Here is a 144,179-nt window from a genome sequence, read left to right on the forward strand (position 1 = left end):
TGAATCCAATTGATGTCTCCTCTTAAAAATGTAAAGCTACCGCCAATTCATCTGGCAATAACACTTCGTCCAAATCTAAAAATGGGATAGTTTGAAAAATCATTTGAAATATGAATTATTTTAAAAAATAATTTTTAAAAATTGGTTATTTAGATAAAAATTGACATCTTATACAATATGAAAATATGTCTTGTGTACTTCGGTGGTTTACCACCTTTTTATAATATATATTATTTTACTATTAAAAAAATATTTTAAATAATTAATTAAATATGTCAATAATTATAAATAATTTATTTATATTAATAAGTTATTTTAAACAATATAATAAAATATTCTTATCGTATTAAATTTTAAACAATATAAAAAAAATATTCTTATCGTATTAAATTTTAAACAATATAAAAAAAATATTATTATCGTATTAAATTTTAAACAAACCCTTTAACTAGCTCAACTCGCATATACAAATTGAATTACAAAATACACTTTTAATAATTTAATTTATCGTCAATTTATGTTAAACTAATACAACTCCATCACTAATTTATTTAGTAATAAGAAACAAGTAAGAAGAAACCAAAAGGTATCACCGCCATTCCAACATTGGATTTAAATCATTTCATGTCTTCTTTCTCCTTATTCAATAATTCACTATTATTAAATTAATTATTGATTCATCTTCTTTTTTTTCTTTCGCTTGTAATATTTTTTTTCCGTGACAATCAATCACTAAACTAGAAAAATAAGACAGACTTAGTCAAAAGAATATGAAAGGATACACTACTACTGAAAACACATATCACAACTGTTAGAAAATGGATATCACCATCCTGAACCAATTGTTGTGAGGTAAATATGTGATTTTATGTATGATACTCTCTACCATGATCATGCGATCGTGATTATAAGTCATGTAGCACGCTACCTACCACAACAGTTACTTCAAGCAACCGTTGTTATATGTCTCAACCTATCATAATGGTTACTTTGAACAACCGTTGTTGTATGTCTTTTAATAAAAAAAATACAACAGTAGAACAACAACAACAACAACAACAACAAGAACTACAACAAGAACAACAAGAACAAGAACAAGAACAACAACAAAAACAACAACAATAACAACAAGAAGAAAAAAAACAATAATAACAACAACAACAACAACAAGAACAAGAACAAGAACAAGAACAAGAACAAGAACAAGAACAAGAACAAGAACAACAATAAGAACACAAATAAGAACAACAAGAATAACAACAAGAACAATAATAATAACAACAATAACAACAACAATAACAAAATGAACAACAAGAATAACAATAACTAATATTGCTAACTTGAATCCATATTTTTCTTATCTCATCCGAGTTGGAGAAGAGGTGATGGAGTTCTAAAATTTGTTAATGACATAAATGATATTTTCTAATTTTGTTTATGGAAGAAATGATATTTTCGAGCTTGATTTAGTGGAGAAATAGAGTGTCATAAATGGAAGAAGATGTTTGGAGGTAGAATATGAAGTTCATCTAAGTTAGAAGTTTATCTAAGTTGTAGGTGTCACACAGATCACTAATGGTAGTGTCTTGAGCGTTGATACTCAATAAAGGTATGATGATGTGACATCTTCAGTCTATTCTACCTTTTGATTGATACCTAGTACCTCAAAAGATGCTGTGAGCAAAGCCAATATTCAGTGGACAAAGCTTCTTACCATATGAACTCTCCAACGTCTCTCTTGACATGCTTCTTTACTAAGTTTTCTCTTGTGTTCAAACTCTCCAACGACTCTTTCTCTACCTCTATAAAAGGAAGCTACAGATTTGAAGGAGAAACAGAACAACACATTACATTATATTGAACATAACTCTAAGCTTTCATTTGTAACTATTATTTCCTAAGATCTTAAGATTTCTTATCTTTGTATATCTTAAAAATCTTAAGAAGTTAAGAACCTTTGTGATTGTTTCACAACTGCTATACTTCTGATTGTGTATCTAAATGTATGGTTACAATTTCTACTAAACTAATTGTTTATGTTAGAGGAAGTCTCTTACCTACGTGCTTGAGCAAGAAAGTCTCTTGTCTATGTACTTGAGCAAGAAAGTTTGTTTCTAGGTTGATTGAGCAGAAGTCTCTTGCAAGGTTTCTTGAGTAGAAGTCTCTTTCTAGGTTGATTGAGCATTGAAGTCTCTTGTAAGTGTGCATGCGTAATTTGTATTTTGTTTGGTTATAGTGAAAATGACATACAATACACACTACTGATCGCTCACAGACGTGTCTGTCGGATAATAACTGCAAGTATATTATTTATCGCGTAGTTTTAAAAGATTGTCGAACTCATATGGACTAATAATCAAACTAATGTTATCTATCGTTGCAATGCAAAGCTAATGCTAAAGTTTAAAAGGATGTGAACAAAAATATAAACGCTAATTGCTAGAGGGTTAAAAATGATGATAAAACGAGCCCGAAATATGATTCTATATTCCTAAGGGATTAGGTAGAATTCGAGTACTAATTACGATTTTATTACGTTTTGTAGAAAATATTGATTTAAAGGCCCCATCTCACACTCTCACGCTATTGACTAAAACCAGAACTCCTAACCACAGGATTTTACTCTCGCTCGCACGTATTAATTAGAAAGCATATTTTGAAAACTAATGAGATCCTAAACGATACCTAAAGCGCTCTCGATGTTTTTAGGATCGATGCCTAGTTTCAACTATCCGGCTTCATCCTCACACTCTTATGCTATCAGCTAGAACCTTAGTTTGTTCTTCACTTTCGTGTCAAAATAATGAAATATACAATTGGAAACAAAAACCAAAACATGATTTAATCATAATTTTGCGCCTATTGTTTCTATCGAGTCCCGTTGGTAACAACGGTCCTCATACGTCAGACTCAAGGATATTTAGCAAGTATAAACAATAAAGTAGTAAAAACCTGAAATTAAAGAAAACAGAAACTTGAATTGAAATGAAAATTTCGACACACTTGTTCTTGATCCAAGAGTACAATGAAAACGGAAATTAAACTAGTGTGATAATCCGTCGATGTGAGTTATTGTCACCTTTACAGGTAAATATATGCCTAAGACTATGAAGCAAATTCGATAGAGCTTCCACACAACTTGGATATCTTTGAAACAACCAGAGGAGTCCTATTTATAGAGCTTTGCACCCATATAAATTCCCTTGGTCGTGCAAACATAGTGGAGGGAAAAGAAGTTGGTGAAAACTGCTAAAAACTGCCCACTATCGTAGAATTGCTGTCTGCATGAGAATGGCGAACGCCATTAGGGAAATGTCGAACCCATTTCCTTGATCATTAAATTATGTGGAAGGCTAGGATAATGGTGAATGCCATAAGCACACGATGAACGCCATATCAGCAGAATGGGAAAAATCTTGCTCTTTTGCTGCTCTTTCGCTCCTTTTCCGATTTGCTTTCGAATCCGCACTGAATCTAGTTAACATCTGCAAAACAAATAAAAACAGACTAAAAGGTGATAAAATATATTAAAATAAAGAGGAATAACATGCGCAATAAGCCTAAAAAACACGATACAATTTATCGTTATCAAACTCCCCCACACATAGATTGTTGCTTGTCCTCAAGCAATCACGTAACGCAAAGAAAAACAATTAAGTATAGCGCCTAAAACATAGGCACGATGAAAATTTAAATGGTACGACCCTGCTAGGCTAGTGCTAAATAGATAGGTACTAGATATCAATAACAATGATACCGTAATGACACATATTCGCATTACACGGACAAAAACTCCCCCTATGCAAAACCAATCTGAATCATGGCACTATAACTCGACCTACACTCTTTGTTCTTTTTTACCTCGTTTTCATTCTAGTGCAATCACATTAAGCCTGTTATCCGTACACATTCATGGCAGGCGAACTTGTTAGTGACTATGGTCTCGTTTTCAAAATTTTTGCACTTACTAAGAAAATTTGCTTAAGCATCAAATGAATTTTTAAGAGTTTGTATCGTTGGGCTAAATGATCGGGTGAGGATCACCTAACTTAGAAGGGACTTATCTTATCACAATTTTTTTCTTCGTTTTAAGCCTGAGATCATACACTTATTTGCATCGGCTTCCTTACTCAATGTGTGGTTAAGATGATGCATAATGCTTAAATAAACTACTTAAGAGGCTACTTCAAAAACTTAGAATTTAAGGTCTTAGCATAATGGTTATTCAAATCGATGTCGCATACTTAGGGAGTTTAGGGTGTTAGGACGGTACCAATATTATTGAAACTTTCCCAAGTCTATTTAACAAAGCCTAAGAATGAGAAACAACCTATACTCTTGAGGTTTCATGCCATTGAATCAGAAAAAACAATTTTTTTATTGGGGGTCAAATATAAGGGAATTTTCCAACAAGAGAAAAGAATATCATGCAATATGACTCAACAACACATGTATGACCCAATCAAACACACAAACAGCAAAGAAAAACAACTTAAACTAAAAGAAACTAACTAGAAAAACAGTAAAAAATAAAGCGGGAAAAATAAAAAGTAAAGTGGGAAAGCTCCTCCCATACACTTGAACCAAATATTGTCCCCAATGTTTTAGTGCAAGGTGGAAAAAGGAGTAGATAAAACCTGGTAGGTGGCTCAGTGATGTCGCCCGCGGCCTCTGTGACGTCCAATACCGCCTCTACCGTACACAGGGTGTCGTACGTGTTGCATATACTCCCTCATATCTAATACTTCCATGTGCACTCCGTTCATATGCTCGATGAGGTCACCCATGTTGTGCTCAGTCCTTTCAACAAAGTCAAGTTGTTTCTCTGTGATCTGATCGATGGTCGCCATCATCTTTTCCTGCTTCCTCTGCATACTCCTAAGTAACAGGTCACGCTTCGCATCAATATCATTTTGATGCCTAAGCTCGGCCCAGATGTCATCAAGAGAGCTCCTGATAACGGTGTAGTCGTGCTCCTCGCGAGACTGATATCCGGCTGAGGTACCTGCAATTCAGTTAGCGCTCACTCGCACGTTAGTGCATGCAACGCAAGGTAAATATCAACCCTAACCTCTCTGTTACTAATCATCAGATAATACTTACTATCAGGTTTATTCTTAATCAGGCGCATGCTACATAAGTAATATAGATTTGCAAATGGTGTCTCTAGAGGCACAACTGTAGCCAACTATGTGCGCAAGTCTAATGCAAGGACTATATATGTAATCAGCCCTCCAAAACATATAGGTCCTCCTATCCTACCGCTGGCAGACTGAAGGTGTGCTAATAAGAATGGTGTTAGGTTAACTTTAGCCTCAGATAGTGCATAGTAAATGAAGAAAAGGTCTATAGAGTTCACATTCCCAGTGTTTTCCTAGCTGAAAATTGTGTTGGCTAAAATACGGTGCAAGTACCTAATGGATGGGTTCTGGATACCAGTGGATTTAAGACCTTCCCAATGAGTGGTGGTTTTGCCAGTTATTTGTTTCCAAAAGCTAAGAGTACTAGATTCCCATTCGCTCTCTAGAGGGGCTTTGCAATTATATTCATCTCCATGAGGGAATAAAAATATATTGGCCATTTGGTCTTGGCTATTGGTGTAATATCGGTTGAACATTCTAAAATTATCAGTACCGGTGGTGCGTGGACCTCCAGTGGGGGAGGAATATCTAAAATAACTTAAGAACTCATAGGTAAGCCTAATGTATGTAGGGCTGGTTAAATAACAGAAGTAAGACATACCTAGGTTATTAAGCATCCAATTATCATTGTCGAATAGGCCTAAGGCACAAAGAGCAACGTTATCGGGATACCTTGTTGCCAAGACATTCCTTGTGAAAAGCTTGTGATAACTGCTCCTTTGATTTTCTACTTTGATACCATTCGCCGATGTGATTGCCATGTAGTCAATATCTCTTATTGGCCTTGCTACTCTAGGAGGCATGGTGAGTGATGAGAATGAGAAAGTTGAAAAGAATGGGTAATGAGATTGTGAAGAGAGAATAATGAGAAATATGGGTTGTGATGGTGGTATATGAGTAAGTTATGGTGATTTATAGTAAATGAGAAGAAGTTGGATGGTTGGAGGTTGAAAGAGGAGTAAATGTGGATTAAAGTAGGTGGTTAAGAGGGAAGTTAAGAGATTTGAAGGGATAATCATTGAAAAACGTGCAAGAGAGGTCTTAAACGTTCGCAACTGCATGTTTTATTAATATGGCGAACGCCATTAGGCTAATGGCGAATGCCATTTGCCTTAAACGTTGTGATTCAAAAATGAAGTTAATGGCCAATACCATTAGGCTAATGATGAATGCCATTTTCCTTAAACATTGTAATTCAAAAGTGAAGCTAATGGGGAACGCCATTAGCATAATGGAGAATGCTAAGTGCGTAAAATGTGCAATTTTTAACTTTAAGCCTAAAAATAGTGAAGTCCTATGTTCTTAAGGCCATGATACTGCTAGTTGAAATAATTATTGCATATGGCCTTAATCGAAAACATAAAAATGCACGAGACTAAAGGAATTTAGGATATAAAATAAAAATAAAAATAAACAACTGAAAGGGAAATTATATTAATTGAAATAGCAATAGCATATGTTCTTGTCGATAGCTCGACGATATTGTAAACATAAATTGATGAAAATAAAACAACAACAAAGGAAAATTTGATGAAATAAAACATTCCTAACTAGAAAGCAGGGAAATAACAGTACAACCAACAACACTAGCTAGTACGTCATCTAATAATAGGCTCGAAGGAACGTCGCATGGAGTAAACTTACTAGAATAGATGGTTAAATTGCTCATTAGCAACATCCATAAAGTCGAGGAGATCCACTCGAAGAGAAGTGAATTCTCCTATAAGAAAATCAACTTCAAACTGTAGAGTAGAGATAACATTAGCGACATCAATGGGAGGATTATGTCGCATCCGCGAAAAAACAACCGGCGGGACTCAAATAAAAACACAACACAGAGCCGCCACTGCGCGTTATTTATCCCAAGATAGGGAAAGGAAACGCTCAGAGAAACCTGGAAAGGAAATGGTCTCGCGACCAAAGAGAAAGGGTAAGGGAGTCGGTTACGCAAGGGGAAGGTATTAGCACCCCTCACGTCCGTCGTACTCGACGGGATCCACGTTCTAAGAAAAGAAAAGGTTGCTAAAACATCACACACACACACACAGGGAACGCAGGTGGGGTTAAGAGAAGGGAGCTCGATAGGACATCGCATCCTATGCCTACATATCTCGTCTGGAACGAGAATCAGAGCCACTGTAGTTCGGCTTACGCACGCCAAACAACACAAAACGCACAAACAGATGGCAAACATGGAGCCCGACAACCACTCGATGGAATTACGTCAGCATCCGAACCAAAACACGCACAAAACGGCAAACGTGGAGCCCGACCGCCAATCACTGGACTTACGTCGGCATCCGAACCAAACACACAATAAAGGGCAAACGTGGAGCCCGACAGCCAATCACTGGACTTACGTCGGCATCCGAACCAAACACACAATCAGATAACAAGTAAACACACACAAAAAGAAAAAAAAGTGCCCGGAGAGACCTCGCACGGTCTCCTGCCTACATACCTCGTCTGGAACGAGGATCAGGACGATGTAGTTCCCCCTCAAGGGAAAGAAAGAACATGCAAACTAGTAGGGAGTCGGGAACTCGAGCCTACAAGTCATCAAGCAAGCCAGAAGAGACGCTGAGACGTCAGAAGAAACGGCACACGCAGACTAACAGGGAGTCGGGAACTCGAGCCTGATAGCTGCCAAACAAAACACACGCAAAAAAGAAAAGGGTGCCCGGAGAGACCTCGCGCGGTCTCCTGCCTACATACCTCGTCTGGAACGAGGATCAGGGCGATGTAGTTCCCCCTAAAGGGAAAGAAAACCTAGCCAGAAACCGAGGGAAGACACACTACCAGGGAGCTGGACTCGAGCCTAGTGTTGTCATGCATCGTTACCCTACGTTCAGGTTTCTACCTACTTGCACAACTGCAAGCTAATCCTATCCAGGAAGAAAGCAAGCATACAAGCATACAAACATACATCAAATGAGAACAAGCATCTCAAACAAATATCCACATAGCACACACTATAACCAATCAAGTGGGCTCAATCAATAGGTTTGACTGCCGAAGCAAGTCATCTGTACAGGCTGTGTTTGCTCTTAACCTTGCCATTACGAGGCTAAGGTGAAGCAGATGAAAAGGTGAAGTGAGGATGAGACCTCACAGCTCTTATCCCTGACCAGGGAGAGCTTCTGACAAAGGAGCGTGGGTCCAGAATGGAGAGACCCTTCTACGCTCAAAGACTCTGACTCGATTGTGCAACAGCACGAGATCTTGGGTTTGTGTCCCAATGCATCAACACACAGTAGTGTGAGCAAAGGGACGACACACAGAATAGTGGGGGATAGATTGCATATCCCTAACTTCCACCAATTGCCTCATAGAGGACTTCACCTGCTTAGGCACAATATTAAACAATCACAAGCATCGCCTCTTAAGGAGGACTTCAGACAGTTTGCCCGGCCAAATAACAGACCGGGTCTCCAGACTACATGAAGAATAGAAGTCCTACCTCAAGTGGTTTAAAAACCAAGCAGCAGCAAGCAAGTTCTTAAAGAACTGTAAGCAACTAAAGGTACCTGAAAACAATCAAGTATCATCAGTACTCAGACAGACAACAATAAACAGCAAATGTTAATCAGTCAGACTATACAGATAACACACAACAAGGCAAGCTATGAGCTCAAGCTCAAGCTTCACAACCTACAAAACAAATTCATGTTAGTTCTCAACATCAAACACATCCAATTTAATCAACTTGGCTCAATCCCTTTAGGCATTATGCATTTCATCCTGAAAAATCAAGCAAATGTGAGAAACTGGACCTCTAGGCCAAGCCTAGGGTCCAAAAGGGAGAAAAAAGTCTAAACAGCAAAGGATTCTCAACCAAACTCAAATTAACACAAATAGAAAACCAAAGCAATTGATCCCATGATTATATCATTTACCATATTCATTTCATGACTAAAACAAACCAAACTAGGTCAAATGCAACATCAAAAGTCCCAACAGAATGAATTCAATCAAATCCATATCAAAACAAATCCAAAAATCCTCAAATAATTTACACCTAAACAGGACATATTCAAGGTACAGCATGTCAATTTTCAGCTCAATTGGACAAAAGGAACTATGTCAATGAAAATCAAGAAAAACAGACACAAATATATGAGCCAAATCACAACATCAACACATGCATTCACTTCAAAAATTCATAAGTCAATGAAAACAATAAAGAAATGAATGGGACCAAAACAGGGATGTCCTACAATGTGTCTACAACCATCATACCAAATTTCATCATCATCCAATACCATATGAGCATTTCACAAAGATATTCCAAACATATGTCACATGAACTTGCACATTTGACCAACAGAGATGAAAAATACCAATCAAATTGAAAATGCCACATAAAAATCCAGAAAAATTCACATAGCATCTCATCATGTTAATGATCACACATATAAAATTTCAAGTCATTTCAACAAGCCTAGGTCATGAAAATAAATCCAGAAAGTTGACCTAGCTAGGTGTGACACAAATTGTCACACCTAGATTCAAAAATTCATAACTCAATCACCAGGTATCCAAAATTCACAAAATTTATATGTAAATCACCATCAGCATGTCTACAATCACCACAAAAAATTTCAAACATTTCTTTTAAGGCATGAGTATTTCACATCAAAAATGGCAAAATGTGCACAAATATACCACAAGTCAAACAACCCTAGGTCAAACCAATTTTTTACCAAGCACAGTTTCTAAAATTATGCTCATAAAATTCTAGAGAGAAAATGGAAGCTATAGAAAAAATCCTCCTATTTTTTGGACTTTCCATTAATTTTTTATGATTTTTCTAATGTTTATGTGATTTATTAAATATTTATTCAATGTTTTATTAAATTAAATGGAAGCAGTGGCAGTTTGGTAATTTTCCAGGTCCGGTCCCTAAACTCTGTCGTTTCACTAATTTGGTGTAGGCACGTGATTGGTCAAAATCTGGCGCGGCAAACATGATTCAAATGTGGAATTGCAAAAATTTGGATCAAACAGTAAAACAATTCAGAAAACCATCTTCTTCTTCGCACAACTCAACCTCCATGTCCAAAATTGGTTTTGCTCAAATCTCGATAAAAATGGACAAACTCATATCCGTTGGAAAGGTCTCAATGCCAGGATTACAAATATGTCCATGAATCATCCTAATTCTTCCTAAATTCTCTGGATCGAGCGTTTTAGGTTTTGCTCTCAAGACTTCAAATCGAAATATCTCAACCTATGTTTCATCATAATCAAAACTAAACCTAGCATTGGATTCTACATTAAACGAACTACAAAACGCATACAAGCATCGGAGCAATAGTGAGATTCGAAATTTGAGCACCTGGATATGGCAGTAGTGATATTGATGTTCTTCGCGCGTGTAACGTCAAAACAGATGTAGTAGAAGCTCCAAGAAGTTGAATGCGATGCTCAAGTTCGATTGATTTTGCTCCTAGTGCACGAAATTCTCAAAAACCATGGATGGAGCAAACTTGGACAGTTGCATTTGGTGATGAATTCGACCTTGCCTTGCCAAAACAGATGGAGTAGACGATGATTGGAGATCAACTCAAAAAGAATCTTGCAAAATGATGGAGAATCGAGAGAGTTTCGATGGATTTTTGTGTTTTGTGTTCTTGAAGAATTTTCAGAAATTGGAGGGAATTTTGGATTGTGATTTGTGAAATTGTGATTCTGTTATGAATTAGTTAGGATTAGGATTATATATTCATGATTAATCCATGCTTAATTACCTCAATTAATCAAAATGGACATGATTAGCAAAATGGTTATTTTCAAGCTAAGGGCAAAAATGAACTTTCACATGCCAGCTAATGCCAGCTCATTGACAGCTCACACAAACCCTAAACACCTGTCATGAACTGTTGCCACTTGTTTCATGTTGATTGGACAAGTATTTTGCATTTTCCACATGTGATGGCTATGTGTTCATTTGTTCAAGTTCATTTTAAAAGCCAATTTTCAAACCATGAAGCCTTGGCATGTTATGAGCATTCCAACAAGTTTCAAATGCCATTTGTGAAGTGTTGCAAAAATCCCCATTCCAAAATTCTCATTATTTCTCAAGTTGGACAATTTTGCCCCTGGTCCTTTTAACTGTACAGTTGAAATTTGACTTTTTGCATTGACCATTTTTGATAAAATCCAATTATGCACCATGAAAGTACATGCCAAATGGAGTTTGTGCATAAAAAGAACATCCAATTTGGACACTCCATGTGGAAGTTATGCCCTCCTAATTATGGGTCATTTTTGAAATTCACTGGACCATATCTTGCCAACCATACATGGGATTTTCAAGTTCTTGGACTTTTTGGAAAGGTGATAACAAGATCTACAACTTTCATGTTGAACAAATTTTCATTTGAAGCTTCCTTGGACATGAAATTTTGAGGTCAAAAACTTTCCATTTTTGGAAACTTCCATTACAAGTCACTTTCTATTTTTGGCAATTTTTGTCCTGACTTGATTTGCTTCATTCTTGAGCTTTGACATGTCAAATAACACTTGTTTCAACATGCATGAAGTGTATCCAACTCATTTCCACCTCCAAATCCATAAAATCATGCACAGTTGACCACAGTTGACTTTTCAACTGATAGATGAATCTGGCAATGCATAGATCAATCTGAGCCCCAATCTTCTGATGAAATGGCCCAAGGGTGAAACCCTAGCCTCAATTAGCTCCATATAATCATAAAATGATCCTCATATCCATCATAAACCCCATCTCCTGATCATGCCCTGACTGGCCCAATGCAACTGATTAGGGTTGACCAGTGGTCAAAACCCTAATCTCAAGGAATCCTGATCCAACACTTGATTCTGCTGATGATAACAAAACATGATGATGATGATGAAGCATTGCAATCAAGATGAAGACCAATATCCTTTGAGAATCATGAAACCCTAATTCATAGCCCAATCCTCAGATGGCCAATGATCAATCAATAAAACCCTAGCTTGCACTTTGACTTCCTCATCTTCTGAACCAGACTTGGGAGGATGGCTTGCACAATGTAACCACATGATATGCAATATGCAATGCCTAATGACCTAAAATGATATGCCAATATGTTATGCTAGTCCCAAGAGAGGAGGGCAAATTTTGAGGTGTTACAGCTGCCCCTATTCAATCCACTGTGAACCTGTCGATATGAATAGCCTCGGCTTTCAGATGATCAGGATGAAGAGTGATTGAATACCAAGAAACAGACGAACAATTTGCACTCTGATTGGGAAAATAATCAACAACGCCTGTCAGAATCGGCGAAGAAACAGCCTTGAAGAAAAATCCGTCTGGAACGGAGAAAGCTCGGCTTGAACCCCAAAATGAAACTGTCGACCTGGATACCAAAATAAATGGTAACACAGGGATAACCATGGCCAGAACACCACTCATCCGCTCGGGATTATTATTCTTCTTCTTTTTTTTCTTTTCCTGGACCCCGAAATTTTCTTTTGCGCAAATGATCCTCGGATCACCGCATTCTTGAACCCCAAAAATTCTTCTCTGCGCAAACGATCCTCGGATCTCTGCATTTAAACCCCGAAATTTTCTTCTGTTTGCCAAATAATGAACCCCATTCTCCAGTTTGAACCCCAGTCGCCTGACGATAACTCGCGATCGCCAATGTGAACCCCGTTCTCCAGAAGATGCCGCAACATCTCCCTTTCTCCGTTTGAACCCCATCTCCAGAAAATGCCTCAGCATTTCCTTTTCTCCATTTGAACCCCGATCTCCAATCTCTTGTGATAATTCCGCTGGCAACGTCGGAAATAACACCAAACACCACTCTGAGGGCGACATGTCAGAGGGTGTACCTTCACAAAAGGAAGGTAGCATGTGTATCTCTTCCTCAGAAGACACCTATAACGACCTCCATTGGCCTCGGCCAGAGTCTAAGGTGACACATGAACAGAAGATAATCCTGAGGACCTCATCCCGGATACAATCTTCAACTCCAATCTCCATTTGAACCCCAGAAAATACCTCAGTATCTCCTTTTCTCCATTTGAACCCCAGAACATGCCTCAGCATTTCTTTTCTCTGATTGAACCCCGATCTCCAGAAAATGTCGCAACATCTCCTTTCTTCATTTGAACCCCAGAATCGCGCTGATCGCGTAACATCCTCTGATATCATTTCCATCTCTGTCCGACGGAAACATTTCCTCCAATATCGCACTACTGGGGAACACTGCTGATCTGACGTCATGATACCACACTCCTCAGAGTAACACTTTCAACCAGACACTGACTGATGACTGGGAAGAAACTCGACGTTTACTGGACATCGAACGATGATGTTTACTTGACACCAAACAATGATGTTTACAAGACATCGAATCAATGATGTTGACAGGACATCAAACAAGGATGTTTACAGGACATCAAACAAGGATGTTGACAGGACATCAAACAAGGATGTTTACAGGACATCAAACAAGGATGTTTACAGGACATCAAACAATGATGTTGACAGGACATCAAACAATGATGTTGACAGGACATCGAAGAATGATGTGTACAAGACATCAAACAAGGATGTTGACAGGACATCGAAGAATGATGTTGACAAGACATCAAACAAGGATGTTGACAGGACATCGAATAATGATGTTGACAGGACATCAAACAATGATGTTTACAAGACATCAAACAATGATGTTGACAAGACATCAAGCAATGATGTTGACAGGACATCGAACAATGATGTTGACAGGACATCGAACAATGATGTTGACAGGACATCGAACAATGACCGACCAGACATTAAACAATGACTGGGAAATAACTCGACGTTTACTGGACATCGAACGATGATGTTTACTGACACCAAAGAAAGCTCGACCAGACACTTACTGATGACTGGGAAATACTGCTGCTCCAAAATCCCGATGTTGAACTCCTCAGAGAAACATCTTCCAACTTCCATCTCGCACGACAGAAATCTCCTCCAGTATCGCACTACTAGGGAATACCGTTGACCCAACGTCACAATGCTAAACTCCTCAGAGTAACATCTTCACCGACTGGCAAAACCCATTTTCAGATGGTAACCACGGCCCAAGTCGCGCTGATCGCGTAACACTCTCCGATCCTCATTTCCATCTCTGCCCGACGGAAAAGCTTCCCCCAGTATCGCACTACTGGGGAAATACCTTTGATCAAATCATGAGGCCAAACTCCTCGGAGTAACCCCTCTACTTCTGGTAAAACCACCTCTCAAACGGTAACCACGGCTTGAGACTAGCTTGTGCTTGCAATATGATGCATGATTGATTCTTTCTGCGTAATGCTCCATAATTATGGAAATGCTACGCGCTTTATTATTTTTCTATGCAACATGCTATGCTATTTTTTCATGATGAATGTATAAAAAAGTATCCCCCTCAAGGGACTCTCCTGGGGAGCTCGAGACACTCTGCTGAGGAACTCGGCAATATTCCAATCTCCACCCTGCTGGGGAATAACACTGCTGCTAGGAAAAGGTAACCCTTGCTGGGGAAACACCTCCTTTGCACCCAATCCGCTCGAGGAAATGCTGGGGATAGGAACCACCAACACTCTGTGGGGGTACAGTCTTTGACTTGCTGAGGATATCAATCAATTCTGTTTGGAGAAACCCTCACAGATACCTGACAACTTCACTGGGGAAATGCTCACAGATAGCTCTGCCGGGAAACAGCGACCTCCAGGACTGTCGACTGGGGAAGCATCAATCTGAAACCTGCTGGGGATAAACATCCTGACCCTGCTAGGGGAAATGAGTGCTACTTCGCTGGGAACGACCCATCCGACCCATAGGTAGAATACACTGCTGGGGATGCAGATATCCGTCTACTACGGAAACTCGTTCAATCCACTGGTAGGATGAACACTGCTGGAGATATATTTCATTGAAACCCGCTCCACTCGGGGAGCAACAACCTTCTGGCCTGGCTTCTGAAGAAACATCGTTTTAAACCTGCCGGGAATAACCATCCTGACTCGACTAGGGAATCCACAGACCTCGGATCTGCTGGGGAGTTAGTCCTCTGATTCCTGCTTGGGGACCTAGCTGGGGAAATGAGAAAAGTTGGTATAGAACACCCGTCGACTCGTCGAACCATGGTATCCACCTCCCAAACTCGTATCAGCTTTCCACTTTCGAGAATTCCCAGACTCGTCTGGACCTTTTCTGCTCCATCATCTTGTACTCCAAACCGCCCCGCGCCCGACGAGAACGTACCCCTGGGATGTATACAGAAATTTCAATTTTCCGACTTTGAAGAGTCTGATTAATTTCAAAGGTCGTCGGACGTCTCGTCGTCTCTCCGTCCTTTCTTCATGCACTCGTCCCTGATCGGACTCTGCGGGGAATTACATACTTTCAAGTCTTCCGACTTTGAAGAGTCTTCTCGATTGCCATCAAGAATCATCGTACGTCTCAACGTCTTCGTCATTCTTTCATTCATTCGTTCCTGAGCGAACTCTCTGGGGATCTGTTACAAAGCTTCCACATCACAACCTGCAAGTGAGTGACGAATACCTAACAGTTCCTGCAAAACAGATCATCAGATAAAACCGTGCCCCAGGCGTGTCAAGATTTCAACACTTGGGTCACTCAACCTTCCGAATAAGATTTCAAGCTTTCAATCTTATAAACATGCATTGGAAGGGACCTGTATGTATTAAAAATGCAAAGATTCTTTATCAAAATAATCAGGATGTTTTTGCAATCAAAGCGGTAATGAAAAACAAAAACAAAATTATTTGACTGAATATGCATTTTATTGATTGGAAAATGGGTGGCTCAAGTTGAGCGATACAAAGGAAGCAATTCCTGAAAAGAGGTAATTGCGCACAAAAGGAAAAATCTATCCTAATGGCAACGTGAAACCCGTGATCTCATCGAGTTCCAACTCGGTTACACCCCATATGTCCTCAGACTCTCCGTGCTTTCTGCCTTCTGAACAAGACGATTCTGATTGATCCCTACCGGGTATTATCCATGATGCTTTAACCAAAGCGCAAACGATCATGCTGGACGCAGTTGTTCGTTTCAATCCCTCTTTTGCCTGGACCGCCCTTTCGGGTTTTCAGTCCACCGGGATACCCATTTTTGCCCAAGTCGCCTTTGTCGGGTTTTCGACTTGCCGGGTGTACAGTTTTTTCTTTTTATCCCTAATTTTTGCCCGAACCTTTCTTTCTGTTTTTTTTTGGTTCGCCGGGATGCCCATTTTTGCCTGGACTATTTTATTCTTTTCGTCCAGCGGGTCAATTATACGAAGTATTTTTTAACTGCTTCCGCATTCACAGGGGATGGGAAATCCTCGCCATCCATGGTCGTTAACAACAAGGCTCCGCTAGAGAAGACCTTCTTGACCACGAACGGACCTTCGTAATTCGGTGTCCATTTGCCCCTTCGATCGTTTTGAGGAGGAAGGATCCTTTTCAGCACCATATCACCTACGTGATACACCCGAGGTCGTACCTTTCTGTCAAAAGTACGCTTCATCCGTTGCTGGTATAACTGCCCATGGCAGATGGCTGCTAGCCTCTTTTCTTCAATCAGGCTCAACTCCTCGTACCGGGTCCTTACCCATTCAGCCTCTTGCAATTTCGCGTCCCTCAGGACTCTCAAAGAGGGAATCTGAACCTCAACAGGTAATACCGCTTCCATTCCATACACCAATGAGAAATACGTTGCCCCAGTAGATGTACGCACCGACGTTCGATACCCATGCAATGCAAACGGCAACATCTCATGCCAGTCTTTATAGGTTACCACCATTTTCTGCACAATCTTCTTTATATTCTTGTTGGCTGCCTCAACCGCCCCATTCATCTTCGGACGATAAGGAGAAGAATTGTGATGCTCAATCTTGAATTCCCGGCACAACTCTGCCATCATCTTATTATTCAAATTAGAACCATTATCAGTAATGATTCTCTCGGGAACCCCATATCTGCAAATGATGTCTCTCTTGAGAAATCTGGCTACGACCTGCTTCGTCACGTTCGTATAAGAGGCTGCTTCCACCCACTTGGTGAAGTAATCGATGGCCACTAATATGAACTTGTGCCCATTCGAAGCCGTAGGCTCAATCTTTCCGATCATATCAATGCCCCACATAGCAAACGGCCATGGAGACGACATTAAACTCAACGGATTTGGAGGCACGTGCACCTTGTCAGCATAAATCTGGCATTTATGACACTTCCGCACGAAATTAAAACATTGGGCCTCCATTGTCATCCAATAATAACCTGCTCTCAGCAGCTTCTTTACCATTGCATTCCCACTGGCATGGGTACCAAACGATCCCTCATGAACCTCTTTCATCAACTGGCTTGCTTCTGCATCATCCACACATCTGAGCAAGACCCAGTCAAAATTCCTCTTGTACAAAACCCCATCCTTATTTAAGTAGAACACCATGGCTAACCTCCGCAGAGTCTTTCGATCCTTTTTCGATGCTCCCTCAGGATACTCTTGCGTCTCCAGATAGCGCTTGATATCGAAATACCACGGCTTCTCATCATCAGGCGCTGTATCAACAGCAAACACATAAGCCGGTCTATCCAGACGACCTATCTCAACACTGGGGAACTGATTCCACCTCTGCACCTTAATCAAGGCAGCTAGGGTAGCCAAAGCATCTGCCAAAGGGTTCTCCTCTCTGGGCACATGATGCAACTTCACCTTGGTGAAAAACGTCAACAATCTCCTCGTATAATCTCGATATGGAACCAAATGAGATTGATGCGTATACCATTTTCCGTTAACCTGATTTATCACCAGAGCTGAATCTCCATATATGACAAGGTTCTTGATCCTCAAATCAATCGCCTCCTCAATCCCCAATATACAAGCTTCATATTCAGCCACGTTGTTGGTGCATTCAAACGTTAGCCGGGCAGCAAAAGGAATGTGAGATCCTTTCGGTGTAACCAAAACAGCACCAACACCGCTTCCATTCACGTTAACGGCCCCATCAAACATCAGAATCCATTCGGATTCATGGTCAAGCCCCTCCTCCGGGATTGGTTCCTCGCAATCTTTCGATTTGAGAAACATGATGTCCTCATCAGGGAATTCAAACTTCATCGGTTGATAATCATCAATGGGTTGCTGAGCGAGGTAATCAGACAATACACTCCCCTTGATCGCCTTCTGAGAGGTATACTGTATATCATATTCAGTCAAAATCATTTGCCACCTCGCAACCCGTCCGGTCAATGCTGGCTTCTCAAAAATGTACTTGATTGGATCCATCTTGGAAATCAATAAAGTGGTATGAACCAGCATGTACTGCCTTAGTCGGCGAGCAGCCCAGACCAAAGCACAGCAAGTTTTCTCGAGCAGTGAATATCTTGTTTCACAGTCGGTAAACTTTTTGCTAAGGTAGTATATGGCATGCTCTTTTCGACCAGACTCGTCATGCTGCCCCAATACGCACCCCATAGACCCCTCGAGGACTGTCAGGTACATAATTAACGGTCTTCCCTCCACAGGAGGCATCAGAATCGGAGGCTCCTGCAAATACTCTTTTATTCTTTCAAATGCCGCTTGGCAATCATCATTCCACCTGACCGTTTGATCTTTTCTCAACAATTTGAATATCGGTTCGCACGTGGCTGTTAGATGAGATATGAACCGTGAAATGTAGTTCAATCTACCTAAGAAACCACGAACCTCTTTTTCTGTTCTCGGTTCAGGCATTTCTCTTATTGCTTTTACCTTTGCAGGATCAACCTCGATTCCTTTCTCACTTACAATGAACCCCAGCAATTTACCGGACCGCACTCCGAACGTGCACTTGTTCGGGTTCAACCTCAGTCTGAACTGTCTCAACCGGTCAAACAACTTGGCCAGATCTACCAAATGCCCTTCTTCTGTTTGGGACTTTGCTATCATGTCATCAACATAGCATTCGATTTCATGATGAATCATATCATGAAACAAAGTCACCATGGCTCTCTGATAAGTAGCACCGGCGTTCTTGAGACCAAATGGCATCACCTTGTAACAAAAGGTGCCCCACGGTGTAATGAACGTTGTTTTCTCCATATCATCTGGCGACATTTTGATTTGATTATAGCCAGAAAAGCCATCCATGAAGGAAAACACCGAGAATTGAGCTGTATTATCTACCAACACGTCAATGTGAGGCAGCGGAAAATCATCTTTTGGGCTAGCTCTATTCAGATCTCGGTAGTCCACACACATTCTCACTTTACCATCTTTCTTCGGGACTGGCACGATGTTCGCAACCCATGGCGGATAATTAGTGACAGCAAGGAAACCAGCATCCCACTGCTTCTGCACTTCTTCCTTGATTTTCATTGCCACATCAGGTCGAGTTCTGCGCAACTTCTGTTTCACTGGAGGACAATCTGCTCTCAATGGTAGCTTGTGCACAACAATATCGGTATCCAACCCTGGCATATCTTGATAAGACCAGGCAAAAATATCGACGTACTCTTTCAGCAATGCCACCATTCTACTCTTGACACTTTCCTCCAAAGCAGCCCCGATTTTCACTTCCTTCTTAACCTCGTCGGTACCCAAGTTCACAACCTCAATCGGCTCTTCGTGCGGCTGAATCACCTTCTCCTCTTGTTTTAACAACCTGGCTAATTCCCCTGGCAGTTCACAATCTTCTTCGTCTTCTTCTTCAGCAAGATAGATCGGATTGTCAAAGTCATACAAGGGTGTAACAGGATTGTTATCAATGAGATCCGGAGCGGAATCGCATCTGCATGAATGTTGATTCATGCATTGCTTTAGAACCGGTGTGACAAATCAAAAAGAAAAATGAAAAACATTGCCATTTTTATTTTGTTTTTATTTTTAAACTGCAAAAATAAATGAAAAACAGGGAACACCGCTTTTGACTGAAAAACATCCTTTTATTAATGATGCAAAATCTTGCAAATTTAAACATGAGGTGGCCCTTACAATGGACCATTACGTGTCGGGCAACACGTATGGCTTTCATGCATATAAACTGAAAACAAGAAAAATATTACTCTTCCAGCAGAGTGACCCGGATGATCTCTTCGGCCTTCCAGTTCTGGATTCCCATCCCTGGTGTGCACGGCTTTATCCATTGGTCAATGTCGCAGTCGCTATCAGCATCTTCATCCATCATGCAGATGTGATCCGGATCCAGCATTCCGGCGCTTGTGAAGGTGACCGACGTACGACGTCCTCTGCCCTGCCCTGAGCCTCGGCCCGGCTGATATCCAACCCCAAATCGGTCTTTCTTTGCGGGGACCTCCATCATTCTGCCCCAACCAGGAGCCTCTCCACTCTTAACCACCTCGGCAGCCTGCTTGTATGAAGCGATGGATGGTTTCTCCTCTTCCTGCTTAGCAAACAGAGCATTCTCCACCTTAACGGTTTCGAAAGCCTGACTGGGTGTCTCCCAGATCTCGCCATCCATCTCCACGTATTTGAAAGAGGACAAGTGGCTGACAAATATGTCCTCTTCTCCACAAACAGTGACAACTTGACCTTCCCAGATGTATTTCAGTTTCTGGTGCAAAGTCGAAGTAACTGCTCCCGCAGCATGTATCCATGGCCTACCCAACAGGCAACTGTATGCCGGCTGAATATCCATGACATAGAATGTCGACTTGAACACCTCAGGTCCAATCTTTACTGGCAGCTCAACCTCTCCGAACACGGCCCGCTTCGACCCATCAAAAGCCCGTACAATCAAATCCGTCGGAGTGAGAATCAGCCCTTCACAATTCAACTTCGCCAAGGCCTTCTTTGGCAACACATTTAAGGAGGAGCCGGTATCAACCAGCACATGCGAAAGCACGGCTCCTTTACATTCCATAGCTATGTGTAAAGCCCTATTATGATTCCTTCCATCCACTGTCAGGTCCATATCCGTAAAGCCCAGCCCATGACTGGCATGCACATTGGATACGACCGTCTCCAGTTGATTGATAGTAATCTCCTGAGGAACATAAGCCTTCTTCAGAATTTTCAACAAGGCCTCCCTATGCCCCTCTGAGCTCAGCAACAATGAAAGAATTGAGATCTTGGAAGGAGTTTGCTGCAAGTGATCAACCAGTTTGTACTCTGACTTTTTGATGATCCTTAAGAACTCTTCGGCATCATCATCAAGTTTATTTTCCGACCCCGCAGGCGCCGGTGTCACCACAGGAGTACTTCCATTATCCACCACAGTTTTCCCTTTCGCCCTGGCTAAAGCCTCGGCCTTTTCTTTTTTCTCTCTTTCGTCTTCTCCCCTTCTCAGAGTATCAGGAGCAAACAATCTCCCGCTGCGAGTGAAACCGCTGGGACCGACATTATCCACCTTTAGCACAGTGGTTTCACTTGCAGACTGCTCCTCAACTTTCTCCCCGTTACAGTATACCTCCCCACCATAATGCCACGGCACGACATCATCTTTGTCGTAGGGAATTGGCCCAGGCACCGTGATGGTAACTGGAGCCTCTTCAACAAGGTTCGACAAATCCACCGGATCATAATAAATCGTTATGGTGGAGACTTCATCTTTTCCTTTATCAACCCTCTCAATCATGATAATCCCTTCGTCCATCAGACCCTGGACACACTTCCTCAGAAGCTCACACCCATTCACAGAGATAGCGCACTCAGCACACTCGTGGCCGCAGCCCGGATAAACCCCATTTTTCAACAACAGCCCCTTGACCTCAGCCAACGGAGTCCTCAACTGGTCCACCTCAGACAACCCCACTTTATCCTCTACAGAAATGGCATTCACCCCCCTTTGACCATGCGCAGGCATGGGATTGGCATTAACATTAGGAGATGGTGCGAAGTTGATCGCCTTTGAATCCACCAGGTCTTGAACTGTGTGCTTAAAAGCTTTACAGTTCTCAATATTATGCCCAGGCGCACCTGAGTGGAATTCACATTTCGCATTTTCGTCATAGCTGGCTGGCCTTTGATCAGGTCTCAAAGGTGCCAGGGTTCTGGTTTGCACAAGCCCCAAATCCTGCAATTTCTTAAACAAGAAAGCATAGGTCACTGGAGGCCTATCAAATTGACGATCCGTAGCTCTGCCCCTGACCTGATATCCAGCCCTCTGCGGCCTCTGCTGGAAGGGTTGTCTCTGTTGTTGTTGCTGTTGTTGTTGCGGTTGTATAGGATGGGACTCAGCAGGAATAGTTACCGCAGCAGTGTGCTGGAAGTAACGGTCCCTACCGGGTCCACGTTGTGAATACACTGCACTGGTGTCTCCTTCCTTCTTCCTCTGCCCACCATTATTACCGAATGGCTTCTTAGACCCCGAAGAAGACGCAGATGCAGTACCCTGAATCTTGCCAAGCTTCAACCAACTTTCTATTCGTTCCCCAGCCACCACAATATCAGAGAAATTTGTGACAGGACATCCCACCATCCTTTCAGCAAACGGCCCCTGCAGGGTCCCCATAAACAGATCTGACATTTCACGATCAACAAGAGGGGGTTGAACTCTCGCAGCCAGTTCTCTCCACCGCTGAGCATACTCCTTAAATCCTTCATTATGCTTCTGAGACATACCCTGCAGCTGGGTACGACTCGGAGCCATGTCAGCGTTGAACTGGTACTGCTTGAAGAAAGCGTCCCCAAGATCCTGCCAGTTCTTAACGTCAGAAGATTTGAGCTTGGTATACCACTCCAGGGAACCTCCGGACAGGCTGTCCTGGAAAAAGTACATCCACAACTTCTGGTCCATGGTATATGCAGATATCTTACGGACGAAGGCTTGTAAATGGGTCTCAGGGCAAGAACTCCCATTATATCTGTCAAAAGTGGGCGCCTTGAACTTCTGCGGGATCACAATCCCCTCGACCAGCCCCATGTTAGACATATTCACCATCCCAGGAGTGGCATAGCTCTCAAGCACCTTGATCTTTTCAGCCAGCAGCTGAATCTCCTTGTTCTGAAGCGGAGCATTGTAGGGAACAAACGGTTCATTCTGCATTGAGAATTGGTCGGCCTCCCTGTCTTCCTCCTGGTCTTCATCAAACCCATAAAACGGAGGCACAAAATTATCTTTCTGATTCTGCCCCGGTTGGCCACCAGCACCACCGAACCCACCAGCATTATTCACAATACCAACAGTGGTCCTCTTTCCACCATCTCGAGACCCCTGCCCCTGGTTGGAGACTCCATCCAGGTTAACTCCGCTGTTTGCTGCAGAAGCCCGCTCGAGCTTTTCAACTTTATCTGCCAACGCCTTCTGACCAACTGCAAAGCCTTGCATGATGTTGATCAGCTCAGTCATTTTGTCTTTCAGCTCGAGAATATCTGCACTGGGAAGCTCCATGAGTCTGGGAGTATTGCGTCTGGTATAATATCTGTGAGGGCGTGTTGAGTGCAAAGGTACAGTTCTACGAGCACGAGCAATGATTCCTGTCACAATCAAACACGTTAGCAACAGATACCTGCAAAATAAACACAGGTTATTATGATCAATGCATGGATGCAGTGTCTATCCATATGAAGGACACTTTGTCTCTCGATCCTGGCATCATCGAGACAAGTAATAATCCGGCATCAATATTTTGACATTCAGCATTTAGCATGATACCCCCAACCATGTGTGTGCTTGTGTGAGTGCATACGGTAAAGCAAATAAAGCTTGAAGGTTGATCACTGAATGAAAAATCACCATCACATAACAAAAAGTGCACAAACAGTGCCATAGTCATACATCAAACCAGATAGAATTCAAATACAATCCTCCAGAATCAAGAAAGAACTACAAGCAAATAGATTCCGTCAACAAGCCTGACGGTAATCCACAACAAATGAAAGATCTAGCTGGATGAGGGTCCCACAGATGGCCCTATCTCATCTTCCATCTTCGCGAACTCTACGGCGAACCTGAGCTCGGTGTTCTCCTGCTGCAATCTCCCCACTTCTTTCTGATGAATCTTCATCTGCCTGAAGTAGTGATCTCTCTCTGCCATGTAATGATCTCTCTCGACGACGATCTTTGCTTTCTCCGCTTCCCACTCTGCAGCAAGGGCCCTGGCTCTGGCATCTCTCTGATCTCTCACGAGAGTCTGCCTCCGCTTCTCATCCTCAATGATCTGTGAAGCTCTAGCCAATCTCTCTTTGGTGATATCGTGCTCTCTGGTAGATGATGCTAATGCCTGATTAACCTTCCCATAATAGGCAGTATCCATCTCAAAGCGCTTTGCTTCCAGGGCATGTCGCTTGTCTTGATCTTCCATCTTCACTTTGATCTCCTGGTTAGCTGTCTGAAACCGAGCAACACTCCTCTCCAATTCAGCTTTCTCTGCAAGTAACTGATCTCTAGCTCTCTTCATCTCGAGGAATTCTTCCATACTGACAGAAGAACTTGGACCCTCAATCACGGGACACCAAGGATCACCTCCTGGAAATGGTAGAAGTGTGAGCTCTATCCTCTTCCGCAACCAATCCTCAAATAATGGAAAATACCGACAGTTAACTTTGCCAAATGGAACCTTTCCTTTCCTCTGAATATTGCGCCATGACCCAGACACCTGCATCAACTTGGCCTGATTGCCCTCAATCGGGAAGTAAAAGGACTCCTGAGTCTCACACTCAAGGGGAGGAACCTCCATAGCAAATCCCATCTGTCTCCTAAGAAGCGTTGGGTTGTAATTAATGCAACCTTGAACTCCTATGAGAGGCACATTGGGAAAATCCCCGCAGCTATATATAAAATTCCGTCCAGCCAAACCATTATGAGTCCATGCTATGTCCTCAGCCCGCAACCCCATCAACCTGAAGGACCACTTGACCGAAGGATCAAGATGAGCAAAAGCACCTCTGGAAGGCAAATACCCCATAAACCACCTGAAGAGTAACTGAGCACAGCACCGGATCAAACCACCATGCCGCTTCTCATTCCTGTTATGAACCGAGTAATAAACATCTCCGATCAGAGTAGGAATAAGGTTTCTCTGCATGAACAATCTGATGGCATTATGGTCCACAAAGCTCTTCTGATTAGGAAACAGGATAACCCCATAAATGCCCGCAGCAATCAAAGCACAAACCGTCTTCCAATCACCCATAATAGCATGTTCCTTGGCATTAGCCTCCAAGAAACTCAAATGAAATCCAGGTAACTTCCCCTTTTCCTTCAATCCTTCCTTGACTATTTCCGGACTCAAATAAAGAGCACGGGAAATCCCAAGGACGTCAGGCTCTCTCCTAATAGCACAAAAAGGAATCTGCTCGCGGATCTGAACACCCAGGATGCTAGCATAATCCTCCATCAGAGGTCCCAACAAATAGTCCGGAAATACAAAGCATCTCAGCCCCGGGTCATAGAACTGGAGAAGAGTATGAATGGCGCTTCTGTCACTGTCAGTGAGTCTGAAAACCATCTTCAGGATACTACCGTATGACTCCCTGAACATCCCCACATGGTCAGGTGTAATCAATGCAATCATATCTCTCAACTCATCAATCTCTGGGTTGAAGAAACTGTAGACAACATCATGCTTCAAACCGGTTCTCATCTCTAGCAGAAAGTCTCTCAACCAGGATCTCGATCAAAAATGTCCCTGCATATGGATAAACATGTGTTAGATGCAGGTAAATGCAAAATGTAATGATGCTGATGAATGAATGCAATGCATTGCCATCCTCCAAGTCATCTGATCATCTGTTGCCCTGAACCACAGCTCGGATCTCTGAACTGATCACAACCATCTGAAGGCGAAAATGTAACCACAAATCCAACTCAAGGGTTCCGAAATAAACGGAAGACAGATACATCATCATCATCATCATCTGACAATCTCTGAGCAGATACCCACTGAATCTCTTAATCGGCCCGGGGAATCCTGAAATAAACGGATCCCCACTGATAAATACCACGGACAGCATTCCGGCGTCACCGCAATAAATGACCATAGATCCGACTGATAAACATGACTCTGATCCACGGAACAATTAGTCACCATCAAAGTCACCATCTGAACATGCATCTGAAAGAATCACCCTCCCTTCACAGGTAAATTCTAAACAGGTTATCCTAAGGCGGATAATAGTCTCGACAATCGGGCGGAGATACTCAATGGGTTTGCCCTTTCGGGTGTGCCATTGTAGCTCCCTTAAGATCGTCTAAACCAAAGATCCGGGAAATGATCGGTCACCAGAGTCAATAGTTCAGATGAAGTAACTCAACCAAAGTGGAGTACCCCACAGAGGAAAGCACTATCAAATGAACCTCGTCTGGCTTGTGGTATGTCACATTGCAACAATATGCTGATAAAGCAAATGAGGAACGCGAGACCACACTAATCCTAGGTGTATACTCGGGCCTGGGTTTTAGCCCCACTCAGAACACCCACCCCAAATAGAGGAACCACCTGCACAGAGGACGGCAACAACATGATAGTATGATGCATGCAGATATTTATGCAAATATATACACAGGTTAGAATAATAAATGCGATAAATAACACAACACAAGCAACCTAAACTAATCCTAGCACGCTAGGAAGGACTCGCTTAGGGAAGATGGACCAGCACAGGTCAACATCTTATAATTCCTCAGCAGAGTCGCCAGCTGTCGCATCCGCGAAAAAACAACCGGCGGGACTCAAATAAAAACACAACACAGAGCCGCCACTGCGCATTATTTATCCCAAGATAGGGAAAGGAAACGCTCAGAGAAACCTGGAAAGGAAATGGTCTCGCGACCAAAGAGAAAGGGTAAGGGAGTCGGTTACGCAAGGGGAAGGTATTAGCACCCCTCACGTCCGTCGTACTCGACGGGATCCACGTTCTAAGAAAAGAAAAGGTTGCTAAAACATCACACACACACACAGGGAACGCAGGTGGGGTTAAGAGAAGGGAGCTCGATAGGACATCGCATCATATGCCTACATATCTCGTCTGGAACGAGAATCAGAGCCACTGTAGTTCGGCTTACGCACGCCAAACAACACAAAACGCACAAACAGATGGCAAACATGGAGCCCGACAACCACTCGATGGAATTACGTCAGCATCCGAACCAAAACACGCACAAAACGGCAAACGTGGAGCCCGACCGCCAATCACTGGACTTACGTCGGCATCCGAACCAAACACACAATAAAGGGCAAACGTGGAGCCCGACAGCCAATCACTGGACTTACGTCGGCATCCGAACCAAACACACAATCAGATAACAAGTAAACACACACAAAAAGAAAAAAAAGTGCCCGGAGAGACCTCGCACGGTCTCCTGCCTACATACCTCGTCTGGAACGAGGATCAGGACGATGTAGTTCCCCCTCAAGGGAAAGAAAGAACATGCAAACTAGTAGGGAGTCGGGAACTCGAGCCTACAAGTCATCAAGCAAGCCAGAAGAGACGCTGAGACGTCAGAAGAAACGGCACACGCAGACTAACAGGGAGTCGGGAACTCGAGCCTGATAGCTGCCAAACAAAACACACGCAAAAAAGAAAAGGGTGCCCGGAGAGACCTCGCGCGGTCTCCTGCCTACATACCTCGTCTGGAACGAGGATCAGGGCGATGTAGTTCCCCCTAAAGGGAAAGAAAACCTAGCCAGAAACTGAGGGAAGACACACTACCAGGGAGCTGGACTCGAGCCTAGTGTTGTCATGCATCGTTACCCTACGTTCAGGTTTCTACCTATTTGCACAACTGCAAGCTAATCCTATCCAGGAAGAAAGCAAGCATACAAGCATACAAACATACATCAAATGAGAACAAGCATCTCAAACAAATATCCACATAGCACACACTATAACCAATCAAGTGGGCTCAATCAATAGGTTTGACTGCCGAAGCAAGTCATCTGTACAGGCTGTGTTTGCTCTTAACCTTGCCATTACGAGGCTAAGGTGAAGCAGATGAAAAGGTGAAGTGAGGATGAGACCTCACAGCTCTTATCCCTGACCAGAGAGAGCTTCTGACAAAGGAGCGTGGGTCCAGAATGGAGAGACCCTTCTACGCTCAAAGACTCTGACTCGATTGTGCAACAACACGAGATCTTGGGTTTGTGTCCCAATGCATCAACACACAGCAGTGTGAGCAAAGGGACGACACACAGAATAGTGGGGGATAGATTGCATATCCCTAACTTCCACCAATTGCCTCATAGAGGACTTCACCTGCTTAGGCACAATATTAAACAATCACAAGCATCGCCTCTTAAGGAGGACTTCAGACAGTTTGCCCGGCCAAATAACAGACCGGGTCTCCAGACTACATGAAGAATAGAAGTCCTACCTCAAGTGGTTTAAAAACCAAGCAGCAGCAAGCAAGTTCTTAAAGAACTGTAAGCAACTAAAGGTACCTGAAAACAATCAAGTATCATCAGTACTCAGACAGACAACAATAAACAGCAAATGTTAATCAGTCAGACTATACAGATAACACACAACAAGGCAAGCTATGAGCTCAAGCTCAAGCTTCACAACCTACAAAACAAATTCATGTTAGTTCTCAACATCAAACACATCCAATTTAATCAACTTGGCTCAATCCCTTTAGGCATTATGCATTTCATCCTGAAAAATCAAGCAAATGTGAGAAACTGGACCTCTAGGCCAAGCCTAGGGTCCAAAAGGGAGAAAAAAGTCTAAACAGCAAAGGATTCTCAACCAAACTCAAATTAACACAAATAGAAAACCAAAGCAATTGATCCCATGATTATATCATTTACCATATTCATTTCATGACTAAAACAAACCAAACTAGGTCAAATGCAACATCAAAAGTCCCAACAGAATGAATTCAATCAAATCCATATCAAAACAAATCCAAAAATCCTCAAATAATTTACACCTAAACAGGACATATTCAAGGTACAGCATGTCAATTTTCAGCTCAATTGGACAAAAGGAACTATGTCAATGAAAATCAAGAAAAACAGACACAAATATATGAGCCAAATCACAACATCAACACATGCATTCACTTCAAAAATTCATAAGTCAATGAAAACAATAAAGAAATGAATGGGACCAAAACAGGGATGTCCTACAATGTGTCTACAACCATCATACCAAATTTCATCATCATCCAATACCATATGAGCATTTCACAAAGATATTCCAAACATATGTCACATGAACTTGCATATTTGACCAACAGAGATGAAAAATACCAATCAAATTGAAAATGCCACATAAAAATCCAGAAAAATTCACATAGCATCTCATCATGTTAATGATCACACATATAAAATTTCAAGTCATTTCAACAAGCCTAGGTCATGAAAATAAATCCAGAAAGTTGACCTAGCTAGGTGTGACACAAATTGTCACACCTAGATTCAAAAATTCATAACTCAATCACCAGGTATCCAAAATTCACAAAATTTATATGTAAATCACCATCAGCATGTCTACAATCATCACAAAAAATTTCAAACATTTATTTTAAGGCATGAGTATTTCACATCAAAAATGGCAAAATGTGCACAAATATACCACAAGTCAAACAACCCTAGGTCAAACCAATTTTTTACCAAGCACAGTTTCTAAAATTATGCTCATAAAATTCTAGAGAGAAAATGGAAGCTATAGAAAAAATCCTCCTATTTTTTGGACTTTCCATTAATTTTTTATGATTTTTCTAATGTTTATGTGATTTATTAAATATTTATTCAATGTTTTATTAAATTAAATGGAAGCAGTGGCAGTTTGGTAATTTTCCAGGTCCGGTCCCTAAACTCTGTCGTTTCACTAATTTGGTGTAGGCACGTGATTGGTCAAAATCTGGCGCGGCAAACATGATTCAAATGTGGAATTGCAAAAATTTGGATCAAACAGTAAAACAATTCAGAAAACCATCTTCTTCTTCGCACAACTCAACCTCCATGTCCAAAATTGGTTTTGCTCAAATCTCAATGAAAATGGACAAACTCATATCCGTTGGAAAGGTCTCAATGCCAGGATTACAAATATGTCCATGAATCATCCTAATTCTTCCTAAATTCTCTGGATCGAGCATTTTAGGTTTTGCTCTCAAGACTTCAAATCGAAATATCTCAACCTATGTTTCATCATAATCAAAACTAAACCTAGCATTGGATTCTACATTAAACGAACTACAAAACGCATACAAGCATCGGAGCAATAGTGAGATTCGAAATTTGAGCACCTGGATATGGCAGTAGTGATATTGATGTTCTTCGCGCGTGTAACGTCAAAACAGATGTAGTAGAAGCTCCAAGAAGTTGAATGCGATGCTCAGGTTCGATTGATTTTGCTCCTAGTGCACGAAATTCTCAAAAACCATGGATGGAGCAAACTTGGACAGTTGCATTTGGTGATGAATTCGACCTTGCCTTGCCAAAACAGATGGAGTAGACGATGATTGGAGATCAACTCAAAAAGAATCTTGCAAAATGATGGAGAATCGAGAGAGTTTCGATGGATTTTTGTGTTTTGTGTTCTTGAAGAATTTTCAGAAATTGGAGGGAATTTTGGATTGTGATTTGTGAAATTGTGATTCTGTTATGAATTAGTTAGGATTAGGATTATATATTCATGATTAATCCATGCTTAATTACCTCAATTAATCAAAATGGACATGATTAGCAAAATGGTTATTTTCAAGCTAAGGGCAAAAATGAACTTTCACATGCCAGCTAATGCCAGCTCATTGACAGCTCACACAAACCCTAAACACCTGTCATGAACTGTTGCCACTTGTTTCATGTTGATTGGACAAGTATTTTGCATTTTCCACATGTGATGGCTATGTGTTCATTTGTTCAAGTTCATTTTAAAAGCCAATTTTCAAACCATGAAGCCTTGGCATGTTATGAGCATTCCAACAAGTTTCAAATGCCATTTGTGAAGTGTTGCAAAAATCCCCATTCCAAAATTCTCATTATTTCTCAAGTTGGACAATTTTGCCCCTGGTCCTTTTAACTGTACAGTTGAAATTTGACTTTTTGCATTGACCATTTTTGATAAAATCCAATTATGCACCATGAAAGTACATGCCAAATGGAGTTTGTGCATAAAAAGAACATCCAATTTGGACACTCCATGTGGAAGTTATGCCCTCCTGATTATGGGTCATTTTTGAAATTCACTGGACCATATCTTGCCAACCATACATGGGATTTTCAAGTTCTTGGACTTTTTGGAAAGGTGAGAACAAGATCTACAACTTTCATGTTGAACAAATTTTCATTTGAAGCTTCCTTGGACATGTAATTTTGAGGTCAAAAACTTTCCATTTTTGGAAACTTCCATTACAAGTCACTTTCTATTTTTGGCAATTTTTGTCCTGACTTGATTTGCTTCATTCTTGAGCTTTGACATGTCAAATAACACTTGTTTCAACATGCATGAAGTGTATCCAACTCATTTCCACCTCCAAATCCATAAAATCATGCACAGTTGACCACAGTTGACTTTTCAACTGATAGATGAATCTGGCAATGCATAGATCAATCTGAGCCCCAATCTTCTGATGAAATGGCCCAAGGGTGAAACCCTAGCCTCAATTATCTCCATATAATCATAAAATGATCCTCATATCCATCATAAACCCCATCTCCTGATCATGCCCTGACTGGCCCAATGCAACTGATTAGGGTTGACCAGTGGTCAAAACCCTAATCTCAAGGAATCCTGATCCAACACTTGATTCTGCTGATGATAACAAACCATGATGATGATGATGAAGCATTGCAATCAAGATGAAGACCAATATCCTTTGAGAATCATGAAACCCTAATTCATAGCCCAATCCTCAGATGGCCAATGATCAATCAATAAAACCCTAGCTTGCACTTTGACTTCCTCATCTTCTGAACCAGACTTGGGAGGATGGCTTGCACAATGTAACCACATGATATGCAATATGCAATGCCTAATGACCTAAAATGATATGCCAATATGTTATGCTAGTCCCAAGAGAGGAGGGCAAATTTTGAGGTGTTACAGATTAATACGATGAGCACCAGAGACGTGTGAAGTAGCATCAGGGAGAATGACATTTCGGTTTTCATTAGGCTGAGGACTGTCGGGTGGTGTGGATGACTCACTTTTACCCTCCAAAACATAAAGCCAATTATCACGGTTGTGAATATTTGTCTTATCATGGTTAGGTAGTGTAAAGTTATGGACCACTTGGTTATCAATTAATAGCTTAAATTCTATCGGTCCTAAATTAGCAATGATGCCACGGTTAAAGCAAAAGTCGATATGTATGGGACAAATACCTCTAAAGGCATGTATGCGTTTAAGTTGGTATCTTAGGGCAATGGCATCAACAATCATGGTGAGTAACCCTCCATTGAGAATAGTAACTTAGGTCTCTCGGGAAATTATGTCTAGGTTCACTAACAAAAAAGTAGCAGCATTCACGGGTCTACCTTGGGAGGCACAGTACATGATGAACAACTCATCTCTAGAAACAGAGGTAATGTTTTCTTCATTACCAAACAGAGTATGGGCTAGGATTTTGTGAAAGTAGCGGATAACAGGGTTATGAATGTTTTCAGAAAGCATAGTGTGTGGTTCAGGGTGGTAGTTTCTGGTTATGGTTCCCCAGAAATAGTCAAGGTCAGGTAAAGGCATCACCTAGAGTTATGGTAAAAGCATATGGGCCATTATGAAATCCTAAAAGGTTAGCCATCTCATGGTAGGTGAAATGGTATTTGGTCCCAAAAAGTCTAAAGGTAGCCATGCCCTTTCTAAATCCAAATTCTCTGTTAGGATCATAGTAAAGGGAACTCAGGAACTCAAGGGTAAACCTATCATACGGGATAGACCTTCTTCTCACAGAAAAATTATCCCAACCTATTTGGTTAAGAAGATACATCACACTGTCTCGGATTTCTAAGGTGGTCATGGTAAGTCCGTCAGGATAAATAAATAATGCCATTTCTCTATGAGCTAAAACTTCAAAACGTCTCCTCTGAGCTTCGTTCCTAAAGACAACCTCCATCTCATCATCATGTTGCACACTCCTAAGTTAGTATCGAGTTATCCTAAGCTACGTTAGCCTGAAAGTAGACGGAGATTATGTTATTAGTTAATTGAACCGCATGTAGTGCTAAAAGAGATAATAATAATAATAATAATAATAATAATAAAAATAAGAATAAAAGTAAAAAATAAAAATAAAATATAGACGTAACAATTATAATAAGTAAAATACAATAAAATAAAAAGAATAAAAACTTAAGATTATGGGTTGCCTCCCACGTAGCGATTCGTTTAATGTCGGGAGCTCGACATTAATTCAGAATGGGGATATTATTTCGAAAGAGAGGGAAGCTCTTCTAATTTGTGACTCATGTAGAAATCCTTGTTTTGAACACTATGGTAATGCTTAAGTTGCTTCCCGTTTACAACGAATGTCTAATTGGATTTACCTCTTATTTCTACAGCTCCGCTTCAAAAAACTATTATGACCTTAAAAGGGCCAAACCATATAGAACGAAGTTTTCCTGGAAATAATTTAAGTAGAGAATTAAAGAGAAGGATTATGTCACCCTCATCAAATTCTCGCCTTGTTATTTGTTTATCATGCCACTGTTTGGTTCTTTCCTTGTAAATCCAGATATTTCATAGGCATCTAATCTAAGTTTTTCTAGTTCATGGATATCTAAGATTATTTTCTCTCCTGAGGCTGTGTAATTCATGTTTAGGGTCTTAATGGCCCAATAAGCCTTATGCTATAATTCTACAGGCAGGTAACATGATTTACCATAGGCTAATTTAAATGGAGTGGTTCCTATTAGAGTTTTATGAGCTGTTCTATAAGCCCACAGAGCTTCATGAAGTTTTGTAGACCAATCCTTCCTAGAAGTTGCAACAGTTTTTTCTAGTATTTGCTTAATTTTCCTATTGAAAATCTCCACTTTCCCACTTGTTTGAGGATGGTAAGGCATTGCTACTCAGTGTCGGACTCCATATTTGAGCAACAATCTTTTAAAGATGTTTGAAATGAAATGGGAGCCACTGTCGCTAATGACAATCCTTGGTACATTGAATCTAGGAAAAATTACATTCTTGAAAAGTTTGATGACTACTCGTGCATCATTAGTAGGAGAGGCTACTGCCTCGATCCATTTTGATACGTAATCGACTGCGGCGAGTATGTACTTATTACCAAAAGAAGATGGGAAAGGGCCCATGAAATTTATTTCTTGTAGCGGTAAATTCATGACCATTAATCTATGAATAAACTTAACGTCAATAAAACCAGAGTCGCCACCGTGCTTTTATTGTTTCCAAAGGAAAAGGGAAAAGTACGAACAAAACCCAAAGATAAGAAGTTTTCAAATCAAAACTAATAAAATGCTATAGATTACAGGTAAGGGGGTTGGTTACACAGAGGGAAGGTGTTAGCATCCAAAGTGTCCTAGGTACTCCTAGGGAGCCCTTTTACATGTGTGTATGTGTTTTTGGGTATAAAAGATATTTGCAATAAATAAAGTATGGGGATGAGAAAAGAATTCATTAATTATATTTTTTGTGTTTGACAAGACCTTCAGACTTGTGCCTGTGTACCAACATAAAAAATGAGGGATTAAAACCTTGTAGTTCATGGTAACAATTTTCAAGTGAGTTGATTGCTTTTAACAAAAGTTTAAGTTTAAAAGAGGCACAAAAGGCCTAAAAGAGTTTGAATGGGCGTTATTTCTTTTTGTCTTTTGAAAATTTAAGTCAAACATGGTTAAGTTCATTTACAAGTTTGATTAAGAAAAAGGAGTTCAAAAATGCAATGGCATAAGGCTAAAGTTTCTAATTTGCAATAAAGTCAAAGTTTAAAAATCATAAGCAAAGAAGGTTTTGAAAGATGGAGAGATTTGAAATTTAAGAAGTGGGAGGGGATGAAGAGACTAATCCTAAGCAAAAATTTAAAAGTTAAGAGTTGAAAAGATATGACCAATGAGTTGCAATCCAATAGACAAAAATGTCATATAGAAACCCAATTTTCCCTTGGACTTTAGGATCAAGCAATATCAATACACAAATAGCAAGATGAAGAGCAAGGCATTAAATAAAGATAGCCACATCCAAGCTAGCAATTTCATAGTCTTCTTCATAATCTTCCCCATGTATCAGATGACATACTCCTTGAATGGCTTAGAAATAGACATTAGACACAGGTTCAAAGTAACATTTGCATCAACACCATGTAGCAGATGAAATCCAAAGGGATTTCAATACTTGCATCAGATGAAAGTTCAATTCACAATGACTTGGCTTCAGAAAAGTTGGCATTGGCCAAGTCCTTTTGCATAGGGAATGTTGTCTAATTCTAAGTCCAAGTCTCAAATCAAATCCAACAGTCCACACAAACATTTTTAAGGGTTTTTGTTGTTATTATGTACATTAAGGTCCTAAGACCACAAATACAATCAAAATACACAACAAGTATATACAATCACAATGTAATCACAATATATGGCTCAAGTGAGCAAAGTAAAAATGACATTAAAATAAACAAGTTAAATGGTATGTATAATGGCAAATGATAAAAGACTTGTATTTAAAGTGCATAAAGTAAATGACTTGAAGTTAAAAGTTAGTCAAATAAACAGAGTATTATATTTACAAAACCATTTGCAATGTTATGCATGATCCAAAATTAAGCACAAACACACTCATAGCCCAATCGCAAATCACTGGAATTGAAATAACTAACAACATAAAATATATATTATTTCCAAAATATAACTGAATCCATAACCATATTCACACATGACCAAAGTCGAATGCTACCAAAATAATATACTAGTCTAAATATGCAAATTAAATACAAATATTTTGAATAGGAACTTTCTCTAACCAACCATATGTATAACCAAAATAGAATGCTACAAAATAATACATCAGTCTAATAATCATTGAATGCTGAATTGCCATATGATATTCCAGGAATTGAATGTCAAAGCCAAAAATTGAATTTGATATCCTCCATCAAAAATAAAAATATTTAACTCGGAACGCAAATCGCAAATTACTAAGATCTTTTAACGTGAGTGATGGCGGTGTTGCTCTTTTTGGATTTGCGGTGGAGGTTGGTGATAGTGCCGATTCGCGGCTGAAGTGGCTGAAGGAGAATGAAAGTGGCGGCGATGGTGGTGCATTAATGGTGGCGCGCAGTGGCTGGAGGGAGGTGCGGTGACGGTTGGAGTTTGGGATTTCGCGTGGTGGCTTTGTGGAAGCGGAGAGTGTTTCCGCTGAAGTCGTGATGGTTTTCGGCGGCGTGAGAAAAGTGAGGAAGTTGTTGTTGCCAGCGTTACCGCGACAATGAAGAAGGTTGTGTGTTTGGTGGTCGGCGGCTTGGAAGGCATAAAAAGGAAAGGGAACGAAGACTTTCACGGTGGTGGGGTTTGTGAGGACTAAGAAGACGGAGGCGTGTGGTCGGAGGCAGACGAAAATGGAGATTTATGGTGAAGGTGTGTTACGCACGGTGGTTGCGGAGAAGAAGAGGAAAAGTCTTCGTTTTATTTTTATTTTTCCTTTATTTTGTTTTCCGACCAGTGATAGATTACGGAGAGAGTCTCTTTTTCTTTTTTATCTTTGTTATACTGTGAGAGTCCTCTTTTTTGTGTGTGTGTTGGTCGAAAGAGAAGTTGTGGGAAATTGTTGAGGAAAAAGATGGAAGACCGTTTTCCTTTTTCTCTTTCGTTTTTCTTCTTCTGCTCTTTTCTTTTTTTATTTTTTAGAGAGTGGAGAGAGATTGAGGAGAGTTGGTATGTGAGTGGGAGCGTCCCTTGTGTAGCCTCCTCCCTTTTTTATTTTTCGCTGAGAAAGAGTTCTTAGTGCGGAGAGTCTCCCTCTCTTTCTTCCTCTTTTGTCTTTTTATGAACAGAAAAAGAGCCGTTGAGAGTGGGTAGTGGAAAATAAAGGACGTGTGTCCTTATCTATATCGAAGGAAAAAGATATAATTTTTGATATCCCTCGTGTGAGCTGGCAGTTTGCAAAAGGAATCCAATGCTATTAAATTCATTTATTTTGAAACTACTATTATTATTTTATTACCAAAGAAAATATGTTTATTTAAAAAACCTAATCAATATTCAAACTAAATAATAGGGAAATTCTAATTAATAAATTTGAATATTTTGGCGAAAGAATAAAATTAAAACGACTAAAAATGAATAAAAGTCAGGCAAAAATTTGCTCAAAAAATTAAATCGAACACTCTAAAATGATCAGCACGAAATATACTTATTGAAAAAATACAGCTTTTCTTTTAAATTTGAAATAAATTTTCATCGGTTAAAAGGCTCAAACGGATTAAAATGCCACTAAAAAAAGTCGTCGAAACATATAACGAGCACACCAGGCTGAACTACGTGAACCATAGAATAATAATATTGGTGTCTGTAAGTTTAATTTCAAAACTTTTTACCCGCTGATTTTGCACGTACTTGAGGAATGATTTAACCAATTTGACTGTATATTCAAGAATTTATTTCGACTGATATTTAATGTATTATTCATGATGAAATGCATATTATGTTGTACATATGATGCAAATTGAAAATGAAATCAAATTTATAGAAATTTAAAATGCCCGGACATAATTGGGGTATGACAGCTGCCCCTATTTAATTGTCTTGAACCAGAAGGTAAGAATGACAACAATCTTCATACATTCGTGGTGGAAGATAATTAAATACGAAAAGACCCAAATTTTATCCTTTGAGATACAAGGATGAAATGCATAAAGAAAATGCAATGAGAAATACAGTAAGGAAAGTAAATGAGGTAAATGAACCAATCAAGACTCTCTAGGAATTATCAGAACAGTATCTTGGATGCCATGATCGAGATATTACAACAATGGAATGATACCTCAATCATATCTAAGATTTTCTGAGGATTAGAAGAACAGTGTCTCTAAAAATGAATGAGACTCTTCATATTGATGAAGCATCATCCCAAACAGCCAAATGAGATTCTCTGTATCGAATCGAAGCAACATCTTATATGATAGAATTAAGATATTCCGAACAAGGGAATGATACTTTAATTGAATCTAAGACTCTTCAAGGATATTGGAGTCATATCTCTAAAAATGAATGAAACTCTTCATATTGATGAAGCAACGTCTCAAATAGCAACATGAGATTCTCTGTATCAAATCGAAGCAGCATCTTATTGTTGGTGTAAGCCCTAGAGGCCAATACTTTTGGTACTTATATCGAATTATTTATTATCAATAAAAGGCTTTTTCTTTATTATGTTTGTCTAATAAAGTCCCTAGAATAGATAGTCCGTTTAATGTATCAAGTGTGACTTAATCATAAGATCACATTAAACATAAGGACACTATTCTTAAAGTATCCATAGTCGAGCTTTATTGTGAAGTGGGATAACATTAAATCATTAAGACTATTATATATATAAACTGATGATCACATCTCATGGATCATGGATAAGGAGTTATCAAGTCTTAAACATATGTATGAATATTAAGAATAATATTTATACTGGATTGACCCGCTATGAGAATACTAAATAGAATCTTATGCAAAGTGTCAGAAGTTATTCTCATGGTGATAATGGTGTATACCACCCTTCGACCTGAAACCACTATGGACCCTAGATGTAGAGTCGAGTGCCTTATTGCTGATCAAACATTGTCTGTAACTGGATGACCATAAAGACAGTTGATGGGTACTCCACGAAGCATGCTAAGGAACATGAGTGACCTAGATGGAATTTTCCCATCCTGCGTAACATGATAAATGTCTGTGGTCCCAATATTGAACTGGACAAGGATGACACGGTTTATGCCTTGTGTTCAATATAGTCATAAGGGCAAAAGAGTAATTATACACATAAGTATTATCACAAAAGGATTTGTCAAATCACATGACATTTTCGTGTCTTGGGTAGCAGTGATGTGTTGCTAGATACCGCTCACTGTTTATTATGTTAAATACGTGATTTAATATAATTGCCAATGCCGCGAAAACCTACAGGGTCACACACAAAAGGACGGATTGATGAGAGATAGAGTAACTAAGGAATACCGTAATGTACGGTGCCCTTAAGTGAATTGTAGAACATCGTATGGTACAGTGTACTTAAGTAGAATACGAAATATGGTAAGGTACCACACACTTAAGTGATTTTGGCATATTATAAGATATGGGCCACATACACTTGAGTGGGCTTTTTAGCCTGCAACCCACACAAGTGGTTCTATAAATAGAACCCTTGTGTAGAAGCATTGGTGCAGTTGCAATTTCGTTTCTCTTTCTCTCTCTCTCTCTATCTCTCTCTCTCTCTCTCTCTCACTCAAAGCCTTCATTCGTAGCAGCTAGCACTTAGATTGAAGGAATCCATTTGTGTGGACTAAGTAGAGGCATTGTCATCGTTCAACGTTCGTGATCACTCCATAGATTTGCATCAAAGGTTACAATCACCACAAGAGGTAACCATTTTATCACTGATCATGCCGATTTGTAAGGATCACTAAAGGAGAAATTTTAAACTCCGCTGCGTTATGGATCGCTCTTCTCCTTAAGTAGTATCAGAGCCACTTACGAAACCATGCATTTGATAGTTGTTTATTTTATGTATTTTATGTATTAATACGATTAAAAGACATAATGAATCAAAGAATAAACGAGGATTTGAATTTGGTATCATGTGTGTATGATTTGGATGATTGATGTTGACTATGCTTCGGAATCCGACATTAGTATGGTGAAGCAGAAATACATCGATCGTCCGTAGGTTATGCAATTGAGATCGATCAAGTTATATATATGATCTAATGAATCCTGATGCAAAATACAGTATATATGATATATTGTTTCTGTTTCGTTCATTCAAACACTTAATGGTTGTTTTCCTTTAGGCGATCAATGGTCGTTTGCTTCTTGATCCGACATTAGTATGGTGAAGCAATGACGTGTTAATCAATCATACTGAATCAACAATCGAGATGTGTTTGATGGTCTGAAATTGGTGCATTAAGGTTAATGACGGCACAAGGGTTGTGTTGTCAAAGAGTTATGCGGTTAGGGTTGTGACTGCGCAAGAGTTGTGCTTTAAAGCGGAACCCCAATCCCGCTGACCGGGCAGCGGACCCTCGGCTAACTCTGCGTAGTGTGATCGGTTGCCGAAATTTAGTTTGTTTTTAATTAATTAAGAGAATTAAAATTAATAATAATAATGTGTTTATTATTATTGTCTTGTGGTGATCTGTTATGGCCTTAGTTTTCCTTTATTTTGTTTTGGGTTTTTAAAATACGACATGCGTGTCGTGCCTCTCTTTTAATCTCTTAATGTAACTTCTTTTCTCATCTCACTCCCTCGTATGTAAAACGAGTTTCCTTTATGTAATGTAATGTTATGAAGAAAGAGAAGAATTCAATATCAAAGGAGGACAACCTTGAAGATCTTGCTTGGAGAAGCTTAGATCGTTATTAGGTTAGCTTAGGTTCTCTCATTGGCTTGGGAGAACAATTGCGCTAGGGGCCATAACTGTTTCATTATGTATGTTGATGCATGTGAGAGACGATTTATATGATAAATAAGCCGGTGAGATCAGAATAATTGCAAATTCTCTCAAATTAAATATTAAGTTTAAGCTTTCCAAGTTTTAGCACTCATCAAGACTAGTATCGGACAATGTAGGTTTCGCCTACGCGAGTTGCATGTTCTATATTAGTAAGGTGTGATGGGATAATTGTAATATCCAATTGTTAAAACAATGGGTCAAACTTAACTAAATAAATTATAATAAGATTATATATGTTTAGAAGCAAGAGCTGGAAATGATCCATGTGATGGATTGGAATAAGGAGTTATTCACCCAACTAAAATATTCGAGAGTTGTATTAGATACAATTGGAAGGAGTTCCTACATAAATAACCTAGTTTTGTGTAATCCGCCTACGCGGACTTAAAACAAAGTGAAATGTGGATCTCGACCCACTAGAAAATATTCCAACGGGATTTTCCGAATCAAATGGTGAGGGTCATTTGTTTTGAGTAAAATAGTGGGAGCATATTTAATTAAAGGCCTAATTAAATATGTTATTGATACTTATATTTTCATTATTTTCATGTAGATTACCATGACAACAAACACCTCTAACAACATTTTGCGATCAATCCTTGACAAGGAAAAATTGTCTGGGACAAATTTTCTGGATTGGCACCGAAATCTGAGGATTGTCCTCAAACATGATAGAAAGTTGTATGTCTTGGAGAAACCTGTTCCTGAAGAGGAACCTCCTAGTTTTACACCTAAGGCAGAAAGAGATGCTTATAAGAAGCATGTTGGTGATTGTAGCGGTGTATTCGTCGCTATATGATTTATTGGTTAAACCATAAGCAAAGTATACAAAGAATCGAGTCGCCACCGCACTTTTATTTATCCTAAGGACCGGCTAAAAAGCGAACAAAAGCCTAAGAAGTTTTACACGTAGAAAACTAATAAAAAGATCAGAGAATCTGGGTAAGGGGTAAATTACGCAATGGGAAGGTGTTAGGCACCCATCACGTCCTAGGTACTCCTAGGGAGCCCTTTTCACACTTGTTGTATAAAAATGTTTATTTGTTTATGACATATTGTGCCAACATGAATGGGAAGATGAGAAAAGAATGTACAATTTTATTATTTTTGTGTTTGAACGGATGAACCCGTTGCCTACGTACCTTCCATCAAAGGTAAGGATCAAAACGCCGTAGTTCGGCTAAAAGATTTCCAAAAATTAGTGAGTTCATTTTTAAAACAAGAGCACTAAGGCTTTTCATTACCAATGGGAGAAAACTCAACCTGAATTCAACAATCCACCATGCGAGGATGGCTTCAACATACTAGTGAGGGGTTAACCCTATAATAAGTATGGAAGACTTACAATCAACTCACTAAGGATAAGGTAAGATTTACATCAACCACTATGGTAATTGAAACCTATGGCTAATGTATGAAAACATATTAACAATGGACAAAGCCACAAAACAATTGAATGGGTGAAGTTAATTGATTATGAGTATTCACAAAATATGGTCAAGGTATGATTAGGATTGATTCAAAGAAGTGTTATGAAATGGAGTTTGAAAAGTCAAGGACTTAGGGTCCAGGTTTCTAATTTGAAAAGACATGAAGATGTTTGCACAACAAGTCAAAGTTTTTAAAAGCAAAGTGTGAAAAGGTTTAGGACAAAGAGGATATGGATGGTGGAGTGTAAAACTTCTTAGAAAGGTTCACCTCTTGAGATCATATAGAAGATGATTCAAGTGTGTCCTTAGGAATAGGCAACAAAACAAGTAAGCAAATAAAAGCAAGGTGATGTCGGATGCCATCAATGGACTTATACCAATCTCACAAACAAAAGCGGATACCGGATACCAATAAATGGATTTACACCAATATCCTAAAACAAACAATGATATCGGATGCCAATAAATGGACTTACTCCAATCTCACAAAACAAAAACAAAACAAAAGGGTGGATACCGGATGCCAATCAACTGGACTTATACCAATCTCCAAAGATGATCATGGGAGTACAAATGCCAACAGCATGGTCTTACAATTGCATCCTCACATACAACAAACAAGATAAAAGCACTAAGCAAAGAGGACATGAGTGGCCAATGAAATGGTCTTATACTCCATCCCTCCCAAATCATAGGAACAATGGCCAATGAATGGACTTACAGTTGTCCTAAATGGGTAACCCAAAGATGGATCACAAAGATATGAAATGATGATCATGCAATAATGAACAATTAATGGTGATAAATGCACAATGGCAAACAAGCAAACATGTGCAGATGCAACAAGCAATCAATCAAACAAAGTCATTTAGCACACACTATAACCAAGCAATTAGGCTCAAGCAAGGGTTAGACTTTTAAGTCAACTGGAATGGGGTAAGTGGTGCTCTTAACCTTGACATTGAGAGCCAAGGTGAAGCAGATGAAAGGATATGAGGGGTGTGCCTCATTGCTCTTATCCTTGGTCAGGGAGAGCATTGAATATCAGAAGGTGTGGGAGTTCAGAAAGTGGGAACTCTCTCCACAAGTTAATGACTCGATAGATCTTGGGTTTTTACTCACTATGCATCAACACATGTGGTGTGAGCAAGGTGAGTGACACACAGAATAGTAGGAGATGGACTATACATCTCTTCTATCTACCAATTGCCTCATATGAGGTCTTTTCCTGCTTGGGGACAAAGATAAACAATCACAAACATTGCCTCTTAAGGAGGACTTCAGACAGGTGCCTGGCTAAGTAACAAGCCAGGTCTTCCAGACTACATGGAGACAAGAGATTCTACCTCAATGCTAATGCTATCAAGAAAAGCAATAGCAAGTTCACAATGAACTATAGCAACTAAATGTACCTGTGGAAACATCAAACAAATTAGTATGCTACACAGACAAACAACCAACAATTAGTGCAACAGACAACCAATATAGGCAAAGGCATAAGCCACAAGTCAATCCCAATTGAATCAACTTCAACCTACAAAACACACATTAGTAATCAAAAGCAAATATCAAATGCTCTCAAGATGAGGCATCATCAATTGTGTAACTTGTATGTGCAACCTGAAACAAAGCTTCAAACATGAGAGGTAAACCCTTAGGCTAAAGCCTAGGGTCCAAGATAGGGAAAAATTTAAAACAGAACCTGAAAAATGACCAAAATCAAGATTAGTCAATTAAGAACAAAGTCTAATTGGTGCCATGTCAAAACTATGCACCAACTCCATTTCACAAACAAATCATGTCAAACTAGGCAAGTTGGAATCACATTGGAGCAAACAGAATGAACACAAGAATATCAATACCAAAATGGCTCAATAAATTCCAAGAAAAATCATGCCTAAACAGAGCACATTGAATGAGCAACACACCAAAATTCATTGCATTTGGATAAATGGAAGCATGTCAATTAAAATCAACAAGTCAAAGCATGTTCAAACAAGCTCATACAAGGCACCAAATCATGCATCAACTTCAAGCAATCATAAAACAGAAATGACATGAGATAAATGAATGAAACCAAATCCATGGCAAACTTCAAGATGTCTATAACACACATGCGAAATTTTAGGTCCATCCAATAAACCACAAGAATTTCACAAAACATATGAGATCATGACTCACAAAAGGTCCACAATTGGTCAAACAGAGGGAAAATTCTTAAACAAATAGAAAATGCATTCAAAAATTCCAGGAAAAATCACAAGAAAACTTAACATCCATAAGTATCAACATGCAAAAATCCAGATCAATTCAAGTTCAAAAAGCATGGTAAATAAAATCAAGAACATGAATAAGACATGGTGTGACATACATTGTCACACCTCCAAAGATCACATCATATCTCACAATCCAGACAGGCAAAAATCACAAACCATATACCAAAATGACCAGGAATGAGTCTAGATTACACATGTAAAATTTCAAGAATTTTGGATCATCCATCATGATTTCACAAATGAAATAGCAAGCTAGTTACATGAATGCATAAGCAAGAACAAACCCTAGGCCATTATTTTTTCCAACCGTGCACAAATTCATTAAAAATCATCAAAAAATAAAGGACATCACAAGGATTATGGTGGAAAAAATCTCATGTGAAATGGATTATTATTGAGAGAGTTATGGATTTTTCATGTGGAAGAAAAAATAAAAAAATGTGAAATGGAAGCATGAACATGATAAGCATATATGAAAGAAAATACACAAGGCAATTGGAATTTGTGTGGAGCGGGGAATCGATCCCCTGGACATTTCAAATAGAGGCGCCACTTAAGTGAAACGCCGCGTTTCACTTAAGTGCGTGGCACGCAGCGATTGGCTCATGGCGCACAAACACGGAAAAAGCATGCAAATACGGATTATGAAGATCAAAGGAAATTCTGGAAACAAAAATTAAGCATTCAACGCGTGTTCTTGCTGTTCATCATCAACATGAACTTTTCATCACAGAAATCAACAAGCCATATATCATTCAACTCGTCTTTCATCATAGATGACTAATCTAACCTTGATTTCAATTAATTTCACTCATAGCAAAAGAATCGAGCAAAACAAGTTTCACAATCCAGATTTCAAATCCACATAACTTCCTTGATATCTAATGAAAATGCACGATTCAAGTTGCAAAATGATCTACATGCTGAGATCTACCAAAGCCACATGATAATGATGAGAATTGGAGCAATTGAGTTTTACCTCAATGAAGATGCAGATCTTGATTCTGTTGGATTCAAAGCTTGGAAATATGAAACAGGTGCTCAATGATGCTTGGATGAGTGTATGGAATCAAGACTTCAGCTCAACACAGCTTGAATTCGCAGAAATCTCAAAATGCCATGAACATGCTCAAGCTTCAATAGTTGCAATCTTCAAGAATTTTCCACGATTCTTCTTCAACAGATCTCCAACAACACCTGTAGATGATGATCAACACAAGCAAAAGCAAAAAGTATCAAGAATTTCGATGGAAAAGTTGAAAAAAAGTTTGAGAGAATTTGAGAGATTTTGAGTTTGGATCTGATATTGTGAAGTGTTCCTCATGAATTCTGTTAGAATTAGGACTTTATACCACCTGTTAATCACACTAGTTAAGCATGTTTAGCAAAATGTGAATGGATTAGTGAATTATGCATGTTAATGGAATTTGGCAAAAATGCCCTTATGCATATGTAACCAATGGAACAGTAATTTTTCACTTGCAGCAAGTCACAAATTCCATTTTGAAGCAATGGCAATTGGTTTGGAGTGAAAATTATGTGTACTTTTCAAAATCATTTTTTCCCACCAAAATTCAAATTGATTCACTTGAAAAATGGACTTTTTATGTGATGATTTTTGATGAAATGTGATGATGGATTATGATAGAGCATGTCAAAAGAGATTTGCTCAAAAAAGAATCACATGAATTGGCCTTTTGGTTCAAAAGTTATGCCTCCTTGAAGTTCAAGATTTCTTGAGAATGATTTGATCATAACTTGCCAACCACACATGAGAAATTGATGTTCTTGGACTTTTTGGAAAGGTGGGAGCAAGATCTTCAACTTTCATGTTGGACAAAAATTTATTTGAAGCTTGCTTGATGATGTAAAATTGAGGAGAAGACTTTTCCATTTTTGGCAGTTGGAAATTACAGGTCACTTGCTATTTTGGGAAACTTTTTGTCTGACCTCCAATTCCTCAATGATGATGTTTGACATGTTATATGAGGCTTGTATGGACATGAATGAGACCTCTCCAACCATCTCCCACCTTCAAATCCCTGATTAAATGCACAGTTGACCACAGTTGACTTTGCTAGGGTTTTGGTTGACTGAGCCATGCTTTGATGAATTTCAAGCCTCTACCACTTGAGATCTTGATTCCAAATGATATCACAACTCAAAAGAACTCTTGATTAATGATCATGGTGCCCAAATTCTTCAGAATGGCCACCATTTATGGCTAAATGGCTGATTTTGACTGTCTTGACCTAATGGTTGCTTCATCTGCAAGTAACAAGGTTAGATGACATATTTTTGTACTTTTGGTTAGTAAACAAATGAAAAGCAATGATATACAAATGCAAAACATGCTTGGTGATCAAGAAACCACACTCACAAGATAACCCACCCACTAAGAGGCAAGCAAGGTAAGGTGCACAAAGATCCTTGAGGCAATGAATGATATGATATGATGCCATGAGGGATCTTAGGGACAAAATTGGGGTCTTACAGATGCCCCTCTTTAAGGTCATTCTAGCCGGAGAAGTGAAGTTTAGAAATCTTCATCTCGACGCGGTAGAATGGGCTTAAATAACAGTAATGAGACAAATTTTGGTCCCTAAGAGACCTCATGATGCAAATGCATGCATGTAAAAGACACATAGACTCTGTGGGGATATGGTTCACACAGAGGAAAAAGACGATCCATCGGAGTAATACACTCACCAGGCACAGAGACTCTAACAAGACTCTTATTGGGGATAATAAAAAGAATGCGTGAGCAGGACACGACTCTGATTTAGGGGAAATAGAAAACAGACTGGAAACTTTACTGGGGAAGTAAAGGACTCACACGGGGGATCAGAAGATTTCCAAAGGAAACACATCCATTGGAAAGACACGAGCTGACTCAAACTATCCACAAGGGATACTTCGGATAAAAATCCGGACTCGGACCAGGAAAGATTCACAAAGAACCTTCCTGCCGGGAAAATTGCATATATTGGGGAAAACGCCAATGCAGCAAAGGGTAAAAATCACAACAGGAAACTCCACTGGAGAATGTCTAACAAAGAGACTCTCACGGGGAAAAGCAACAAGGAAATGAGGTGTTACCGGTATAAGGGTAACAAACTCAGGAAGAATGGATATCTAAGACCGGTATAAGGGTGAGAGATATCAATCAACCAACATCTGAGAAAGACCTAAAAAAAGGTACATCAACTCAGGAACATCTGACTCTACAGGGGACCAAGGTCATAAGAGGGAGCAGACAGGAAGGAACACCAGGGATACCGAGGTATATAATAGGTGACCGACCAAAGCGTGAATTGGTATATATGCCAAAACACTCATCATCCGAAAGGAGGGCTTGAAAAAGCAAATCGACTTACAGGATGGACATTCGAATCCACAACGGGAAAATGAATCTTACTCAACTGGGGACACAAACCCAAAGAGTGCATGAGATATAATATCCATTACCGTCAGAACGTGGATAGAATACTCGCATGAGATATATTATCTATTACCGTCAGAACGTAGATAATATTCTCGCATGGTAAGAAACACCAGAGATACCGAGGTATATAATAGGTGATCTACCGAAAACGTGAATTGGTATACATGCCAAAACACTCATCATCCAAAACACAAACTGGTTAAAGGATGGATATTCGATTCTACAAAGAATACGAATCTTACTCTATTGGGGAAGATCAACAAAGGATTCCAACCAAAGAGTGCATGAGACATATTATTCATTACCGGCAGACCGTGAATAATATACTCGAAAGGAAAAGCCACCAGAGATACCAAAGTATATAATAGGTGACTAACCAAAAAGAGAGACAATCGATACCAAGCATCCGGGTAAACGAAAGACAACTCAAAGGATAAATTGCAAGCATCCGGCAATTATCCGAAACAACAAACATTCGACTCCGCAAAAGGGAAATAACGAATCTTACTCGACTGGGGAAACACAAAAGGCTTCGACTGAAGAGTGCATGAGATATATTATCCATTACCGTCAGAACATGGATAACATACTCGCATGGAAGATTATCCACAACCGGTTACTGGGTTAACAAAGGATAAATCGACCGAAAAGAAAGGTATCAGGATACCAACTAGGTATATAATGATGACCAATCAAAAGGGAGAAACAATCATTACCAAGCAAACGGGTAAATGAAAGGCGATCTGCTGAGGATGCATTGGTACAAAAATCAATGATCCGGGGATGAATTGCATAAACAACAATTATCCATAAAGACTAGCTGGGGGTATATTGAGAATCAATCAATAATCCGGGGAACAAATCACTAGCAAACGGTGAAAGGACCCACTGGCGACTTCAAAGGATAAATTTGCAAGCATACGACAATTATCCAGAAGACAACTTGCTGGGGATACAATTGCTAGCAACCGACAATTATCCACAAGCAAAGAGAGGAATATCAACATCAAATATTGAATGAAGATAACCACAAAGAGTAACCATCATCTGTTAGGATGAACAACAAGGTTAACTCTGCAAAGAGGAGAAATTAGGGTTTACAACTACCGAATACGGGGTAGAATACCAAAAATCTGGCTGAGGAAACAAGAGGTTTACCACTACCAACTACTGGGTAGACAACCAAAGACTCAGCTGGGATAAAATTGCAAGCATCCGGCAATTATCCAATTGTACCACAAGGTACAAAACTCCGATGGGGGAGAACACCCAAAACATGGGATTTACAACTACCGAATACGGGGTAGAAGACCACAGACTCCACTGGGGAGGGGTGAACGAAGGCCAAATACTGAGCACTTATTCAACTTATACCACAGGGAGACACCAACTCTGTTGGGGATAAAACCACAACAGCACAAAATCCACCATCAACCAGAACGAACCATAAAGGTTACCTCTGCTAGGGGAAAAGAGATAGGACTTACAAACTACCGAATACGGGGTAGTAGCCATACTCTGGTGGGGATACACACGAATTAGGGTTTACATCTACCGAATACTGGGTAGAAAACCAACAACTCCACGTGAGGATGGGAAAAAATCACAAATCCGCACGGGAAACAAAAATAGGGTTTATAACAAACCACCAAACTCTGCTGGAGAGCAGGCAAACAGGATTTACGACTACCGACTACTGGGTAGAAAACCAACAACTCTTGCCGAGGAATAAAAGGTATATAACCACAAATTCCATCAAGAAGAAGGAACATAGGACTTACAACTACCGGTGACTGGGTAGAGGCCCACAAAACTCCGTTGGGGGATAAAAAGAATTATTGCCAGTTATTGGGCAGTTCATTCATTCATTCCACAGGGAAGTACAAGAACAGTTAACGAATAGCCCATTCGGGATTAATCTGAAAGGACAGATCAAAACACGTCCTATGAGGATATAACTCAATAGGAAAATCCATCCCAATATATTTGTTGGGAGGAAACGGAAGAAACCGTCATCCACGAGGATAATCTCAGTGGGGAACTACAGAAGGAAAAGACAGACACTTTCTGCTTATGGGCTGACTCTATATGGAGAGATTTAACACCCGACATCTGCTTAAGGAGATCTATAATGAGATATATATCACCCATAGCAGGAGAACAACAATCAAGAGATATATGGCAAACAATGCAACATGAATATCTGAATGTTTTATGAATATGCATGAATATGCGTAATTTATGTTTGATGAATGCTGACAAAACAAACATATCTAACACAACGGGCCCAGGAATCACACGCCCGGTACTATACTTCCAGGGGAAAACCAACTGGAAAGCCAATCTGCTGGAGATCCACATGCTAAAAAGAAAAGATCTGGGGGAGGCAAAACAAGAGATATCACAGAATCTCTGAGTGATGGATCCATAACCAACCCAACCAGGGTACAGAAAGTCACAACAGACAAACAGCCACCAAGACCAATCTGTAGGGGAACGAGAGAATCTCGAGATTCTGCAGGGGATCCCAGTATCAACTGAGAAACAAAAGTTCACGGCACAAACAAGAACTGCCGCAAAAGCAACTCCAAACAACTCCGGGGAACAACCCACTGCAGGAGAATCATCCAAGTAGAATCTAACTGCACAAGCAACTCTATTGGGGAAAGCTGTCAGCTATCCTTCTAAAGAACAAACTACTGAAGGAGAAAGCACCACACAAGTAGATTCTGCAACACTCCACTCTACTCGGGGAGAACATACATCCGACGGATCGCACAAGTAGATTCTGCAATAAGCCACTCTACTGGGATCACAAGCAAATCAAGAAACCACTCCAATCCTTGGGATGCTAGAGCCACCAACCGACCCTACTGGGGATTGAGAGAGTTTTCAACAGGCAGAAACTGCCACAACAACCATTCTGCAGACTAAGCTGGGAAAAATGGAAAGCAACCATGCTGAGGAGAGAAACAACAACTCCGCTAGCGACTGCACTGGGGAGAGACTACTGCTGGAGAAGAAAACGAAGTCTTCAACAACATCTCTGCTTGCGACTATACTAGGGAACAACCCCACCAACAACTCTGCCTGGGGAACACCCCAACAACGAACTCTGCTTGGGGAACAACCCCAACAACAAAGCAGGAGACAGAGGATACAACCAAGCCAGGGATATGAACAAATGTCTTACCTGTTGGAAATCATGCCACCCTCGGGAGAGCACTGAGACATTCTTGAGTATCCTTTCACCATTGTGAATATCCACTTTGTTTAAAACAAAAATTTTGAAAAATTCTTTGTTTAAAACAATGATATTTTATCAATTAAAACATGAAAAACATTTGTTGAATTGAAACAAATAAGAGTGCAAATAATTGGATAAAAAGCTCAAATTGATTTGATGGAATGGTAGCCTGCAAATGGCAAGACTCCATAGATCTGTACAAATTTGAAATCAGTGATATATATTGGAAGAGGGCTACATTGAACATAATGATCCTTTCTCTACCAATTTGAATCTCGATGTATGCGAAGCTTCAGTCGACGACGAATCGAGAACTCCTGAAGAAAAGACGGTTGCGGAACAGAAAGTCTTGTCAGGATGCAGTTACTTGCCAAATCCCTATTTTTTGCCTAGATTTCCCCAAGGTGAGGTACTCAATCTAGCGGGATGCAAATATATCCCTTTTTTTAAGTCTCTAATTTTTGCCTGGATTACCCTTGCGGGTTCTCCACCGAGACGCTCATTTTTGCCTAAGCCGCCCTTTCGGGTTTTCAACTTAGCGAGCTATTCTGTTTTTCATTTGCATATACTACTTTTTTTTAGGCAAAGTATTTCTTGACTGCATCTGAATTCACAGGACGAGTGAAATCCTCCCCATCCATTGTTGTAAGCATCAAAGCTCCGCCTGAAAAGACTCTCTTAACAACATACGGACCCTCGTAGTTTGGAGTCCACTTGCCCCTGGAATCGGGCACGAAAGACAAGACTTTCTTGAGCACGAGGTCACCTTCTCGAAACACACGAGGCTTGACCTTCTTATCGAATGCTTTCTTCATTCTTTGCTGATACAACTGACCATGGCACATGGCAGTCAATCGCTTCTCTTCAATCAAATTCAGTTGGTCATAACGACTCTGAATCCATTCAGCATCAGTCAACTTGGCTTCCATCAAGACTCTCATTGATGGGATCTCCACCTCTACTGGGAGAACAACTTCCATGCCGTAAACAAGAGAAAAAGGGGTTGCCCCTGTTGAAGTGCGGACAGATGTACGATACCCATGCAAAGCAAATGACAGCATCTCATGCCAATCTTTGTATGTAACTGTCATCTTCTGGATAATCTTCTTGATATTCTTATTAGCAGCTTCAACAGCCCCATTCATCTTAGGTCTGTAGGGAGAGGAATTATGGTGTGCAATCTTGAATTCAGCGCACAACTCATCCATCATCTTGTTATTCAGATTAGATCCATTATCAATAATGATCTTATCTGGCACACCATAACGGCAAATCAACTGGTTCTTGATAAACTTCACAACCACCTGCCTGGTCACATTCACATACGACGCGGCCTCAACCCATTTGGTGAAGTAATCAATTGCTACGAGAATAAACCTGTGCCCATTGGACGCCTTCGGTTCAATCATGCCGATCATGTCAATTCCCCACATAGAGAAAGGCCATGGTGATGAAATCACGTTCAGAAGTGTCGGAGGAATATGAATCTTATCCGCATAAATCTGACACTTGTGGCATTTCTTCACATATTTGCAGCAGTCAGACTCCATTGTCAGCCAATAGTAGCCTGCTCTCAACATCTTTCTTGCCATGGCATGTCCATTGGAATGAGTACCAAATGAACCCTCATGGACCTCAGTCATCAACAGGCTTGCTTCGTGTCTATCCACGCATCTGAGAAAAACCATGTCAAAATTTCTCTTATACAACACTTCACCACTGAGGTAGAAACTGCCTGACAACCTTCTCAAAGTTTTCCTATCTTTCACAGATGCCCCAGGCGGGTAGACCTGGTTCTGGAGGAAATTCTTGATATCAAAATACCAAGGCTTGTCATCATTGACTTCTTCAACTGCAAATACGTGAGCTGGTCTATCCAAGCGCATCACGACAATATTGGGAACTTCATTCCACCACTTCACAACAATCATTGAAGCAAGCGTAGCAAGAGCATCTGCCATCCGATTATCCTCTCGAGGAATATGATGAAAGTCAACCTCTGTAAAGAAAGTTGAAATCCTTCTTGCATAATCTCTGTATGGAATGAGACTTGGCTGATTCGTCTCCCATTCACCCTTGATCTGATTAACAACTAGGGCCGAATCACCATACACATCAAGATGCTTGATTCTCAAATCAATGCATTCTTCCAATCCCATAATATAGGCCTCATACTCAGCCATGTTATTCGTGCATTTGAAAGTTAGCCTTGCTGTAAGTGGAATATGCGTGCCATGAGGAGTAATGATTACTGCCCCAATACCATTTTCGTACTGATTTACAGCGCCGTCAAACACCATCGTCCATCTGGAACCAGGTTCCGGACCTTCATCAAGTGTAGGCTCATCACAATCTTTCATTTTCAAATACAGGATCTCCTCATCTGGGAAGTCGTACTAGACAGACTGATGATCTTCAATCGGCTGGTGCGCTAAATGGTCAGCCAAGATACTACCTTTGATAGCTTTCTGAGCTCGATACTCTATATCATACTCAGACAACAACATCTGCCAACGGGCAATCCTCCCAGTTAAAGCAGGCTTCTCAAAAATATACTTGATTGGATCCATCCTGGATATCAACCAAGTTGTATGATTTATCATGTACTGGCGCAAACGCTTAGCTACCCAAGCCAAAGCACAGCACGTCTTCTCAAGCATAGAGTACCGAGACTCACAATCAGTAAACTTCTTACTGAGGTAGTAGATAGCAGATTCTTTCTTCCCTGATTCATCTTGCTGACCGAGGACACAACCCATCGAGTCTTCAAGAACAGTCAGATACATAATCAGAGGTCTTCCTTCCACAGGCGGAGACAAGATCAGAGGTTCAGACAAATATTCTTTGATACTGTCGAAAGCTTTCTGGCAATCTTCGGTCCAATCATGAGACTGATCTTTCCGGAGGAGCTTGAATATCGGCGCACATGTGGCAGTCATGTGGGATATAAATCTGGAAATATAATTCAAGCGGCCAAGAAAACCTCGGACTTGCTTCTCAGTTTTGGGTGCAGGCATCTCTTGTATTGCTTTGACCTTGGTAGGATCAACTTCAATACCTCTTTCGCTGACAACAAAACCCAACAACTTGCCGGAACGGACTCCAAATGTACATTTGTTCGGATTCAGGCGAAGTCTGAACTTCCTCAAACGCTGAAAAAGCTTCAACAAATGCTCAACATGTTCAACTTCCGTTCGAGACTTAGCAATCATATCATCAACATAGACCTCTATCTCCTTGTGCATCATATCATGAAACAAGGTAGTCATAGCACGTTGATACGTGGCTCCGGCGTTCTTCAAACCGAAGGGCATCACTCGATAACAGAATGTTCCCCAAGGTGTGATGAATGTTGTCTTCTCCATATCTTCGGGTGCCATTTTGATTTGATTATATCCGGAAAATCCGTCCATAAAGGAAAAGACTTTGAATTTAGCTGTATTGTCTACCAACATGTCAATGTGTGGTAGAGGGAAATCATCTTTCGGACTAGCTTTATTCAAATCTCTGTAATCAACGCACATACGGACTTTTCCGTCCTTCTTAGGCACAGGCACAATATTGGCCACCCATTGAGGATATGTAGAAGTCACCAGAAACCCCGCATCAATTTGCTTCTGAACTTCCTCTTTGATCTTCACTGCCATATCTGGATGAGTTCTTCTGAGCTTCTGCTTCACAGGTACGGACTCAGGCTTCAAAGGCAGGAAATGTTGCACAATATCTGTATCTAGACCCGGCATGTCTTCATACGACCAAGCAAAGATATCGGAATATTCTCGTAGCAAACTGATCAACTCCTTCTTGACAGACTCTTCAAGAAGTGCCCCAATTTTCACCATGCGAACACAATCCTCAGACCCCAAGTTGACTGTTTCCAGATCTTCAAGGTGCGGCTGAATGTCTTCTTCTCGTGCTCAAGGAGACGGGTAATCTCATCAGGAATCCCTTCAACATCATCTTCCTCTGCCTCGAATACAGGGAATTCAAAATTGGGAGATGGCGTTGGATCATTATGTTCAATGGGTTTTAGGGTCAACCTGCATAATGATTTTGGTTAATGAAAAACTTTAGAATTTAAACAAGCAAACCATTATGCAGATGAAAAATGATTGCTTTTATTCTTGTTTTTTTATGGGTTTTTTGTGATCACTGATTTCATGCAAAAAGCAAAAAGTGAAAACAAATGGAAAAATAAATGTTTAACAATGCATTAATTGAATGAAAACATCATTGTATTAAATGCTGCCAACAATGTCATCACTTCTCCTTTTGGCATGGGAGAAGGGTTTTGAACAAAGTGAACAATTACTCTGATCTATGGATGACTGTAGGAACATCTACAGCGACCCAATTGTGGCAGACACCACCAGGAATGACGAAATTGTTCAGATCTTCTGCATCCTCTTCCAAGATAGCAGCAGATTCTTCCTCAGGTTGATCGTCATGGATGAATCCTCCACTCTTGAACAACCCAAGCTCGTTGAACGCCCCAGAGGAATAGCCAATGCCAGCCCGGGATCTATTGTCTTCAAGCTCGATCACCTTCCCCAAACCAGCAACTGCACCACATTCAATGGCCAGTTTTTCATCTTTGTAGGAAGAAAATGAAGGAGACTTCTTCTCAATTGGTTCATCAATAGATAAAGCTTGGAACGAAGTTCTAACTTCATCCTCAGCGTCAATATATGAGAACGAAGACATGTGGCTAACCAGGAGAGCCTTTTCTCCCCCTACCACAACCAGTTTCTTGTTCTTAACAAATTTCAGCTTCTGGTGTAGGGTGGATGTCACGGCGCCAGCCTCGTGAATCCATGGTCTACCAAGGAGACAGCTATATAATGGGTGGATATCCATTACCTGGAAGGTAACTTGGAAATCACTAGGTCCAATTTTGATTGGGAGGTCAACTTCCCCAATCACGGTCTTGCGCGACCCATCAAATGCTTTCACAACAACACCACTCTGCCTCATAGGAGGACCTTGATATGACAATCTGGAGAGTGTGGTTTTTGGCAATACATTCAGAGATGATCCAGTGTCCACCAGCACGTTGGACATGGCATCAGATTTGCAATTCATAGAAATGTGTAAAGCCATGTTGTGGTCTCTTCCCTCCTCAGGGAGATCAGCGTCACTAAAACTCAAAGTGTTGCAAGCAGTGATGTTTGCAACTATACTGTCAAACTGCTCAAAAGTGACATCATGATCAACATACGCCAGATCCAAGACTTTCTGCAGAGCCTCTCTATGGGGTTCTGAATTCAACAGCAGAGATAATACGGAAATCTTGGATGGCGTTTGTAGAAGCTGGTCTACAACATTGTACTCACTCTTTTTGATGAGCCTCAGCATCTCATCAGATTCTTCATTCACAATGCCACTCGGGCCAACAGAAGAAGCAGGAGTCTTTTGTACAGAGGAGGGTTTGGCAACAGGTGTCGGATTCTGAACATTAACAGCCGTCCCAACCGGACGCTCAGCAGTGTCAGAAGCAACAGGAGCCTTGGGAGGTGCAGAAAACACACGACCACCACGGGTCAACCCGCTCACATCAGCAATGTTGGTTACGGACGTTGAAGTCAAAGGCACTTCTACCCCATCTTCTACAGCAACGGGGTTATATCTGAATGGCACAGCTCTGTCTGAAGAATAAGGCACAGGGCCTGCAGGCTTAATCACTAGAGACGGAGAGACCTTCGGTTTGCTGCTATCATAACGAATAACAACAGGCTCGGGCAATTTGAACACAGGGGATATAACATTGACCTCTGGTTCATCCTCATCAACATTGCGATTCTGCAGAATCTCAATGGTACCCTCATCCAGCAGCTCTTGAAGTTCTCTGCGTACCTGGTTACAACCCAAAAGATTAACCGAACAGATGCGGCACTTGTCGTGGTCATGCTCCATGTGGCTGTATTGACACAACAACCGATGTAATTCGACCAACGACTGTCTAATATGGCTTACATATTTGACCTTGTACTTGCCAGGGCATCCCTGGACCATATTAACAGATTTCCCATGCGCGGGCAATGGGTTCTTGGTAACATTCGGGCCTGAATCTTCAAAGCTCAGAATTCCACATCTCATAAGGTCTTGAACCTTAGTCTTCAGTGGGTAGCAATTTTCGATGTTATGACCCGGAGCACCGGAATGATAAACACAGTGTTGGTCTGGTTTATACCACCATTGAGGGTTTGCAGGAATAACAGGAGGATCCCTGGGAGAAACCAACTTCCTTTCCAACAAGGAAGGATAAAGCTCTGCATATGACATAGGAATTGGATCGAAGCTGATCTTTTTCCTATCATAACTCAAGTTAGCTTGGTTGGTTGTACTGCCACGAGGCTGGTAAGCCTGTTGCTGTGGACGCTGCTGTTGCTGATACTGAGGCTGCTGATATTCCTGAGAATTGTCTTTGAAGACAGGTGCTATATGAGCCACCTGATGCTGATTGCTATTACGCCGTGCTGGCTTCCTCTGAACAGAGGGTCTTCTAGATTTAGCATGGGATTTCACAGCATGTGCCTCCCCATCCTTCTTCTTAAATGCCCCATACCGTTTAGAAGAAGAGCTCTCATCTTTGGCCAAACGTCCTTCACGGACACCTTCTTCAAGTCGCATCCCCATGTTCACCATCTCGGTGAAATCAGAGGGAGCACTTGCTACCATCCGCTCATAATAAAAAGAACTAAGAGTCTTCAAGAAGATCTTAGTCATCTCTTTCTCCTCCAGCGGTGGAGTAATCTGAGCAGCCAACTCTCGCCACCTCTGGGCGTACTCCTTGAATGTCTCCTTATCCTTCTGAGACATGGCCCTGAGCTGATCACGGTCAGGAGCCATATCAACATTGTATTTATACTGCTTGACGAAGGCTTCGCCAAGATCATTGAAGGATCGGATATTAGCACTGTCCAAACTCATGTACCATCTGAGTGCAGCACCGGACAGACTGTCCTGAAAATAATGGATCAAAAGCTGATCATTATCAGTTTGGGTAGACATTTTTCTGGCGTACATAACCAGATGAGCAAGAGGGCAGGTGTTCCCTTTATATTTCTCAAAGTCAGGAACTTTGAACTTGATCGGTATCTTAACACCTGGAACAAGGCACAACTCGGCAGCAAACTTGCCGAACAAATCTTTCCCTTTGAGAGTTTTCAATTCCTTCCTCAGCTCAAGGAATTGATCGTTCATCGCTTCCATCTTCTCATTAACATCCGGGCCCTCAGACGGCTCGGAATGATAGATGGTGTTGTCTACCCTCGGCATGGTATGCACGACAGGAGGAGCAGCAACAGGGACCGGGCTAGATGCCGGCATATGAGCAAAGGTCGGGGCGGGAATATCAGGCATGAAACCCGGAGGCATTCCCCAAGGAAACCCGGCTGGCATAGCATGAGACGCGAAATGAGCATTGGCGGCTGACACAGTCGAAGCTATAATCTCTGATATCACAGTCCTCTGGACAGGAGTTGCAGGCGGTTGAGCAGGTTGATTCTGGGCAACAAGAAGTCGCTCCATCAAAGCGCCAAGTCTGGCGACCTCTTCTTTCAATTCACGGTTCTCTTGTTCTAGCTGATCCATAACTCTTGCAGAATTGGCTCGAGTATAATACCGGTGAGTCAGCTTGTCTTCAAAATAAATGAAGAACACAGAGTTAGGCCACAGACAAGACAACCAGAAACAAGGTACCTGCTTATGCAAAATGATGCATGAAATGTTCGTGCATATGCTTTATTTATTTTCAAGGAACCCTTAGGGTATTATTTGCAATCTTAGAATTTTTAAGCATTTTAATCATATGGGAAATATCTCATTCAATATAATCGAGACAAAGAAGTACAGCGTTTTTGATCATATTACAAAGAGAAAAGGAAAATAGACATCCTATGGATCCCTGGAAGCTCGGGATACTGGAAGATGAGAAGCACACAGCTTCTTGATCTCTCTCTCATAAGCTGCTTCCATGTCCGCTTTCTCCTTTGCAAGTCGATCATACTTCCTCTTCCAGAATTTGGAAGACTGAGGAAGCAGAGAAGTCCAAGTATCATTCGGATCGTCGATCACCTGATGTTCGAGAAATTCAATCAGAGCGTCCTTCTCCTTAAGCTGCTGCAGCAATTCTTCTCTTTCACGGATCCAAGCACGTGAAAGTTCTTCTTCTCTCAACTCCTCTAAACGTTGGGTAGGGAGGGTTGAAGGCCCAGCCACTTCCAAAGGTGTAGGTCTCGGATGATCATATGGCATAAGGTATACAGAAGCTCTCTGTCTGACCCAAGAGGTATATGGCTCCAAAGCAATGCAGTTCTTCGGACCCAATTCATTCCTACTCTTCTTGCAGATCTTGCGCCAAGCGCGGACGAATCTGGCTTTCAGGCCTTGGGGATCTTTACCCTCCTGAAAGAACACACCTTCTAACAAAATGTTATGAGGTTTATCCTTTAGGGGGAACCCAAGCTGACGTCGTGCTAAGATAGGATTGTAGCTGATCCCACCACATGTACCAAGGAGAGGCACATTAGGGAATTCACCACAATAGTCAATAATCTGAACGGTATCATACACGCGATCATACCAAGAGATATCATCATTAGTGAGAGACATAAGTCTCTGAGACCACCGTAGACATCCCTTGTTCTCCTTGAAGGCAAGAGTCTGCGGCAAGTGCGAAATAAACCACTTGTACAGCAAAGGCAGACAACATACAATAACTCCTCCATCCTTTGCATTCCTCAGATGCAAAGAGACATAGGCATCACCCAACAAAGTCGGAACGGGATTAAGAACTGAGAAGATCCTAATGGCGTTCATGTCCACAAACTTGCCGAAGTTGGGAAATAATACCAATCCATAGATGAGCAACACAAATAAAGCCTCAAAGGCATCCTCACTCATGGCCTTCCCATAAACGGTAGCTTGAGCAATGAGGAACTCGGAAGGAAGACCCTGAATTCCACCTTTGGTAGTCAGATTAGCTTTAATCAAGTCTTCATCTATGTGCAACAAGTCCGCAATCTCTCGAGCAGTCTGAATACTCTCTAAGCCACTGAACGGTACCTGATCCAGAATAGGAATCCCAATAAGGTGAGAATATTCCTCCAAAGTAGGCAGCAGCTGGAAGTCCGGGAAAGAGAAGCAGTGATACAGAGGATCATAAAACTGAGCTAGAGTACTCATCAATCCCTCATCAACCTGAGTAGTCAACAGAGGCAGAAGCTTCCCATAGCGAGCTTTGAAACCCAAGGGATCTAATACATAAGATGTCAGATTCCTTAACTCTTTAACATCAGGTTGTCTAAAGCTGTACTTCTTTGTATGCCTTTTTGGTCTTTCCATGTCTGAAAATTTTGCAAATAAACCCTTTTAAGTTCCTTGAATTTTTTTTTTCTGATGACATGAATGCAGATGAATGCATGAATGCATGAATCCAACAATCACACTCAAGGATCAAGCAAGTCACACCAGACAAAGGTCATGGGAAAGCTCATTGTATCCCTAATATCAATCATCCATTTTGGTGGATTTAGGTTTTCACCTTATCAACACCCAAGTTCCATTGATATTAACGGTAAACGAACCGGCTCTAACATCCTTAATATCAATCATCCATTTTGGAGGATTATGGTTTTACACCTTATCAACGCCCAGGTTCCATTGATATTAAAGATATCCGAACGACTCAACCATGAATCACGGGTTTGCTGAGAGTCACGAGCATGGAGTCTCGGTTAAGAACCACCCAAAGGGAGTGTACTAGGGTTTAAACCTGCCAGACATGTTCTACCAGAGGTTCCCATAATCATCGTCCCATCTCTCGGATATTATCGGATATACGAATACTCGTATTCCAAAAATATTCTCAAGAGAGACTCTTATGAGTGTAGTATCGCGTAACAATCGCATCAGATCTGACATCTGAACGACCTCCACACTACGTCCTAAAAATAGGCCAAGATGGGCTTGGTAAACTAAGGTCCTTGGCTTCTAAGGCACATGATTGAAAGAATAATGCCTAACCACAAATGACTTGTGTGACATTATTAGTCCAACATGACCTCCACCAAGTGAATGGACTCGCAAGTCAACTGGCTAAGGAATACTCCACACCAGTCAACAAGACTATGCCATTCTCCTATCCTAGAGTGCACTCGAGTTCGAGTATAGAACTCATCTCACAGAGATCACCAAAGCAAACAACAATTGTATATCAGGCAATTCAAACATTACAATCAATATAGTTATCCCAAATTGTACAAAAATATGTCAAATAACAGATAAACAAGTATCATACAACAAGGGTGAAAAGTAGGCAATACCACCAGGGAAGGTCTAATGTTATCCCCAGCAGAGTCGCCACTTTTCTGTAGCGGTGTATTCGTCGCTATATGATTTATTGGTTAAACCATAAGAAAAGTATACAAAGAATCGAGTCGCCACCGCACTTTTATTTATCCTAAGGACTGGCTAAAAAGCGAACAAAAGCCTAAGAAGTTTTACACGTAGAAAACTAATAAAAAGATCAGAGAATCTGGGTAAGGGGTAAATTACGCAATGGGAAGGTGTTAGGCACCCATCACGTCCTAGGTACTCCTAGGGAGCCCTTTTCACACTTGTTGTATAAAAATGTTTATTTGTTTATGACATATTGTGCCAACATGAATGGGAAGATGAGAAAAGAATGTACAATTTTATTATTTTTGTGTTTGAACGGATGAACCCGTTGCCTACGTACCTTCCATCAAAGGTAAGGATCAAAACGCCGTAGTTCGGCTAAAAGATTTCCAAAAATTAGTGAGTTCATTTTTAAAACAAGAGCACTAAGGCTTTTCATTACCAATGGGAGAAAACTCAACCTGAATTCAACAATCCACCATGCGAGGATGGCTTCAACATACTAGTGAGGGGTTAACCCTATAATAAGTATGGAAGACTTACAATCAACTCACTAAGGATAAGGTAAGATTTACATCAACCACTATGGTAATTGAAACCTATGGCTAATGTATGAAAACATATTAACAATGGACAAAGCCACAAAACAATTGAATGGGTGAAGTTAATTGATTATGAGTATTCACAAAATATGGTCAAGGTATGATTAGGATTGATTCAAAGAAGTGTTATGAAATGGAGTTTGAAAAGTCAAGGACTTAGGGTCCAGGTTTCTAATTTGAAAAGACATGAAGATGTTTGCACAACAAGTTAAAGTTTTTAAAAGCAAAGTGTGAAAAGGTTTAGGACAAAGAGGATATGGATGGTGGAGTGTAAAACTTCTTAGAAAGGTTCACCTCTTGAGATCATATAGAAGATGATTCAAGTGTGTCCTTAGGAATAGGCAACAAAACAAGTAAGCAAATAAAAGCAAGGTGATGTCGGATGCCATCAATGGACTTATACCAATCTCACAAACAAAAGCGGATACCGGATACCAATAAATGGATTTACACCAATATCCTAAAACAAACAATGATACCGGATGCCAATAAATGGACTTACTCCAATCTCACAAAACAAAAACAAAACAAAAGGGTGGATACCGGATGCCAATCAACTGGACTTATACCAATCTCCAAAGATGATCATGGGAGTACAAATGCCAACAGCATGGTCTTACAATTGCATCCTCACATACAACAAACAAGATAAAAGCACTAAGCAAAGAGGACATGAGTGGCCAATGAAATGGTCTTATACTCCATCCCTCCCAAATCATAGGAACAATGGCCAATGAATGGACTTATAGTTGTCCTGAATGGGTAACCCAAAGATGGATCACAAAGATATGAAATGATGATCATGCAATAATGAACAATTAATGGTGATAAATGCACAATGGCAAACAAGCGAACATGTGCAGATGCAACAAGCAATCAATCAAACAAAGTCATTTAGCACACACTATAACCAAGCAATTAGGCTCAAGCAAGGGTTAGACTTTTCAGTCAACTGAAATGGGGTAAGTGGTGCTCTTAACCTTGACATTGAGAGCCAAGGTGAAGCAGATGAAAGGATATGAGGGGTGTGCCTCATTGCTCTTATCCCTGGTCAGGGAGAGCATTGAATATCAGAAGGTGTGGGAGTTCAAAAAGTGGGAACTCTCTCCACAAGTTAATGACTCGATAGATCTTGGGTTTTTACTCACTATGCATCAACACATGTGGTGTGAGCAAGGTGAGTGACACACAGAATAGTAGGAGATGGACTATACATCTCTTCTATCTACCAATTGCCTCATATGAGGTCTTTTCCTGCTTGGGGACAAAGATAAACAATCACAAACATTGCCTCTTAAGGAGGACTTCAGACAGGTGCCTGGCTAAGTAACAAGCCAGGTCTTCCAGACTACATGGAGACAAGAGATTCTACCTCAATGCTAATGCTATCAAGAAAAGCAATAGCAAGTTCACAATGAACTATAGCAACTAAATGTACCTGTGGAAACATCAAACAAATTAGTATGCTACACAGACAAACAACCAACAATTAGTGCAACAGACAACCAATATAGGCAAAGGCATAAGCCACAAGTCAATCCCAATTGAATCAACTTCAACCTACAAAACACACATTAGTAATCAAAAGCAAATATCAAATGCTCTCAAGATGAGGCATCATCAATTGTGTAACTTGTATGTGCAACCTGAAACAAAGCTTCAAACATGAGAGGTAAACCCTTAGGCTAAAGCCTAGGGTCCAAGATAGGGAAAAAAATTTAAAACAGAACCTGAAAAATGACCAAAATCAAGATTAGTCAATTAAGAACAAAGTCTAATTGGTGCCATGTCAAAACTATGCACCAACTCCATTTCACAAACAAATCATGTCAAACTAGGCAAGTTGGAATCACATTGGAGCAAACAGAATGAACACAAGAATATCAATACCAAAATGGCTCAATAAATTCCAAGAAAAATCATGCCTAAACAGAGCACATTGAATGAGTAACACACCAAAATTCATTGCATTTGGATAAATGGAAGCATGTCAATTAAAATCAACAAGTCAAAGCATGTTCAAACAAGCTCATACAAGGCACCAAATCATGCATCAACTTCAAGCAATCATAAAACAGAAATGACATGAGATAAATGAATGAAACCAAATCCATGGCAAACTTCAAGATTTCTATAACACACATGCCAAATTTTAGGTCCATCCAATAAACCACAAGAATTTCACAAAACATATGAGATCATGACTCACAAAAGGTCCACAATTGGTCAAACAGAGGGAAAATTCTTAAACAAATAGAAAATGCATTCAAAAATTCCAGGAAAAATCACAAGAAAACTTAACATCCATAAGTATCAACATGCAAAAATCCAGATCAATTCAAGTTCAAAAAGCATGGTAAATAAAATCAAGAACATGAATAAGACATGGTGTGACATACATTGTCACACCTCCAAAGATCACATCATATCTCACAATCCAGACAGGCAAAAATCACAAACCATATACCAAAATGACCAGGAATGAGTCTAGATTACACATGTAAAATTTCAAGAATTTTGGATCATCCATCATGATTTCACAAATGAAATAGCAAGCTAGGTACATGAATGCATAAGCAAGAACAAACCCTAGGCCATTATTTTTTCCAACCGTGCACAAATTCATTAAAAATCATCAAAAAATAAAGGACATCACAAGGATTATGGTGGAAAAAATCTCATGTGAAATGGATTATTATTGAGAGAGTTATGGATTTTTCATGTGGAAGAAAAAATAAAAAAATGTGAAATGGAAGCATGAACATGATAAGCATATATGAAAGAAAATACACAAGGCAATTGGAATTTGTGTGGAGCGGGGAATCGATCCCCTGGACATTTCAAATAGAGGCGCCACTTAAGTGAAACGCCGCGTTTCACTTAAGTGCGTGGCACGCAGCGATTGGCTCATGGCGCACAAACACGGAAAAAGCATGCAAATACGGATTATGAAGATCAAAGGAAATTCTGGAAACAAAAATTAAGCATTCAACGCGTGTTCTTGCTGTTCATCATCAACATGAACTTTTCATCACAAAAATCAACAAGCCATATATCATTCAACTCGTCTTTCATCATAGATCACTAATCTAACCTTGATTTCAATTAATTTTACTCATAGCAAAAGAATCGAGCAAAACAAGTTTCACAATCCAGATTTCAAATGCACATAACTTCCTTAATATCTAATGAAAATGCACGATTCAAGTTGCAAAATGATCTACATGCTGAGATCTACCAAAGCCACATGATAATTATGAGAATTGGAGCAATCGAGTTTTACCTCAATGAAGATGCAGATCTTGATTCTGTTGGATTCAAAGCTTGGAAATATAAAACAGGTGCTCAATGATGCTTGGATGAGTGTATGGAATCAAGACTTCAGCTCAACACAGCTTGAATTCGCAGAAATCTCAAAATGTCATGAACATGCTCAAGCTTCAACAGTTGCAATCTTCAAGAATTTTCCACGATTCTTCTTCAACAGATCTCCAACAACACCTGTAGATGATGATCAACACAACAAAAGCAAAAAGTATCAAGAATTTCGATGGAAAAGTTGAAAAAAAGTTTGAGAGAATTTGAGAGATTTTGAGTTTGGATCTGAGATTGTGAAGTGTTCCTCATGAATTCTGTTAGAATTAGGACTTTATACCACCTGTTAATCACACTAGTTAAACATGTTTAGCAAAATGTGAATGGATTAGTGAATTAAGCATGTTAATGGAATTTGGCAAAAATGCCCTTATGCATATGTAACCAATGGAACAGTAATTTTTCACTTGCAGCAAGTCACAAATTCCATTTTGAAGCAATGGCAATTGGTTTGGAGTGAAAATTATGTGTACTTTTCAAAATCACTTTTTCCCACCAAAATTCAAATTGATTCACTTGAAAAATGGACTTTTTATGTGATGATTTTTGATGAAATGTGATGATGGATTATGATAGAGCATGTCAAAAAAGATTTGCTCAAAAAAGAATCACATGAATTGGCCTTTTGGTTCAAAAGTTATGCCTCCTTGAAGTTCAAGATTTCTTGAGAATGATTTGATCATAACTTACCAACCACACATGAGAAATTGATTTTCTTGGACTTTTTGGAAAGGTGGGAGCAAGATCTTCAACTTTCATGTTGGACAAAATTTTATTTGAAGCTTGCTTGATGATGTAAAGTTGAGGAGAAGACTTTTCCATTTTTGGCAGTTGGAAATTACAGGTCACTTGCTATTTTGGGAAACTTTTTGTCTGACCTCCAATTCCTCAATGATGATGTTTGACATGTTATATGAGGCTTGTATGGACATGAATGAGACCTCTCCAACCATCTCCCACCTTCAAATCCCTGATTAAATGCACAGTTGACCACAGTTGACTTTGCTAGGGTTTTGGTTGACTGAGCCATGCTTTGATGAATTTCAAGCCTCTACCACTTGAGATCTTGATTCCAAATGATATCACAACTCAAAAGAACTCTTGATTAATGATCATGGTGCCCAAATTCTTCAGAATGGCCACCATTTATGGCTAAATGGCTGATTTTGACTGTCTTGACCTAATGGTTGCTTCATCTGCAAGTAACAAGGTTAGATGACATATTTTTGTACTTTTGGTTAGTAAACAAATGAAAAGCAATGATATACAAATGCAAAACATGCTTGGTGATCAAGAAACCACACTCACAAGATAACCCACCCACTAAGAGGCAAGCAAGGTAAGGTGCACAAAGATCCTTGAGGCAATGAATGATATGATATGATGCCATGAGGGATCTTAGGGACAAAATTGCAGTCTTACAGTGATGCCAATGAAACTGCTTGTCTCATGCTAGCTACCATGAACTCAGAGTTGCAAAAGCAACATGAGAACATGGCAACGTTCAATATGATCGAACACCTGAAGATGCTCTATCAAGAGCAAGCAAGGCATGAAAGGTTTGAAGTTTCAAAAGCCCTTTTTTAAGGAAAGATAGCTGAGGGAGCCCCTGTAGGTCCCCATGTGCTCATGATGATTGGGTATATGGAAAACCTTGAGAGGTTGGGTTTTCCCCTCGGAAAGGAACTTGCGACTGGTTTGATATTGCAATCGTTGCCAGATAGATTCAGTCAATTTGTCCTAAATTTTAATATGAATGATATGGACAAATCTCTTCTTGAATTGCTAGCCATGTTAAGAACTACTGAGCAGAACTTGAAGTCAAAAGAGAAGTCCATTCTGATGATCGGAAATGGAAAGAGACAGAACAAAAGACCCACCAAGCAGGGTGATAAAGGGAAAGGCAAGGAAGTTGCCAAACCCAAACCCATTGTTGCTGCTTTGAAGCCTAGTGGAGGCATAACAAAGGAAGGCACCTGCTTCCATTGCGGTTAGACCGGACACTGGAAGAGAAACTGCCCAAAGTACCTGGAAGATAAGAAGAATGGAGTAGAGACTTCAACTTCAGGTATTTTTGTTATTGAAATTAATTTATCTACTTCTGCATCATGGGTATTAGATACTGGATGCGGTTCTCACATTTGTACCAATGTGCATGGGCTAAAAAGGAGTAGAGATTCGGCAAAAGGTGAAGTTGATCTACGAGTTGGCAATGGAGCAAAGGTTGTTGCTTTGCCGTAGGAACTTATGTATTGATTTTACCTAGTGGTTTAATAATTCAGTTAGAGAACTGTTATTATGTACCTGCAATTAGCATGAATATTATTTCCATTTCTTGTTTGGACAAGTTTGGTTTTTCATTTATAATAAAGAACAATTGTTGCTCAATTTATTTGAATGATATATTCTATGCTACTGCACAAAATAACAATGGACTATATGTCCTTGATCTTGAAATGCCTATTTATAACATTAATACTAAAAGGAAGAAACCCAATGAGTTAAATCCAACTTACCTTTGGCATTGTCAATTAGGTCACATAAATGAGAAACGCATTTCCAAACTCCATAAAGATGGACTCTTGGACTCTTTTGATTATGAATCATATGAAACATGCATATCTTGTTTAATTGGAAAGCTGACAAAGTCTCCATTCACAGGAAAAGGTGAAAGAGCTAATGATCTTTTGGCCCTCATACATACTGATGTATGTGGACCACTGAACATACCAGCCAAAGGAGATTTTCAGTACTTCATCACATTTACTGATGATTTCAGTAGATATGATTATGTGTATTTAATAAAACACAAATCAGAGTCCTTTGAAGAGTTCAAGGAATTCAAGAATAAAGTACAAAACCAACTAGGTAAGAATATTAAAACTCTTCGATCAGATCGAGGTGGTGAGTATTTAAGCCTAGAGTTTGATGACCATTTGAAAGAGTGTGGGATCCTATCCCAACTTATTCCTCCTGGAATACCCCAATGGAATGGTGTATCTGAGAGAAGAAATCGAAACCTGTTAGACATGGTCCGATCCATGATGAGTCACGCCGATCTTCCAAACTCCTTTTGGGGACATGCACTATTGACAACAGCTTACACACTTAACTGTGTCCCATCCAAAAAGGTTGAGAAGACACCATATGAGATATGGAGTGGTAAAAAAACCACATATGTCTTACATGAAGATTTGGGGTTGTGAAGTTTATGTGAAACGACAAATTTCAACCAAGCTTGAGCCAAAATCTGACAAATGCTTATTTGTGGGGGTATCCTAAAAAAACAAGAGGGTATTACTTCTACAATCCTTCTGAGGGCAAAGTGTTTGTCGCTCGAACTGGAGTTTTCCTAGAAAAGGATTTAATTTCTAAAGGAATCAGTGGGAGGAAAGTAGAGCTTGAAGAAATTCAAGAATCACAAAACATTGATACACCTATGGAGGAATTAGAGCAGGAAACACAAGTAGTTGTGGAAGAGCAACCTGCTCAAGTAGAACAAGACCAACGTAGGTCAAGCAGGATATGTCACCTACCTGAGAGATATGGATATCTCATAACTGATCAAGGTGATGTATTACTCATGGATCAAGATGAGCCTGTGACCTACCAAGAGGCCATAACTGGTCCCGAGTCTGAGAAGTGGCTATAAGCCATGAAATCTAAAATGGATTCCATGTACACAAACCAAGTTTGGACCTTGGTAGAGCCACCTGTAAGAGTTAACCCTATAGGATGCAAGTGGGTCTTTAAAAGGAAGACTGACATGGATGGTAAGGTACATACCTATAAGGCAAGACTGGTTGCAAAAGGATATAAACAAATTCATGGGGTTGACTATGATGAAACCTTTTCACCAGTTGCAATGCTTAAATTTGTTCGGATTTTACTTTCTATTGTTGCATATCATGATTATGAAATATGGAAGATGGATGTCAAAACTGCTTTCCTTAATGGGAATCTTCTTGAGGATGTGTACATGACACAGCCTGAAGGATTTGACATACCAGAAGAAGCCCAAAAGATATGTAAGTTACAAAGATCAATATATGGATTGAAGCAAGCTTCCAGAAGCTGGAATCTTCGTTTTGATGAAACAGTAAAACAATGTGGATTCATCAAGAACGAAGATGAGCCTTGTATCTACAAGAAGGTTAGCGGGAGCATGATCATTTTCTATGAAGGACCTAGGTGAAGCATCCTATATATTAGGAATCAGAATCTATAGAGATAGATCATAAAAACTGCTTGGCCTAAGTAAGAGTACGTACATAGACAAAGTGTTGAGACGCTTTAATATGCATGATTCCAAGAAAGGATTCATACCTATGCAACATGGCTTGTGTCTATCAAAAATACAATCCCCTTCAACTAAGGAAGAAAGGGATCGCATGAGTAAGATTCCATATGCATTTGTAATAGGATCTATCATGTATGCCATGTTATGTACTCGACCAGATGTCTCGTATACTTTAAGTGCAACGAGTAGGTACCAATCTGATCCTGGTGATGCTCATTGGGTAGATGTCAAGAATATCCTTAAGTATTTGAGAAGGACTAAGGACTCATTCTTGATATATGGAGGTCAGGATGAGCTGGTTGTAATTGGATACACTGATGCTAGCTTCCAGACAGATAAGGATGACTTTAGATTGCAATCTGGTTATGTGTTATGCTTAAACGGTGGCGCTTTGAGTTGGAAAAGTTCAAAGCAAGATACAGTTGCTGATTCTACAACCGAGGCCGAGTATATTGCTGCCTCAAGTGCAGCAAAGGAAGTTGTTTGGATCAAAAAGTTCATTAGTGAACTTGGCATAGTTCCTAGCAATGTGGATCCCATTGGTCTCTATTGTGATAACAATGGTGCTATCGCACAAGCTAAGGAACCTAGATCTCACCAACGATCGAAACACATACTTATGCGTTATCACCTCATTCGAGAGATAATAGATAGAGGAGAATTGAAAATATGCAGAGTACCTACACTTGACAATATTGCTGACCCACTAACAAAGCCTCTTGCACAGCAGAAGCATGATGGCTATACTAGATCTATGGGCATTAGGGGTATGCCTGATTGGCTCTAGTGCTAGTGGGAGATTGTTGGTGTAAGCCCTAAAGGCCAATACTTTTGGTACTTGTATCGAATTCTTTACTATTAATAAAAGGCTTTTTCTATATTATGTTTGTCTAATAAAGTCCCTAGAATAGATACTCCATTTAATGTATCAAGTGTGACATAATCATGAGATCACATTAAACATAAGGATACTATTTTTAAAGTATCCATAGTCGAGCTTTATTGTGAAGTGGGATAACATTAAAGTATTAAGACTATTATGTATATAGACTGATGATCACATCTCATGGATCATGGATAAGGATTTATCAAGTCTTAAACATAGGTATAAATATTAAGAGTAATATTTATACTGGATTGACCCGCTATGAGAATACTATATAGAATATTATGCAAAGTGTCATAAGTTATTCTCATGGTGATAATGGTGTATACCACCCTTCGACCTGAAACCACTATGGACCCTAGATGTAGAGTCGAGTGCCTTATTGCTGATCAAACATTGCCTGTAACTAGATGACCATAAAGACAGTTGATGGGTACTCCACGAAGCATGCTAAGGGGCATGAGTGACCTAGATGGAATTTTCCCATCCCGCGTAACAGGATAAATGTCTAGGGGCCTAATATTGAGCTGGATAAGGATGACACGGTCTATGCCTTGTGTTCAATATAGACATAAGGGCAAAAGGGTAATTGTACACATAAGTATTATCACAAAAGGATTTGTCAGATCACCTGACATTTTCGTGTCTTGGGTAGAAATGATGTGTTGCTAGATACCGCTCACTGTTTATTATGTTAAATACGTGATTTAATATAATTGCCAATTCCGTGAAAACCTACAGGGTCACACACAAAAGGACGGATTGATGAGAGATAGAGTAACAAAGGAATACCGTAATGTACAGTGCCCTTAAGTGAATTCTAGAACATCGTAAGGTACGGTGTATTTAAGTAGAATACGAAATATGATAAGGTACCACGCGCTGAAGTGATTTTGGCATATTATAAGATATGGGCCACATACACTTGAGTGGGATTTTTAGCTTGCAGCCCACACAAGTGGTTCTATAAATAGAACCCTTGTGTAGAAGCATTTGTGCAGTTGCAATTTTTTTCTCTCTCTCACTCAAAGCCTTTATTCGTAGCAGCTAACACTGAGATTGAAGGAATTCGTTCGTGTGGACTGAGTAGAGGCGGTGTCATCGTTCAACGTTCGTGATCGCTCTGTAGATCTGCATCAAAGGTTACAATCGCCACAAGAGGTAACGATTCTCTCACTGGTCATGCCCATTCGTAAGGATCACTAAAGGAGAAATTTTAAACTTCGCTGCGTTATGGATCACTCTTCTCCTTCACTTATATGATATAATTAAGATATTCTGAACAAGGGAATGATACCTTAATTGAATCTAAGACTCTTCAAGGATACTAAGGCAATATCTCTAAAAATGAATGAGACTCTTCATATTGATGAAGCAGCATCCCAAATAGCAAAAATGAGATTCTCTGTATCGAATCGAATCCGCATCTTATATGATAGAATTAAGATATTCCGAACAAGGGGATGATACCTTAATTGAATCTAAGAATCTTCAAGGATACTAAAGCAGTATCTATAAAAATGAATGAGACTCTTCATATTGATGAAGCATCATCCCAAACAGCAAAAATGAGATTCTCTGTATCGAATCGAAGCAGCATCTTATATGATAGAATTAAGATATTCCGAACAAGGGAATGATAACTTAATTGAATCTAAGACTGTTCAAGGATACTAGAGCAGTACCTCAAAAAATGAATGAGACTCTTCATATAAATATAGCAGTGTCCCAAATAGCAAAAATGAGATTCTCTATATCGAATTGAAGTAGCATCTTATATGATAGAATTAAGATATTCCGAACAAGGGAATGATACCTCAATTGAATCTAAGACTATTCAAGGATACTAGAGCAATATCTCTAAAAATGAATGAGACTCTTCATATTGATGAAGCATCATCCCAAACAACAAAAATGAGATTCTCTGTATTGAATCGAAGCAGCATATTATATGATAGCAGTAAGATATTCCGAACAAGGGAATGATACCTTAATTGAATCTAAGAATCTTTAAGGATACTAGAGAAGTATCTCTAAAAATGAATGAGACTCTTCATATTGATGAAATAGCATCCCAAACAGCAAAAATGAAATTCTCTGTATCGAATCGAAGCAACATCTTATATGATAGAATTAAGATATTCCGAACAAGGGAATGATACCTTAATTGAATTTAAGACTCTTCAAGGATACTAGAGCAATACCTCTAAGAATGAATGAGACTCTTCATATAAATGAAGAAGTGTCTCAAACAGATAAATGAGATTTTCTATATCGAATCGAAGTAACATTTGATATGATAGAATTAAGTTATTCCGAACAAGGGAATGATACCTTAATTGAATCTAAGACTCTTGAAGGATACTAGATCAGTACCTCTAAGAATGAATGAGACTCTTCATATTAATGAAGCAGTATCCCAAACAGCAAAAATGAGATTCTCTGTATCGAATCGAAGCAGCATCTTATATGGTAGAATTAATATATTCTGAAGAAGGGAATGCTATCTTAATTGAATCTAAGACTCTTCAAGGATACTAGAGCAGTACCTTTAAGAATGAATGAGACTCTTCATATAAATGTAGTAGTGTCTCAAATAGATAAATGAGATTCTCTGTATCGAATCGAAGCAACATCTAATATGATAGAATTAAGATATAGAGAACAATGGAATGATATTTTAATTGAATCTAAGACTCTTCAAGGATACTAGAGCAGTACCTCTATGAACGAATGACACTCTTTATATAAATGAAGCAGTGTTTCAAACAGATAAATGAGATTCTCTGTATCGAATCGAAGCAGCATCTGATATGATAGAATTAAGATATTCCGAACAAGGGAATGATACCTTAATTGAATTTAAGACTCTTCGAGGATACTAGAGTAGTACCTCTAAGAAAAAATGAGATTCTTCAGATAAATGAAGCAGTATCTCAAATGTTCATCTGTTGGGGGAAATATTTTAGAAAGACTCCTTTTGGAGGAGATTTACTGGGCAAGCTTTGCAGGGGAAAAGCTCATAAGAGACTTTTTATGGTAGCCTCTGCTTGGGGAGCAATGATAGGAAACATGCTGGGGGATATCATTGTTAATCATAAAGTTGAAAAATGACTTGCCGAGAAATAATTCCACAAGTGCATGCAGGTTAATAACTCTATTTAGAAATAAAGGAATGTCCAAGATATACATGAATGGCCCCGGATTCTGATGTTTCAATACGATTTTTGTATAATGTTCCATTTTGGGTGGCAGTACCATGCATGGAATGATGCCTGAAACTTATGCAGGTATGCAATTGGTGGGGATATTTATGATGTGCATGGGAATGCAAATGATTTTTTTTATATTTTGTATAAGGCCATGCATAAGTATGTTAATGATTGGTATGATTGTGTTTGATGAAATTCCTGTTTGTCAGGGAGGCTATGCAAGAATTGATGAATTGATGCATGCGGGAATGAAACTGAGTACTTGGATTCTTTTGGGTAGGGTTTTATTTTTTTAATGAGATTATTGGGGAATATCGTCATCAAAGGGTTGATGGAAAAGATCATCATTAAAGGGTTGATGAAAAAGATCATCATCAAATAGTTGATGGAAAAGATCATCATCAGAGGGCTAATGGAAAATAACTTGTCATCGTCAAGGGTTGACGGAAAGGTAATTGTCATCGTCAAAGGGTTGATGGTAAGAAGTAAAGGATGGCGTCACCAAAGGGTCGGTGGAAAAAAATATGTCATCGTCAAAGGGTTGATGGAAAGGTAACTGTCATCATTAGAGGGCTGATGGAAAATAATTAAAGGATGGCATCACCAAAGGGTTGGTGGAAAGGGAATTATATATGTAGTATCATCGTCAAAGGGTTGACGGAAAGAAACTTCACTATGGAGTGGCATCACCAAAGGGTTGGTGGAAAAGAATCTATCATCGTCAAATGGTTGACGGAAAGAACTTCACTATGGAGTGGCATCACCAAAGAGTTGGTGGAAAGGATGATCATCATCAGAGGGCTAATGGAAAAGAGACTTCACTATGGAGTGGCATCACCAAAGGGTTGGTGGAAAAGGAATTTTGTAAAATATCATCATCAGAGGGCTGATGGAAGAGAGTTTGTCATCGTCAAAGGGTTGTCAGAAAGAAACTTTACTATGGAGTGGCATCACCAAAGGGTTGCTGGAAAGGATGATCATCATCAGAGGGCCGATGGAAAAGAGTTTGTCATCGTCAAAGGGTTGACGGAAAGAGAAATTCAGGTTATGTCCTCATCAAAGGGTTGATAGGAAGGATTTATTATGTTATGTATGCATATGATGCATTTTAATGAAAATTTCTCGTTTTTGTGAGAGAGCTTTTTGATATGCAACTTCCTGATTTAGCAGGAAAGTTATATGTGCTTATTGTATGCAGTGCATGTGGTAATGCAAGAGGATTATTGGTTGTTTTTGGATTGGCCTCCCTCTTTCAAAGGTGAGACTTTTTGGGTACCAATGTTGATTGGATTTGAGTTTATGAAGATGCCAGCAAAGTGGACTTTTATTTTTGGTAGTTGTCTATATGGATTGGACTTTTGGTTGGTGAAAGGTTTTGACTTCCCGAAACTCGGTATTTTGACTATGTGATGATTGGAGGATAAATATGGATGCTCTTGGTGCCCCAACTTTGATCCTTTTCTGATAGGATGCACATTTGTTCTTGAGAGAACCTCAATTTCTTTGATTGGTATGCCATGATGGCTCGTAAATAATTTTGTAAGCGTAGCGACGTAATCAACGTCTGATGATTATGGTTTTGCTCTGCCCCAAGGCTACAGGGTCTTTTATGGAATTCCGTTTTTGAAGGTAAAACCCTGGGAATAGTTATGCCATGTTTTGAACCAAATTTGCCCTAGTGTAAGATTCTTGTTGTGCTTTTCCGCTGATTGAGATTTCGAAAGGCGTGCCTTAGATGGACTGAATATTTTGAAAAACATTTTTCCTCCTTGATCAACTGATGCTTGGAGATTTGTGTCGGCCTGACCAATTCTTAGGTTATCATAGTTATCACATGCCATTCCCCTGATCCATAGGGTTGTGAGATGGTCTTGATTCGGGTCAGCATTGACGAATGATCAAGTTCCTCTGATTGTTCCTTATTGTTGGAATTTCCTTGATGTCTAGTACTTACTTGCAGTTAAAATTGTTCATTCAAAAATGGTAATTTTAATGCGACATTTATGCAAGGTTTGAAAAAATCATTTATTAGAATGATGTGATAGTGTGTGATGAATGAACCATTAGTTCAAACACAATGCTGATTTAGCTAGTGCGAAAGATACAACGAGAATATGATACCGATACAGGTGACTAGCAAATATCTAGGAGTCAGTTCACGTAACCCTGCTGTAATATACTTTTAGAATAAACCCTGCCTCAATTAGGTCTTTTAAGGGTTATAACATGGCTTGGTTCATGGTTATTGAAATTCTGGCGTAGTCAGTATTCAGATGTTCTACTCCAAGTCATGACATCTGATCTAACATTGTACTTATTACAGCAAGACAGTTATTACACTCTGTACTAATGAGCATCTTTTCACAGTGTCACGACCTCTCCTTCTATGTCATCCTAAAAAGGAGGAACACTTAGTTATGTGCACCATAACCTTCTCTTCTGTTGTTTTCCTACACAGATATCAGCACGATGTCTCAATCCTGTTTTGAACATCGTCTGTTACATTGTTCCAGTTTGTTGGTCATGTACTTGTATTTCCTAAATTAAAGGTTGTAACAAGTTAAACTAATTTTCACTTATTAAGGAGCTAGCAGATAGATTATTTGCCAGGTTCATTAATTGTAGCTTAGTTGTTAGTTTCCTAGATTTTAGATCAGCTGGTGGATTCCTGAAGAATAGCCTGAGAAAAATCCTGAAACAGAAAACTAACCATCCAACAATTTAGCATATGCAGTGAGGAGTGAATGTCACAACATTCCGTTTGACATCCAAGTCCAGAACCATATGCTAAGTCTGTTTGGTTCCTGAAAACAGACTGAGCTAAATTTGCTGTACTGTAAAAGACCAACCAGTCTCTACATCAGTATTAGCTTTCTGGAAGAACTGTCAAGACACCCAGTTTGACAGGTTCACAATGATCTTTTGGCCAGGTCTGTGATGATTTTGAAATCCAGACTTCACTACATACTGAACTGAGATCATCAGCTTATTATACAGTATGTGCTGTTGTTGATGAATGTCAAAACATTCTGCTTGACATTCCAACAGAAGGCTATGTATCAGGTCTGCTATTATCTTGCTGAACAGACTGAATTACATGCTCAGTTTGGCAGACATGATTATATCATACAGAAGGAAAACAAACACAGGAAATTGTTAACCCAGTTCAGTCCAACATGACCTACATCTGGGGGCTACCAAGCCAGGAAGAAGATCCACTATTAGTAGTATCAATTCAGAGTTAAACTCCCCCGTTTACAACTCATCACTTAATCCCTACCCAATGCAATCTATACCTAGGAACTCCTAGATAGAAACCTCCAGTTTCCATTCCTATCACTACAAATACAATGTAATGTGCAAACACCTTGAACTTGCTTCACAGCTTCATTCAAGAACATAATTACTCTTGCCTACAGGCTTTGAGTAACAAACACTCTCAGGTTTACCACTGAGAAACACATGGTACCCTTCCCACAGATTGGGAGGTTTACCTTACACACACCCCTAAAAATTCATTCTAAGAGGCTTACAAAAACTAGATTACAATCAGCTATTTATAACCTAATCACCCAACTGGATTTGGGCCTTCAGAAAATTGCAGCAGACTTGTTCTTGGCTGTTGCAACTTCAGCAGAAAAATTCTGCTACAAACAAGGTCTTCAAGTTCCTAAACTCTCTCCATATATATCTCCATATTTAGAGCCTATATATATTCTGATTTAGTCTTCAAGACCTCCACAAGGGAGTTAGGATATTCACCAGATATCCTTGCTGATCCCATGAAATATACTGAATTAATTAATTCAGTTTCCTACACATGTGCGATGTCACAGACCTGATGTCGTGACATCGTACATGACATGTTGGTCCAGATGTTGAATTTCTTCAACCCAACATATTAAAACAACAGAGATGATTACATTATTTGTTTTCTAAAATTACTGCCAATCCTAAGGAATCAACAATCTCCCCCTTTGGCAAATTTTAGCTAAAACAAATAAGCAATACACTGGACAAAGCATCCCAATTTGGGAATGCTCTTCATCTCCGTCATTGGCTCCACCACCACAAACACCAAAGTTGGTGTACATGGGGAAGAAGAGGGACAATACTCAGTTGTACCAGAACCCTTCCCCTCAACCGGAGAGCTTCCAGAAGAATATGTAATGCTGAGTACATAGACAATGTAACTCAAATCACAGGGCACAACTGTCTTCTTAACTCAGATCACAAGGCACAAGTGGAAACCCCAGTTGGTGGATTTTGTGCCTGATGCCAACTTCTGTTTGCTGCCACTTCCACAGTTGGCTTGCTTCTGGTACATTCTCAGCCCCAGGACTATCTTTCTCTCCCCCTTTTTAGCTAAACATTTGTAAAGGCACCCTTCACAAAACCAGATCCAGGCGCAGCTTACCCAAACCTTAACATACCCCATGATTCTGAGAATGGAGTGTTTTTCTTGTGAGAGGAAGAGGGCTATTGCATCCTTTAAATAGTCCAGCCCGTGCCTAGGAATTTCCGGTAGAAATAAATGCTTGGTCAAGATGCATTTATTTTTGCTGAGAAACAGTCAGAGAATCACCAACAAAATCTCAGACTATCTTTGAATACCTTTTATAGCTCTTGCTGTTTCTTTTCCAAAACAGCCGTTCCAGTGTATGGAGACCATTCCATATATGCAGTCAGACACGTTGCACGCGATGTCTTAACATTCCTGCATTCAGCCAGTATTCAACAAGACCTCTGTCATACCTCCAGTGGAGACTTGACACCTAGCACTGCTACAGCCAACTTTTCACACTTCAGTTGATGGTTACTCCCCCTGTACCACACAGCTGTAGCCATCCGGCTTATTCTGGTTTATCAGACTTAGCCACATCACCCTCATAATTCCTACTGACTTTAAAATTCAGGAGGAATTAACAGCAATGTCCAGGGCAATGTCATGACATCCGGTCAGACATTCTTCTGCTCACTCAGCCTTGACATACATCACAGCATCCTGATAACTACCTAGTCATCTGGGAACACATAGACCACAAGCTTGGTGATTGCTTGCAGCACAAATGCACAACTCCCCCTGTCATGGACAACCTACTCTCTTGGAGGTCACACATGATCATATCCAACATCCCAAGGTTGGACCTTCACCTACTTCCTGATTCAAAGAGATTCCAGACCACTTGATGAAAGGAAAACATAAGACGCATCTTCATGTCTTCAAGAGCGCAGCCTCTGTCCAACCCTCTTGGCTGAACACATCCACACTCTGTGTCAATTTCTCTTCTAACCAGAACAGAAGATCACTTCACAAGATGTTTTAACATCAGCTGGGACTTCCTTCACAACATCACAAGGAGCACTATCTGATAGACTTCAGCTATTACTGAGTCCTCAGCTTGGGCCAGAGGAACCCAGACATACATTGGGATATATACACTCTCATCCCACTACCAGAGACAGTCTTCCATAGATAGCTCAGAACTTCTACCACAAGCTCCAAGAGATGAATAGAGAACACCTCCTTTTGTCTTCAACTTAATACTTTTCAGTTCAAAAGTAATTTGTCTCAGACTTTCCTCAAGAATAATCAGCTGCCTTATGTTGATTACCTTGATTCTTCGAACTCACTTCTGAGATAGACCAACTGCCACTGGTTGATTACCTCCTTCATGAATTCTCATATGAAAAGGTCAAATGCTGCTTTTTGACCTCCCCAAGTTTATCAGACTTCTCCCAAAGATATTCTGACCTTCCAAGTGAGACTTGAACTTCAAGCTTTTTGAAGTATCCAATCTACAACCCTGTAGACCTTTCTATCTCAAGTTGATGTGCCACTTCACCAACTAAGAATCTGATGTTGAACCAAATGTCACAACATTGTGTTTTGACATCCAGCTGTTGAATTCAGCTCCTTCTTCTGCCACTTGAAAGAACTTCCTCCCTTCACAGAACAAGAGTTCAATGTTCTCATAGACTTGATTGTGGAACCAAGTTTGAGTAAACAACCTCCATCCTGCAGGTTTGCAGTTAAGTCATCCAAGCTTACACCTTGATGAATCCCTGCTTCTTCTCCAAAGACATCAGACACTCTGATGTATGAGTCTTCAGAAGGACCAGTTAGAACCTAACCCTTCAGCTCTACCAAGGATTCCACATCCTAAGGCAAGGCTGTTTCCATGATGTCAAGACTGCTGCCACTTGTTCTTGACTTCACAGTGTGCATAAGCTAATGCACTTCCTTACCTAGATCAGAAATAAACTGATCCAAGTAACCACCATCAAGACTATGATGTCTTCTTCTTCTTATACATACCAAGGCTGAACATGTTTCTTGCCAGGAAACCTTTTCAGAGATCATGTGCTTTTGCTACCACCAAAGAGATAGATCATAAGCCAATGTACTGTCCTTCCTGTGATTCTGCACAGGGTCTTGAAGAAGTGATGTTCCAACATCTTTGAGAACATCAGTTATCTTGAGCTCCAAGGATAATCAATTAAACACTTGCACTTGGCACAAGTAAACATTGATCTTAAATCCTTTCCCAATCATCCCTTCAGATACTTTCACCATAAGAATACTTTGAAAATACTCTTCTTGTGTCAACATCTTCTGCTTGCAAGCACCTAGACAATTTTGTAAGTCTTCCCAGATTAAATTCACCCTTAGGAATGAGAGAGATGAATTCTTACTTGCAAATGTGTCACACAACCACCAGAACCCATGTGACACAGGTCAACAGCCAACCAGACCCTAGGCTGACCAGACTTGAGGAGGTTAACCAAAACTCCCCCTCAACTTAACAATCATGGATACTCCACACCAATATCCATGCATTGTACACATATGTCTCAACACGACATCCACCATCCCTTACCAGTGGCAACTAACTCCTCCAATCACACCAATCAGACTTCAACTGACCATAAGTACTAGTGAGACAGACATCACCAGTCAATAGTAGATATGCATTGCCAGAGCATATTACCTCAACCAACCTCTGAATCTTCATATTCTCACTCCTAGTAAGAACTGCCACTTCTGAACGTGGTGTTTGAATACCAAGATTCATGGTTATAACCCCCTTAAATGATATCACAGTCAGGTTACCCCATTATTGACTGCCAACACCCAGGAGGCTTGTCTTCCAACACACCATAGCACTTCAGGGAACAACTATCCAACCCTGATCAAACTGCAGGGAGAAGCCTAACAGCAGGAGATTGCACAATGTCACATCTCAACCAGCTCAACTTCTAGGGATGACCTTCTTGAGCACACACCCAGTTGACCCTGCTCTTGTCAACTTAGCACACACAGATGTCTCCTCTTCCAGGTCAGGAGTAGGTTCCAAACAGAATTATCCCATTGTTTGGACCCTAAAAACATCTGCTCTTCAACCAGTAGCTGCATACTAGTTGAACAACATGTTCTAACATCACATAGAACATTGGTTCCACCTCCTTAGAACAAACCTTCCTTGAAGGTCTTCAAGGTCTTCATATACACTACTCAAGAGAGTAAGAGAATCAGTGATTAAGTGACTCTTACCATCCTGAAGTGAGAACGTCATGATGAGTGGACTTGAGGGGACTCAAGTATCTTTGACATCTTCAGTAGATTATAATGAGATCTTGAACACAGCAGCCTTTCATCCACATGAGGGGAAACTACATCAGAGTTTGAGTTTTGCCATGTATTATGCAGCGGAAATCATAATACAACTCAACCTATGAACACACACTTCACCAGATTGGCCTCCAAGACCATACCAGGTTTGAATGTGTTTTAGTACTGGCACAGCTGTCCCACACACAGGCCAATAGCCAACCTCCAGAGACAGGTACACACCATTCCTGTCATGAACAGTCCATCCACCTACTTCAAGGGACCATTCAGGGAATTACAGAACCTTACACAGGTTCCAACATCAGTACTAACATAACTCCTTGCCAGCTACCAGAAAGTATCACCCATGGATCTCATCCAGAGACAGAACAGGATGCCTGCTCTGATACCAATTGAAATTCTGGCGTAGTCAGTATTCAGATGTTCTACTCCAAGTCATGACATCTGATCTAACATTGTACTTATTACAGCAAGACAGTTATTACACTCTGTACTAATGAGCATCTTTTCACAGTGTCACGACCTCTCCTTCTATGTCATCCTAAAAAGGAGGAACACTTAGTTATGTGCACCATAACCTTCTCTTCTGTTGTTTTCCTACACAGATATCAGCACGATGTCTCAATCCTGTTTTGAACATCGTCTGTTACATTGTTCCAGTTTGTTGGTCATGTACTTGTATTTCCTAAATTAAAGGTTGTAACAAGTTAAACTAATTTTCACTTATTAAGGAGCTAGCAGATAGATTATTTGCCAGGTTCATTAATTGTAGCTTAGTTGTTAGTTTCCTAGATTTTAGATCAGCTGGTGGATTCCTGAAGAATAGCCTGAGAAAAATCCTGAAACAGAAAACTAACCATCCAACAATTTAGCATATGCAGTGAGGAGTGAATGTCATAACATTCCCTTTGACATCCAAGTCCAGAACCATATGCTAAGTCTGTTTGGTTCCTGAAAACAGACTGAGCTAAATTTGCTGTACTGTAAAAGACCAACCAGTCTCTACATCAGTATTAGCTTTCTGGAAGAACTGTCAAGACACCCAGTTTGACAGGTTCACAATGATCTTTTGGCCAGGTCTGTGATGATTTTGAAATCCAGACTTCACTACATACTGAACTGAGATCATCAGCTTATTATACAGTATGTGCTGTTGTTGATGAATGTCAAAACATTCTGCTTGACATTCCAACAGAAGGCTATGTATCAGGTCTGCTATTATCTTGCTGAACAGACTGAATTACATGCTCAGTTTGGCAGACATGATTATATCATACAGAAGGAAAACAAACACAGGAAATTGTTAACCCAGTTCAGTCCAACATGACCTACATTTGGGGGCTACCAAGCCAGGAAGAAGATCCACTATTAGTAGTATCAATTCAGAGTTAAACTCCCCCGTTTACAACTCATCACTTAATCCCTACCCAATGCAATCTATACCTAGGAACTCCTAGATAGAAACCTCCAGTTTCCATTCCTATCACTACAAATACAATGTAATGTGCAAACACCTTGAACTTGCTTCACAGCTTCATTCAAGAACATAATTACTCTTGCCTACAGGCTTTGAGTAACAAACACTCTCAGGTTTACCACTGAGAAACACATGGTACCCTTCCCACAGATTGGGAGGTTTACCTTACACACACCCCTAAAAATTCATTCTAAGAGGCTTACAAAAACTAGATTACAATCAGCTATTTATAACCTAATCACCCAACTGGATTTGGGCCTTCAGAAAATTGCAGCAGACTTGTTCTTGGCTGTTGCAACTTCAGCAGAAAAATTCTGCTACAAACAAGGTCTTCAAGTTCCTAAACTCTCTCCATATATATCTCCATATTTAGAGCCTATATATATTCTGATTTAGTCTTCAAGACCTCCACAAGGGAGTTAGGATATTCACCAGATATCCTTGCTGATCCCATGAAATATACTGAATTAATTAATTCAGTTTCCTACACATGTGCGATGTCACAGACCTGATGTCGTGACATCGTACATGACATGTTGGTCCAGATGTTGAATTTCTTCAACCCAACATATTAAAACAACAGAGATGATTACATTATTTGTTTTCTAAAATTACTGCCAATCCTAAGGAATCAACAGTTATTGAAACAAAAGATGTGAGGCTCAAATTTTGTTTTAACCCACCCCTTCTTCGTGATGATCTCCAGTTCAAAGCTCAGCTAATTCAACCTACACATCTATCTTTTAAGAGATTAGATGGTGTAAGAGTAAAGATGATGATCCAAGATTTTCTTGAAATGGCAGTCATCTTATTTCGCTCTTCAAGGATGTTGGTGACCCTTTGATTTTGGTATGGTGGTCATCGAATCTTGTTTTGTTTTGTTGAGGATTTTTATTGCCTCTTTTGATTTTTGTTTTGATCCCTAACTTTTGCATGGACCTCTTTTTGAAGCTTCAGTCCATCGGGATTGCCCCAGTTTTTGCCTAAGTCTCTTGTTTGGGTGTTCGACTTAGCGAGCTCTTTCTTTGATGATTTTTTTAGATGATGTGACTGCCAAGTAAATGGTCATTTAAGAACAACCGTCATAGATTTTGGATTTTGTTTGGTTCCTTCTACACTTCAGGATGTGTGTGAAGAATTGCATGTGGTTGATCCTCAGACGGGATGTTTCATCTTGTAATTCGAATGTGTAGTCAAATTAACTGAACACTACCCTGCCCTAGATTAAATGTAAGGGTTTGTAGATCCGAAGGAAACTTCTACTTCTAGGCTCGAATGGGTTGACTAGGGATGAACTCTTTATTTTTCCAGTGTTCGGGGATTTGAAACAATGGATGTATATCATCAGTAAGGTTTTATCCGAAAGCATACAATCAACAATTATGGGTATTTTGTTTTTGTCATCCTCCCTTCAATTTTTCTAAAACAACAATTTGATCAGTGAATGGGAGAAATAATTTTGTTGTTTTTTTTATATAAATATTATAAGTGAATACGAAAGGATTCGTTCAAAACATGCATGATCATTTCATTAATATTACCATTAAAGAAAAACATCAATACTTAAAAGCAAATAAATATTCAATATGCAAAGACAAATACAAATGAAATGCTAGAAATAGCCATATGGTTTCGAGTGCATAAGAAGCCCTCTCGTGCTTGGTTCGCTGCTAGGCTAGCCTTCTTCAAAGTGGTGGTAGTTCTTCTCGTCGAGACTAGTACGATAATCGTCTTCAGGCCTATTCTCATAAATTTCTTCCACCGTCTAGACCGATGGACCCGCATAGCTAGGCGAAAGAGTATTACTGGTTTGCAAGCTTCTAGTCACAAATGAGAACATCTTGAAATCAAACAGGGTGTGTACCTTATGCTTAAGCACTTTGCAGTCTTCAGTTGAATGTCCATGTGCCCCAGCATGGAAGTCACATTGAGCATTAGCGTCAAACTCTGGTGGATATGGAGGACTTACTAGTTTTAGCTCCTTTGGCACTATCAGTCCTGTCTCAATCAAATATGGAAGTACTTGACTGTATGGTAAGGGAAGTGGATCAATATGTCTCTCCGGTTTTCTTGGCCTTAGTCGGGTAGGTGGACATTGTCGATGTGGGACATCCTGCCTTTTGTATGGCTGCTGAGATGGAATCTGTCATTGATACTGAGGAGATCCTTAATTTGCAGGATACTGACCATAAGGAGAGGATGATCTTTGATATGGAGCTTGTGGGATTTCTCAAACTGCATTATCTTCAGCCTCTTCTTCCTTTTGGGAATTGGCAATAGATTCACTTTCAATGCTCTGGCTATTTGAGGCGTATTAGATTCTTCCATTTTTTAGGCCATACTCGATGCGTTCTCCAATTGATACCAAGTGAGCGAAGTCTGATGCTACACTACTAATCATCCTTTCGAAGTAAGGACTTTACAAGGTATCCCTGAATAATTCCATCAATTCTTTGTCTAAGAGTGGTGGTTCAACGCGAGCCGCTAACTCTCTCCATCTTCGGGCATACCCTCTGAAGGATTCATTGCTTTCCTTAGATAAGGCTATTAGCTGCATGCGATCGGGAGCTATGTCCAAATTGTATTTGTATTGCTTCAAGAAAACGTTAGCTAGGTCCAACCATGTCTGGATATGATTCCTTTCTAATTTCATGTACCAACTCAACGATGCCCCCAGTTAAACTGTCTTGAAAACAGTGAATCATTAGCTTATCATCGTGGGCGTTAGAGGTCATTTTTCGAAAAAACATCACCAAATGGTGCTTTGGATAGCCATCTCCTTTGTACTTCTCAAATTCTGGTACTTTAAGTTTTGGGGGGTATAACCAAGTCAGGTACCAAACACATGTCTAAGGCATTCAGTTCAACTGTATCTCGTCCTTCTATGGCCTTGAGTCTTTTCTCTAGCATGTGGCATCTTTTAGCAATCTCATCATCTTGTGGTTGTTTAGTATTAACCACAAGGCTTGTCCCATGTGAATTTGGCACGGAGAATACAAAGCTGTGATATTCAACACCGTCACGATATGAGGAAACCCCATCCCGAACAATGTGACGCTCTTGTACTACAAAGATATCTTTCAGGATTAGTACATACTGAGGCTGGGTAGGATCATTCACTGGAGCTAGCACAACATTCTCAACCACTGCAGTTTGCTGAATGTTGTCCTCCTCTTTGCTAAAGTTATCATAGCCTCCACAAGTTGGTCTATCTAGTTTTTCATTGAGTCAACATCTCCTCTTAATGCAATATGACTTTTCTCCAATGAATCCATGGTCTTTTAAGAGCTACTTGAAGTTTGATATGAGTGTCGGGAGATCAACTGCAGGTTATGGACGAAGGATGGATGAGTTTTTTTGTATATATTTTTTTGTGAAAAATGATATGCAATGCATGATGAATGCAAATGCAACGATATGTGTATGAATATAGTGACATGTTCAGGATCACAAGTTCAAAGTGTTCTTAGATGGATCAGAATAACGGGTAAATGACGGGTATCTCTGATTAATGGAACCCCATGGGTAGGCTCTACAGTTGATAAGTTCCTAGAGTCAGATATTTCTTGAGAACATCACTGCCGTGACGAAGAATCGTCGGACAATAATATCCTTAATATGATCTCGTCTAGGTGAGGTCTTCGTATTGTCCCAACAAGGAAGGCTCCATGGGGATTCTACTACATAACTCTCGTGTCCAGGATTCTAACAAGGTTCTCAGAGTCATGGATCGAGGTTGGAAATATTACTGTAAGGTAATAATACGTCCAAGGGATCTCATCTGATTGGGGCTTTCGTATTAACCCAACAAGTCTTAAACTTCATAGGACATAACTGCCAGATAGAGTGGGTTAAAAGGTCCCTAGAGTCATTGATCCAACTTGAAAATACTATCGTCGTGACGAAGACTCGTCGGGAAATAATATCTCAAGAGAATCTACTCTAGGTGGGGTCTTCGTATCGTCCCAACAGGGAATACTCCCTGTGGGCCTCCACTACACAACCACTAACTTAATCTTATGGTTTTTCTCAGACTCGGGTAGAGAGCCTATCTCACAAAGTACTAATAACTAGAGAGTCCCCAATAGTAATAATGAGAACAAACAGCAGATTATAAATAACAATTATACAATGAGATAAAGAAAATAGAATAAACAAAGTTTAGACAAAGCTAACATTCATCATAAATAAAAATAAATTAGGCTTAACTCTCTCTTACTTGGAGCATGTCCCCAGTAGGGTCGCTATCTGTCGCATCTCGAAAAATACGATTCCTCGCGATGGTCGCGGAAAAAATTAATTCAAACAGAGTCGCCATCGAACTTTATTTATCCCAATGAAGGAATAGAAAAATATCCATAAAACCTTTCAAAAATAGAATAATGGTCGTCGCAACCATATCCGGGTTCGGGAGTCGATTACGCAAGGGGAAGGTATTAGCACCCCTCACATCCGTTGTACTCAACGGGAACCTTTTAGTTTAATTTGCGATTTGAATGTTAGCTGAATGTTGTTTGTTTTATTCGAGTGAATAAAGGATATTGAAAAGAGATAGATGGGAACCTCAGAAGGGAGAAAAGGGAGGTTTTTTATTAGTGTGCTCGCGAAGATCTAGTAATCTCCTGCCTATGTATCCTTATGGTGCAATAAGGAAATCAGAGCATTCGTATTTCGGGGAAACTACAGTTGGTTGGTGTCTTTTACCGAACAATTGTTTAGATCGCGTTCTAAAGGCTAAACGTTGGCTTGTCTACTCTTGGCAGAGGCTTAAGCACTAGTTTGTTGTGCACATTAGAAAGGATTAAATAGTGTTCTTTCTTAAAAGAGTTTTGGTCACACGGGGATGACAAGTTGAGTTAATGTGTTTGATGTTTGGTTTGATTGGTTTCGATCGCGTGGGGGAGAGAACAAATAGATTTGATGTGTTGAGATATTTTTGTTAGATGACGATTACTCGGATAGTCGAGTGAGACAACTCGTATCCTACTAGTCGAGGAGAGGAATCAAAGGCTCTAGACCATCTCCCTTTTCATCCTTAATTGTAAAAGGAGTTGATAATAGTTGAGGTGTTTTAAATGGATGACCAATGCTCGGATAGTCGAGTAAGACGACTCGTATCCTAATAATCATGAAAGGGAATAAAAGACTCTAGACCACTTTCTTTTTCATCTGAGTAATTATGAAAATAGATTTATGTATGGTTGATGTATTTTAGAATAAACGACAAATGCTCGAATGGCAGAATAAGGCAACTCATATCCAAGCATTTGAGGATAGGAATCGAAGACTCAAGACTGTCTCCCTTTTCGTATAGTTCATTGTGAAAATGATTTGATTAAGTTATAAGTTTATGGAAAAATGACAATTGTTCGACTAACCGAGTAAGAGAACTCATATTCAAACAATTGAGGAGAGAAGTTGAAGGCTCAAAGTCATCTCCATTTTCATTTAGCTTATTATAAGAGTGTTTTGATTTAATCGGGTTTAGAAGTTTGTAGAGAAATGACAATTGTCTAACTGACCGAGTAAGAGAACTCGTATCCAAACAATTGAGGAGAGGAGTTGAAGGCTCAAAACCATCCCCCTTTTCATTTCGTTATTATGAAAATAATTTGTCTTAATTGTATTTAGGTGGATAGGAATGACAATTATTTGACTAACCGAGTAAGAGAACTCGTATTCAAATAATCGAGGAAAGAGTTGAAAACTCAAAACCATCCCCCTTTTCATTTCCAAATGAAGTGTTGTTTAACCGTGATTAGATGTTTTTAATTAATTTTGAATAAAATACTCGACATTGGATCGAGGTTTTAAATTTGTGTTTGTGAATAAATCGGATTTTATTTAGTGATTCAATCATCTACTCGATTAAAATCGAATAGGTCTCATTGTAAGAAAGCCCAAAAGTAAGCTATGTGAGGTTGATGGAGATGCTTTAAAAGCGATCGACTTACAAAGGTGTTTGAAAATGGGCTCGACTTTGAATCGAGAATTATGTGATTTTTATCATGGTTTTGGATTGATGATGAAATTGAAATGGTTTTGGAAATGATTGTGAAATGAGAGTGGAAAAAATAGATCATCATTTTATCCTCAAACTTAATTTATTAAAATTCGGTTAAGTCGATTAATTGAACTAATTAAAATTAATTATCAAAATTATTGAATTCAATCAAAGAACTAAGTTAATTATAATTAATTAATCCAAATTAACTAACTAATCAAAATTTAATTAATTAATTTTAATTGTAATTAAAAGAGATAGGTGGCAATGTCGATTTATTCAATTGGATTGAATCGGTGTGCTCAAAACCGGTTTGTGTGAAATGACAACATAATTAATGTCATACGCAAGGTCATAACTCGGTGAAAATATTCCATTGATGTATTTGAATTTTGGGAGGCATAACGGCATAAAATTTCCGAATCCACATATTTAATCTGATTTAACACAATAGAATCAAAGGGTAACACTAGTAGGATATCCATAATTTATTCACAATGGTTACAAATTATTTAAAAATGTGTAGGACATACAATGGATAATGGTCCTAAGATTTACTACAAAAATCTAACACTTAAATATAGTTTAATATCATAATAACATATAATAATACCATTGTGTCATTCTATTCCCGTAAAAACGTGAGAGATAAGAAATATATATTTACAAACAATAAAATATTATGGTTTACAAACTTCTCCTTTAGAAACTTCCAAACAAACAGAGTATTATATTTACAAAACCATTTGCAATGTTATGCATGATCCAAAATTAAGCACAAACACATTCATAGCCCGATCGCAAATCACTGGAATTGAAACAACTAACAACATAAAATATATATTATTTCAAAAATATAACTGAATCAATAACCATATTCACACATGACCAAAGCCGAATGCTACCAAAATAATATACTAGTCTAAATATGCAAACTGTACACAAATATTTTGAACAAGAACTTTCTCTAACAAGCCATATGTATAACCAAAACAGAATGCTACAAAACAATACATCAGTCTAATAATCATTGAATGCTAAATTTCCATATGATATTCCATGAATTGAATGTCAAAGCCGAAAATTGAATTTGATATCCTCCATCAAAAATAAAAATATTTAACTCAGAATGCAAATCGCAAATTACCGAGATCTTTTAACATGTGTGATGATGGTGTTTCTCTTTTTGGATACGCGGTGGAGGTTGGTGATGGCGCCGATTCACGGCGGAAGTGGCTGAAGGAGAATGAAAGCGGCGGCGATGGTGGTGCGTTAATGGTGGCGCACAGTGGCTAGAGGGAGGCGCAATGACAGTTGGAGTTTGGGATTTCACGTGGTGGCTTTGTGCCAGCGGAAGAGCGAAGTGGAGAGTGTTTCTGGTGAAATTGTGGCGGTTTCCGGCGGCATGAGGAAAGTGAGGAAGTTGTTGTTGTCGGCGTTACCGCGAAGATGAAGAAGGTTGTGTGTTTGATGGTCTGTGGCGTGGAGGGCGTAAAAAGGAAAAGGAACGACGACTTTCACGGTGGTGGGGTTTGTGAGGATGAAGAAAACGGAGGTGTGTGGTCGGAGACGGACGAAAATGGAGATTTATGGTGAGGGTGTGTTACGCGCAGTGGCTGCGGAGAAAAAGAGGAAAAGTCTTCATGTTATTTTTATTTTTGTTTTCTTTTGTTTTCCGACCAGTGAGAGATTAAGGAGAGGGTCTCTTTTTCTTTTTTTATCTTTGTTATACTATGAGAGTCCTCTTTTCTATGTGTGTTGTGGTCAGAAGAGAAGTTGTGGGAAATTGTTGAGGAAAAATATGGAAGACCGTTTTCCTTTTTCTCTTTCGTTTTTCTCCTCTCCTCTGCTCTTTTCTTTTTTCCATTTTTAGAGAGTGGAGAGAGATTGAAGAGAGTTGGTGTGTGAGTGGGAGCGTCCCCTGTGTGGCCTCCTCCTTTATTTTTTCGCTAAGAGAGAATTCTTAGTGTGGAGAGCATCCCTCTCTTTCTTCCTCTTTTGTCTTTTTGTGAACAGAAAAAGAGCCGTTGAGAGTGGGTAGTGGAAAATAAAAAACGCGTGTCCTTATCTGTATGGAAGGAAAAAGATATAATTTTTGATATCCCTCGTGTGAGCTGGCAGTTTGCAAAAGGAATCCAATCCTATTAAATTCATTTATTTTGAAATTACTATTATTATTTTATTACCAAAGAAAATATGTTTATTTAAAAAACCTAATCAATATTCAAACTAAATAATAGGGAAACTCTAATTAATAAATTTGAATATATTGGCGAAAGAATAAAATTAAAACAACTAAAAACGAATAAAAGTCAGGCGAAAATTTGCTCAAAAACTTAAATCGGACGCACTAAAATGATCAGCACGAAATATACTTATTGAAAAAATACAGCGTTTCTTTTAATTTTGAAATAAGTTTTCACCGGTTAAAAGGCTCAAACAGATTAAAATGCAGCTGAAGAAAAGTCGTCAAAAAATATAACGAGCACACCGGGCTAAACTATGTGAACCGTAGAATAATAATACTAGTGTCTGTAAGTTTAATTTCGAAACTTTTTACCCGCTGATTTTGCACGTACTTGAGGAATGATTTAACCAATTTGAATGTATATTCAAGAATTTGTTTCAACTGATATTTTAGGTATTATTCATGATGAAATGCATATTATGCTGTACATATGATGCAAATTGAAAATGAAATCAAATTTATAAAAATTTAAAATGCCCGGACAAAATTGGGGTATGACACTAGGGTAGTCTCTTCATCTCTTCCCACTTCTTTAATTACAAATCTCTCCCTCTTTTCAAAACCTTCTTTGCTTGTGTTTTCAAACTTAGACATATTTTAATAGTTAGAAACTTCGGCCTTATGCCAATGAATTTTCAAACCTTTTCTTAAATCAAACATGTAAATAAACTTAACCATATTGACTTTAATTTCAAAAGACAAAAAGAACTAACAACCCCATTCACGTCTTTAGCCTTTTTGTGTCTCTTCTTGTTAAACCTTTGATAAAACCAATTCACCAACATCTTTGAAATTTTTACCGCGAACTACGAGGTTTTGATCCCTCATTTTTATGTTGGTACGTAGGCATAACACCGAAGGTCTTGTCAAACACAAAAAATATATAATTAATGAATTCTTTCCTCATCCCCTCACTCTATTTTTTATCAAACATATTTTTGACCAAAACACGTGCATACAAAAAAGGGCTCTCGATGAGTACCTATGACACTTTAGGTGCTAATACCTTCCCCTGTGTAACCAACCCCCTTACTTGTTGTAATCTCGGACATTTTATTAGTTTTGATTTGAAAACTTCTTATCTTTGGGTTTTGTTTGTACTTTTGCCCTTTTCCTTTGGAAATAATAAAAGCGTGGTGATGACTCTGGTTTTATTGGCGTCGAGTTAACCAATAGCTCGATGGTCATGAATTTACCGCTATAGAAAAACCTCAATAACTCTTGGTTTCTTCTCTCTTCCCTTATCTTTTATTTTCTACATTTTACATTCAATTTTTTATTCTTCATAACTTTAAAACTTTTCTAAAATGTTTTTAAAATATGATTTTAATTCTAAAATATTTTCAATCCAAGATTTCCTGAAACACACAATTCACTCCCCCCTATTGACAGCAAAATTCCCAAAACCTTCAAAGTTCAAAGCTTTGATGGAACTGGAGACCTGGACAAGCACATAAAGAACGTAACAACTGATTGGATTATTATCATGTGCACGGGGATGTAAAATGAAAACTCTTTGAGCTAACCCTGATTGGATCTTGAATGATTTGGTTCAAGATCCTCATAGATGGGAGCATACATTCCTGGGAAGATCTCTTCAAAGCCTGTACAACCTGTAAGACCCCAATTTTGACCCTAAGATCCCTCATGCAATTCCATCATATGCATTAGCATTGGGATCACACCTTGGCATCCCCCTTACCCCTCTTTCATTGGGTTTGTTTTGGGAGAGATCACCAAACACTTTGTGATTGTATCATACTTGTATTTTATCATTTTTCTAACCAAAATACCAAAAATATATCTTTGCATCTATCTAACTCTTTTGTAGGTAGGGCATGATCTCATTGATTCATTGATCATATATAGGGTTTGAGACCCTCATGACAAAGAGCACATCCAAGAATTGATACAACAATGGTTATGGATATCATATATGAGTCCCAATGATCTCTACATGTTATCTTGATCAAGTTTGCTTCAAGATTTTGAGGGTGATTTGCCTTGGAAACCCTAGTTTGACTGGGTATCTTGAGTAACTTCTCCAACAAGCTATCTCACCAATTGATCAAATTTCTCAAGGGGCACTTCAAAATTCATCATCTTATTCATATATGATCTACCATGAGCCAAGAAAGTCAAGAGAATTGGAAATTATCAAGTTGGTTGGTGGTGGTTGGCCAGATGAATTCATCTGATCAAAACTGGGTCTCCCTAGACCCTATCTCCTACAATTTTCACCATATGAAAATTATTCCAAGAGAAAACTTACTCTAAATGACATTACAAACAACTTTCATGTTGAGACCTAGAGCTATTTTTTCTTGGAAAATCATTTTCTATGTTGAAACATTATAGGTCATTTTGTTTAAACCCTAATTTGAAAGTCAACTTCCCAAGGCCATAACTTGCTCATTTTTTATGAGATGAAAGATTTCCAAGTTGTACAATCAAATTAAATGTGTTTATTTAAAATTTTATGTTTGGATTGGAGCTAATTCAACTTCTTTGAACATGTGATATGAGGCTACATTATAGGTCACTTTTGACCTATACCATTGATCAAGTGATTTTTCGAAACTTCAAAAATGCATAACTTTATCATTTCAAATCCAAATTACATGAAATTGGTGACCATTTTGAAGGTCTTTGAGACAGATACAACTTTGATAAAGACATTATTCTCATTTGAAGCTCCTATAAAAAGTTAAGCAAGGTGGAACATTGAGACATACCGCTTGACACTTAGAAAATTTTTGATATGTCAAATTTTTCCGAACTTTCACCTCAAATTTCTCCAAGTTCCAAGCTCCAAATGAAAACATGTTCAACATGAAACTTGTTCCTCTTGATCTCACATTTTCAAAGAGTTCAAATTCATTCATTTTGGACATGAAATGCATAGGCTGCGTATGGCTTAAACAGGCTGATATCATTTGGCATGGATCAAACTTCAAGCATCAATGTTCAATTGCCTTGCATTCTAAGCTAGCTCCAACACACCTGGTCATTCATTTTGGACTTCAAGTTATCATTTCATGGGCCTATGCGCGCCCATGCACCATGCTACCATCATTTGCCAAATTTGGAAGGTTGAAAAGAATGTGCAAATATCACATGGATTTGGCTATAAATACAACTGCATTTGCTCAGAAGTCACACACACATTGCGCCAGCTTTGAATCTCCATTGAAAACCCTTCACACTCATAGGATAACCCTGATAAATTCATTTGAATTTGAGCTTGAATCTCCACTGTTTTAGAATTCAATTTTCCAGGAGTCCATTTCTTCTAATCCTTTCCATTCCTCTCCTGCAAGCAACTGAAGTGAAGCCAGGCACAATTCAGATCAAGATCCATCGTGTTCATACCTCCATTGAAGGTAATTTGCAGAAATTTTAAACTCTTCGATTCTCTTAAATTGTTGCTCAATTCCATTGATTCTTTGGTTGTCTGAACTCCTACCAATGTAGGCAAGAAGATTGAGTTGCTTTGAGGCTAAATCGAAGCAACTCAGATCATGAACCTCATTTTTCAATTCCACATATCTCTCGATATATTTGGAATTGGATGAACTGGAGGTGATATTCGTGCTCAGTGATGTTTTTTCTTTAAGATCATGTCCCTGTTTTGTATTTTGGTGATGGTTCATCTTAACCAGTCTGGTGGAGCTCACCGGGGAAGATGACCGGAGCTCTAGCTCCGGAGATGAGGTTTCTCACCTCTAGACCATAGGATCCTCATTCCACGTTCTAATCTGGAGAGTTTGTTTTAATTACCAACAGTGTCACGCAGTTGACTCAGGAACACATGGAATGCACGTTTTAGATCATCAGATATGCCACCTCAATTAATGAGGGAGATCTGATGGTCCACGTATTTTTGGATTTTCTGAATTTCATTTTAATTCCATTTTCTTCAATAATTCATATTAAATTCAATATTAATCCAAAAAATATGGGACTTTCACCAAAAAAATTCAAATATTTTTCTCTTTCATATTCTGAATAAAAAAAAAATTGGACCATTAATAATATTTTTCATGAATTAATTGATTTTTCATTTGTTTTTAATTGTTTAAAAATATTTTTAAATGTCCAAAAATTCTGAAATTTTTTCTCCAAGGTTCTTTGACCTTGTTTGACCTATGATAAATCTCATGGCAATTTCTTTGGTGTTTTGATGAGATTTTGGGATTTGGACAAAACATATTTGAATTTAATGCGCTATTTTATTATTTTTAATTGAATAAATGTCATTTTTATTGTGTTGACCATTTGTTTGACTTAATTGAGTTTGATTGTTTGTTGTTGGGCCTTGGTCAAGGTTGATTTGACTTTGTCAAGTTAATATCATTGGATTTAGGGGATTGATGGAATGTACATTCCATCTCCCAAAATGAATGAATGATATTAATTTGGTAAAAGTCCTCCTTTGGCCAATTTGTGATCTCATTCATCCCTTTCCCTCTTCATCTAATTCCCCTTCTTAATTCATTCATTTCCATTTGGCCAATAACATCTCAAAGTCCTAATGCTAGTTGATTGAAAGATTAACATGAGTATGGATGAGATTAGGTCACACCTTTTGCATATTTTTGTGTGTAGTATGTTTAATGAGCATAATTCTTAATACTATGTCTCCAACATGCATTAACACCAAAAGTTTATTGTCCGGCCTCAAATAGTTGCGACTTCTACATAAGTCCAATTAAGATTGCTTAACATAGCGCTAAATTTGTGACATAAAAGGCATAAGCATTCTAGTTAGTGAGATTGTAAGTCTCCCCTCTTCCATGGTATTGTGTGGAAACTTGGCCTTCTTTCCTTCCTTTAGAAGATGTTTTGGTTCAAGGATTCATGCTTGTGGCAAGTGGGTTGAGTGTTCTCCAAAGAATGTATTGAAATCAAAAGCAAAATCAAACTAACTTCTAACTTACTAACCATTAACTTTTAAGCTTTTACTTTAATACAATTTACTTTTAGCATTTTATATCATTTTCCATTATACATGTTATTCTAATTGTTTATTTAATGTAATTTTCACTTTATCCATTTGGACCATATTGTGTGATATTATTTTGTTTGTGAATACTTTGCTTGTTTGTGTGGTCTTTGACCATTAATGCACATAATAATAACAAACACCCTAAAAGATTTTTGAGTGGACTGTTGGTTTGATCTTTCCCAATTAGACTTAGAGCTTAGGCAACATTCCTTTGCTAATGGACTTGGCCAATGCCAATTTGTGAAGAACCAAGTGTTGGTGTAAGCCTTAGAGGCCAATACTTTTGGTACTTGTATCGAATTATTTATTAATAATAAGAGGCTTTTTCTTTATTATGTTTGTTTAATAAAGTCCCTAGAATAGCTAGTCCGTTTAATGTATAAAGTATGACTTAATCATGAGATCACATTAAACATAAGGACACTATTCTTAAAGTATCCGTAGTCGAGCTTTATTGTGAAGTGGGATAACATTAAAGCATGAATACTATTATGTTTGTAGACTGATGATCACATCTCATGGATCATGGATAAGGAGTTATCAAGTCTTAAACATAGGTATGAATATTAAGAGTAATATTTGTACCGGATTGACCCGTTATGAGAATACTATATAGAAAGTTATGCAAAGTGTCATAAGTTATTCTCATGGTGATAATGGTGTATACCACTCTTCGACCTGAAACCACTATGGACCCTAGATGTAGAGTCGAGTGCTTTATTGTTGATCCAACGTTGTCCGTAACTGGATAACCATAAAGACAGTTGATGGGTACTCCATGAAGCATGCTGAGGGACATGAGTGACCTAGATGGAATTTTCCCATCCTGCGTAACAGGATAAATGTCTATGGGCCCAATATTGAACTGGACAAGGATGACACGGTCTATGCCTTGTGTTCAATATAGACATAAGGGAAAAAGGGTAATTATACACATAATTATTATCACAGAAGGACTTGTCAGATCACATGACATTTTCGTGTCTTGGGTAGCAGTGATGTGTTGCTAGATATCGCTCACTGTTTGTTATATTAAATACGTGATTTAATATAATTGCCAACGCCGCGAAAACCTATAGGGTCACACACAAAGGATGGATTGATGAGAGATAGAGTAATTAAGGAATACTGTAATGTACGGTTCCCTTAAGTGAATTATAGAACATCGTAAGGTACGGTGTACTTAAGCAGAATACGAAATATGGTAATGTACCACACACTTAAGTGATTTTGGCATATTATAAGATATGGGCCATATTCACTTGAGTAGGCTTTTTAGCTTGCAGCCCACACAAGTGGTTCTATAAATAGAACCCTTGGGTAGAAGCATTGACACACTCTTGCCTGCAATTTCGTTTCTCTCTCTCACTCAATGCCTTCATTCATAGCAGCTAGCACTGAGATTGAAGGAATCCGTTCGTGTGGACTGAGTAGAGATGTTGTCATCGTTCAACGTTCATGATCGCCACAAGAGGTAACGATTCTATCACTGATCATGCCCATTCGTAAGGATCACTAAATGGAGAAATTTTTAAATTCCGTTGCGCCTTGGATGGCAATAATGCTTCAGTGGTATTAAAGCCACTTACGAAACCATGAATCTGATAACTATTTTTTTCTGTAATAATACAATTAAACACAGAATGAATCAAAGAATAAACGAGTAATTAAATCGAGATCGATCAAGTTATATATATGATATAAGTAATCCTGATGCAAAATACATTATATATGATATAGTGTTCTCGTTTCGTTCATTCAAACACTCAATGGTTGTTTTCCTTTGAGCGATCAATGGTCGTTTGCTTCTTGATCCGACATTAGTATGGTGAAGCAATGACGTGTTGATCAGTCATACTGAATCAACAATCGAGATGTGTTTGACGGTCTGAAATTGGTGCATTAGGATTAGTGACGGCACAAGGGTTGTGTTGTCAGAGAGTTATGTGATTGGGGTTGTAACTGCACAAGAGTTGTGCTTTCTAAACACTTTTTCGAACAATGTTAACCGGTTAACACATATGGTTAACCGGTTAACGTAAGGCGAAATACAAGTTTCTAAGTTTTTAAAACAGTGTTAACCGATTAACGTATTTGGTTAACCGGTTAACGCAAGACAGAAAGAAAATTTTCTAACAGTTTTTCAAATAGTGTTAACCGGTTAACGTATATGGTTAACCGGTTAACGCAAGGCAAAATTCACCCGTTCGGCTAACTCTGCGAAATGTGATCGGTCGTCGAGATTTAATTTGGTTTTAATTAATTAAAGGATTAAATTTAATAATAATAATGTGTTTATTATTATTGTCTTGTGGTGATCGGTTATGACCTTAGTTTTCCTTTATTTTGTTTTGGGTTTTAAAATACGACCTGCGTGTCGTGCCTCTCTTTTAATCTCTCAATGTAACTTCTTTTCTCATCTCACTCCCTCGTATGTAAAACGAGTTTCTTTTATGTAATGTAATGATATGAAGAAAGCAAAGAAGTCAATGCCAAAGGAGGACAACCTTGAAGATCTTGCTTGGGGAAGCTTAGATCGTTATTAGGTTAACTTAGGTTCTCTCATTGGCTTGGGAGAACAACTGCGCTAGGGGCCATAACTGTTTCATTATGTATGTATGTATGTTGATGCATGTGAATGTATGTTGATGCATGTGAGAGACGATTTATATGATAAATAAGCCGATGAGATCAGAAAAATTGCAATTCCCTCAAATTAAATATTAAGTTTATGCTTTCCAAGTTTTAACACTCATCAAGACTAGTATCGGATAATGTAGGTTTCACCTACGCGAGGTGCATGTTCTATATTAGTAAGGTGCGATGGGATAATTGTAATATCCAACTGTTAAAACAATGGGTCAAACTTAACTAAACAAATTATAATAATATTATATATGTTTGCTTTCCAAGTTTTAGCACTCATCAAGACTAGTATCAGATAATGTAGGTTTCGCCTACGCGAGGTGCATGTTCTGTATTAGTAAGGTGCGATGGGATAATTGTAATATCCAACTGCTAGAACGATGGGTCAAACTTAATTATAATAATATTATATATGTTTAGAAGCAAGAGTTGGGAATGATCCATATGATGGATTGGAATAAGGAGTTATTCACCCAACTGAAATTTTCGAGAGTTGTATGAGATACAACTGGAAGGAGTTCCTACCTAAATAACTTAGTTTTGTGTAATCCGCCTACGCGGACTTAGAACGAAGTGAAATATGGATCTCGACCCACTAGAAAATCTTCCAACAGGATTTTCCGAATCAAATGATGAGGGTCATTTGTTTTGAGTAAAATAGTGGGAGCATATTTAATTAAAGGCCTAATTAAATATGTCAATGATACTTATATTTTCATTAATCCTTATGTAGATTACCATGACAACAAACACCTCTAACAACATCTTGCGATCGATCCTTGACAAGGAAAAATTGTCTGGGACAAATTTTCTTGATTGGTATCGAAACCTGAGGATTATCCTCAAACATGATAAAGGGAAAGGCAAGGAAGTTGCCAAACCCAAACCCACTATTACTGCTTTAAAGCCTAGTGGAGGCATAGAAAAAGAAGGCACCTGCTTCTATTGCGGTAAGACCGGACACTGGAAGAGGAACTGCCCAAAGTACCTGGAAGATAGGAAGAATGGAGTAGAGACTCCAACTTCAGGTATTTTCGTTATTAAAATTAATTCATCTACTTCTGCATCATGGGTATTAGATACTGGATGCGGTTCTCACATTTGTACAAATGTGTAGGGAATGAAAAGGAGTAGAGATTTGGCAAAAGGTGAAGTTGACCTACGAGTTGGCAATGGAGCAAAGGTTGCTGCTTTAGCCGTAGGAACTTATGTATTGACTTTACCTAGTGGTTTAGTAATTCAGTTAGAGAACTGTTATTATGTACCTGCAATTAGCAGGAATATTATTTCCATTTCTTGTTTGGACAAGTTTGGTTTTTCATTTATAATAAAGAACAATTGTTGCTCAAGTTATTTGAATGATATATTCTATGTTACTGCACAAAATAACAATGGACTATATGTCCTTGATCTTGAAATGCCTATTTATAACATTAATACTAAAAGGAAGAAACCTAATGAGTTAAATCCAACTTACCTTTTGCATTGTCGATTAGGCCACATAAATGAGAAATGCATTTCCAAACTCCAGAAAGATGGACTCTTGGACTCTTTTGATTATGAATCATATGAGACATGCAGATCTTGTTTAATTGGAAAGATGACAAAGTCTCCATTCACAGGAAAAGGTGAAAGAGCTAATGATCTTTTGGCCCTCATACATACTGATGTATGTGGACCACTGAACATACCAGCCAGAGGAGGTTTTCAATACTTCATTTACTGATGATTTCAGTAGATATGGTTATGTGTATTTAATGAAACACAAATCAGAGTCCTTTGAAAAGTTCAAGGAACTCAAGAATGAAGTACAAAACCAACTAGGTAATAATATTAAAACTCTTCGATCAGATCGAGGTGGTGAGTATTTAAGCCTAGAGTTTGATGACCATCTGAAAGAGTGTGGGATCCTATCCCAACTTACTCCTCCTGGAACACCCCAATGGAATGGTGTATCTGAGAGAAGAAATCGAACCCTGTTAGACATGGTCCGATCCATGATGAGTCACACCGATCTTCCAAACTCCTTTTTGAGGACATGCATTATTGACATCAGCTTACACACTTAACCGTGTTCCATCTAAAAGGTTGAGAAGACACCATATGAGATATGGAGTGGTAAGAAACCACATATGTCTTACATGAAGATTTGGGGTTGCGAAGTTTATATGAAATGACAAATTTCAACTAAGCTTGAGCCCAAATTTGACAAATGCTTATTTGTGGGGTATCCTAAAGAAACAAGAGGGTATTACTTCTAAAATCCTTCTGAGGGCAAAGTGTTTGTCGCTCGAACTCGAGTTTTCCTAGAAAAGGATTTTATTTCCAAAGGAATCAGTGGGAGGAAAGTAGAGCTTGAAGAAATTCAAGAATCATAAAGCATCGGTACACCTATGGAGGAATTAGAGCAGGAAACACAAGTAGTTGCGTAAGAGCAACCTGCTCAAGTAGAACAAGACCAGTGTAGGTCAGGCAAGATACGTCACCTACCTGAGAGATATGGATATCTCATAACTGATCAAGGTGATGTATCACTCATGGATCAAGAACGAACATGAGCCTTGTGTCTATAAAAAGGTTAGTGGGAGCATGATCATTTTCCTGGTATTAAATGTAGATGACATATTACTCATTGGAAACGATATCCCTACCCTAGAACATATAAAGTCTTGGTTGGGGAAATGCTTTTCTATGAAGGACCTAAGTGAAGCAGCCTATATATTAGGAATCAGAATCTATAGAGATAGATCACAAAACTGCTTGTCCTAAGTCAGAGTACATACATAGACAAAGTGCTGAGACACTTTAATATGCATGATTCCAATGGTTATGTGTTTTTGCCTAAACGGTGGCGCTGTGAGCTAGAAAAGTTCAAAGCAAGATATAGTTGTTGATTCTACAACCGAGGCCGAGTATATTGCTGCCTCAAGTGCAGCAAAGGAAGTTGTTTGGATCAAAAAGTTCATTAGTGAACTTGGCATAATTCCTAGCATTGTGGATCCCATTGGTCTCTATTATGATAACAATGGTTCTATTGCACAAGCTAAGGAGCCTAGATCACACCAACGATCCAAACACATACTTAGGCGTTATCACCTCATTCGAGAGATAATAGATAGAGGAGATGTGAAAATATGTAGAGTACCTATACTTGACAATATTGCTGACCCACTAACAAAGCCTCTTGCGCAACAGAAGCATGATGGCCATACTAGATTAATGGGCATTAGGGGTATGCCTGATTGGCTCTAGTGCTAGTTGGAGATTGTTGGTGTAAGCCCTAGAGGCCAATACTTTTGGTACTTGTATCGAATTATTTATTAATAATAAGAGGCTTTTTCTTTATTATGTTTATTTAATAAAGTCCCTAGAATAGCTAGTCCGTTTAATGTATCAAGTATGACTTAATCATGAGATCACATTAAACATAAGGACACTATTCTTAAAGTATCCGTAGTCGAGCTTTATTGTGAAGTGGGATAACATTAAAGCATGAAGACTATTATGTTTGTAGACTGATGATCACATCTCATGGATCATGGATAAGGAGTTATCAAGTCTTAAACATAGGTATGAATATTAAGAGTAATATTTGTACCGGATTGACCCGTTATGAGAATACTATATAGAAAGTTATGCAAAGTGTCATAAGTTATTCTCATGGTGATAATGGTGTATACCACTCTGCGACCTGAAACCACTATGGACCCTAGATGTAGAGTCGAGTGCTTTATAGCTGATCCAACGTTGTCCGTAACTGGATAACCATAAAGACAGTTGATGGGTACTCCATGAAGCATGCTGAGGGACATGAGTGACCTAGATGGAATTTTCCCATCCTGCGTAACAGGATAAATGTCTATGGGCCCAATATTGAACTGGACAAGGATGACACGGTCTATGCCTTGTGTTCAATATAGACATAAGGGAAAAAGGGTAATTATACACATAATTATTATCACAGAAGGACTTGTCAGATCACATGACATTTTCGTGTCTTGGGTAGCAGTGATGTGTTGCTAGATATCGCTCACTGTTTGTTATATTAAATACGTGATTTAATATAATTGCCAACGCCGCAAAAACCTATAGGGTCACACACAAAGGATGGATTGATGAGAGATAGAGTAATTAAGGAATACTGCAATATACAGTTCCCTTAAGTGAATTATAGAACATCGTAAGGTACGGTGTACTTAAGCAGAATACGAAATATGGTAATGTACCACAAACTTAAGTGATTTTGGCATATTATAAGATATGGGCCATATTCACTTGAGTGGGCTTTTTAGCTTGCAGCCCACACAAGTGGTTCTATAAATAGAACCCTTGGGTAGAAGCATTGACACACTCTTGCCTGCAATTTCGTTTCTCTCTCTCACTCAATGCCTTCATTCATAGCAGCTAGCACTGAGATTGAAGGAATCCGTTCGTGTGGACTGAGTAGAGGCGTTGTCATCGTTCAATGTTCATGATCGCCACAAGAGGTAACGATTCTATCACTGATCATGCCCATTGGTAAGGATCACTAAATGGAGAAATTTTTAAATTCCGTTGCGCCTTGGATGGCAATTCTCCTTCACCAAGTACTTGCAATTTGAAGTTCATCTGATACATTATTCTAGATCTCTCCAGTTCATCTGCAACATTGATCATTGTGAAGCTGTTATGTTAAACCTGTAACTTGTGGAATTCATTTGTTACATGGGCTATTTTGAAGAAGATCATTGAAGTGGATAAGCTTGGATGAGGCCATATTTATTTGATGCCTTTGCTCTTCAAGATTGATATAATGGTGCATTTGTGTGTTGCTTAATTCTAAAAGCCCAAGGGAGTTCTGGGTTTCTATTGACATACTTGTCTATCAGATTGCTACCCACTTGGTCAGATCTTTTCAACTTTAAACCTTTAAATTTTTGTGCATAGGGTAGCCTCTTCATCTTCTCCCCATTTATTTAATTTCAAAATCTCTCCCTCCATTTTTTCAAAATCTTCTTTGTGTGAACTACTTTTGTTCTAAACTTTGACCACTTTTAAAGATAGAAACTTTGGCCTTATGCTATTGCATTTTCAAACTTATTTTTCTTAAATCAAACTTGTGAATAAACCTAACCATACTTGACTTAAACTTTCAAAAAGCCAAAAATAACTAACTCATTCAAATCATTTCCAGGCCTTTGTGCCTTTCAAAATTAAATTTTGTTAAAACTAACACACTTATTTTGAAATTTATAGCACGAACTACGAGGTTGTGATCCCTCATTTTTATGTTGGTACATAGGCACGAGACCGAAGGTCTTGTCAAACACAAAGTATAATTAATGAATTCTTTTCTCATCCTCCCATTCTATTTGTTTATAAAAACATCACTTTGTACAAAATACATATGCATACAAAAAGGGCTCCCTAGGAGTACCCAGGACACTTTGGGCGCTAACACCTTCCCTCTATCTAACCAACCCCCTTACCTGTGATCTCTGACTTTTATTAGTTTTTATTTGAAAACTTCTTACTTTTTTGGGTTTTGTTCGTACTTTTTCCCTTTCCCTTGGAAACAATAAAAGCGCGGTGGCGACTCTTGGTAATTGATATCTAGCTTGTCAGTAACTTGATGATCATGAATTTCCCGCTATAGAAATTAAGTGGCGACTCCACTGGGGAGTAGTCTCCAGTGGGTTTAGCCTACTTTTTATATGAATATATCTGTATATATGCGATGTTTGTATATATGTATGTGTGATATAATCTGCTTGTTGTGCTTGGTGATCTCTGAGTGGTGAGATAAGTTCTAACCCGAACTTGAGTGCAATTAAGATAGGAGGATGGTATAGTCATGTTGGACTTGTGTGGAGTAGTCCTTAACAAGTTGGCTTGAGATCCATCTGCTCAGTGGAGACTCCTTTGGATTTGGGAATGTCACACAAGTATTTGTGGTTAGGCATTACTATTTCTAATTGGGTTTGAGAAGCTGGGGACCTTAGAACACCTAACCCATCTTGGCCTATTTAGGACGTAGTGCGGAAACTGTTCAGGTGTAGACTTGATAACAGTTGTTATGCGATACTACACTCAGATGAGTTTCTCTTGAGAATATTATGGGTCGATGAGTCAGTCATCTTAACCTGTAATATCCGATAGATGGAATTAAGACTCTAGGAACTTTTTAGAACATGATCTACTGGTTTTTATCCTTATTTCACTCCTTTGGGATGGTTCTTACCCAGACTCCATGCTCGTGACTTGACACAAACCCTTGATTCTTGGTTGATCCAATCAAGTCTTGTCAATATCAATGGAACTTGGGTGTTGATAAGGTGCAAACCATAATCCACCAAAATGGATGATTGATCTTGACAATGACTTGATTCATCCTTTGGCCTTTGTTTGTCTTGTGTGTGATCCCTTATTTGTGATTGTTGCATCCATGCATTCATACGCATCATAACATTCATCACACAAAATTTCAAGGAACTAAGGTATCATTTGCAAATATTTTCAGACCATGGATTATACGAAGGAACACTAAGAAGTACAGTTTAAGATGTCCAGACTTGAAAGAGTTAAGGAAGCTAGCATCTTTTGTATTAGATCCCTTGGACTTCAAACAACGTCATGGGAAGCTTCTTCTGTCCATCTTGTCTGCTGATGTAGTTGAAGGACTCTTGAGTGTATTGGTGCAGTTCTATGATCCTCTCTACCATTGTTTCACTTTCCCAGATTTTCATCTTGTGTCTACATTGGAGGAGTATTCTCATCTTTTGGGGATACCTGTTTTTAGTAGAGTGCCTTTTAGTGGATTGGAGGAGATTCTCCGGTCTAATATTATTGCTGAAGCTCTTCAGTTGAAGAAGTATGAGATAGAGGCTCATTGGGTGAAGAAAGGATGGTTATTTGGGTTGCCATCTGTTTTCCTCATCAAGGAAGCTACCACTTTTGCTCAAGCTGGTAGTGTGGACGCTTTTGAAGCTATCTTTGTGTTGCTCGTCTATGGATTAACTTTGTTCCCTAACATTGATGGTTTTGTTGATGTTAATACCATTAGACTTTTCTTGATTGGGAATCATGTGCCTACTTTGTTGGGTGATATGTATTTCTCTTTGCATCTAAGGAATTCTAAGGGTGGTGGAACGATTGTCTGTTGCATTCCTCTTCTGTACAAGTGGTTTATTTCACACTTGCCTCAGACACCTGCTTTTGTGGAGAACAAACAATGTCTAAGGTGGTCTCAGAGACTTATGTCTCTCACTAATGATGATATAGTTTGGTATGATCCGTCCTTAAGCAGTTTGGAGATTATTGATAGTTGTGGTGAATTCTCTAATGTGCCCCTCATTGGTACACAAGGAGGAATTAACTAAAACCCTACTTTGGCTCGTCGTCAACTTGGGTTCCCCTTGAGAGACAAACCTAATAACATGTTGTTAGAAGGTCTTTTCTATCAAGAGGGTAAAGATCCCCAACATTTGAAGCAGAAGATTGTGCACGCTTGGCATAACGTGCATAGGAAAGGAAGATCCGAGCTTGGTCCGCGCAATTGTGTAACTTTGGAAGCGTACACTCTTTGGGTAAAGAAGAGAGCTTTGGAGTTGAAGATGCCTTATCCTTGTGAAAGACCTATGTCTATGGTTGTGGTTGACCCATTAACTCTCCCTAACCAAGATGTAGAGGAGTTGGAAGACGCGCTCGCCAAGATGAAGCAAGAGAAGGATATGTGGGAAGAGAGTTTCCATGCTTTGAGCAAGAAGCATGAAGAGTTTATATTGGAGTCTAAGGACAAAGATGCACTGATTGAGCTACTTGAAGACCGAGTGACAAAGAGACAGAGAGAGCCAAAGGCTTCATCTTCTAGCATACCTCAGCCTTTCGTTGCTTGGAAGAAGATTGCTTACCAGCTTGTCTTCGAGAAGACTCAGATGAAGGCTTCTTTTGAGACTGAGATTCGTTGCATTCGAAGGAAGTACGCGCCTTCAGCCAGATCTTCTGACATTGTTGTTAGGGATCCTTAGGATGACTAGTCTCCTTTTCTCTTGTATCTTTTACTTTGGTTTCTAAAATTGTACTCAGTGTAATCCTTCCAATTTATATAAATAAAAAAGAGATTTTTGGTCATATTAAATTATTGCAATTGCCATTTCAATATTATATATATTTGCAAATGATATAGTAAGTTCCTTGGAAAAAAAAATAATAATCAAGCATTGCATTTCATGCATCATTTGCATAAGCAGGTTTTTGCCAGGTGTATGATTGGTGTTCTTCTGTGCTTTAGCCAAGTTGACTCACCGGTACAACACTAGAGCTAATCGTCCAAGAATCATGGAACACCTTGAGCAAGAGAACTGAGATTTGAAAGAGGAGATTTCCCGACTGACTGCCATGATGGAGTCAGTTCTTGCTGCCCAAAGTCAAGCTCCTCCAACACCTGCAACTCCTCCTACGAGGACAATTATCTCAGAAGTGGTTACCTCTACTGTACCTGCTGCCACCGCCCACTTCATGCCAAACCTGCCTTCCGAGTTCCCATGGGGAATTCCGCCCAATTTTGTGCCAGAAGGCTTCGCTCCAACTTTCGCTTCCATGTCGGCATCTAGCCCGGTCATGTCTGTGCCACCTCCAGTTGTGCATGCTTTGCCTCGTGTAGAGGACACCATCTATCATTCTGAGCCATCTGAGGGCCCCGACGTCTATGAGAAGATGGACGAGATGAAAGACCAATTCCTTGAGTTGCGCAAGGAACTGAAAACGTTGAGAGGCAAAGATCTATTTGGGAAGAGTGTTGTTGGTCTGTGCTTAGTGCCCAATGTGAAAATCCCAGTAAAATTTAAAGTACCTGACTTTGAGAAGTATAAAGGGAATTCCTGTCCACTTAGTCATCTTGTGATGTATACCCGCAAGATGTCAACCCAGACAGATAATGATCAGTTGCTGATTCACTATTTCCAGGATAGCCTGACAGGTGTTGCACTCCGTTGGTATATGGGGATAGATAGTGCAAGCATCCTCACTTTCAATGACCTAGGCGAGGCTTTTGTGAAGCAATACAAGTACAACGTGGATATTGCGCCAGATAGGGACCAACTGAGGTCCATGTCTCATAAAGATAAGGAGACATTCAAAGAGTATGCCCAGCGATGGAAGGAGTTGGCTGCCCAGATCACTCCTCCTTTGGAGGAGAAAGAGATGACAAAGATCTTCTTAAAAACCCTGAGTTCATTTTACTATGAACACATGATTGCTAGTGCCCCCAGTGATTTTACCGAAATGGTGAATATGGGGATGAGACTTGGAGAGGGGGTCCGTGAAGGACGATTGTCAAAAGATGAGGCATCAACGAGTAAGAAGTATGGCAGTAGTTTCCGTAAGAGGAAGGATAATGAGACCAAAGCAATTTCCAGTGGGAGGCAGGGGAGGCCTCAAGCAAGAAGAAATCCACCACCCTGTCAACATCATCATCATTAAGTATCTTCCTTCATTCCAGTATTTTCAAATCAGCAAACAATATCAATTCAACAACAATAACATCAATATCAAAATCAACGTCAACAACAACAACTGCAACAAAGAACGAACACCTATAACAACAACAATTCCAACAAAAATCATCACCAACAACAAAATTTTGAGAGGAAGAAGGTCTCTTTTGACCCTATTCCTATGTCATATGCAGAACTGTATCCATCCCTGGTCCTCAAAAACTTGATTCAACCAAGGAACCCACCGCAAATCCCAGAACCACTTCCTTGGTGGTATAAACCCGAACTTCGCTGTGCTTTTCACCAAGGTGCACCTGGGCATGATATTGAAAATTGTTATCCGTTGAAGTACGAGGTGCAAAAGCTTATGAAGAGTGGAATGGTGTCTTTTGAAGACCGTGCGCCTAATGTGAAAGCTAATCCTTTTCCCGCTCATGGGAACACCTCAGTGAATATGGTGGACGATTGTCCTGGTGAATTCAAGGTTTTTGATGTCCGGTTTATCCGAAGATCTTTGGTGCAGATGCACAAAGATATTTGTTTGGTGAGTGACTGTGAACATGATCACGATGGTTGTGATATTTGTAGTGTGAACCCAAAGGGTTGTATTGTGGTGAAAAGGGACATCCAGTGTTTGATGGATGAAGGCATGATCCAGATTGTTCAATCCCGTCATGTAGATGACGGCGTCAATGTCATAGTGCCCGTTTTCAAGCAGCCTGAGCGGTTGGTGATTCAGTATGATAGCAACAATAGCAAGGATGTCAGCAATATATCAGTTTCTCCGTTGGTAATACGGTTAGCGGCCCCAGCCTCGTATGCATCTGATAAGGCTTTACCGTATCAATACAATGCTATGATGATAGAGAAAGGTCAAGAGGTCCCGATACCTACGACCAGTTCAGTGGTAAGAATTGCAAATGTAACAAAGGTGACCCGTAGTGGTCGAGTTTTTGGACCGGTGTTCCCGGAGGATAGTGAAGAAACAGTTGTTGGTAAGAAGTCGGAGGTGCCTAGTGTAGATCCTATTGGTTGTTCAAAGGATAAGTCTGGTGAATCCAGCAACTTGAAAGTCAATGATGATGATGATGAGGTACTCCGAGTGATTAAGAGGAGTGAATTTAATGTGGTTGAGCAACTGCTCCAGACCCCTTCAAAGATTTCCGTTTTGTCTCTGCTTTTGAATTCTAAAGCACACAGAGAAGAACTCTAGAGAGTTCTTGAACAAGCATATGTGGAGCAGGATGTTACTGTGGATCAGTTTGATCATATCGTGGCTAACATCACTTCATGCAATAATTTGAGCTTTTGCGATGAAGAACTCCCTAAGGAGGGAAGAAATCATAATCTGGCTTTGCATATTTCAATGAACTACAAAGAAGATGCTTTGTCAAACATGCTCGTTGGCACCGGTTCGTCACTCAATGTGCTTCCGAAGTCAACATTGTCAAAGTTATCTTATCAAGGAGCTCCCATGAGGTACATTGGAATAATTGTCAAAGCTTTCGATGGCTCACGCAAGACGGTTATTGGAGAAGTGGACCTTCCATTCAAGATAGGTCAGAGTGATTTTCATATTACTTTGCAGGTAATGGATATTCACCCGGCCTACAGTTGTTTATTGGGAAGTCCATGGATTCATGAGGCAAGGGCCGTTACTTCCACTCTGCACCAGAAGCTCAAATTTGTCAAGAATTGCAAGCTAGTGATTGTTGGATGGGAGAAAGCATTGTTGGTTAGCCATCTGTCATCTTTCTCCTATGTAGAAGCCGAGGATGAGGTTAGAACTCCGTTTCAAGCCTTGTCTATTGTTGCTGAGAAGAGAGTTGGGGCACCTATGTCCTCGTTGAAAGATGCTCAGAAGATTGTTGAAGAAGGTCCTGTTGATCAGTGGGGGCACGTGGTAAAGGTCGCCAACAATAAAGGAAGAACTGGTTTGGGGTTCCAAAAAGGCTCGACAATCGTTAGATCTGAAGATGTGCAAACCAGCTTCCATAGTGGAGGGTTCATTATTGGGAATGAACAACTTTTAGCTGCTGTGCTAGAGGATAGTGAAGAGGAAGACTGCACCAACTTTGTAACGCATGGAAAGACATATAACAATTGGAATGCCGTTGATATTCCTATTATTTTGTATCAATCGAAGTAATTGCTTTTATATTTTAAAATCCTTCTTCTATGCCTAAGGTAGAAGTGAACATTGTTTGGGCATTTTAAATGATCATCAATAAAATTAATTATATTCATCCACATCTTTGATGTTTGTTTTTACTTTTTGCTTTATTCTGAAAATGGTAATCACAAAAAACATAAATAAATATTACAATTGTCCATATGCATAATTTTTGATCACAAATTCACTTCTCTAAAATCAAAATATCAAATCATTATGCAGGTTGGTTCCTAACCCCATTGAATACAATGATCCTTCTCCTTCTCCAAATTTTGAATTCCCTTTGTTTGAAGTCGAGGAGGAAAGTGATGTAGAGGTGAGTGACGAATTATAACATCTTCTTGTGCAAGATGAAAAGATTATTCAGCCATTTGAAGAGCAGATTGAGTTAGTCAACTTGGGTTCTGAAGATGATGTGAAGGAAGTCAAGATTGGGTCTCGACTGTGTCTAGATGCTAAGAAGGGGTTGATTGATCTTCTTCGAGAATATTCAGATGTGTTTGCTTGGTCCTATCAAGACATGCCTGAGTTGGATTATGATATTGTGGAGCATAGATTGCCATTAAAGCCAAAATGTCCACCAGTCAAGCAGAAGTTGAGAAGAACGCATCCAGATATGGTTGTGAAGATCAAAGAGGAAGTGCATAAGCAAATTGATGTCGGTTTCCTTGTAACTACTGAGTATCCGCAATGGGTGGCCAATATTGTGCTTGTGCCAAAGAAAGATGGAAAAGTTTGCATGTGTGTCGACTATAGAGATTTGAATAGAGCCAGTTCAAAAGATGATTTCCCTCTGCCACACATTGATATGCTGGTAGAAAATACTGCTAAATTCAAAGTTTTTCCGTTTATGGATGGATTTTCCGAATATAATCAGATCAAGTTGGCACCCGAGGATATGGAGAAGACCACATTCATTACACCCTAGGGAATATTCTGTTATAGAGTGATGCCTTTCGGTCTAAAGAATGCTGGTGTAACTTACCAGAGAGCAATGACCACTCTTTTTCATGATATGATGCATAAGGAGATTGAAGTTTATGTCGATGACATGATTGTTAAATCAATTGATGAAGAGGAACATGTTGAGCATTTGTTGAAGCTATTCCAGCGTTTGAGGAAGTATAAACTCCGCTTGAATCCCAATAAGTGTACTTTTGGTGTTCGTTCTGGTAAGTTGTGGGGCTTTATTGTCAGCGAAAAGGGTATTGAAGTTGATCCTGCCAAGGTCAAAGCAATACAAGAGATGTCTGCGCCCAAAACTGAGGAGCAAGTCAGGGGTTTTCTCGGCCGCTTGAGTTATATTTCCATATTCATTTCCCACATGACTGCCACATGTGCGCCTATATTCAAGCTTCTTCAGAAAGATCTGTCTTGTGATTGGACCGAAGACTGCCAGAAAGCATTTGATAGTATCAAGGAATATCTGCTTGAACCTCTGATTTTGTCTCCGTTGAAGGAAGACCGTTGATCATGTATTTGACTGTGCTAGAAGATAGTATGGGATGTGTTCTTGGTCAGCAAGATGAGACTGGGAAGAAAGAATTTGCAATTTACTACCTTAGTAAGAGGTTCACCGACTGTGAGACTTGGTATTCAATGCTTTAGAAGACTTGTTGCGCATTGGCTTGGGCTGCTAAGCGTCTGCGTCAGTATATGTTGAATCATACCACTTGGTTGATATCTAAAATGGATCCAATCAAGTATATATTTGAGAAGCCTGCTTTAACTGGGAGGATTGCCCATTGGTAGATGTTGTTATCAAAGTATGATATCCAATACCGATCTCATAAAGCAATCAAGAGTAGTATCTTGGCTGACCATTTGGCTCACCAACCAATTGAAGATCACTAGTCAGTGCATTATGAATTTCCTGACGAAGAGATTTTGTACTTGAAAATGAAAGATTGTGATGAACCATTGCTTGAAGAAGGGCCAGAACCCGGTTTCTGTTGGGGCATAGTATTTGATGGAGTTGTTAATCAATATGGAAATGGCATTGGGGTAGTGATTATTACTCCTCAAGGCACGCATCTACCATTTATAACTAGATTGACTTTCAAGTGTACAAACAACATGGAAGAATATGAAGCTTGCATTATGGGGCTTGAAGAGGCCATGAATCTCATAATCAAGTATTTGGATGTCTTCGGTGATTCGGCTATGGTTGTGAATCAGATCAAAGGAGAATGGGAGACAAATCAACCCGGTTTGATACCATATAGAGATTACGCGAGGAGGATTTCAACTTTCTTTACAAAGGTTGAATTTCATCATATTCCTCATAATGAGAACCGGATGGCAGATGCTCTTGCAACATTGGCATCAATGACTATAGTGAAGTACTGGAATGAAGTTCCCAATTTATCTATGATGCGTCTTGATAGGCCAACTCATGTGTTTTCTATTGAAGAAAGTAAAGATGAGAAGTCGTGGTATTACGACATCGAATGTTTCCTCCAAAGTTAGATTTACCCCCCTGGGGCATCTTTGAAAGATAAGAAGACTTTGAGAAGATTAGCCGGTAATTTCTACTTGAATGGTGATATATTGTACAAGAGAAACTTCGACATGGTTTTGCTCAAATGCGTGGATAGACACGAAGCAGACTTGTTGATGACTGAAGTGCACGAAGGTTCCTTTGGTACTCATTCCAATGGACATGCAATGACAAAGAAGATGTTGCAAGCAGGTTACTATTGGCTGACAATTGAATCTGATTGTTGCAAGTTTGTGAAGAAATGCCACAAGTGTTAAATTTATGCTGATAAGATTCATGTTCCTCCGACACTTTTGAATGTTATCTCCTCCCCATGGCCCTTCTCCATGTGGGAAATTAATATGATTGGGATGATTGAGCCCAAAGCTTCGAATGGACATCATTTCATTTTGGTGGCAATTGAATACTTTACAAAATGGGTTGAAGCGGCATCGTATGCGAATGTGACCAAGCAAGTTGTTGTGAGGTTTATCAAGAATCAGATTATATGCCGTTATGGTGTGCCAAGTAAGATCATTATTGATAATGGATCAAACTTGAATAACAATATGGTGGAAGCTCTTTGTAGAGACTTCAAGATTGCACATCATAATTCTTCTCTCCACAGACCCAAGATGAATGGGGTTGTTGAAGCTGTAAATAAGAACATCAAAAAGATTATCTAGAAGATGGTTATTACGTACAAGGATTTGCATGAGATGCTTCCATTTTCTTTACATGGGTATTGAAATTCTGGTATCAGATATAAGATGTCGAAGGTAATGTTACGACACTGATATCTGCTAACACACAATGGATAAATAAACAGAATGGTAGAGCAAATAACACAAGCAATTGTTAACCCAGTTCGATGCAACTCACCTACGTCTGGGGGCTACCAAGCCAGGAAGGAAATTCACTAAAATAGAATTAGTTCAAAGACTCTTCGTACACTTCAACAAGTTAAAGTCTTTCTCACCTAATCTCTACCCGTGCAATTTCTACCTAAGCACTCTTAGATATGAGAACCCACTTACTTCCCTTACAATCACACACCAGTGATTTTAAACAACAATCCCTTATAAAAAGAAAATACTTTTCAATTACACACTCTTGATTTTACTTCACAGTTTCAATCAAGAAGACACACTCTTGATCTTGCTTCACAACTTTGATCAAGAAGACACACACTCTTGCTTAACAACTTTAGAGTGACGAATTACAATCACAAATCAGTCCAATTCAATCATCAATGGATGACTTGAATGACCTATAAGTCTTATGACTAAACAAACACAAACCCTAGCTCTCTCTCTATATTTTGCTCAGTCTTGGTTGTATGTTCAAACAGGTTTTCTAAGTCCCTTTTTATAGAAGCCTTCTGTTGGGCTTGGACATCTTGAAAACCCTAAATCTATTTTCCAATTAAATCTTTTTATAATAGCTGTTTAGATCTCCTTGGAAAATAAGTAAATCTGGTTGTAATCCATGATTGAATGCGCCAGCTAGCCATATCTTCAATCATCCAAAGATTGTCATTAATTGTGCAATCACAAAACACCAGACTTTCATACTGAATGTTCTGTGTACAGGATGTCATGACATCGGGTCTGACATCCTGGAAAAATCCTGCATAATCCAATAATTCCTTTTATAACTTCCAGCAGGTACATCCATATCAGATGTCATGACATTGTGTATGTCATCTGAAATAATCCTGCATTAACATGTCTTTCATTTAAGCTCCAGCAGGTACATCCAATATCAGAAGCCATGGCATTGTATGTGGCATTCTGAAACAATCCTGCATGCACATGTTCTTGAACTCCAGCAGGTACATAGGATATCTTATGTTAAGACATCACACATAACATCTTGTGAACACTCTTTAGTTTTACCAAAATTGCTACCAACACTTAGAATCAACAAACTCCCCCTTTGGCAAATTTTGGCTAAAACATATATCTGTCCTTTTTGTTCACAAGGTAAACTATCAGCAGTTTAAACAACATAACAGAAGTTTAATCAGCAGCAAAAGCAAAACAATTACTTGCTATGGCTACTAGTAATACACACATGCACAAGGGTACTTCTCCTCCCCCTAAAACTGTGCAACAAACAACAGAATTACTAGTTATGGATGCAACTTGTAAGACACACAAATGCACAATGCACAAGGGTACTTCTTCTCCCCCTAAATCTGTGCATTCATCAAATAACAGCTACTATAACTCCAACACCTGTACCAGCCAGAATGTCATTCTGACATCTGCTTCAACATCAACACCTGTATACCATATCAGACATCCCCTTTGACATCTGTAAACAAAATACCATTTTGTTTTAACACCTGTGCACTTCCTTCTTCCTTTAATAATAGATGTCCTCCAGGCCAGCCACAAACGTCTCACAACTCCAGTACCTAGCTCCACATACTTCTCCCCCTTTTTAGTCAAAATTGACCAAAGGTGAGCAAATCTCATAGCATCTTCACACCCATCACATCTTTCACTACACCATACCTCACAAAACTCCATACTCTTGTTGTGAGAACTATCCACAAACTCCTTTGATTGCTATAGATTCTCATACACACAAATCCCCAATTTTCCTCTTAGACGTTCAAATTAATTGGCATCCAAAGCTTTTGTTAATATGTCAGCTAATTGCCTCTCTGTAGGAACATGCTCTAGTGTTATGATCTTCTCTTCCACAAGTTCTCTGATGAAGTGATGCCTGATATCAATATGCTTTGTCCTACTGTGCTGAATAGGATTCTTGGAAATATTTATAGCACGCAGGTTATCACAGTATAATGTCATGACTTCTTGTGTGACATTGTATTCAGACAATATTTGTTTCATCCAGACCAGTTGAGAACAACTACTTCCAGCTGCTATGTATTCAGCTTCAGCAGTGGATAGAGATACACAGTTCTGTTTCTTGCTGAACCATGAAATCAGATTGTTCCCTAAGAAGAAACATCCTCCTGATGTGCTCTTCCTATCATCAGCACTCCCAGCCCAGTCTGGATCACAGTATCCAGTCAACATAGATCCAGATCTATGAATATATAACATCCCATAGTCACTGGTGCCATTGACATATTTCAGTATTCTCGTCACTTGTTTTATGTGACTGACTTTTGGTTCAGCTTGATATCTAGCACACACACCAACAGCAAATGCAATGTCAGGTCTGCTTGTTGTGAGATATAGCAGACTGCCTATCATGCTTCTGTATAGACTTTGATCTACACTGACACCATTTTCATCTTTGGAGATTTTTACATGTGTAGGAGCAGGTGTTCTTTTATGGCTTACATTCTCCATGCCAAACTTCTTCACAATGTTCTTGGCATACTTGTTTTGAGATAAAAAGATAGAGTCTTCCATCTGTTTGACTTGTAGCCCAAGAAAGTAGGTCAGTTCTCCAACAAGGCTCATCTCAAACTCATATTGCATTTGTCTAACAAAATGTTCAACCATCTGTTCTGACATTCCACCAAATACAATGTCATCTACATATATTTGTGCCACCATGAGCTTCCCTCCTTCATTCTTCACAAACAAAGTTTTGTCAATACCTCCTTTCCTGTATCCATTGTCAGTGAGGAACACTGTGAGTCTCTCATACCAAGCCCTGGGAGCTTGTTTTAACCCATAGAGAGCTTTCTTCAATTTGTACACATGTTATGGAAGATTTGGATCTGTGAAGCCTTTAGGCTGTTCAACATATACTTTTTCATTTAGGTAGCCATTTAGAAAGGCACTTTTTACATCCATCTGAAACAGTTTGAATTTCAGAATACATGCCACTCCAAGCAATAATCTAATGGACTCAAGGCGAGCTACAGGAGCAAAAGTTTCATCAAAGTCAACTCCTTCAACTTGAGTATATCCTTGAGCTACTAATCTAGATTTGTTTTTAGTAACAACCCCTTGTTCATCAGATTTATTCTTATATACCCACTTTGTACCTATGACATTTACTCCTTCAGGTCTAGGAACCAATTCCCATACTTCATTCCTCTTGAATTAACCTAACTCTTCTTGCATGGCATTGATCCATAACTCATCAGTCAAGGCTTCCTTGATATTTCTAGGTTCAATCTTTGACACAAAGCAACCATGTGAGATTACTTCCCTTGATCTAGTAGTGACTCCTTTATCTGGGTCTCCTATGATAAGGTCTTTGGGATGATCCTTCTGAATTCTGATAGAGGGTCCCTTGTTGATTTTGTCATCTTCAGGTTCAGCTTGAGGTGGTTCTTCTTCCTTATTCTTGTCTGAGGAGTCAGCTGGAGAATCATTCAGAGATGTCTCGACATCGTCTGTGACATTAGTCTGTTGATCATCAACCACTACATTAATGGATTCCATCAACACATTAGTTCTGGAATTGAAGACCCTGTAGGCTCTGTTGTTTGTTGAATAGCCCAAAAATATTCCTTCATCACTTTTGGGATCCATCTTCCTTCTTTGCTCACGATCAACCAAGATATAGCATTTGCTACCAAATACATGGAAGTATTTTACTGTAGGTTTTCTTCCTTTCCAGACTTCATAAAGAGTTGTGGGAGTCCCTTTCTTTAATGTCACTCTATTGTGGATATAGCAGGCTGTGTTCATGGCTTCAACCCAAAAATGATAGGGTAACTTCTTAGCATGAATCATAACTCTGGCTGATTCTTGCAGAGTCCCATTTTTTCTTTCCACCATACCATTTTGCTGGGGAGTGATGGGAGATGAGAACTCATGATGAATTCCTTCTGAAGAGCAGAATTCAGCAAATTTGCTGTTCTCAAACTCCTTTCCATGATCACTTCTAATTTTGACAACAGGACTTTCTTTTTCCCTTTGAAGTTTTAGACACAGCTCCTTAAAGACTTCAAATACATCAGATTTTTCTCTTATAAAATTAATCCAGGTGTATCTGGAGAAATCATCCACTACCACATATGCATATTGCTTCCCACCAAGGCTTTCTACTTGCATGGGTCCCATCAAGTCCCTATGAAGTAGTTCCAGGACTTTGGTAGTTGTGTCATGTCTGAGCTTCTGGTGTGACATCCTTGTTTGTTTTCCAATCTGACATTCTCCACAGATTTTTCCCTCATCAATCTTTAAGTTGGGAATTCCTCTAACAACTTCAACTAATATGATTCTCTTCATACCTTTCGGGTGCAGATGGCCCAATCTTTGATGCCATATTTTTACTTCTTCTTCTTTGGCTAAGGTACACATTGAAGAGTATCCAGTTTCTTGAGAGCTCCACATGTAGCAGTTGTCTTTGGACCTAACTCCCTTCATGATTACTTTATTTTCTTTGTTAGTAATTAGACATTCAGTTCTTGTGAAGTTTACATTCAGACCTTGATTACATAGTTGACTAATGCTGATAAGATTAGTAGTTAATCCCTTAACAAGTAGGACATCATCAAGGTCAGGAACTCCAGGGCAATCCAGCTTACCCATTCCCTTGATTTCACCTTTTGCACCATCACCAAAGGTAACATAACTCATGGCACGAGGATGAAGTTCAGTCAGCAGATTTTTGTTTCCAGTCATATGTCTGGAGCAACCACTATCAAAATACCAATCTTCTTTGGCTGAGACTCTGAGGGAAGTGTGAGCTATTAGACTTGTGACCTTTTTCTTAAGAACCCGTTGCTTTTTGTTACCAATCTTGTGATGTTTGGACTTTGATTGGTGTTGAGACTGAACAGGGCCAGGATAACCATATAGCTTATAGTAGAAGGGCTTCAGGTGGCCAAATTTTCCACAGTATTGGCATTTCCATCTTTGATGTTTTCCTTTCTACTGTTGTGACATCTGATGTGACATCTCAGGTTTGCTTTTAACATGGCTGCACTTAGGTTTGGATTTTGGTTTGCAACTAGTGTTACTGCACTCAGCCTTGAATCTAATGCCAGATTTGTTTCCTGTTATTTGGCCAGTCTGGAGAATCTTGTCTAGGATGGCAGATCCATTGTTAAGCATTCTTACATACTTAGTCGTCTCATCTAGTTTGGAATTCAAGAATACAACTTTAGTTTCTAATTTTGAGATGATTTCCACATATTCTTCCTTTTCATTTTTCAGCTGAGCTATCACTTTCTTCTGTCTTTCAACTTGTCTGCACACTCTTGTACTTCTGTGGCACCACTCTTTGTATGTAGTGGCCATCTCTTCAAAGGTTCTTTCATCATCAATTGACTCTTCCACAAACCCCCATCTTCCTGTCAATGCAGTTACATGGTTTGTAGCTTCTTCAGTTTCACTTCCATCAGACCAAGAGGCCACAAGACTCCTCTTTTGTTTCTTGAGGTAGGTCCCACATTCAGTTTTAATATGACCATATCCATTACACTCATAGCATTGAACTTCTTTGGGCTTTTCTTCAGACTTTGTTTTCTTACCAAAGCTGTTGGATTTACTGATGTCAGATGTGATGTTTTTGACATTGCCCTTTTCTCTCACATCTACCTTTCTCATTAGTCTGTTGAACTGTCTTCCCAGCATTGCTATCTCATTTTCCAAATCTCCATCAATATCTTGACCACCTTCCTCATCTTCCTCTTCAGTGTTTGACATAAATGATATGCTCTTGGCCTTCTTTTCAGCTCCATCACATATTCCCATCTCAAATGTTTGGAGGGATCCAATTAGCTTATCAACTCTCATATTTGAGATGTCTTGAGATTCTTCTATGGCTGTGACTTTCATAGCAAATCTCTTGGGGAGTGATCTTAGTATTTTTCTTACTAACTTTTCATTTGACATCTTCTCACCCAAAGCTCCAGAGGCATTTGCAATTTCAAGAATGCTCATGTAAAATTCAGGAATATTTTCATCTTCTTTCATTCTGAAGTTTTCAAATTTGGTGGTGAGCAGTTGTAGTCTAGACATTTTTACTCTAGAGGTGCCTTCATGGGTGGTTTTGAGAATGTCCCAAGCATCTTTAGCTACTTCACAATTGTTTACCAATCTGAAGATGTTCTTGTCTACTCCATTGAAGATGGCATTCAAAGCTTTAGAGTTTCCAAGGGCTAGGTCATCCTCCTCCTTGGACCATTTTTCTTCAGGCATTTTCTCAGCAGTGGCTTCTCCTTCTTTAGTAACTACAGGGTGCACCCAACCTGTCAAGACAGCTTTCCAAGCCTTGTTATCAAGGGATTTTAAAAAGGCTACCATTCTAGGTTTCCAATAGTCATAGTTAGAACCATCCAAAATTGGTGGCCTATGAACAGATCCTCCATCTCTCTCCATTGAACCAGAAAGTATCGTCCCTAGATCTCACCCAGAACCAGAGCAGGATGCCTGCTCTAATACCAATTGAAATTCTGGTATCAGATATAAGATGTCGAAGGTAATGTTACGACACTGATATCTGCTAACACATAATGGATAAATAAATAGAATGGTAGAGCAAATAACACAAGCAATTGTTAACCCAGTTCGGTGCAACTCACCTACGTCTGGGGGCTACCAAGCCAGGAAGGAAATTCACTAAAATAGAATTAGTTCAAAGACTCTCCGTACACTTCAACAAGTTGCAGCCTTTCTCACCTAATCTCTACCCGTGCAATTTCTACCTAAGCACTCTTAGATATGAGAACCCACTCACTTCCCATACAATCACACACCAGTGATTTTAAAAAACAATCCCTTGTGAAAAGAAAATACTTTTCAATTACACACTCTTGATTTTACTTCACAGTTTCAATCAAGAAGACACACTCTTGATCTTGCTTCACAGCTTTGATCAAGAAGACACACACTCTTGCTTAACAGCTTTAGAGTGACAAATTACAACCATAAATCAGTCCAATTCAATCATCAATGGATGACTTCAATGACCTACAAGTCTTACGAATAAACAGACACAAACCCTAGCTCTCTCTCTATATTTCTCTCAGTCTTGGTTGTGTGTTCAAACAGGTTTTCTAAGTCCCTTTTTATAGAAGCCTTCTGCTGGGCTTGGACATCTTGAAAACCCTAAATCTATTTTCCAATTAAATCTTTTTATAACAGCTGTTTAGATCTCCTTGGAAAATAAGTAAATCTGGTTGTAATCCATGATTGAATGCGCCAGCTAGCCATATCTTCAATCATCCAAAGATTGCCATTAATTGTGCAATCACAAAACACCAGACATTCATACTGAATGTTCTGTGTACAGGATGTCATGACATCGGGTCTGACATCCTGGAAAAATCCTGCATAATCCAATAATTCCTTTTATAACTTCCAACAGGTACAACCATATCAGATGTCATGACATTGTGTATGTCATCTGAAACAATCCTGCATGAACATGTCTTTCATTTAAGCTCCAGCAGGTACATCCAATATCAGAAGCCATGGCATTGTATGTGGCATTCTGAAACAATCCTGCATGCACATGTTCTTGAACTCCAGCAGGTACATAGGATATCTTATGTTAAGACATCACACATAACATCTTACGAACACTCTTTAGTTTTACCAAAATTGCTGCCAACACTTAGAATCAACAGGTATCATACATTCGTCCGCACTTCAATAGGGGCAACCCCTTTCTCTCTTGTATATGGTATGGAAGCAGTATTCCCCGTAGAGGTTGAGATTCTTTCATTGTGTGTGCTCATGGAAGCCAAGTTGACTGAAGCTGAATGGTGTCAGACCAGGTTTGATGAGCTGAATTTGATAGAAGATAAGAGATTAACTGCCATGTGTCATGGTCAGTTATATCAGCAAAGGATGAAGAAAGCTTTTGATAAGAAGGTCAAACCTCGGGTGTTTAGAGAAGGTGACCTTGTGCTCAAGAAGATTTTGACGTTCAATCCAGACTCCAGAGGAAAATGGAATCCTAATTATGAAGGTCCATATGTTGTTAAGAGAGCTTTTTCAGGCGGTGCCCTGATTCTTACAACTATGGATGGTGAAGAGTTCACTCGTCATGTGAACGCAGATGCAGTCAAGCTCGCTAAGTTGAAAACCCGAAAGGGCGATCCAGGCAAAAGTTAGAGACATAAAAAAAATAGAAAGAATTTCCCGATAAGTTGAGTACTGATAACATGAAATTATATCACATTTTAGGACTTAATTCAATTAGATTATATTATCATTTACTTTAATTTATCTCATTTTATCAGATATTATGCGGTATTTCCTTTCTATTTATGTCAGGTATCCATTTTGAAGCAAAAGTGAAAAAGGGAAGAAAAGGAGGTGCAAAAAGGAGAGAAAAAGAACCAAAGGCCAAAGCCCAGCCCAAAGCGCACAAGAAACCAATGATGTGCCTGTGACGGACGTCACAGGGGGCGTGACGAGCGTCACACAAAACAGCCTTGTGACGGACGTCACACATGGTGTAACGAGCGTCACACCATTCCACTATCTTTTTGGCGCAAGTAACGCCCTCAGAAGACTTGAAGAGACGTTGAGGAGTTTGTGTCCTATATCCACGCCATGCATTTAGCCACGTTGAAGACCCTGGGGAAACGAAAAGCAGTTACCAACACCAATATAAATAGCTACTTCAAAAACCTAAAAGGGTTCCTCGGTTTTTCCACGCTCACGCTGCCGAAACTTTTCCAATTTTCTTTCTTTTTACGCTTCTGCAATTTTCTTTTCCAGCAACTTAACATTGTTTATTTATTTATTTCTTTTGCAAGTTCTACATTCTTTTTCCCTTGCAATTTACCTTTCCCTTTTTAGCATTTAGATATTTTTCGCATAATAGTTTCTACACCGGAAACTATTGTGTAACTTTTTATCGGATCTAACCTTACGTTAGATTCTAGTTTTATTTCCTTGGTTTAATTTATTGTTTAATTGAAGAATCCAAGAACAAATCCTACCGGCTTGTGGTGGAGTGTTCAAGACTATTGTTTAACGCATTCAGGTTCTTTAATCATTATTTAATGCTTTGTTTTATTAATTATTTATATTATCTGCCTGGGATGAGTCTGTTTATGCATGATATGTATTTCTGTTTGTTTAGCATGTCTGGCTAATTCGCCTAGATATCGGTATGTAAAGTAAGCGAAATAAGGGATCAAGACTAAGTCGGTCTAATTAAACTTAAAATTAAAATCAATCTTTTTACGGTCTCAATTTACAGATTTAATAACAAGATTTTTTACAAAAGTAAAAGACATAAAGAAGTTAAAATCAATAGAGCGAGAGTTTGAGGTTTTAACTGGACAGTGTAAATTAGGCATTAATTCTAGATCAGGGCGAGAGCAAGTTTTAGAGTTAATTAAATTCTGACCTTTTCCAAAAAGTATTTTTAAAGATTGAATGTGAGGACGAGAGTTAAGCATTCGGGTTTAATTGTATAACCTAAGTCAACAGAGAGAGAGTTTGAGATAAGGGTGTTTAAAACGGTCAGTGTTTTCTTAAAAAGAGTTTCTGCAACTTTATTACTTTCAAAAAGTGGTTTTTGACTTAATTATAAGTGACAGCTACATTAACATAAAATCATGGTTTATTCAACAGAGCGAGAGTTTGAGATAAAACCTTTAATCAATAAAGTTAACTGAAACGATTTATTTTAAAAACCAAGAAACCGACAAAGAATTGAGTCCCTAATTACGACGAACTGCATACCGATATCCGTTTTATTAATATTTAATCTAGATCTTAGTTTAGTTTTTAGCTTCGCCCCCCAAACAATCAACCATTATTCACCTTAGCTTTACGTAGTAACCTTAGATAACGGTATATCGATTCATAAGTCCCTGTGGGATCGATATCTTTTAAAACTACGCGATAGAACTGTGCACTTGCAGTTTGTACCCCAATTCGACTCATAAAGTCGAGCGATCAAGTTTTTGGCGCCGTTGCCGGGGACTTTTATTTAATCGATATCGTAACTCTTCCGTTACGCTGTAGAGACTAAGGTTTCTTTTTCTTCTATTCTTTCTTTCGTTGATTTGTATGCCACGCACTCGCTCACAAGGCGAACCGCTCTATCTACGAATCAACGATATCGAGCTATATCTCCGAGTCTTACGACGAATTCGGGAATATCGTGCTGCAAACAATCTCCCTCCTATAGAACTTCCTGATTTCAAAAACCTTTTTCCTTCGATAACCGAGATGGCAGAACCAGCTCGTGCTCTTAGAGATTACGCCGCTCCATCGCAAGATAAGCCGCATTCAAGTATTGCTCCGCCCGCAATCGAAGCAAACAACTTCGAACTTAAACCTTCGCTGTTGCAGGCGGTGCAACAGAACCAATTCTCTGGAAATCCTACCGAGGATCCAAACCTTCATTTATCCGTATTTGTTCAATACGCTGATACTGTTAAAGCTAATGGTGTCACTTCAGAGGCAATTCGACTTCGTCTTTTTCCTTTCTCATTAAGAGATAGCGCTAGAAGATGGCTTCAATCTCTCCCTTCCAACTCAGTCACCACATGGAACGAGTTGAAGAAAGTTTTTCTTGCCCGATACTTTCCGCCAAGCAAAACAGCTATGTTAAGAGCCCAGATAAACGAATTTAAACAGAAAGACAATGAGTCTCTTTTCGAAGCATGGGAAAGATACAAAGACATGATGAGACTTTGCCCACACCATGGTTTGGAAGACTGGTTAGTAATTCACACATTTTATAATGGTCTCTTATACAACACAAGGTTAACAATAGACGCCGCTGCAGGTGGTGCATTAATGAACAAACCTTATGCTGATGCTTACCAGCTTATCGAGAGCATGGCCCAAAACCACTATCAGTGGGGAACCGAACGAACAACGGTGGAAAAACCTCAAACGAAAACTGGCATGTACGAGATAAGTAACCTTGATCACGTTAACGCAAAAGTGGATGCTTTGGTCCAGAAAATTGAAAGTTTAAACGTATCACCTCCAGCCGCCGTGGTTGCTATAACTCAGAATTGCGAGGTCTGTGGAATCCAAGGCCACACTCCTACGGACTGTCAACTCTTGACAGGAATCCAAGCAGAGCAAGTAAACTATGCTCAAGGAAGCCCCTACTCGAATACCTATAACTCAAATTGGAAGAACCATCCAAACTTTTCATATAAGAGTAATAACGCTTTGTACGCACCTGGACAGTCTCCAAATCAAGCCCCAGCTATACCTCCGGGATATCAGAAATCGAACCCATCCATGCCTAACAATAAAGCCCCTAGGAAATCCAACTTGGAAATCATGATGGAAAACTTTATAGCTTCCCAACAACAAACCAATAAAGATTTCTTAAACCAGAATGTACACACTGGCGAACAACTTAAACAACTAGCAAGCAAAGTAGATGCCTTGGCTACCCATAAAAAAATGCTGGAAACACAAATATCACAAGTAGCCCAACAACAAGCACCTACTGCTGCCCCAACTGGTACATTCCCTGGACAGCCCCAACCAAATCCGAGAAGCCAAGCTCATGCAATTATATTAAGAAGTGGAACGGAAGTGGAAGGACCGTCTGATCCAAGGATAGAAAACCAAAACCCTAAGAAATCAACTGAGGAAAGTGAACCTAAGGAAAAGGAAGAGAGTAATAAGGAAACCCTAGAAAAGAAGGAACCTTATGTACCTCCACCACCTTACAAACCACCTATACCTTACCCTCAAAGGCTTGTTAAAACTAAAGATGCGGGCCAATTTAGAAAATTTGTTGATCTCCTTAAACAATTAAACGTTACAATTCCGTTCACCGAAGCTATTACGCAGATGCCCTCATATGCTAAATTCTTAAAAGAAATCCTTTCTAATAAGAGGAAACTTGAGGATAGCGAAACCGTTACACTCCCTGCCGAATGTAGCGCTATAATCCAAAACATGCCCCCTAAACTCAAGGATCCAGGTAGTTTCTCTATACCCTGTCACATAGGAAAATTTGTCATCGACAAAGCCTTATGCGATTTAGGAGCCGGAATTAGCGTTATGCCTTTATCCATATGTAAGAAACTGGAAATGGGAGAATTAAGACCAACCAAAATGTCTGTGCAACTAGCAGATCGTTCCATCAAATATCCTGTAGGAATCCTTGAAAACGTTCCCGTACGCATAGGTCAATTCTACATTCCCACTGATTTTACAATTATGGACATTAGAGAAGATGATATTACACCCATTATACTGGGAAGACCATTCTTAGCAACTGCCGGTGCAATCATAGACGTAAAACGAGGACGACTCACCTTCGAAGTAGGTGAAGAGAAAATTGAGTTCATTCTTTCCAAATTCTTGAAAGCACCTGCAATAGAAGATACATGTTACTTCATGGATATCATCGATGAATGCATAAAAGAAGCAGAGTCAGGAGAAGACAAATCACCCGACTGCCTTGTAGAAGACAGATCTAACCAATGTTTGGCAATAACACCGGATCCTACGCAATGTCTTAACAAACCAACCCCTGACCTGAAAACACTTCCCAAAAATCTGAGATATGAATTCCTAGACTTAGAACTCGAACGACCTGTGATAGTTAATGCAGATCTAGGGAGACTCGAAACAGAAAAACTCTTACATATCTTAAGGAAGTATCCAACCGCACTAGGGTACCACATCACCGATCTTAAAGGAATAAGTCCTTCTATTTGTATGCACCGCATCATGTTAGAAGAAGACTGTAAAACCTCTAGGGAACACCAGAGAAGACTAAATCCGATCCTGAGTGAGGTAGTAAAGAAAGAAATAACCAAGTTATTGGAAACAGGTATTATATATCCTATATCTGATAGCAAATGGGTTAGTCCTGTGCACGTTGTACCAAAGAAAGGAGGCATAACCGTTATTGAAAACGAAAAAGGGGAAACTATAACTAAACGAATCGAATCAGGATGGAGAATGTGCATTGATTATAGGAAACTAAACAAAGCAACCCGAAAAGATCATTTCCCTTTACCATTCATTGACCAAATGTTAGAACGATTAGCAAAACATTCACATTTCTGTTACCTAGACGGTTATTCAGGCTTCTTTCAAATACCAATTCACCCTGATGACCAAGAAAAGACAACGTTCACGTGCCCTTTTGGTACCTTCGCTTATAGACGAATGTCGTTTGGTCTGTGTAATGCCCCTGCAACCTTTCAAAGATGCATGATGGCAATTTTCGGCGACTTTCTCGAAAACATCATGGAAGTATTTATGGATGACTTTTCTGTATACGGACAAAGTTTCGAAGAATGCCTTGAAAACCTGGAAAGAGTTCTTGAGCGATGTGTAAAAGTAAACTTAGTACTTAATTGGGAAAAGTGCCACTTTATGGTACAAGAAGGAATTGTTTTAGGACACATCATCTCGAACAGAGGAATTGAAGTAGACAAAGCCAAAATAGAGGTAATCGAAAATCTTCAACCCCCAAGAACCGTGAGAGAAGTACGAAGCTTTTTAGGACACGCCGGTTTTTACCGACGATTCATCAAAGACTTCTCTAAGATAACTAAACCTTTAACCGGACTGTTGATGAAAGATGCCGAATTCATATTCGACGATAACTGTTTAAAAGCATTTCAAACGCTTAAGAAAGCATTGATCTCCGCACCCATAATGCAGACACCAGACTGGAATGAACCATTCGAAATAATGTGCGATGCTAGCGATTATGCTGTAGGTGCTGTGTTAGGACAACGCCAGGATAAAAAGCTTCACGTTATATATTACGCAAGCAGAACCCTGGATGAAGCGCAAATGAATTACGCCACTACCGAGAAAGAACTCCTAGCAGTGGTATTTGCGCTAGATAAATTTCGTTCTTACTTGGTTGGAGCTAAAATAATAGTTTACACTGATCACGCTGCTATAAAGTACCTTTTAACAAAAAAGGATGCTAAACCTAGACTCCTAAGATGGATCTTGTTGCTACAAGAATTCGACTTAGAAATCAAGGACAAGAAAGGAACTGAAAACGTAGTAGCAGACCATCTCTCTAGACTTGAGAACCTTGAACCGGAAAGAACATCAATTAATGATGATTTCTCGTATGACAAACTTATAGCTACTTTGGAAGAGAACAACTCCGACATGCAAGTAGAAACCACTTTAGCTATATCTGCCACACCATGGTACGCTGATCTCGTCAATTATTTAGCTGCCGGAATAGTTCCACCTACTTTATCTTACCAACAGAAGAAACGATTCTTCTACGACATAAAACACTATTACTGGGATGATCCCTTACTTTTCAAAAGAGGCCCCAATGGTATTTTCCGTCGATGTATACCCGAAGAAGAGATAGAAAATATAATCCAACACTGCCACTCCGCTCCTTATGGTGGACACACAAGTACATCCAAGACCTGCTCTAAAATCCTACAAGTCGGCTTTTATTGGCCAACTATATGGAAGGACGTACATACAGCTATTAAGGAATGTGACAGATGTCAACGCACGGGAAATATATCTAGACGTGACGAGATGCCACAAAAAGGTATTTTGGAAGTAGAGATCTTCGACGTGTGGGGAATAGACTTCATGGGACCTTTTCCATCCTCTTTCGGTAACAAATACATACTCGTGGAAGTTGACTACGTATCAAAATGGATCGAAGCTGTAGCATCCCCAACAAACGACACCCGAGTAGTAACTAGACTCTTTAAGAATATAATATTTCCGAGATTTGGCATCCCAAGAATAGTAATCAGTGATGGTGGATCGCACTTTATATCCAAGGTACTCGAAAAATTATTATTTAAATATGGAGTGAGACATAGGATAGCGACACCTTACCACCCTCAGACCAGTGGACAAGTGGAAGTATCTAACAGAGAAATCAAGCAAATACTAGAAAAAATGGTCGCCACTTCAAGGAAAGATTGGTCATTGAAATTACCAGAAGCTTTGTGGGCATACCGAACTGCTTATAAAACCCCCATAGGGACGACCCCATTTAAGCTCATTTATGGAAAATCCTGTCACCTCCCGGTAGAATTAGAACATAAAGCCTATTGGGCTATTAGAAATCTGAATCTAAACTATAAAGCCGCCGGTGAAAAGAGAATCCTTGACATAAACGAATTAGAAGAACTCAGAAGAGACGCCTATGAAAATGCCAGAATCTATAAAGAAAGAACAAAACAATGGCATGACAAGCGTATATCAAGGAAAATCTTCAAGCAAGGCGACGCGGTCCTTTTATTTAACTCTAGACTAAAGCTATTCCCGGGAAAACTACGATCCAGATGGTCAGGACCTTTTCATATCACTAACATCTTCCCCAGTGGAGCAATAGAAATCAAAGGCAAATCCACAGAACCGTTTACCGTAAACGGGCAACGTCTAAAACACTATCATTATGCGGAAACCAGTGGAGATTCGCAAATCCTACACTTAGACGAAATGCCCCCAGGACCTACAGATTATACTTAACAGTTTCTTTGTCGAGCTTGCGACATTTAAACAAAGCGCTTAGTGGGAGACAACCCACAATTATTTTCTTATTCTATTATTATCATTTTCCTATTTTTTTCTTTTTCCTAAATTATTCTTTTAATTTCTGTTTAGTATTAATTCCTGATTTATTTTTAATTCAAAAAAAAAAAAAGAGAAAAATAATATATATATATATAATAATAATTTTTTCTTCTTTCGGCATTTGGCCAAATCCTGACTAAAACTCATGTTTTCTTTTCTCTAGCTAACACTAACCAGATGGGACATTTTGATTGTATGAGTATCAAATTCAGAGGAATGGCTCAGAAACAAAAGTTTGAAGAACTAGCCACCAGAGAGATGCTACCTAGTTTATATGCTGATGATTGGGCTATGACTGCCCTTGGACTTAGACAGAGTGTCCTGTATTTGCTGAACCAGATAGGATGGGAGACATCCCCTATCCTGAGACATTTCACCACCTACCGGAGACTCACACTAGAATTCCTTAGCTCATTAATCTATCTACCCAGCCATGGAAAAGGAATTAGCAGAGGTTTTATCCAGTTCAGAATGTTCAATATGGAGTACCAATTTAATATTAGAGACTTTACCAATCTTTTGGGTTTTCCTACCTCCTTTGACACATTCACAGTAAGCCAGGAAGAACTTTTTGAACATAGAGAACTTGAACACTTTTGGGGTAAGCTGTCTGGAAATGAGGAGCCCGAAGAACATGAGTTTCTCTCTGGAAACATACACAACCCGGCCTTTCGCTATTTCCATAAGATCCTGACCCACACTTTATTTGGGAAGAAGCCAAATAGTACTTCAGTTTCACGTGATGAACTCTTCATCATATTTTGTGCTTCCCAGAACCGTCCAGTGAACGGTGCCACTTTTATGTTAGCTAATTTGGACCACCTTATCCAGGATGAGCGAGCACCCATTAGAATAGGCGGTTTGATAACTATGATTGTAACACCCTTCTAAATACCCCAAAATATTTCAATTAAAATAACAACATATTAATCAGAGTAATTATGCCCCGAAGGGTGTCACACAATCATTTCACTGCATTCATCAATTCTATCCTGTCATGCTCATTTATTTAATCAAAATAAGATTTATTTGCATAATTCGCAGCGGATACAAAATATCGACATTCAAATCATGTATTACATCACATGTAAAGTTGATCAACAACTAAAAGAAAACATAGTCAAACATCCCCTCCCGATGTTACATCTATCAGAGCATGACCCTCTAGGAGACTACACTAGACTCCAAGCACTAGCTCCTACTCAACTCACTGCTCGTTACCTGAAAAACAGTTGTAAGGGTGAGTTCCTCAATCAATATAATAAGCATTATAGAACAACATGTAATGCTAAGTAAATAACACATTTCATCACCCCAGTCAGATTAATACATTCAGTAACGGCATATCAACTCAATCATCATACTCAACATCAATACCACTCATAATCATACTTCATAGCAACACGACACACGCATAATATTGGAATACATCCATTCATATTATACGCCATACATGACTCATGCAATGAGACTCCACACATGCGGTACCGACTATCCTTGAACATATAGTTCAAGCTCACCGATCCCTCCGGATACGGCTACTAAGCTCACTAGTCCCACTCATTGAGATCTAATGACTCACTCACTAATTCCTCACCATGGGAATTAGCTACAGCCCCAAAGGCTAGACTATGCAAGCTAATCATCTAGCATGCAAACATCAACAACAATTCACAACGATTCACTCACCAATTCCTCACAATGGGAATTAGCTACAGCCCCACAGGCTATGCCATGCACACTAATCATCTAGCAATGCAGCATCAACAACAACTCACAATGGACATATGCTCACACTCTAAGCCATACAACAGTCCATTCACAAATACATGCAATATATATACATTCACAACATTTTGCATATCATCATACATCATCAATACATGTATCAACACATCATCAACACATGTATAAAACACTTCCTCAACACATGTATGAAACACCTCAGCAACACATGTATAAACACTTCTTCTGCCTTGCTCGCTAGGCGAGGCAGTGGCGAAACTCTAGTTCGCTAGGCGAGCTCAAGGCGAACAGCTCTAGGAAATTGGTAAATTAATTCGCTAGGCGAGCTCAAGGCGAAGGTAATAGCGAACTCATTCTGTTTTGGTGAAAAACACAGCTAGCACTCACTCGCTAGGCGAAGCTCCAGCGAGTCCACAGCGAACATTACAGTAGCAAAACCTCTCAATCTCGCTGGGGCGAGGTTGAGGCGCGTTCCTTCGCTAGGCGAAGGTTATGTTCGCTAGGCGAACATGACAGTTCACCAGACGCGTTTTCTTTGGGCAGGGATCTCATGTGCCCATCCCAGACCCTTCCCACTCAAACTTACTCGTCGCCATTCATCACCAATTTATCGGTTTGATTACACACACAATTATCAATTTGATTACGGTTTTCACTCAACCTATTCATCACAAATTTTCAGCATTCCAAATCCCAATTAGGGTCGATTCAACGGTTTCTCACTACCCATTACATATTATCATATAATACCCTTTAACCGATGATAAACCCCCCTTACCTTAACAATCCGGCGAATCTTTGAGCTTCAAGCCTTTCCGTTCTTCAACCTTTGCTCTTCAGCTCCTTTCTCCTCTTCTCTGCCCTTTTCCCTTTTCACGATTTTCTCTGTTTTTCACGTAGAAACCTTTTACTCCAAATGGGACTTTTTCCTTAATTCCAACATATATATATTTTCCAAATAATAATTATTATTCCAAAATAATAATAATTCAAAAAATAATAATAATAATAAAATTTCCAATTATTTAATTAAATTAATAATTAAATTATTAACTCAATTCAAATAATTATTTTATTATTATCGGGGTGTTACAACTCTCCCCCACTAAAAGAGTTTTCGTCCTCGAAAACATACCTCAAGCGAACAACTCTGGATAAGATTCCTTCATCTTACTCTCCAGTTCCCAAGTCACGTTGCCACCTGCTGGCCCCCCCCAAGCTACCTTCACCAAGGCAATCTCTTTACCCCGCAACTGCTTCAACTCTCGATCCTCGATCCTCATAGGTGATGTTTCAACAGTCAGGTTATCTCTCACCTGTACATCATCTATTTGGACTACATGCGACGGATCATGAATGTATCTCCTCAACTGAGACACATGAAAAACATCATGCAAATTCGCAAGCGACGGCGGTAAAGCGATACGATAGGCTACCTCTCCTATCCTCTCCAAAATCTGATAAGGACCAATAAATCGAGGTGTCAACTTCTTTGACTTCAAAGCTCGACCAACACCAGTTATCGGAGTAACACGAAGAAACACATGATCTCCCTCTTGGAACTCAAGTGACTTCCTCCTCTTATCATGATAACTCTTCTGACGACTCTGAGCAATTCTCATCTTCTCCTGAATCATCTTAATCTTGTCTGTAGTTTGTTGAACAATCTCCGGTCCAACCACAGCACTCTCACCGGACTCATACCAACATAAAGGTGTCCGACATCTCCTACCATACAAAGCTTCAAACGGTGCCATACCAATGCTCGAATGAAAACTATTGTTGTAGGTAAACTCAATCAAAGGCAAATAACAATCCCAAGCGCCTCTTTTTTCCAAAACACAAGCCCTCAAAAGGTCCTCCAGTGACTGAATCGTCCTCTCAGTCTGACCATCAGTCTGCGGATGATATGCAGAACTCAATCTCAGTTTAGTTCCCAAAGCTCTCTGCAACCTTCCCAGAACTTCGATGTAAATCTAGGATCTCTGTCCGAAACAATACTAGACGGAATACCATGCAAGCTTACAATCTTCTCAATATACAACTCGGCTAATCTCTCTAACGGATAATCCATTCTGATCGGAATGAAATGAGCCGATTTTGTCAATCTGTCAACAATCACCCAAATGGCTTCAAAATTCTTATTTGTCCTCGGCAAACCAGAAACAAAATCCATACTGATACTATCCCACTTCCACTCTGGAATAGCCAACGGTTGCATTAGCCCAGACGGCTTCTGATGCTCAATCTTTGACTTCTGACAAGTCAAACAGGAATAAACAAAACTCGCAATTTCCCTTTTCATCCTCGGCCACCAAAATAACTTCTTCAAATCATGATACATCTTCGTAGCTCCAGGATGAATACTCAATCCACTACGATGTCCTTCCTCCAGAATACTCTTCTTAAGTTCAGTAACATCCGGAATACACACCCGATTACCAAATCTCAAAACACCATTCTCATCAACTCTGAATTCACCACCTTGACCTTGATTCACTAACGTCAATTTATCAACCAAAAGCACATCGGATTTCTGACCTTCTCTAATCTCATCCAGAATACCACTTGTTAACTTCAACATTCCCAATTTAACACTGTTGTGAGTACTCTCACACACCAAACTCAAGTCTCTAAACTGCTCAATTAAATCCAATTCTCTAACCATTAGCATAGACATATGCAGTGATTTCCGACTCAATGCATCAGCCACCACGTTTGCTTTACCCGGATGGTAATTCAAACCAAAATCATAATCCTTCAGAAATTCTAACCATCTCCTCTGTCTCATATTCAGCTCTTTCTGATCAAACAGATACTTTAAACTCTTATGGTCACTGAAAACCTCAAATCTTGACCCGTACAAATAATGCCTCCATAACTTCAGAACAAATACCACAGCTGCCAATTCTAAATCATGCGTCGGATAGTTCCTCTCATGAACCCTTAGTTGTCTCGAAGCATAAGCTATAACCTGCTTATTCTGCATCAACACACCACCCAAACCCAACAATGAAGCATCACAGTAAACTTCAAATGGTTCCGACGAACTCGGTAACGTCAAAATAGGAGCAGTAGTCAACCTTCTCTTTAACTCTTGGAAACCTTCTTCACATTTTGAGTCCCAAACAAACGCTTGCCCCTTTCTAGTCAACATCGTCAACGGTAACGCCAACTTAGAAAATCCCTCAATGAACTTCCTATAATAACCAGCCAAACCAAGGAAACTTCGAATCTCAGCAACAGACTTCGGAGCTTCCCACTTAGATACCGCTTCTATCTTAGAAGGATCAACAGCAACACCGCCTCTTGAAATCACATGACCAAGAAAACTAACCTCTTCTAACCAAAATTCACACTTTGACAGTTTAGCAAATAACTTCTTTTCTCGCAGAACTCCTAAAACCACTCTCAAATGCTCAGCATGCTCTTCTTCAGATTTCGAATATACCAAAATGTCATCAATAAACACCACAACAAACTTATCTAGGCACGGATGGAAAATCCTATTCATATACTCCATAAATACTCCAGGCGCATTAGTCACACCAAAAGGCATTACAGAATACTCATAATGTCCATACCTTGTTCTGAAAGCAGTCTTCTGAATATCCTCAGTCTTCACACGTATCTGATGATACCCAGATCTCAAATCTATCTTGCTGAACACACTTGCACCAACCAACTGATCCATCAAATCATCAATTCTCGGCAAAGGATACCGATTCTTGATCGTCACTTTATTCAGTTGTCTGTAGTCCACACACAACCTCATAGTACCTTCTTTCTTCTTAACCAATAACACTGGTGCACCCCACGGTGACACACTCGGACGAATAAATTTCTTATCCAACAGATCTTCCAACTGACTCTTCAACTCCGTTAACTCAACAGCAGACATACGGTACGGAGCCATCGATATCGGCCTAGTACCAGGTACCAAATCAATCGAGAACTCAACTTCACGCTCTGGCGGTAATTCATTCACTTCTTCCGGAAACACATCAGGAAAATCACACACCACCGCTAGATCGCCAATCACCAGTTTATCTTTAGCCTCCAAAGTCGCTAACAGCATAAACAACTCTGACCCATCTGCTACTTCCTCGTTCACCTGCCTAGCTGATAGAAACAAACTCTTTCCTTCCTCAATCTCAGGAAAGATCACCGTCTTATCAAAACAGTTGATATAAACTCGGTTAGACACCAACCAGTTCATACCCAGGATAACATCAATTTGCACTAGTGGAAGACACACAAGGTCTATCCCAAAGTCTCTACCAAAAATACTCAAAGGGCAATTTAAACAAACTGAAGCAGTAGTCACTGAACCCTTCGCAGGAGTATCAATCACCATACTTCCACGCATCTCAGATATCTCTAATTTAAGTTTCACAGCACAATCCAAAGATATAAAAGAATGAGTAGCACCTGTGTCAATAATAGCTATAAGAGGAAAGCCATTAATATAACACGTACCTCTGATCAAACGATCATCTGCAGAAGTCTCAGAACCTGATAGAGCAAAAACCTTGCCTCCTGACTGATTCTCCTTCTTCGGCTTCGGACACTGGGGACTGATATGACCCAACTCTCCACAGTTGAAACAAGTTACAGTCTTCAATCGGCACTCTGCAGCCAAGTGACCACCTTTCCCACACTTGAAACACTTCATCTCAGCACTGGTACACTCATGAACACGATGTCCAGCCCGACCACATCTATAACACTTAGCAGGAGCACTAGAGTCTCCCCCACTAGGCCTCTTCATCCCCTCTGCTTCTGAAAACCTTTGCCAGCTGCATACGGTTTTCCACGATCCATCTGATTCTTACCCTTCCTATCAACCCTCTGCTGATAGCTTTCTGCTCTAGCCTTGGAATCCTGTTCAAAAATTCTGCAACAGTCAACCAAGTCAGAAAACACCCTGATCCTCTGATATCCAATAGCTTGTTTGATCTCAGGACGCAACCCGTTCTCAAACTTCACACATTTCGAAAATTCTCCAGCAGCCTCATTATAGGGAGTGTAATACTTTGACAGCTCTGTGAACTTCGCAGCATACTCAGTAACAGACCTGTTACCCTGCTTCAATTCCAAAAACTCTATCTCTTTCTTTCCTCTGACATCTTCTGGAAAATACTTTCTCAGGAACCTTTCCCTGAACACAGCCCAAGTGATCTCAGTATTCCCAGCAGATTCCAACTCAGTGCGGGCAGCAACCCACCAATCATCAGCTTCCTCTGACAGCATATGCGTACCGAACCTGACCTTCTGGTTATCGGCACACTCAGTCACTCGGAAGATTCTCTCTATCTCCTTCAACCACTTCTGAGCACCATCTGGATCGTATGCTCCCTTGAACATTGGAGGATTGTTCTTCTGGAACTCACTCAGTTGACGAGCAGCTCCCATTCCTACAACATTTGGGTTCCCTCCAAGTACTCCAGCTAGCATACCCAGAGCCTCAGCAATCGCAGCATCATCTCTACCTCTTCCAGCCATCTCTATTCTGAAAACCCAAACAAACTAAAACAATAAGTACTGATAGGGTTACACAACACCTATCCCGTACAGGGGGAACAGAATAATTACGACTCGACTCGACCGACTATGCTCTGATACCACTAATGTAACACCCTTCTAAATACCCCAAAATATTTCAATTAAAATAACAACATATTAATCAGAGTAATTATGCCCCGAAGGGTGTCACACAATCATTTCACTGCATTCATCAATTCTATCCTGTCATGCTCATTTATTTAATCAAAATAAGATTTATCCCCAAAATATTTCAATTAAAATAACAACATATTAATCAGAGTAATTATGCCCCGAAGGGTGTCACACAATCATTTCACTGCATTCATCAATTCTATCCTGTCATGCTCATTTATTTAATCAAAATAAGATTTATTTGCATAATTCGCAGCGGATACAAAATATCGACATTCAAATCATGTATTACATCACATGTAAAGTTGATCAACAACTAAAAGAAAACATAGTCAAACATCCCCTCCCGATGTTACATCTATCAGAGCATGACCCTCTAGGAGACTACACTAGACTCCAAGCACTAGCTCCTACTCAACTCACTGCTCGTTACCTGAAAAACAGTTGTAAGGGTGAGTTCCTCAATCAATATAATAAGCATTATAGAACAACATGTAATGCTAAGTAAATAACACATTTCATCACCCCAGTCAGATTAATACATTCAGTAACGGCATATCAACTCAATCATCATACTCAACATCAATACCACTCATAATCATACTTCATAGCAACACGACACACGCATAATATTGGAATACATCCATTCATATTATACGCCATACATGACTCATGCAATGAGACTCCACACATGCGGTACCGACTATCCTTGAACATATAGTTCAAGCTCACCGATCCCTCCGGATACGGCTACTAAGCTCACTAGTCCCACTCATTGAGATCTAATGACTCACTCACTAATTCCTCACCATGGGAATTAGCTACAGCCCCAAAGGCTAGACTATGCAAGCTAATCATCTAGCATGCAAACATCAACAACAATTCACAACGATTCACTCACCAATTCCTCACAATGGGAATTAGCTACAGCCCCACAGGCTATGCCATGCACACTAATCATCTAGCAATGCAGCATCAACAACAACTCACAATGGACATATGCTCACACTCTAAGCCATACAACAGTCCATTCACAAATACATGCAATATATATACATTCACAACATTTTGCATATCATCATACATCATCAATACATGTATCAACACATCATCAACACATGTATAAAACACTTCCTCAACACATGTATGAAACACCTCAGCAACACATGTATAAACACTTCTTCTGCCTTGCTCGCTAGGCGAGGCAGTGGCGAAACTCTAGTTCGCTAGGCGAGCTCAAGGCGAACAGCTCCAGGAAATTGGTAAATTAATTCGCTAGGCGAGCTCAAGGCGAAGGTAATAGCGAACTCATTCTGTTTTGGTGAAAAACACAGCTAGCACTCACTCGCTAGGCGAAGCTCCAGCGAGTCCACAGCGAACATTACAGTAGCAAAACCTCTCAATCTCGCTGGGGCGAGGTTGAGGCGCGTTCCTTCGCTAGGCGAAGGTTATGTTCGCTAGGCGAACATGACAGTTCACCAGACGCATTTTCTTTGGGCAGGGATCTCATGTGCCCATCCCAGACCCTTCCCACTCAAACTTACTCGTCGCCATTCATCACCAATTTATCGGTTTGATTACACACACAATTATCAATTTGATTACGGTTTTCACTCAACCTATTCATCACAAATTTTCAGCATTCCAAATCCCAATTAGGGTCGATTCAACGGTTTCTCACTACCCATTACATATTATCATATAATACCCTTTAACCGATGATAAACCCCCCTTACCTTAACAATCCGGCGAATCTTTGAGCTTCAAGCCTTTCCGTTCTTCAACCTTTGCTCTTCAGCTCCTTTCTCCTCTTCTCTGCCCTTTTCCCTTTTCACGATTTTCTCTGTTTTTCACGTAGAAACCTTTTACTACAAATGGGACTTTTTCCTTAATTCCAACATATATATATTTTCCAAATAATAATTATTATTCCAAAATAATAATAATTCAAAAAAATAATAATAATAATAAAATTTCCAATTATTTAATTAAATTAATAATTAAATTATTAACTCAATTCAAATAATTATTTTATTATTATCGGGGTGTTACAATGATAGGTAATGCTATTGGATTACGTCAGCCTATGCTTGACCTTAGCCCTTTTTGTGGCATTACTACTATGAGTATACCCTTCCTCTTCAACACTATGTTTATAGCAAACCTAGGGTCTGACGAGTTTGAGCTTATTATTGATAACCAGGTTCTCTGCCTATTCACCATGCCCGATCCTAGGACTAGCATTCATAACCGCAGTAACTGGCTCTATAACCTGAACGAAACTCCCACTCCTGCTGGATCCACTGAATCCATCCAGGACTATGAGATTTGTGATGACTATGAGACTTATGATGACCAGATCCCTCATGCTGAATCTGACCCTGAGACACCATCCGGTTATTATGATATTGACCCTCCTCCTCAGCCTATTCAGACCGAAGAATCAGCCATATCCGACCTCCGGCACCATATGCCCGGAACTGATTATAACACCGCCATTGAAGCTTTGATGTCAGAACAAGACGCCCTCAGAGGAGAATTTACTAACATGAGACACGAAGTTCTAGGATACATGAGCAGTATGACAAATCAGTTTCACGAGTTGCTATACCGTGTTAACTCTTTTGCTCCTCCAGCCAGAGATCGTACAGAGGGATAGAGTTTAGTCATTTTTCTAAGTTATTTAGTTTTAAGTTAGATTATTTATTAATGTTATTTGAATTCATGTTCACATTTATTTCTCTTTCATTTCATTGTTTTCCTTTCCTGTATTACATTATGATCATTTTATTGAAGCTGTTTATTTAATTTTATTATGCAAAAGCTATTATGCTCTACTGTTGCTACCTATGACTTATTATTATACAAAGCAGATTAAGCATGCACGATAAATTAAATTGCAGAATAAACCAATCATAAGCAAAACAAAACAAAATAAATAACAAAAATAAAATCCACGCTACTGAAGCCTTGCCAAAATGGAATGTGTGACGAGCGTCACACAAATCCATAACGGACGGCACACCAAGTGCCTGTTACGAACGTCACACTCCTGTGACGAGCGTAACACCCTTCAGACTAGTGAACGTTAAGGAGCCGTTGGAGACGAACGTTACACCTTTTTATTTTTTACCTTCCCCATTAATTTCCATTCAACCACACTTAATTACTTTTCAACCACTTCTTCTTTCCAACTTCCAACTTCTTCTCCTATAAATACCCACCAAACCTCCCTTCATTCACCACAAACCATTCTCTCCTATCCAATACATTTCTTTTCTTTCCAAATCACCCCCTCAAGATTCATTCATCACAATGGCGGGAAATCAGAATTTTGGAAATATCACCTTCCGATCCGAAGATGAAAATTATCAAAGGGAGCAATTCGAGCGTTTCCAACAGCGAGGCGTCGTTTCCACCAGGTACCCCGATTTAACTTGTTTACAACAATTAGGCTTACTCCAAGGTATCGAATGGATGCTCCGTCAAGCCAACCTAACCTTCCTTTGCACTCATAATCAACCCACCTACCCATCCCTAACCTTAGAATTCTTAAGTTCATACGACTACACCACTCCCGCCGGTGAAGACGAATTTTTAACCGATACCGCAACCTTCCGTATGTTCAACACCGAGTACTCCTTAACCCAAAACCAATTGAGTACCATGCTACAATTTCCCATAGAAGGTCTGCTACACCCCAGAATCCCTCCAAACTCAAACTGGAACACAGTTGGCGTTTTCGGCCTTTTTAAGAAAATTTCCGGTATAGATACCTACAACTGGGAAGAGCTCCTTCTCTCCCATATACATAACCCCACTATCCGGTACTTTATCCGCATCCTGCAAAACACAGTTTTTGGAAGGCCAAACAACAGCAAGGTAAACTCAAAGGAACTATTTTTCCTCCAATGCGTCTTCGAACCGGATACTCAGGTAAACGCCGCCTCCTTTCTATTTCATCATATCCGCACCTTATGTGCTAGAGGCCGGCAACCTTTTATAATTGGTGGATTAATCACCACCATAGCACTTGGCCTAAACCTAGGGGATAAACTCCAAACTTTAGAATCTCTACCTCCCCTATCTATGGATATCAGCTACTGTCGATCCAGCCGCTTGATTAAGAACAGAGTAGGCGGAGGATATTATCTTATGGTGAACAACCAGGCAGTCCCAAGCGTTGTGCTACCAAATATCGCCCTAACTGATGTCACAAACCCCGACCGCCACCTCTATGATCTAAACGCTCCCGAAGCCACCGAGCCTTCACAAACAAACCCGCACACAGACGAGTTTGAAGCAATGGAGCAAGGTGATCATCCGCCTACACAACAGTCAGTCCCGCTCAACCCTTCCGGCAATACATCTGGCCCATCCTCCCAACGTCGTCGACGAAGAAGGCCTGCAACCAACGACGACATCATGGATGCTATTGAGGGTATGCAGGCACAGAATGTCGAGATGATGCAGATAATGCATCAAATGCAACAACAACAGGATGCTAGGAATGCCATAACCGACCAGCGGTTTACTGAGTTGTTCAGCAGGTTCGACAACTTAGACTTACGTCCGAGATCACCAGGTCCAAGAACTAGAGGCGGAAGACATCCTTAGTTGTAGTTTCTTTTTCCTTTCCATATTGTATTTCATTTCCTTAAAACATTGGGGACAATGTTTAATTTAAGTATGGGGGGGAAAACTTGTTCTTCCTATTTCCTTTTCAAGTATGTTATTTTCCCTTTCATTGTTATTTCCCTTTCTTATTATGAAAAAAAAAATTATTATAATATATATTTATTTTAAGTCAAGTCCCTAGTGTGAAAAATTCTTATTATCTATTCCCCTCAATTTTCTTGAGCCATAACAAAAATTCAACACACTCAGTAAGTATAAAGATCGCTTATTTTATAAAACTTGAGTGAAATCAAGACAAAAATTATTACCATAACAACGCTCTAAGAACCTCAACATGTTAGATCAGGATAAGTATCTATTATACCAATCCCTTGAACTTTTAGTTTTATAGTAACCCCGAGTAGTTTATACGAGAAGTCAGCACCATCTTAATAGCAAACTACGTGGAGAGCCGATGAATATAAGTGAATGATTCCCAAAGTAACAAAAAAAAAATATACGAATATATCAGGAAATGCACTGATTAAATTAGGTGATCCTTACCAGATCATTTAATCTAAAGGTTGCAGATCATACAAAAAGCATAATATGAAAGATCCATTATGAGTTGGTTCAGTAGGTATCTGGTACTGAACTTGGTAGGGCGGACTACGGTCCGATCCCCCACAATTTGAAATGGACTGAATAACGAAGTTATCCGACTTATGTACCAGAACTTCTAGCTAAAAGCGGATCATAATCACTAACCGGTTACTCCACTATGTGCGCGAAAAGATAAAGGGCTTAATGTGATTTCGCTAGAATGAAAACGGGTGAAATAAGAGTAAGGGAACCAGGATAGCTATAATAGGGTACTTGAACTGATTTGCATAAGGTGGGGTTATCTGAGGTCGTAACGGTAGTTGTTGATATCAAGATTTAACTCAAGTTGCTTCTAAACAAAATCCACTTGCAACCTATTACGAATTGATGTGTGTTTTGAAAACTTCATCTGGCTAAAATTTAAAAAAAAAAAACGAGTTCTATACTGAATTTTGCTTGAGGACAAGCAAAGATCTAAGTATGGGGGAGTTTGATAACATGAAATTATATCACATTTTAGGACTTAATTCAATTAGATTATATTATCATTTACTTTAATTTATCTCATTTTATCAGATATTATGCGGTATTTCCTTTCTATTTATGTCAGGTATCCATTTTGAAGCAAAAGTGAAAAAGGGAAGAAAAGGAGGTGCAAAAAGGAGAGAAAAAGAACCAAAGGCCAAAGCCCAGCCCAAAGCGCACAAGAAACCAATGCTGTGCCTGTGACGGACGTCACAGGGGGCGTGACGAGCGTCACACAAAACAGCCTTGTGACGGACGTCACACATGGTGTAACGAGCGTCACACCATTCCACTATCTTTTTGGCGCAAGTAACGCCCTCAGAAGACTTGAAGAGACGTTGAGGAGTTTGTGTCCTATATCCACGCCATGCATTTAGCCACGTTGAAGACCCTGGGGAAACGAAAAGCAGTTACCAACACCAATATAAATAGCTACTTCAAAAACCTAAAAGGGTTCCTCGGTTTTTCCACGCTCACGCTGCCGAAGCTTTTCCAATTTTCTTTCTTTTTACGCTTCTGCAATTTTCTTTTCCAGCAACTTAACATTGTTTATTTATTTATTTCTTTTGCAAGTTCTACATTCTTTTTCCCTTGCAATTTACCTTTCCCTTTTTAGCATTTAGATATTTTTCGCATAATAGTTTCTACATCGGAAACTATTGTGTAACTTTTTATCGGATCTAACCTTACGTTAGATTCTAGTTTTATTTCCTTGGTTTAATTTATTGTTTAATTGAAGAATCCAAGAACAAATCCTACCGGCTTGTGGTGGAGTGTTCAAGACTATTGTTTAACGCATTCAGGTTCTTTAATCATTATTTAATGCTTTGTTTTATTAATTATTTATATTATCTGCCTGGGATGAGTCTGTTTATGCATGATATGTATTTCTGTTTGTTTAGCATGTCTGGCTAATTCGCCTAGATATCGGTATGTAAAGTAAGCGAAATAAGGGATCAAGACTAAGTCGGTCTAATTAAACTTAAAATTAAAATCAATCTTTTTACGGTCTCAATTTACAGGTTTAATAACAAGATTTTTTACAAAAGTAAAAGACATAAAGAAGTTAAAATCAATAGAGCGAGAGTTTGAGGTTTTAACTGGACAGTGTAAATTAGGCATTAATTCTAGATCAGGGCGAGAGCAAGTTTTAGAGTTAATTAAATTCTGACCTTTTCCAAAAAGTATTTTTAAAGATTGAATGTGAGGACGAGAGTTAAGCATTCGGGTTTAATTGTATAACCTAAGTCAACAGAGCGAGAGTTTGAGATAAGGGTGTTTAAAACGGTCAGTGTTTTCTTAAAAAGAGTTTTTGCAACTTTATTACTTTCAAAAAGTGGTTTTTGACTTAATTATAAGTGACAGCTACATTAACATAAAATCATGGTTTATTCAACAGAGCGAGAGTTTGAGATAAAACCTTTAATCAATAAAGTTAACTGAAACGATTTATTTTAAAAACCAAGAAACCGACAAAGAATTGAGTCCCTAATTACGACGAACTGCATACCGATATCCGTTTTATTAATATTTAATCTAGATCTTAGTTTAGTTTTTAGCTTCGCCCCCCAAACAATCAACCATTATTCACCTTAGCTTTACGTAGTAACCTTAGATAACGGTAT

General features: G+C 39.4%; 1 pseudogene; it reads right to left on the reverse strand.

Moving 5' to 3' along the window:
- Positions 1-124,423: 124,423 nt before the first annotated feature.
- On the reverse strand, positions 124,424-124,523 carry LOC127076975 (uncharacterized; annotated as a pseudogene).
- Positions 124,524-144,179: the final 19,656 nt, after the last annotated feature.

This window comes from Lathyrus oleraceus, chromosome 4 (genome assembly GCF_024323335.1).
Source record: "Lathyrus oleraceus cultivar Zhongwan6 chromosome 4, CAAS_Psat_ZW6_1.0, whole genome shotgun sequence".
Taxonomy (NCBI): domain Eukaryota; kingdom Viridiplantae; phylum Streptophyta; class Magnoliopsida; order Fabales; family Fabaceae; genus Lathyrus; species Lathyrus oleraceus.